This window comes from Psammomys obesus, unplaced genomic scaffold (assembly GCF_907164565.1).
Source record: "Psammomys obesus unplaced genomic scaffold, mPsaObe1.curated_primary_1811, whole genome shotgun sequence".
Lineage (NCBI taxonomy): Eukaryota > Metazoa > Chordata > Mammalia > Rodentia > Muridae > Psammomys > Psammomys obesus.
In genome coordinates, this window is record NW_026594322.1 from 552,892 (window position 1) to 695,236 (window position 142,345).

General features: G+C 44.1%; 4 protein-coding genes and 3 non-coding genes across 14 annotated transcripts in view; 6 read left to right on the forward strand and 1 right to left on the reverse strand.

Moving 5' to 3' along the window:
- Ubap2 (ubiquitin associated protein 2) overlaps positions 1-32,446 on the forward strand; it is an 81,094-nt gene extending 48,648 nt beyond the window's left edge. For all 6 annotated transcript variants that reach the window (XM_055618595.1, XM_055618597.1, XM_055618599.1 and 3 more), the window contains 21 exons: positions 5,257-5,322; positions 7,113-7,165; positions 9,223-9,290; positions 14,177-14,366; positions 15,570-15,783; positions 18,484-18,752; positions 19,281-19,453; positions 20,147-20,357; positions 22,594-22,633; positions 24,903-25,083; positions 25,676-25,745; positions 27,239-27,425; positions 27,536-27,627; positions 27,875-27,922; positions 29,957-30,035; positions 30,224-30,429; positions 30,699-30,798; positions 30,882-30,989; positions 31,117-31,181; positions 31,261-31,452; positions 31,540-32,446. In XM_055618595.1, the coding sequence (XP_055474570.1) occupies positions 5,257-5,322; positions 7,113-7,165; positions 9,223-9,290; positions 14,177-14,366; positions 15,570-15,783; positions 18,484-18,752; positions 19,281-19,453; positions 20,147-20,357; positions 22,594-22,633; positions 24,903-25,083; positions 25,676-25,745; positions 27,239-27,425; positions 27,536-27,627; positions 27,875-27,922; positions 29,957-30,035; positions 30,224-30,429; positions 30,699-30,798; positions 30,882-30,989; positions 31,117-31,181; positions 31,261-31,452; positions 31,540-31,635 (2,708 nt within the window). In that variant the 3' untranslated portion in view covers positions 31,636-32,446. The remainder of the gene's footprint in view (positions 1-5,256; positions 5,323-7,112; positions 7,166-9,222; positions 9,291-14,176; positions 14,367-15,569; positions 15,784-18,483; positions 18,753-19,280; positions 19,454-20,146; positions 20,358-22,593; positions 22,634-24,902; positions 25,084-25,675; positions 25,746-27,238; positions 27,426-27,535; positions 27,628-27,874; positions 27,923-29,956; positions 30,036-30,223; positions 30,430-30,698; positions 30,799-30,881; positions 30,990-31,116; positions 31,182-31,260; positions 31,453-31,539) is intronic.
- Positions 12,504-12,581, forward strand: LOC129685211 (small nucleolar RNA SNORD121A). The gene has a single exon (XR_008721455.1). It is a non-coding gene; the product is annotated as a small nucleolar RNA SNORD121A (small nucleolar RNA).
- Positions 14,491-14,571, forward strand: LOC129685217 (small nucleolar RNA SNORD121A). Its single transcript, XR_008721459.1, has one exon. It is a non-coding gene; the product is annotated as a small nucleolar RNA SNORD121A (small nucleolar RNA).
- Positions 24,246-24,324, forward strand: LOC129685212 (small nucleolar RNA SNORD121A). Its single transcript, XR_008721456.1, has one exon. It is a non-coding gene; the product is annotated as a small nucleolar RNA SNORD121A (small nucleolar RNA).
- Positions 32,447-34,875: 2,429 nt separating the features above from the next.
- Positions 34,876-89,250, reverse strand: Ube2r2 (ubiquitin conjugating enzyme E2 R2). Its single transcript, XM_055618593.1, has 5 exons — positions 88,501-89,250; positions 56,076-56,162; positions 44,316-44,413; positions 37,244-37,378; positions 34,876-36,011 (listed from the first exon to the last, which is right to left on the reverse strand). The coding sequence occupies exons 1-5, from the start codon at positions 88,675-88,677 to the stop codon at positions 35,792-35,794; spliced, it is 717 nt and encodes a 238-aa protein (XP_055474568.1). The 5' UTR covers positions 88,678-89,250; the 3' UTR covers positions 34,876-35,791.
- A 13,240-nt stretch (positions 89,251-102,490) lies between these two features.
- Positions 102,491-112,423, forward strand: Nol6 (nucleolar protein 6). 2 transcript variants are annotated; one of them, XM_055618637.1, is made up of 26 exons: positions 102,491-102,612; positions 103,071-103,271; positions 103,350-103,466; positions 104,165-104,344; positions 104,603-104,771; positions 105,002-105,136; positions 105,229-105,392; positions 105,473-105,593; positions 105,784-105,842; positions 105,925-106,026; positions 106,190-106,305; positions 106,406-106,583; positions 106,884-107,006; positions 107,210-107,358; positions 107,457-107,532; positions 107,717-107,857; positions 107,988-108,105; positions 108,180-108,334; positions 108,491-108,654; positions 108,924-109,076; positions 109,267-109,364; positions 110,068-110,192; positions 110,300-110,389; positions 110,700-110,894; positions 110,999-111,100; positions 111,285-112,423. In XM_055618637.1, exons 1-26 carry the CDS (start codon positions 102,559-102,561, stop codon positions 111,432-111,434), a joined length of 3,435 nt encoding a protein of 1,144 aa, XP_055474612.1. In that variant the 5' UTR covers positions 102,491-102,558; the 3' UTR covers positions 111,435-112,423. The 2 variants fall into 2 exon arrangements, with proteins under 2 accessions (XP_055474612.1, XP_055474613.1); XM_055618638.1 differs by lacking the exons at positions 110,999-111,100; positions 111,285-112,423 and having other exon boundaries at positions 110,704-110,817.
- Positions 112,424-125,283: 12,860 nt separating this feature from the next.
- Positions 125,284-130,754, forward strand: Aqp3 (aquaporin 3 (Gill blood group)). 2 transcript variants are annotated; one of them, XM_055618632.1, is made up of 6 exons: positions 125,284-125,463; positions 128,139-128,265; positions 128,564-128,701; positions 129,036-129,154; positions 129,555-129,772; positions 129,851-130,754. In XM_055618632.1, the coding sequence occupies exons 1-6, from the start codon at positions 125,356-125,358 to the stop codon at positions 130,017-130,019; spliced, it is 879 nt and encodes a 292-aa protein (XP_055474607.1). In that variant the 5' UTR covers positions 125,284-125,355; the 3' UTR covers positions 130,020-130,754. The 2 variants fall into 2 exon arrangements, with proteins under 2 accessions (XP_055474607.1, XP_055474608.1); XM_055618633.1 differs by lacking the exon at positions 125,284-125,463 and adding an exon at positions 126,066-126,140.
- Positions 130,755-142,345: the final 11,591 nt, after the last annotated feature.

Sequence of the window (142,345 nt, forward strand, 5' to 3'; positions counted from 1 at the left end):
TGTGTGCTGCCATGCTGTTTTTTGTGTTGTTTTCTGAAAGTTAGAAGTAAATAGTTGTTAATAGTGTATCTAGAGATTTTCTGATGAGTAATAATTCATGGTAGTCTAATTAACCACTGAGTATATTTATAAAAACATAATTTATATAATAAATTAACAGTGAATGAATTATAACCCAACACAAAGAAGTTATGAACTTGAAAACAGCAGCCTTTCATTTGAATTGGTGGCTCACTTCACTAATCCCAACCTTTGAGATGTAAAGACAGGATGATCTGGAGTTGAAGGTCTGCTTTTGCTAAATGGTTTGTTTGAGGCTAGCCTGAGCTACTTGAGACCCTGACTCAAGCAAGTAAGCAAACACACACATATGTAATTCATGCTACCATCTTAGAAACATAGATCTAGAAATGAATCAGTGGAGAAGATAAAAGCTATTTATAAATATTTGTGAAGCTTTAGTATGCAGATGTGGCAGGATTTTGGCAGAGGCACAAAGATTGAGGACTGCATAAGACCTTATGTCTTAGTCACACTTTTTTTTCTTTATGATAAATACTTGAAAAGAGTAAAAGAAGAAAGGTTTATTTTTAACCTATAATTTCAGAAGCTTCAATCTGTAATATCAGTCTTTTTTTTTTAATTTTTATTTTTTTTAACTTTGATGTAGAGTTTTTGTGTAGACCAGGCTGGCCTTGAGCTTACAAAAATTCCACCTCGGCTTTCTGAGTGGTTGGATTACCACACTTTTTTGTTGTTGTTAAGTCCTGATGAGGCATTAACATCATGACAAGCTGGGCATAGAGGAACAAGATTGGTCATTTCATGATAGCCAGGAAGCAGAGAGAGGTGGTCTGGAGAATTTATATCTCCCAAGGTCACATTGACCCTAGCGACCCACTCCCAGTTAAATTTCATTTACTCTGGTTTCTAGAATGTCCCAGCATATTTACCCATTTTGGGCCAACCCTTCTATACATGATTCTTAAAGAGGACATGTCATTTACAAGCCGTGATAGTTAAAAAAAAAAAACTCTAAAACTTCTCTTAAGTAATTGATATCATTTGATGAGACACATCAAGGGAAATAATTGGTTTCATACATTGTAGATAATATCAGAAAATAGTTTTATGCCCTTGAGTTGTAGCTCAGGTTGCAGGTGTGATATTCTATACCATTTCTTATTTAAAAAAAAAAAAAAATTCTGTCAACAACTTTGAAGTTCTGTGTGTGCTTGTTCTTTTAAACACTTTGAACAAACTATCAGAAAATAGAGTATAGTAAGACAGAAAAACAATAATATATATCTTAGCATGGAAGGTTTGTTTACTGTATATAAAGCACTGAATTCAGTCTCTGGCACTACTACCAACAAAAGTGACAGGCTAGAAAGATGATAGTTCAGCCATTAAGTGTATTTAATTGCTTCTGCAAAAAATCCTCGTTTGAATGTGAGCACCTACAAATCAGGCAGGCCACCCTCCATGGAATTACTTCACACAGGCACACACACACATAAAAGATGAAAGAAAGAGAAAGAAGTGCCTGGGTGCTTGCAGACAGACAGACACACACACACACACACACACACACACACACACACACACACACACACTCCCTCCACACCTGAATTTTCACTGTCCTCGTAACATTGGCTACTTGTGTAGTACTCCTTTCCTGTTCCACCTGTTCCATCTGCATTCGTGAGGCCTACTCAGTGTCTGATGTTTCATCACAAGATTTCTCTGTGACAATCACCATGTCACGCCTCAAAGATGACATTTCACAGCAGCCTGCCCACCTCCTGGCTCTTAGCATTTTTTTCCTCCTCCTCATGATGTGTCTGAGTTGTATTACTGCTGTCCCCTTTAAAACTGAGACTCAGAAGTTATATAGGCCCCACTTTACCAGAGATTAGTTGTTCATTAACTGTAACTGTGGCAGAGGGAGACTTCTGGCCAAGTTTGAGAGCAGCTCTAATCTGTGGTGCAGCTTTTTTTGTCTTTAAGTAATTCAACTGTTTTGATAGTGAAATAAATTGTCAGTTGTATACTTCAAAATAGTCATTATATGTCACAACCCAAAAATGAACATTTATCATAAAACATTATTAAAGAGAAATTCATATAATTGACTCAGCACAGAAAACGCTGAATGAAATTGAATATCCACTCCTGATTTTCAGAACATGGGAATCTAGCAGTTAGAATTCCAAGTGCATTTTCTTAAATGGGTAGTATGACTTCTAACCTCATGCCAGCTGGCCTTGCTTATGGTATTACAGTGAATATTTTCTTTCTGGAACACGGAAGAGCTAGCTCTCACTGCCTTTGTTTAACCACTGCATTGGAGCTTCTAATTAGAGCATTAGTGGGTGGGATGACAAGAGCAAACATTTCTTGATATGCTCTAATAGAATTTTTAAAGTAATTATTAGAATTAATGAGAGAGCCAGGCATGGAGGCACTCGCCTTTAATGCCAGCAGTTGGGAGGCAGAGGCAGGTGGATCTCTGTGAATTCCAGGCCAGTCTGGTCTACAGAGTGAGTTCCAGGACAGCCAAGTCTACACAGAGAAACCCTTCCCAGGGGAGGGAGGATTAACGAGAGAGTTGAGTATTATCTGTAAGATCCAGGAATGGATATGTTCCTCTCTCGTAGGAATGGGGTGGCTCCAAGTGGATGCAACAAGGACTTATGTGTTCTAGGCTGGTTTCTTAGGTAGCTAAAGATAATTTTGAATTTTTCATTGTTCTGCAGAATGCAAAGAATGCAGTTTATGCAGTGCTGGGGATGAAACCAACTGAGCTACATTCCCACCCCCCAAACAGAACATCAGCAAATAGAAAATGGAAAGAAACCATAATAACTTCATAAAACATGACCGACAGTTGTTTTTGACACCTTATGCCTCTTACAGTATTACAAAGCTGAAAGAGGAGGATTACTTTTAAGTTTAAGGCCAGCCCAGGCAATATTAAGATCCTATCTCAAAAACCAGATCAAACAGACAAAACATCGGATGCCAAGGAATAAATCTAATGGGAACATAAGATCAGCAAACTTCTGTCTAGGAAAATATAAAAACAATATTGGGTGAAGTTAGAAATGACATATGGAAGATTTTAAAAAAATTTTTGCTTAATGGATGTTTTGTCTGCATGTTTGTGCACTGCGTGTGCTTGGTGTCCACAGATCTGCGGAGGGTATTGATTCCCTGGGACTGGTTGTGTGCACTGTGGCCGTGCTAAGAATTGAACTTCTGCAAGAGCAACAGGGCTCTCAACTACTTAATGCATGAAATTTGAATTTTAACTGACTTTCATATTTGAACCTGTGGTAATCCTTCTTGTAACTTCAGTATTTTTAACAAGTTGAATGGATGGTGGCACACACCTTTAATCCTAGAGCTCTGGGTGTTAGAGGCATGTGGTTCTCTGTGAGTTCAAGGCCAGCCTGGTGTATCCTTGAGTTCCAGAACAGCCAGGGCTATATGGAGAGACATCATCTCAAACCCCCCACCAAAAAAAACAAAAACAAAAAACAATTAGCTTTAAGGATCTTTGACTGGATTTAGTTGAGTTAGTAGAGTGCTTAAACCAAACCCTTGATTTGATCCTCAACTGGGCATGGTCCTGCAGGCTTATCTATAGTCTCAGCACTCAGGTAGATGCAGGGAGGTAAAGTTTAAGATTATACTAGGTTGCACCTCAAATTGAGGGACAGCCAGGTCATATGAGACCCTGACTCAGAAGAAAAGATTTACTAATAGAAACTGATTTGTTTTGTTTTTTTGAGGGGTCATGCTAGTTTATAAGTTTTTTTTTAAGATGTATTTTTATATTTATTCAGTATTTTGCATATGTGCCTGCAGGTCAGAAGAGGACACCAGATCTCATTATAGGTAGTTATGAGCCACCAGGTGGGTGCTGGGAATTGAACTCAGGACCTTTAGAAGAACAGCCAGTGCTCTTCACTCCTGAGTCATCTCTCCATTCCTTAAGTTAGTTATTTTGAGGGTCTTACTCTATAGTCAAGCCAGCCTGAAGCTCCAAATGCGGTGCGGACTGGTCTAGAGCTCTGGAGATTGTTGTGCCTCAGCTCCTTTAGCCTGGACTTACTACACTCATGAACATATCTGTGTGTGAGCGTGTGGGTGTACTCATGGAGATCAAAGGAGAGCCTCACATGTGGGTCCTGGATTAACCTCAGGTTTATAAAGCTTGGCAGCAAGCACCTTTACCTGCTGAGCCATCTTGCTGACCCATTGAAATCTAATTTAGAGGCAGCACAATTCAATCATTTTTAGGGGCAGAGAAAGTTGAATTCTAATAAATGCATACAGAGTTAAAGCCACAGTTCAATTTGAACCAAAAAGGGGGAACATGCTCAGTATTTGGCAACTGGGCTCTTCTGTATGCCTTATTTTCCCGAAGCTGAGGGGTGTTAATAGTTTGAGCACAGTTTCTACTTCAGACCTTAGCAGGCTTTGTTGCCTTCATTCTAAAAGCCTTATGGAAGAGTATTGACAGTAGTCCAAACGATTGAAGAAACAACCAAGAACTCAAGGACTTAATCTCAAGTTATAGTCATTAGGCAGAAGTATAAGCGTAGTCTGCTAGGAAATGTAAGTCTCCTGTCTAGCTGAGTTGTGATATTTCATTGCTATTCAGCAGAGCAACCTCAAGTGAGAAAAAGGACTCAACTAAGACTTACACACTTTCACAAAGATTGGAGCAAATCTTAAGAACTTTGGGGCTAGGCAAAGATATTCCATAAGAAATGAGTGAACCTGAGTCATTAAGAATTTGTTTGCCCATGGGTGTGAGTTCTTGTGCCTGTGTTTCTGCCTGCCGAAACCAGAACTTGGCACCATGTGTCTTCCTTTATGGCTCTCTACCTTTCAGTTTTTCCCGTGTTTTGTGAGTGAGTGTAGTATGTACATATACTATGCAGGATCCAGGAGCGTATTGTGACCTCATGCTTAGTAGCAAGCACCGAATTTACTCCCTTAGCTTAGCTATATTGCAGGCCCCAATACTTTAAGGACTCAATCAGGCATAGTAAATTCACAATTAGAACTAATTAAATGAAATTAAAACTATCATAACTATTATGAATTTGGTTGTTGTTTTGTTTCTAGAATTTTCCATTTAACAATTTTGGGCCTTGGTCCCTCCATGAGAAGGGATTGCTGTAATACATGAACTCTATTTTATGTGCTGACCAAGCTTTCCTTTTACCATTTTATCCACAGAAGGTGTAACAAAGCCTCACAGTATATCTCAGGAGCTGCCAAGTAAAAGTTCTTATGGACTCAAAGGTACAAGTTTTTTGTTTTGAATTTTGCATAGTTAAGAGCCATACAGGGGCTGGAGAGATGGCTCAGAGGTTAAGAGCACTTGGCTGCTCTTCCAGAGGTCATGAGTTCAATCCAGCAACCACATGGTGGCTCACAACCATCTATAATGAGACCTGGTGCCCTCTTCTGGCGTGGAGGCACACATGCAGGCAGAACAGTGTACATAAATAAATTTTTAAAAAATCATATAGACGTAAATGTGTTGCTCACCGGTAGAGTGTGCACATAAACTACACAAGAGCGTTTCAGCGCTGTGTAAAGTGGGTTTGCTGTAAGGCACAGTTGGGCCAGTCTCAAAAGGAACAAACCTTTGTGCTATTGGGGAAATGGTACAGGCACATGTCTGCAGTCCTGATGAGTTTGATCTTGGGACCCATAAGGTGGAAAGAACTGACTCTTAAAAGTTGTTTTCTCACCTCCACACTCACACTGTGGCACCTGTAACCCACCCCACTCCCACCACAGAATAAGTACAAGTGATACATTTTTTAAAATGTAAAGTTGTTTGGTTCCTGTACAGCATGATGGATTTCAAACTGAGTGTGGTGCTACACACCGTTTGTGTCAGCGCTCTGCAGGCAGAGGTGGATGGCTCTCTTCAGGTTCGCAGCCATCCTGGTCTACGTAGGGAGTTTTAGGATAGCCAAACTAAGAGTAAGACCCTGTCTTTTAAAGAAAAAAAAAAGAGGTGGGGAGCAAGGAAGGAAGAGATTGTGTTATTTTGTAAAGCAAGTGTATGCTTAACCTTGCTCTTATCTTACCCATGGCCTTCCTTGTACTCGTTCCTCCTGGGCTTTTAGTTTTGAAGCTCTGGGACTGAACCCAGAGCATTGCATATACTGTGCAGGTAACGTTCCCAATGGACTAGAGTCTCAGTCAGCTCAACCCAAACATGTTTGAAGCTGAAAATGATGGCATCAAATTATCCCATCTGTTCCTGGGGTATAGGACAGTTGACTTGAAATTCAGTCCTTTCATGGCCAGTGAGTGATATTTTATACTGCATTGTGTATGGCAGGCTTCCTCTTCCATTTCCTGACTATGCAGTTCATGGTATCATACCAAATATATATCAAAAGGAATAAATTCATTGGTGATTGTGGTGGGTTGTTTGTTTTTATTAGCTTATCTGTATTTTTTTAAAGCAGAATTAATAAAAAATATTTCTTAAATTGAGACATTAATTTGATTTAAGCATATAGTTCTGGCTATTTTTAAAATTAATTTATTATTTTTTAATACAAAGATGTTAATTTATTTTTAAATTTTTACTTATTTTGATTTCATGCACATTGGTTTTTTGCCTACATGTATGTGTGTGGGTGTTGGATGCTCTGGAACTGGAGTTACAGATGGTGGTGAGCTGCCATGTAGGGTCCTCTGGAAGAGTAGCCAGTGCTCCTAACCATGGAGCCATCTCTCTAGCCCTAGTTCTGGATATATTATATAGAAACTTGGTTTTTTTTTTTCGAGACAGGGTTTTTCTGTATAGCATTGGCTATCCTGGACAGCCCGACCTTGAACTCACAAGAGATCTGCCTGCCTCCACCTCTTAAGTGCTGGGATCACAGGTGTGCACCACCGTGCCCAGCTACACAAACATTTTTTATTTATCAGGAAAAGACTTGAAGTCATTTTTCCTGGAATGCTAAGTACATTCCTAATGAGATGAATTGTTTTCTTAAGTAACACATAGACTTGGGAGTGACTGGTGTCAGGGTTGACGGTGTTTTCCTTTTTGTTTCTGTCAGGTGCCTGGAAGAATTCTGTGGAAGAGTGGACACCAGAGGACTGGAGTGAAGATGTAAGTGTGGTGTCCACTCAAACCTTTCTTCTCTTGCTGTGCCCCAGTGTCCCTGCTTTAGGGAAAGCCCAGTGCTCTTTATGTCATCATCTTAGCTTTTTGTTTTTTTTTGGTTTCTGCTCCTTGATGCTTAAAGAGTTTACTTTTTCAGTATGAATCTCAGAAACTGAGTGCACTTTCCAGGTTTTGGTGTTGAGACTCTGTTTCTCTATGTGGCCCTGGCTGTCCTGAAACTAGGCTGTTAAACTCACAGAGGTCCTCCTGCCTCCCAAGTGCTGGGGAAGAAGACAGTACCACCATACCCAGCTCTTTTTGTTTTTGTTTTTCAAGACAGGGTTGCTCTTTGTGGCCTCACAGAGACCCGCCTGTCCCTGCTGGGGTTACAGCTGCATGCCGCTGCTCCTGGCTTTGTTTTGTTTTGTTTTGTTTTTTATAAAAGAGGGTTATTAGGCTGGGTGGGAGAAAGGGCATGGGGAAGAGTCAGGGACAGTGAATGATCCATGAGGGCAAAGAAGGAGAGAAAGTGGGTGCTGAGGACTGAGAGAGAGCAGAAGAATGTGGGGATAGAGGGAAACTTAGCATACTATGGGGAGGAAGGTGGGGGGAATAGGGTTTCTCTGTGTGGCCTTGGCTGTCTTGGAACTCACTCTTGTAGACCAGACTGGCCTTGAACACACAGAGACCCATCTGCCTCTCCTTCCCCAGCGCTGGGATTAAAGGTGTGCGCCACCACTGCCTGACTTGTTTCACTTTATATTTAATGACTTCTTTATTTTTTTATGCGTATTGGCATTTTGCCTGAAAGCATGTGTAAATACCATCTACATGCCTGTTGAGAGTAGAGGCTAGAAGAAATTAGGTTCTTTGGACCTGCAGTTAGTTAGAAGTGAGTGTTCACAACTTTGTAGGTGTTAGGAATAAACTTTAAAAAAATGTTTTTTTTTTTTTTTTTTTTTTTTTTTTTTTTTTTTTTTTTTTTTTTTGAGAAATGGATTGTAAGCCTGAGCTTAGAATTCTTCTCTAAGAATTAATGAGCCTGTGGGTTAGTGGGACCCATTATGTGGCTACATATCTAAATGTGGAAGTTGCAGGAAATGTGGTGACAATAAAAAGGGTTTGAATACAAAAGACATTTTGTATTCAAATGAATTCAGATGAATTCAGCTGAATATGTGAATGTGTGATTGAATGTGTGATTTCTGACTGGGGATCATGTGGCTTCTTTGTATCCTTGATCTGAACACAGGCCATAGGCAAGCGCTTGCCCGGGTGGGATTGATGTGTGCGCACTGTGCACAGTGCTGTTTACCATGAAAACAGAGACAGCATGTTTTTCTCCCATCGTTCTCGGCGTGCAAGTCTCAAGTTTAGTACACAACTCTTGCTTGTATTGTGTCAGATTTCCAAAATTGCTGTTTCAGTTGCCAGTTTAAGTTTCATAAAAATTGCTAATTTTGGTTTAGGATCACAACAGGATTTCTAACAATTCTAAAATATCCCTAAACATCTACCATTTTGTACTATATTTTTAGGTGAGTTCATTCCAGTATTGGTCAGAGTATATTTTGAAGGTGCTCAACCTGAGCCAAAGTTTAAATGTTTTAAAAAATTATTTATTAATGGGGAAGAAGTGAGCGTTCTAGTGTAGGTTAAGGACTAAGTTGGAATTAATGCCTTGGGCACACAGGCACACATTCACATAAGTAACAATAAACCAAAAAATAATAAGCCTTTGGCTCCAAAATGAAATAAAGATTACTAATCAGTGAAATAGAAAAGAAACCTGTCTTTAGAGGGAAAAAAAAAAAAATCAACCTTTTCAAAGTTCCCTGCATTTCACCACTGTTGCTCTTTGGTGTCTCCAGAATGTGGCACCGTGGGTAGGACTTGAAGGCTGGTCCCACTTGTGTGAAGGGACTCCTGCAGCTGCACTGAGCCACAGTTAGCTCCCTTTCCTGGTGACACAAATGTGCCTAAGAAGGTCTCCAGTCAAATATGCTTTGCATTTGGATTGACCAGACCAAAGGTAAAAGTTTTTTTCTTCTCACTTCCCACAGCTCTCCGAAACAAAAGTGTTCACTGCCTCATCTGTTCCAGCAGAGAACCATGTCACGCCTGGGCAGAGGTAAAAGCAAAAGCTGGTTCTTCTTTTACTTTTTTTCCCATTCAAAGCGTAATGAAAACTTTGCTTTAGGACAACTGCTTACATGTCTTACTCTAATCTTTTATATTCTTTTGCAGCTCTATTTAGTCATTATATCCTCTCTCTGCAAGGATCATCACTTCATTCACTTCTTACAAGCTATGTCCAACAATGATTGAATGGCCGTTCTTGTGATTTAGCAGTTGGGCAGAGCTTATATTACTAAACCTCGCTATAAGTCATAGTTACTCTTTACTTAGTAATTTTTTTTTTTTCTTTCTGCCCTTGAGATAGGTTCTCACTATGTACCCTAGGCTGTCCTGGAGCTTAGAGTTCTTCCTGCCTTTGACTCCGGAGTTCTGGATGATATCATTATTCCCAGCTAAAATAATTACCTATTTAAAGGATAAGCCAGGTGGTGCTGGCTCCTGGCACTTGGGAGGCAGGAGCAGGCAGGGTTCTGTGAGTTCGAGGCCAGGGTGGACTACAGCGCCAGTGGAGGACAGCCAGGGTACACAGAGAAACCGTGTCTTGAAAAAAAATAAAAGGAATAAATTTACTACATTAAATTCTTTGGCTTCTTTATTCAGTTGTTTAGATGCATGATTTAAATGTCATTTTAGATAGGTATATTAGGTATAATGTGCATAACTTTCAGGAAAAGAAGGGCCTTTGAGGTTCCTATTCCCCGTGTGCCTGTGTGAGGGTGCAGGAGTGGAACTGGAGGCAGACAGCCTGCGATGCTCTTCAGGAGCCTGTCTGCCCTGAGCACACTGTCTTAGCCTCGTTGGTGTGTGTGCTCGTGCACACATGTGCATCGTGCCATGCGCCGCAGCGCTCTTGTGCGAAAGCCAGAGATCAGAGGGCACCTGCTGGGATTCAGTTTTTTCCATCATTTGGTTTTACAGCTCAAACTCAGGTCGTCCAGCTTGGCAGAACCCATCTTTACCCCTGCCCCACTATTTTTTGGTGGGGGTGGAATTTCTGTAACTTGTATTTTTTTAATCTACTGTATTGGGGTTTCTCATACACCTTTACCTTCCTCCTAACTCCACCACACTGGATTGGAGAGAAAGGAGATTAGAAGGGACAGGGGACATAGGCCTCTTTAGACTCAATTCCTTGGGCAAGCCCAATCTTTGTAGTCAGGATATCTCCAACTTCTCACCAAACTACAGCAACATTACTAATAGCAGCAGGACGAACCCGCAGCAGCCTTCTTCTTCCTCTTTCTCTCAGTGCTCTGGCATTTTATACCCTCTCACAATCTTCAGAACTAAATTGCCTGCAGATGGCCAACATCATGCCCCTGTCAGATTCCCCAGGAGGCAATCCCAGTTAACAGCTCTGGACAAGCTAAAAGCAGCCCCATATACAACACTTGGGATTAAAACAAACATATTTACATGACACAGCTGAGTATTTAAAAAAAATCAAAACTTCCACTACAAGTTTCTCAGTGGCTGGGAATTGTTAAGTAGGCTAGGCTGGCCTGGCCAGCTTGCTTAAGAACTCATGTATCTCCTCTTCTCCATTGCCACCACACCCTGCAATTTTCGTATTGATTTAGGAGATCAAATTCAGAATCTTTTACTTGCAAGGAAATCTATTTACTGACTGATCTATCTATGCAGCCCTGAGGATAATAAGGCTCTGAAAACTGTACTGGATCGTAAGGTTTGATAGTCTGTGCTCACTTGTAATCCCAGCATTCCTAAGGCTGTGGCAGAAGGATCATGAGTTTAAAGATAATTTCTTCTTTTTAGTGAGAACAAAAATTAATGTATGCACATAATTTTGCTGTGTGGTCCAAGCCGGTCTCACCACAGTCCTGCTTTCTCAGATTCCCCTAGCTCTACAGATGTGAGTCACCACACCAAGCTTCCGCTGAATTCTCACAGAATCATACTTTTCATAGTAGTTTTAAACACCTTTGAAAATGGTCCTAAGGGTCCATGTGACTGCCTGCTACTGCTGGTTCTCTGACTTTAATGCAAGGATGAAGACACATATATGTTTTAAAGGTAATTTTAAGATTAGAAAAAAATTAAATGCTAGTGGAATTAAAGCCTGGCTATAGGTTTATGTGTGTGCATCTTAAAGGAGCCAAGTCTGAATCAGGCTTCTCAAAATCAAGCTAAATGAGACATTTGGACTTTATTATAGGAGAGAAAAGGTGCATGGACTCCATTGTATCTATGACTAAATGAATTTACTAGTAGAAATTTAATTTTTTAAAAAGACAGTTGAGGGGGCTGGAGCGATGGCTCCTTGTTCTTGCTTAAGTCCCAGGTTAGATTCTCAGCGCTCACAACTGTCCATAACTCCATTTCCAGGGGATCTGCTGCCCTCTTCTGATTTCCATGGGGATCGGGTGTACATGTGTTACACAGGTATACATGAAAGTGAAACACTCATACATAAATTAAGTGTGAAAGAAAAATTGAGCTAGGCATAATGTTGCATTTCTTTGATGTCAGCATTCAGGAGGTAGAGGCAGAAGGACCAGGAGTTCAAAGCAAGACTCAGATACAATGTAAATTTGAGGCCAGCTTCCTAAAACCTTATATTAAAAAAAAATAAAAATAAAAATGGCCACAGCTGAGCGCAGTGGCGAAGGCCTGTAATCCCAGCACTCAGGGAGGCAGAGAGGCAGGTCTTTGTGACTTTGAGGACAGCCTGGTCTACAGAGATGAGTTCCAGGACAGTCAAGTCTAAACAGAGAAACTCTGACTCTAAAAAATCCACAAAAAAAAAAAAAAAAAACCAAAAAAACAAAAACGAAAAAATACTAGACCACTTTAAAATATATATAATAACATCCTTTTATTGGCCAAGCCTTTGTCTTCGCAAATTCTCAGCACAACTAATCAGACAGTAATAGGCCCTGCAAACTCCCCTGCTACCAATGACTATTGTCCTTAGAGTTTGGCAGTTCACTTTTATTTCAGTATGATAGGTGTTTGTTTGAGAAAGGATCTCTTGTAGCCTTGCCTGGCCTGGAACCTATATAGACCTGCTACTCACAAAGATCCACCTGCATCAGCCTCCTTAAAGTTTTGGGCCACCATGCCTGATTTATTTCATTCAGTATGAGGTCTTGAGGAATTCAGCTGTTAGCAACAGTCATCAAGCATTTATGGCTCACATCTTGTCTATTTTGTCGTAAATACTAAATGCTGGCAGCAGATCGACATCCCGGAAACAGTGATGTGTTTTCCAAGCACATATCTGATGGTTCCGTGTGGAAGTTAGCTACTGAGTTTCCTGGGCTCAGATAAAACCTTCCTTACTTCTCAATGACCAGTAACTGGTCATTCCTATCAGTGATTTTTAAAGCATTTCTTATTCATGGTAAATGTGTTTGCATTTTACTTTTTATTTTGATACAGGGTCTGAATGTGCTGCTGCATCTGAACAGATGCCAGAGGGCATTTTGTGACAGTTGGGTCTCCCCTTCACCATGTGGGCTCCTTGGATTGAATTTAGGTTGTCAGGCTTTGGTGGCAGATGTCTTTTCTCGCCAAGCCACCTCACTTGTCCAAAATCTGGGGGTTTTGCAGTTCTTTTATTTATGTTTTTATTTTTGAGGGCCGCTCTCTTTATACAGCCCTGGCTGTTCGGGAAGTCATTGTGTAGACCAGCGATCAGCCTGCCTCTGCCCTGGGTGTTGGGATAAGCGTGTGTGCCACCACTAGGGCTTGTACTGGAGACCCTGCCATACTCATACTTCACTTGAGTCTTACTAACTAACCTTTTGGAATAGAACTTGCTTTGGTTCTGGAAGTGTGGCAAGTTTATGATCGCCATATAAAGTACGCATAGCCTAAGTGCATCACTGGACTTGCTAGAACATATTAGAACATTGACTTAGTTTTATGAGCACCATATGTAACATACAGAATTTATGTGCATCACTGGACCTGGGACTCCTACATTAGAACATTAACTTGGGTTTGCATTATTAGCTGCCGAATTGAAATTGGTTTTGGGACAGTAAAAATGATTGTGTATAAGGATAGGAACTCTGGCTAGAAACTTGTTCAGTATGAGGAATAAAGCCTGAATGATTTAACTACTCAGAGCCCGTCTCACTGGCATGGTGAGAGTTTCAGTTAGAGAACTGTCGGGGACAAGCCTTTGTAAGGACTCATTGAGCTCTGTCCTGGGAACCCTCTGAAAGGTCTCACCCTGTTGGGTAAGTCATTTTTGCAGCAGGGCAGGCAGCATTTACCCCAACTCCTTTTTTTTTTTTTGAGGGCCATCCCCTCAAATTGTAATATTTAATGGTCTTTTGGCTAGAGTGATGGGTCCATTATACGATACTTTGTTAATTTGTAATTCCTTTATTCTCAAATATTTTAGAGAGAAAATTATATGCTTAAGTAAGTTATAGGGTAGAATACAGGATTTATGTGGATATTTAAAAAAGTTTCAGACTTAAAACTTGTAGCTTGGCTGAGGTCTTGGTAATTTAAGAATATTGATTCACTCTGTTTCAGGAAAGCTGATGCTGGGGATGGCGGCATACAGTTTTAATCCTAGCACTGAAAAGATGAAGGCCAGGCCAACTCTAGTTAGGGCTACCCTGCTGTACATAGTGACGCTTGTCTCAAAGCAAACAAAAATCAAGAAAGTTCAAAAGGGAAAGACAAACTTGAGATCAAGTAATGAGATTTGTAAGATGCTGCAGTTCTTTTTGCATCATTGTAACATTCTTCAGGTTCTGTAACCTGCTTCTCTTTTAATCTCTCCGAAACTTCATTTTCCAGTGGGTTTGCTTATTTGATCTCTAGCTTAAATTTCCTTTATATTGATTTGCTCTAGTTCACTGACAGCTGATTGCTGCTTGTCTTTCGTCTGCTTAGCATTGATCTGGTGGCCTTGCTCCAGAAGCCTGTCCCTCCTGCTCAGGCTGCGGAAGTCAACTCCTTTGAAACGTCCCAGCAGCAGGGCTTTAGCCAAGCCCTTGTCTTCACAAATTCTCAACACAACAATCAGATGGCACCAGGGACTGGCCACTCCACTTCTGCCAACACCTATTCACCTCAGAGCTTGGTAATTCACTTTGATTTCAAGTTGGGGTCTTGAGGAGTTCAGCTGTTAGCAACAGTTATCAAGCATTTATGGCCCACATCTTGTCTATTTTGTCGAAAATACTCAATGCTGGCAGCATAGTGACATCCCGGAAACAGTGATGTGATGATTTCCAAGCACATATCTGATGGTTCCGTGTGGAAGTTAGCTACTGAGTTTCCTGGGCTCAGATAAAACCTTCTCGAGTTCATGTCAGTGAGTGGTAACTCTGGTGCAGGCATCCTTTTTATTAGTGATTGTTTTCAACATATTTATTGTGGGTATGCTTGTGAGTATGCACATGTGCACGCCATGTCTCACTTGAAGAGGCCAGGGATCACCTGTAGGAGTGAGTTCTTACCATCCACTATGTGGGCCTTGTGGGCAGGGGAAGTGATTGTTTCCCCTTAGGGACTCCAGGATAGCCAGAGCTATCCACAGAGAAATCTTGTACTAGGTGGGCAACGGAGTGGGGGTGGGGCAGAGAACCACAGAGAAATCCTGTACTGAGAGAGAGAAAAAGCCTGTACTTAGAGAAAGAGAGGTCTAACATGAACAAACAAAACCAGTGTTTTTCTCTTTGCTGTAGCTTCCTGTGGGGGACACATTGTCTGGAGGAGGACACATTGTTTTGTTTGTTTGTTTGTTTGTTTGTTTAGTTGCTGTGCTTACTTATGGGGGTGAGTGCTGTTGTTAATCACCTGGCACAGGACTGTGGGCGTTTGCTCAGCCTTCTGTGTGCCAGTGTGACCAGGGAGTGCTCAGGACAGTCCTGCTATTCCTGTCATTAGAGGTGATCACTGTTTCCAGATTATGAAGGTTTGTGTTTAAGTTGGCAATGCATATTTTGTTATTTACTTTTTTTAAGCTTATTTTGGGTTGGAGAGAAGGCCCAGCAGATAAGGCACTTATTGCTCTTGCAGAGGACCCAAGTTTGGTTCCCAGCACCCATGAATTGAATAAAATAATTAAAAAGGGTCTGTCGTCTTAAGCTCACATCCATGTCAGGGCAGATGCCGGTTTAGCTGGTAACTGCTGAGGCACACTCATATTTGCACGTACTTTTCCCTGCAACAGTGTTTACCTGTTGAGGTGATCCAGTTGCAGCGTTCTTATCCAGAGACACTTGTGTTTGCACACTTGGAGTAATCACTAAGGGCTTGTTTTCTTTACATCTCTTTTAAGTCATCCGTCCTTGGCTCAGGATTTGGAGAGCTGGCCCCATCAAAAATGGTGAATATCTCGAGTGCTCAGATTTTGGACAAGTTGAAAGCACCAAGTTTGACCCCATTTCCTGCCACTTCAAGTGCACAGCAGAGCAGTGCATGCCTCCCAGCCACTACTACTTCCTGGGACCGCACGCCCTCAGCACCCCAGGCCTCAGTCCTCAATCATTTTGGTAAGTGTGGTTTGTTTTTTTTTTTTTTTTTTTTGCGTTGGTTTCTTTGATTGAGTCATCAGCAGAGCCTGTTGTATGTGAACATATGGAAGGACCAGACTCTCTTAGATAGAATACTTGTAGCTTTTGAAAGTTACGTCAGCTGACTAAAGTGCCTACGTATAAATAACAGAAAAGAGCAAAAATCTTGCACTGTGGCTCATACCTGTAATCCCAACACTGGGGAGGTGAAGACAGGAGGGTTACCATAAGTTTGACACCAACCTAGAGTGAAAACTTATCTCAAAAAAGTCATTTTGGGCCAGCTTGTCACATGCCTTTCTTTAATCTCAGCACTTGGGAGGCAAGCTGGTCTCCATCAGTTTGAGCCCAGTGTGGTCAAATACTGAGTTCCAGATCAGCCAGCACCATATACTGAGCCCCTTCAAAAACAAATAAACAGAAAAGCCCAAGCAATTGGGGCTGGAGAGGTGAAATAGCATTAAGAGTACCCAGGTTGGAATCCTAGCTTCTACAGGGTGATGCTCAGGTTCAGGTAATCCAGTGCCCTTTCATGCCCTTCATGACCACATCTACAGATATGATATACAGATATGCTCATAGATAAACACCTATACACATAAAAGAGAATTACTTTTAAAGCGAGAAGGTGAGCAGATGAGAAGACGAAAGGCAAGTGTACAGTATGGGGAACAGGCACGGGTGGTACTTACTTAGTTTTGTTAGAGCGATGTGGAAAAGCCATGAAATCACTGAGGGTCTAGGGATGCAGCTCAGAGGTAGAGTGCTTTGTTGGTGTGTGTGTGAGGCCCTGTATTCTAGATCCATACTACAAGGGAAAAAAAAGCCCACAAGAGCAAAAGAGATGTGACATATCCTAATCTGTCATTTTGCAGTGTCCATCATGACTTGGTCAAGCTTTACGTTCTTTATTTCTTTCCTTTTTTTTTTTTTCCTCCAAGACTGAGTTTCTCTTTGTAGCCTTGGCTGTCCTGGGCTTGCTTTGAAACCAGGCTGGCCTCGAACTCACATCAATCCACCTGCCTTTGCTTTCAACATGCTGGGATTAAAGACATGCACCACCATCGTCTGTCCCCAGCATTACTTTCTATTTTAATGGGAACATGTGTAAACCTGATGTTTTCTAAACAGAACTCCCAATAAGTCCCCTTGTAAGATTAAGCTATCATATGCCAGATATACTCACATGAAAGTTGTGTGCGGGACAATGGGGGATTTTTGAGTTGATTACACGGTTGCTTTTGTGTGTCATGACATGACTTGCTGTGCTCAGAGCAGTGTCTGAGGCCATTCCTTCAGCACTACTGTCTGCCTGACAGGAGTAGTTACACTTAACTGCAGATTTGCTGAAGGAAGATGCGATAAGCAATGAGCCATGCTTGTATAGATATTCTAGGGCACAGCAAGCCACTCTTGTTGGTTAATTTTGTTGGCCCCCTGTTCCTACCACATACAAACAGCCTGGATCCAACTAGCATTCAACACTGTTCAGATGACAGTTGTAAGCCTTTGCTGTTAACTTTCCCACATAATTAATAACGAGAGAAGTTTATACATAGAAGCATGCTGTTTCCATGTCTTTTATTCCAGGTTGAAATTTGACTTATTTAAATGGGTTGTGCTACTTTTATTTTCTTTTTAAACATGGCTTTGTTGCCCAAGCTAGCTTTTCACTCGCAGTACTCCTGCCACAGCCTCTAAGTGTTCTAAGAGTTCAGTATGCACCCTGACACCCAGATAGTTTCCATTTCTTTTACGTGATTTCCATCAGTACAACTAGAAGAGATTTGTTTTTAAATTGTAATCATCATGTTCTAGCAATTGTTCTTGTTTTATTGAGAAAAGGATGTGTTCATTACCACTTTGTTTTTCATAGCTCGTCCATGTAATAGCAGACTGAAAAGAACAGGCTGTACATACTGAGTTAAAGATGAGGGCGGGCACTGCATGTTAAAATGGAGCAGCATCAAAAGTGTGAAACTTAGGTAGTTAATGTCTAGGTGTCTTTGGTCAGGAACCTGGAGGAACAGAGTTGCTTCTCTAGAGCAAGAACGAGAACAGCAGGAGAAATGGTTATGATTATCGCGTGCTCTTTGTGCACAGAATACATAGCGTGAGAGCAGCTTCTGAAGGCATGCACGGGACTGCTGGCTGGGAAGATGGCCGCTTTGTAAAGTGCCTCATGTGTAGGGAGGGGCACCTGTGTCTGCTGTCTTGGCACCACATCAAAACTGGGTGCGCACTGACATACCTGTAATCCTAGCATTGCCGAGGAAGGCAGGTGAGCCCTTCCAAGTTCAGTCAGAGACCTTGTCTCACCAGCATAAGGTAGAGAGTCACTCTAGAAAACATTTAGTATTGGCTCCACCCCCTACCCCCTACCCCTTGCGCACACACACGAAAATACAGCAAAACTGATAAAATAATAGGGATCTCAATCTCTGCTAATAGGCAGGTATGCACGGCACTTCCTTAGACCTCTCTACTTAATGTCTCCTGCATGGGAGCTAAAGAACAGATCAACCAGGCACCTTTTCAGTTACCAGCTGTACCTCTGTTTTCCCTTTCCTGTTTTTCCCTGCTCTTTGCTCTTTTCTAGTAGGTAATTCAGAGAACCTGGTGGTGGAGCCTCCTGAAAGTGAAGACGTGTTGCTTGTTTATTCTTTCCACATTTCTTAGACTTCAAGTCTCAGCCGGAACCATCCCCAGTTCTTAGCCAGTTGAGCCAGCGGCAGCAGCAGACCCAGGCAGTCAGTGTTCCTTCTCCTGGTGTGGAGTCCTTTCCTTCTCGGGCAAAGCACGGAGAATCAGCACCTGTAGATGGGCCTTCTGCTGTCAACAGACTTTTGCAACTTCCTAACATGGCTGTTGAAAATATTGTATCTGCCCACCAACCGCAGCCCAAACACATTAAACTCCCTAAGCGTCGGATACCTCCAGCTTCTAAGGTAGGCATTCCATCATGATTTTTGTTCCAAGGGGTTTATTTCACACTAGCTCAAGTATTAGAAAACTAAAACTTGACATGTCTTCAAGCATAGCTCATTGCTTTGGGAGGATTTGGTCATTTCTCAGGCACTGGGCTAATTAGAAAGTGTGAATTCATGATGGGAGCTAGAGCCTTGTAGTTCAAGTGCAGACCCTGAGGATCTAACTTGTGTGATGACCTGACGAGATTATGCTTTCATGACTGGTATGTCCCTGAAAATAGCAGACTGTCCTCATTGACCAACTGCCATGATACATCCCCCAACAACTCTAAAGCCATTTATAATATTAACGTGGACCATTCCTCTGGAATCCATTAAAGCTGTTTGCTCTGTTTTCTTCAGTGTTTGAAAGGTTCTCTTGCACTTTCTTTTCTTTTTCTTATTTATTTTGACCAGTGTAGCTTAAGGAAGCTACTTGCTTGAGCCTTTCGTAAGCCTTGAGGCCTGGAGCCCTGCCCTCTGTTCTGACAAGCTTTGCTTTCCTAGGTCTCCACTTCAGCAGTGGAAATGCCTGGTTCTGCAGATGTCACAGGGCTAAATGTTCAGTTTGGGGCCCTGGAATTTGGATCAGAGTCGTCTCTGTCTGAGTTTGGATCAGCAGCTTCAGCCAGTGAAAATAGTAATCAGATTCCTATCAGCTTGTACCCGAAGACTTTAAGGTACAAACCTCATTTCTTTAGGTGTGACTAAGCATAGTCCTTTCTTTGCAAAGTGAAACAGAACAGTCAAGATATTGGAGAACATAGTATAATGTTTTGTGCAGCTCTCAACAGGAGAGTTTGTTATGGCATACACTCATTTCTCCTGTGCCTTGCCTCCTTTTGACAAAGTACATTTCAGAACTTGTCTGATCTGGACGTTTTATAACTAGAATGGTATAAAATGTGGCTTTTGTGCCTCTTAAAGTTTTCGAAGATCATGGGTCCTGTGTGTGTGCTTCTGTTGCCAAGCATTTCACTGAGCATATGTGGCACATACGTAGATAGGTTCTTTTCTGACTGCTTTTGGTGAATCACATTGCTCTATTACAGTGTTCCTAGCAGCAGACTTCTCAAGACCTGTGGGGACCACTCCAATCAGTCACACTGTACGGAGCAGCAGCCCTTACACTCCCCTAGCAATCAAGAGGACCCGACTTCTCCACAGCTTCCCAACACTTGATTTTGCTTCAGTGAAATAGTTTGCAAATAGAAAAGATTTGAGATTTTTCTATGTCTAGAGACAAAACCACACAAAAGGCAATAGTGCATTGTAGTTAATGTCACTTTAGACTATGATTCGGAACCGATTGGGTGAATTTACTGAAGTTGTCACATGAGCAGTGTATGTGTAACATCCTGTACTCTTTTCAGTGACCCTTTGAACGCCTCGTTACCAATGACCAGTGCTGTACAGAACTCTACCTACACAACTTCAGTCATCACCTCCAGTCTGACCAGCTCCTGCTTGAGCTCCACTAGTCCAGTAACAACACCTTCCTCTTATGACCAGAGCTCTGTGCATACCAGAATTGCACACCAGAGCTCTGCAAGCCCACCAGATCCTGCTCCAGGCTCTGTGCTTGTAAGTGCTTCTCTTGGTTCTTTTCTTGGCATATACTCCTTGGAAGTTAGGGTGCAGGTTTATGTATGTGCATTGCATACATGTGGAGGTCAATAGGACAACTTGCAGGAGTTGTCATATGTCCCATCTTACTGTATCTTGATCTTATATGAGGTATCTGACTCAGAGCATCATCCTTGGCAACTGGTGCTTTTGCTTACAGAGCCATCTTGCTGGCCCAGCGTAGTAATTTAGGGAATAATTTGACAGACATAACGTGTCATTTATCAAGGTAATGGCAGAACCTTCCTCCCCAGCAATTGTCTTTTGCCGAGGCCTACAGTGCCAGCTGTGAACTGTTTCCTGTGTAACAGTCATCAGATCTAATCAGAAAAGTGTTGGTCACCTCCATAACAGGCTTGCCTTTTTGTTTTTATTTTTTTGAGGCAGGGCTTCTTTCTCTGTGTAGCCTTGGCTGTCCTAGACTTGCTTTGTAGATGAGGATGGCCTCGAACTCACAGAGATGTGCCTGCTTCTGACTCCTGGGTGCTGAGATTATAAGGGTGCACCACGGGGCCAGACTCAGGCTTGTCATTTATTAAACAGCAGGCTCCTATCAGTTTGGTCTGGATTGTTGCATACAAGGCCAGCAGCCTAGTAAGACTGTTGATGACAGTTCCCCCAAACTGAGGCTAGCCAGTAGAGGGGAAGTATTCTAGCCCAGTCCACCTTGATTTCTCTGTCATGTCAAGCCATAGCAGTGGGGTTGTAGAATCTAGCTCTAATGAGATCCATCGACAGTAATGACGATTGCTTGTATTGTTCTGGGGCCTTCTGGACCTTCCTGACCAAGAACTATAGGCTAGGGTATCCAGCTTCTAATACTGGAATTTTTGTTTACTAACCTAATGGTTCTGAGGATAGCTTGATCCACGCATACTGGACATCGCCATTTAGTCTCACAGACCATTTTAATAGAATTTGGGAGAAAAGCAACAGGCTTCTGTGTGGAGGCAGATAGAAAAGAGAGCTAATTCATAAGGTTAGGAGGTTGGCACGAAGCTTTAAGTAGCCTTAAAGAAGCAGCTTGCATGGAGCTGTGTGTGCTGGACCCTCAGAACTGGAGGAACATACTGTGAAGCTCCACGTGTGTGCTGGGAATCAAATCCAGATGCTGTGGGAGAGCAGCCAGCCCTCTTACTGCTGTGCCACCTTTCCAGTGCTCGTTTGGCATTTGTTGGATAAGGGGTGTGTCCACTGCTTTTCCCACTGCTGCTCTTTCTGGGAGGTGTCTGAGCTGTGTGGCCTCCATTGCCAGTTGCTCTGTGGCTTTTCCCAGCTTCAGGAGGCAGGTGGCATTTTGTAAAGATGGCATTTTACCATCACTATGTCTTGGGTATGTTCAAGTCTAGGATCTGCATTTTTGTGGACAACATATTCATGACTTACTCTGCACTAACAACTTCACAAAGGTGTGTCTTAAGGTCATGTCTCATTTTTTTTCTTAGAAATATTTTTTAAGGTTTGATGGTTGCTGGTATGGAAGTTACTCTTATTTTTAAATTCTTGCATTTTAGAATTTGCATTAGAAATATAAAGTGTCTCAATTTAATTACAATGAGATTTCATCTTCCTTATATACTTGAATAACTTGTTAATTGTTTTAGGAGTGCTTTTAGCCTCCCGTACTCATTACTTTCCTAAATTCTGAATCTGGTTTTCAAACGCCCACTTCTTATGATACATTAAAGCTAGTTGTACTACCTGTCCTCTTTTATTTTCATTTTCCTTTTATATTAAAACAACAAAAACGAAAAAGACAAGCTGGACGTGGTGCTGCACGCCTGTAATCCCAGCACTCGGGGGCAGAGGCTGGCACAGATCTCTGTGAGTTCAAGGCCAGTCTGATCTACAGAGTGAGTCCAGGACAGCCAAGGTTACACAGGGAAACCCTGTCTGGGAAAACAAACAAACAAACAAGCAAACAAAAGAATGAAAGAGATTCGGGTTAGAGAGCCATTCCTGCTCTTGCACCCGCTTCAGGCAGCTTACAGCCCACCTGCAAGTCCAAGACCCTCTTGCAGCTTCTCCTGTGCCTTAGTGTTGTGCACGCACATAGGGAAGTTGTGCACCCAGAAGGGAAGGTAAGGCGCCCTCTCTGCCGCAATGTACGGTTGCTGCCGTGCCATTTGAGAGTCCGCTCTGGTGATTGTCTGGACTTGTGCACGTGCTAACTCTTTCTCTTTGTTCTTTGTAGAATGGACATGGTGGTGGCCGGAGTCAGCACCCAGTAGACAGTAAGTTTCTATTCCTGTTCCAGCTGGTGGAGACCAAATAGAAATGTGGCTAACATAATGTGGAAAACACCAGCTGATCAGTGCTTCATTCTCCAGAGTCCGTACTTGTACGTCTCCCCTGGAAACCATTTTTTTATTGTTTTGAGGTGGTCTCATTCATAGCTCTACCTGCCTTGGAGCTTGGAAGAGCTATGCTTGTCTCTGCCTCCTCAGTGTCAGGATCGAGAATGTGCACGACCACACCATGCCCTAAAAGTGCTTTTTCTGAGAGGTCCCTGTATTTCCTTGTCACAGGCTGACCTAGACTCATCTGGGAATCCCAGGGGGCAGTTGACAGGCCCTCTTTTCCAGCCTTCTCCCTCTCCCTCCCCATTCCTTCTTCTTTTATAAAGTTATCCATGGATGGTGGACTAGGTGCCTTTTGGCCTCTTAATCTGGGGTGAGCAGCCTCATGGTGTTTTCACTCCGTTGTTGCAAGCACTTGTTTCATCTTGAGAGTCATGCTTGCTAATCATAATTTTTGTTTTTGTTTTTTGAGACAGGGTGTCTCTGTGTGGACTTGGCTGTCCTGGACTTGCTTTGTAGACCAGGCTGGCCTCAAACTCAGAGAGATCCACCTTCCTCTGCCTCCTAAGTGCTGAGATTAAAGGTTTGTGCCACCACCGCATAGCTAACAAGTAATTCTTCTTGCAAGGCAAACAAACAAACATAAAAGAACATAGAAAACTTCATTATCAGTTATATTCCAAATTTATGATTCAGTCAACATTAACCTAGTAATCTTTGCTATCCTGTCAAATCTAATTGGAGGCTGCAAAAGCCTCAACTGAACCCAACTAAAGAAAAAAATTATAATGCATTCCATTACCCACACTGCATTGAATCATCGCTGTTCCATACAACCCAACTGTCAGACTCCTTCACCTAATAATTTATATTTTCCTGAGAACTTTCAGTATTCACCACTTTCCTTTTACTCATTTATACTGATTACATCCCTCTCACAGATAAGAAATAAAATACCCATTATACTAGTTATATCCTCTACAGTCCATCTGTCCCTTGGAGGCCTCTTTTTCAATAGTATTTTTACCAGTTGAATTATCACTGAACGCTATAGCAACAACAGTAGCCCTACTCAATTTATCTTTTTACGTATGCCTAATTTATGTCACCTCACCGTCTTATTAGCAGCCAACATCAATGTCAGTAGAGTGCCTGCGAGTGCCTGCCTAGCATTTATGCAGCTCTGCATTCAGTCTCCAGGAACACATAACATGAGGTGTCCTGGCGGAAGCTTGTAGCAACAGCATTTGGAAAGCTAGCGAATAGGAAGCTCCTGGTCAGACCCTGTCTCAACAAACAAACAAACAACAAACAACCTAAAAAAGACAAAGGGCATGTGGTGGTACAGAGTGTAATTTCAGCATTCAGGAGATGGTTGCAGAAGGATCAGGAGTTCAAAGTTCTTACTTTGGTTACTTAAAACTTCAAGGTTGACCTATGCTGCCTCTTTGTCTCAGAAGAAAGTGAGCTGCCCCTGCTGCTTTCAATTCTCCCTTCTTAGTAGAGAGCTTCCTAAAGGGAGGTCTGCAGGAGGAAAGGAGGCCTCCTGGAAAAGGCGATGATGTGTTTCCAAGCACATATCTGATTTATATGTGTGGATGACAGTGAAACTGAGTCTTTTCTGAAGGTCATGGATTGTTTCCGTGTCGTCTCTGAACATAAAAACCCAGTCTGTGTCTTTTGAAATGTATACTTGAAAGTCCCCACTGCATTTGCAAGTAGGTGTTGGTATGAATTCTTCTGCAGAGCTGAGATGAACAGACCTTCCACATTTGCCGTCAGGGGCCCGTGCGCTCCGGCAGCCTGGGCCTTCTCTGGTGCCAAGTGGATGCAACAGGCATTCTGCGGGGGTCTTGCCCATCTGCTTTTCTTCCCCTCATGCCATGCTTTGAAGGGAAATTTGTCTCACTACATACACATCAGATTCTGCTTATCTTTTCTTTTCTGGGAGCTTGTGCCAAACTTCTGGAAATGGGAGAGATAGTCGACATCAAGAGAATTTAAAGGTGTTATTTTTCTGTTCTTTGTCCATACCCAACCCATCTCCTTATTTAGTCCTATCTGCAAGAAATGGAGCCGTGTGGTAGCATGCTGAAACGCTGTCCTCGGAACTGTAGCATGCAGGTTATCATACCTGAATGTGACTAGTATGTCTCCAGTACTAAGGGTTGCTTCTGGAGCTAAAGAGATCCATTTCTTGCAGCTACTTCATCCGTTCCAGCTCCAAACGCGACAGACCCTCCTGCCCTCCCGTCTGTGGGAACCTTGCCCTGCCCCACCCCCTGTGCTGCTCTTCTGCCATCTTCACCCCAGCACACAGCCACTTTGCCCTCCTCGTCCCAGGCTGGTGACCTGTCCAGCAGCCCCCTTTCTCAGCTTAGCAGGTATGTGGGTGGCATGAGAAAAGAAGGGGTGGCGACGTGGGTCGTCCAAGCTGACACCAGAAGAAGCACCGCTTGTTGCCTCTGATGGGCTGTCATTTAGACCCTGGCTTTCATACGTGACTTACAGTTTGGCCAAAGTCCCTAGGAATGAAACCCTTGACTGCTTCTCGTGTTCCTGCTGGCGGAATCCGAGGTCTCCTGGGAAGCATGCTTAATGCTTAATGCCTCTCCTGTCCCAGTTCTTGACCCACGCCATTTTAATGTAGAGTAAGAATTATTGATAAGTGCCTGACTGAGTTTTTTTCCTGATTCCAGATATAAATTACTTTGTAAAAGCCAATCAATCAATCAATAAAAGGTTATAGTGTATTGAAGCCAGGATGTATCAGATTTGTGGTGGTGAATGGTCCTGTAGGCCATTTCTGAGTGCCAGGAGGACTTTGCCATAGAATTCTAAGGGCATGAAGTGTGATGTCCAGGTGTCCCCAGGAGTAAGATTCAGTTGGATTATAGCCTGTCAAACCAGGTAGGTCTTGCTTCTGTGAAAAAAAAAGTCCTCACTTGTTTGGACATGTGGTGCTTTATCTTCCAGTTCCCTCTCCAGCCACCAGAACAGCTTGTCCTCTGCACAGGCAGCGCGTCCCCCAGGCACGCCACACACTGTAAGTGCGCACCCCTCCTGCTCAGCACACCCGGACCTCCCCAAGTGTAGGTGGGAAGCTGGTTAATTTTGATTTGATTTCATCCAGAGTCTCAGGGTTCGTTGCCATACAGCCCTGTGCTTTTTCTTAGGAGGTCAGTGGTGTGCTTGCTTTCAAGGACTTGGAGTGTGCTCTTTTCCTAACATGACACTTCTCGTCAGCAGGGACAGCTTTATTTTTTAGGCTTTGTATTTGAAACTTTTTGTGTGTGTATATGAAGAATAGGTTTCTAATTCTTGTCTACAGATACCTCTCATTATGCTGCCTCTCAGCCTAATTAAATTGCGTTCTGTTGTGTTAATGTCGTGGGGGCTTTGCTGGTGGTGGGCATTAATCAACCTTCATACCATCTTCCCCTGCTTGCAGATACATAGTTTGAGGGAAGAAATTTTTAGAAGGTCAAGAAATCCAGGCTAGGAGACTTGAAAGGGGAGGTGTCAGCTAAGGAACCCTTGATCTATTTCTTCCAAACGTGTAAAGGCATACATCCATCTTTTACTGTACATGAGTGTTTTCCCACATTTATGTATGTGTACCATGCATGTGCCCGTCACCCACAGAGTCAGGAAGAGGCTATCAGATTCCCTGGATTTAAAACTACAGGTCGTTAGGGAGCACCACATGTGTGCTCAGGACCAACCTGGGGTCCTCAGCAAGAGGTGCTCTTGATCTCTCACCAACTCTACTCTGCTCTCGTTTTTCATTATATATCTGTCTGTTTGACTACAGGTTCCCATAGAGTCTACAGAGGGGTATTGGATCCCCTGGATCTGGAACTATAGTTGGTTGTGAGCCTTCTGATCCGAGTATTTGCAATAAAACTAGGCTGCTCTGTAAGGGCTGTACACATTCTTAACCATTTGCCATCCTATAAATAATTTGTTTTTGTTGTGTGTTCAGATACAAATCATTCTCTCTGACTCAGATAGCATTGTACAGGGATTTTCAGTATCTCCTCCTTTATTTTCTCCCCATTCTTGGAGAGCTAACTGCTTTTTCCCTAAGGCTTTCCTCTTTGCCTGCAATTTGCTGTTCTTGTCGTTCTGAGTTGGGGCCAGAGATAATCCCTCTCTGGAAGAGCAGTGTATGCTCTTAGCCACTGGGTGGGTGAGTTGTTTGTTGGTTTGAGATAGTCTCAAGATACACTTCTGACTGGTCTGGAACTCATTATATAGATCAGGCAGGGCTGCAATTCCCAGAGCTCCACCTGCTTCAGTCTGAACTGCTTCGAGTAGTTTTAGGAGGCTGATGTTCAGTTTTGACTAATGGCTGAATCTGGCCCTCTGGCTAAAGGCTACAGTGAGCCAAAGACAGAGTTGACTCCCTTATCTTAATAGTCACTACGTTCTGGCGTTGCCCACTGCCTGCTCAGCCCTAGGACTGGAGTCCTTGCTGTTTCCACTCTTTATCTTTCTTGCCGTCAAAGCCCTGTGTCTTGTCTTGCATTTTGCCAGCATGCTGCTGTGGAGAGTACCCCGTCCCCGGCCACCTTCTCAGCAGCAGCAACCTCTGCCCCAAGTGCCCCGTCCTCGGGTGCCACCCTGCCTGGCAGTGTGAGCACTGTGAGCAGCCTATGCCTGGGCGGGACCACTGGGGGTGTGCCCAGCAGCAGTACCAGGGCCACTGCCTTGGTGACCTCAGGTATGTGTTCCAGTCCCTTACCTCCTCCTTCATCAGCGCCCTCACCCCCAGGCACCAAGGAGCCTTCCTTAAGTGGGTGGCCCATGGTGTTTCATTTCTCCTCTTTGTAGGCAAGGCACCTCCAAACCTGCCTCAAGGGGTGCCTCCCCTGCTACACAATCAGTACCTCGTGGGCCCTGGAGGGCTGCTTCCTGCTTATCCGGTGAGCACACAGTAGGACTCAGTCCTGGTTGGCTTGGGGCCTGGCATCTGGCAGAACCACCTGGTGGGGGCACTTCTGAGAGGTAGTTCATCTCTCCCTGTTTTGTCCACCTCATACTTGGTGTGTCTTCCTCCATCTAGACTCTTCTTAGGCAGGGTATTTTCCTATAGCCCCATTCTTGAGTGTCTGTTTGGTGGCTAAAGGCTCTGGTGTATGGTCCCTAACCTGTCCACTGACTCCCCTGCAGATCTACGGTTATGATGAGCTCCAGATGCTGCAGTCACGGCTGCCGATGGTGAGTGAGAGGTGGCTAGAGGAGGGCTTTGGCAGTTGGCTAGCAGTCCCCACACCGCCTTTGAGAAGCTGTGTCTGCTGGTGATAGGCGTGGTTTGACCACTGCCTGGGAAGTGAGGGGCTCTGAGACTGTACACATGTACACTGTGCCCCATACCAAATCCCTCCTCTTACTTTCCTGCTGCCAATGAAAGTACATTCCTGTAATCCCAGTATTTGAGAGGCTGTGGTTGAGTCCAAGATCAGCCTAGGCTGCTACACACTGGCATCCTGTCTCAAAACTAACAAGATCCAAGACATGCGGGTTGCCCTTGGAATTCAGTGCTATCCTCTTTGTCTGTTACGGCTGCACCAGCCGGTGGCTACACTCAGGATGGCAGCAGTGCTGTCTTATCCCCCAGAGAATGACTAAAAAGTGGCATCTGGGTCTAGCCTGGGACTTATTTACAGGAATGCTGGGTCTGGTGCTGCTGCCTCACTTAAGCCAGGGTGGTCTCTGTTCTGAGCCTGGCTCTAAGGGTAAAGCAGTGGGTCTGTGGGAAGGCCTCAATGACAGTCAGGGGAGCAGAAAGTGAGCAGGATTGCTTCCTGGCTAGCCAGTCTCAGCCTGGTGTTTCCTAGGACGTCTATCAGTAGATTTACTCAGACTTGGGCTACCTGCTCTTACCTAGTGCCCACTCCTCCTCGACAGCCCCTCTCAGCCCAGTGCTGCCTGTCCTCTGCCAGGCCACCCGCAGTGCACAGCTACAAGAACCACCTCCCCTCTGTCTGCTGGAGTCCTTTCGGGGGCAGAGGCTGGGAGGGCTGCTAACAGGACTAACAGGACTTGGAAAAGCTCCTGAGTAGAAGCCAAGAATAGCCTGAGACACAGCTGGATTCATGGTGCCCCGGGGCCTCTCCTGGTTCTCCACCCATACCATGGGTCGCCTTTTCCTTTTTTGCTTTTCTGTGTGTTGAGTTTTGCTTGCATGTATCTGGATGCACCATATGTGTGCCCCGTGCCCACAAGGTGGAAGAAGACCTCAGATACCCAGAACTGAAGTTACATGGTTATAAGCAGCCATGTGGGTTGCTGGAAGAGAAGCCAGTTCTCTTAACCATTGAGCCATCTCTCCAGCCCCTCCTTTTTCCATTTTAAAAGTTCTATCTTAGAGGACATCTCTAGTGAGTCCACAGTGGAAACAGCTTAAATTTTTTTCTTGAATCATGTTTTAGCCTTCTTTTGGGGCCTATCTCCTGCCTTGAGTTGCACATCTTCTGAGAAAGGGCTCCCCCTTCTGATGGACTTCCTCCATACCAGTCTCCATTTGGGTTCCTGCAAGCTCCTTGGGGCCTCCTAGGAGGCTCTCTGTGCCTCTTGGAGTTCTGGCTGAGGATTTCCTGGTTTTCCTGGAGTTTATCTAGACTTCCAGCCAAAGGATGTGAGTGCCATACCCAGCTGAGATGGTTTTGCCTGGTTTGATCTCAGAGTGAGCGCAGCCCAGAGAGTCCTGGGTAGTGTTAGTAAGGCCAGGGCAAGGCTTCTTCATGTGCAGAGCACAACTTTCTTAGCCTTTTTTCTTTGCACTTTTGCACATGCCTCCCAAGTTTGGCTCGTGTGTTCTCAGTGCTGCTGCAGCGGAATGAGCTGGGAGAGGCTGGGAGAGTTAGGGTCTTGGCCCTGTGCCACCTACCACTGCTCCTCCCCTGCCAGTTGTTGCCTCTTTCACCTTCCCTATAGCTGCTTGTTTCGAGTCTTCTTGCACAGTAAAGACCAGTAAAGTTGGTTTGGCCTGTAGGATTTACCAAGTCTCCATATATGGTATAAAAATAAGTGTGATATTGTCTCTGTCTGGTACAGAGACAGTTCGGGTTTGCCGTGTGTCCACATGTTGTCATACAAAGCAGGGGTTTTAAGCTGCACACCCCAAGGCTAGTGTCATAACTGCAACTCTCTGAACCGTTCCCAGAGTGTCCATGGGGCTGTTGTGCCAGCTGGATCTGCTCTCTGTGGGATGAGACCATTTGCTCAGTGAGTCTCCTTGGTCTCTCCTAGGATTACTATGGAATCCCCTTTGCAGCACCCACAGCCTTGGCCAGCCGAGATGCGGGTCTACCTAATAATCCATATTCAGGTCAGTTCATTCAGTGGGCAAGATTGGTAGGGGATGGGCTGACTAATCGGAGGCCAGAAGGTGGATGCAGAAGGGCTGAGGAGTCTTTGAAGGTGTGAGGACTTGAGTTGGCAGTTAGATCTATTCCTGTTATAACAGGCAGCTTGGTCTTTACCCTGACGATTCTAAGCTCAGTAGTGTTCTTCTAGGCGATGTCACAAAGTTTGGCCGAGGAGACTCCGCATCCCCCGCACCTCCAACGACACCAGCTCAGGCACAGCAGAACCAGTCTCAGACCCACCACACAGCTCAGCAGCCCTTTTTGAATCCTGCTCTGCCGCCTGGCTACAGCTATACCGGCCTGCCCTACTACACTGGTGTGCCCAGTGCCTTCCAGTATGGGCCCACTATGTTTGTAAGTATTATTTCTGCAGATTGTTTTCTTGGGCTGTGGAAACACATCCACGGTGTTTCCCAGCATCTGTCAGCTGTGGATGGGTGTAGCCACAAGCCCATTTAGTTAAGTCTGTCCTTGAAGATTGTTCAAGGGTCGGAGTCCCTTTCCCAGCTGCCTTGATTCACTGAGGAAAATACTGGTTCTTTTTGTTGTGGCCTAGTTTTGCCCAAGGCTAAGGCCAAGACTGATCTCTTTGTTATTTTTACACTACCTGGTTGTCCCACCAGGTCCCTCCAACCTCAGCGAAGCAGCATGGAGTGACCCTGGGCACTCCCCCAACCCCTTTTCAGCAGGCCAGCGGGTATGGGCAGCACACTTACAGCACAGGTAAGGGGCACTTCTAGTACTGAGGGGCACAGGCTCGGATAGACATGCAGCCCACACATGCCTCTTGTGCCCTGCCATGCCAGGTTATGACGATTTGACCCAAGGGACAGCGGCAGGAGACTACACCAAGGGTGGCTATGGTGGATCATCACAGACGCCAAACAAGACGGCTGGTTGTGGGCCTGGCAAAGGTATTGTCAACTACTCTCCAGGCTGTACCCTGGAATAGGTGTGTCCTGTCTGTCCGAGACAGGGCTACCCAGGATCTATGGAACTTCCGGAATGCCATGGGGAATAACTAATTATATTTCCTCCTAGGAGTTTCTGTGTCTTCAGGTACCACTGGCTTGCCTGATATGACTGGTTCTGTCTACAAGACACAGGTAAGAGTATACAGAGGTGGGCAGGGGTATCAGAGAAAAGTACAGTTCAGCTGATCTCATAGCCATCTGTGTTCTACAGACTTTTGACAAGCAAAGTTTTCATGCGGGAGCTCCTCCGCCTTTCAGCCTGCCCTCTGCCTTGGGCTCCACTGGCCCCCTGGCCCCTGGAGCAGCCCCTGGCTACGCACCTGCCCCGTTCTTACATATCATGCCAGCCCACCAGCAGCCCCACTCCCAGCTGCTGCACCACCACCTACCACAGGATGCTCCGGTGAGCGCAGTCATGGCGGCAGCCTCCCCACCTTGGGCCTAGGGTTCTGTTCCAGCCTTTATAGCCTTGTCTCCTCTTCTTCCTCAGAGTGGCTCTGGTCAGCGCAGCCAGCCCAGCTCCCTGCAGCCCAAGTCTCAAGCCTCCAAGGCCACCTACAACAACTCTCCGTACTGGACAAACTAGACCCTAGAAAGGAGAGGGTGGGCCCTTGGGCAGGAGAGAACAGGTAGAGCACATGCCTGGCAGTCCGGTGCCCTTCCTAGAATTCTGAGACATAACTCTGTCAGCTGAGCCTGTGTGGGAAGCCTGCCTCCCAGACCCACTGTTGTATGTAATGTATTTATGTATGTATTTGTAAATGTGACAAAAGCCTGGAGGAGCTGGGCTGTGCCTCTGGGTAGCATACAAGTGTGCTCTCCCAGCCTAGTCCAGACCCCCTTGCGGTAGCCATGTAGGCCCCACCCCTACCCTTCTGCCTTGAGGCCTTCGTTGTGGCCCCAGCTCCGTGTGCCACAGAAGAACTGGAGGTTTGAGGAGTGGGGTCAGGTACCGATGAAGAATCACGACTTCTCTCACTCACCCCTGTGACTAGTTTTTCCTCTGTAATTACTTCATACTTGTGTTTTGAGAAACTGATCCTTTTGTGTTTTGTCACGGTCCCTTTCCAACAACTCTTAATCTGGGAATAGCAGAGATGACCCATCCAACATAAGCCTGTGCCTGTCTGCCTGCACACAGGGCAGGGCCTTCTGCTTTTGGTCTGGTCCTGTCCTAGGAACTTAACTCTTCTTATCAACTGTTTAAAAAAATTTGAACTAAGTCTCAGATAATCAGCCAGTCAGCTCCGTTGTAAAGAAGTAAAAGATCTGCTTCCACCTCAGTGAAGCCTGTCTCCAAACAAAGGCTCTTCTATACCAATTGTCTCGAACCAGGTGGACAACTGTTTTCAGGGTTTTCTCTCCCCTAAACTCCACCTAATAAAGTTCTGAGAGCATGCTGGGTCTGTGTGTGCTGTGGATAAGGGATGACTTGGAGGCACTACCTCACACAGATGTCCACCCGGATTGCTGTATTCTTCCTTCTTCAGGGTTAGGCTGTTTACGTGCCTTTTAGGACCAGGGGCCAGAGAACAAGAGTACCAGGCTCTTGCTGTCCCACCCTAACTATTAGTCTGGAAAGAAGCCATGGGCCAGGGCTCAAGAGCTGCCTGTGCCTGTCCCTCCAGTCTGTAAACTGAGTTGGGGACTGGGTACAGACGATGTTCACCGCCACATCACTGTTTCTTACCAGGCTCGTAAGTAAAGGGAGCACATCTCATTGAAAATGCTTCACGTGGTCACACTCCTGAGAAGGCACAGGGATTAGCCAGTTTGAAGCTGGTCATAGCTACATGTGGGCCACCTCCCTTTTTTAAAGCAGTCTTTTAACGTCTCCAGTTTGGGGGGATTTGGGGATCACAATGATGGGACAGGATATCAGACACTTGTAGCTTAGCATCCTGGCCAGAAGGAAAGTCTCTTAACTGAAACAGGAACTTTGTCATTCACTGAGTAGGTAGGCTGATGCCCGATGTGCTTCCTCACTCCACTCCTGCTAACAGTGAACATAAAGTATCTGTCTAGGGTGGCAAAACCCTTTGGGCAAATTAAATGGCTTTGCCTTTGAATCTCTGTTAAGAGGGCAGTGAGAAAAAAGGCCAGTAGAGCCCAAATTGTGGTTTTTAACTTGTTAGCTGAGATGGTTTTTTTGTTTGTTTGTTTGTTTTTTTAACATGGGGTAGGGTTAGCCCATGGGGAAGTAGCAATACAGGCATTTTTTTTTTAATTTCATGTTTTTATTAGACAGATGGGCAGAAAAAGACAAAATAAACCACTAAAGGGGAGGTCAACACAAAACTTCTCATAAGTTAAACTGAAAAACCGTCTACATTTTTAAGAAAACTATAAAGTCAGGTGTGTCTGCTGGTTTCAGTCGAAATTGCATCTGAATCTTTTCAGCTGTAAGTGTAAACCTTAATGCGGGCGGGGGAGGGCAATGTCCCTTCGTTGGACACGATCAAACATAAGGGAACCAGCAAAGAGTGGGCAGGAGAGAACAGAGGAGGAGCTGAAAAGTACTGTGTGGCGAACAGAATTCTGGAATGGTAAGAAAAAGTGAGACTGAGAGAAGCAACAACAGAATCATGATGATATACTTTCTCCACTCAGCCTCAGGAACATTCATTCAGTGAGGCCTTGATTAGACTAAAGAGGAATCTTGTTCTTTTCATACCAAGTAACCAGCACAACTGTGCTCAAAGGTTCTACTTGTACCCACTCCATCTACTCTCTAAAGAGAAACTTTGCACACTCAAGTGCACAGGGCATGTTCTCGGGAGCCTGCATATGGGTCAGCATGCAGTGTCTGCCTTAGCTAGAACTGACCACACCCCCTTCAAAGGCTGGCTCTAGCTCCCCTGCAACACAGGCCAGCAGGCCCACAGGGCCAAGATAGTAGCATGCCCTAGAATGAGGTGCTTTAGCACCGAAAGGCTTAGTTTTAGGGTGCCAAGAGAGTAAGAAAGACCAAACTACAGCTGTCAACTTGGGGGGGTGGGAGCGGGGGGGAGGGGGGGACTCACAGCAGGTTGCGGGCCATCTGGGAGCATCGGGCTGCTTTCCCCCTGGGAAACACAGCACACAGCAGCTGTGTTTCCCAACCACTAGACTCAGGTACAGCCCCGCCCTGTGGAGATAAATAACAGACCAAACTTTTAAGAGGCCAGAGAACTGCTGAGAAACAGCATTCATTCAGGAGAATTTCAAGAGTGAATGAAAACCCTGAGATCAGAAAGGAGGAGCCATGAAGAAGGAAGAGTCAGCTTCTCTGCAGTAGAGATCTGTCTGCCCTTTGGTTCTTTCTGAGCTGTGATCTGAGGATAAAGAAGGGCCCTAGCCTTCTGAAGCCTGGTTAGAGCAGTTTGCTAAGCCAGGGGCAGAAACCCGCTTCAAATCTGAAGGCGCTAGATAGGATCTTGATGGAGCAGAGTGTGACTGACACCTGGAAAACAAAACTGCAGCAATTGCCTAGACTAGAAATTGTCAACTGGGGCCCTGCTAAAGTGAGATAAGTAGGGCCGGGTGGGGGAGCTCCAAGAACAACTTCTGCTTGCATTCTATGGCCGAGGTACATTGAAAGGAGAGAGAAGTCCAGATCATATCCAATTAGTCCCAAGTTACACACATCCACAATAATCACTATCAGCATAAGTAGCTCAATTACAACCAAAATCTCAACCTAGGATTAATACTGAGTGATTGAAAGTAGCTACTTAAGAAAATGAAAAACCTCCTGTGAGAGTATCTGAGACACTTCCTTTCCAGCAGTGGCCACCAGCAGTTCTCACTCTCCCCCTCAACAGAACCAACCAAAACTGGTATGATCTTGTCTTTGTTTTCATAACCAAAAATCAATATGCACTAACCTCCACTTCCCCCACACACACTTGTTCCACTCTCTGGTGGAAAAAAAAAAAAGTTATCCTACCTTTAAAATAAATAGCAACCAAGTGCTCGGTTCTATGTAAAGTATGAATATTTATTTCAGGCTTTAGATCCCAATCAATTCCAAAAAACAAAATCTGATTTCTCTCCTCGGAGTAGCTGCAGCCTCCATGTTGGGACGATCTCATAGAGGCAGCACATTTCATTAGACTTAGCAAGAGCAAGTCCCTGATGCCCCCGCATCCCAGCCTTAGGAAGGGAAAAACGAAACTCACCACCACAGGGCTGGACAAATGCACACGCACTAATATAAAGGAGCAGCTAAACCTTGGCAAATCGGCTTTTTTTTTTTAAGTTTGTTTTGTGGGGTTTTTTTTTTGTTGTTGTTGTTTTTTTGTTTTTGTTTTTTTTGTGTGTGTTTTCCCCCCATTTTCTTTTGCTACCCAATATATGCAGCACTTGCGGACTCCCAGTGGGCCCCCAGCTTCAAACACAATGTCTTAGACAGGCTAATTCTTCAAGAATGTAAAAAGAGACAAACGTGTTTTGCTGTGAACATTCTGCAGAGATGAAGTGAGGTGGGAGTTTGAGGGGTGGTGGCTGTTTTTTTAAAAAGAATCAATACAGTGATGGAAGGGTAAAGAATGCAAGAATTCAGACATTCTGTGGAGGGTACTTTCTCTCCATTAAAGGTCCATAAAAAGGAGCAAGCTGAGATCTGGAAGGGTCAGCAGGAGCTGTGTTGTTTTCCCTACCCCATGAGTAAGTTTTTGCTGAGGGGCCACTGTAGATCCCCACTTGCTCCCTTCCCTTTGGCCTGAGACGTCAGGGCAGTACAGGGGCACTGAAGGAACATGTCACGACTCCTCATTCCCAGAATCATCATCATCATAGCAGTCGGCATCTTCTTCCTCCTCATCTTCATCATCAATGTCGTCGTCATACAAGTCGTCATAAAGCAAATCTGAGCTGTTGTCATTGGAAGGCACTTTAGTTTTGATGCAGTACTCTGCCAGGGTTGTGGGGACCTTCACTCCATCCTTTTCTGCTTCAGCCTTAGTAGCTGAGACTTGTTTCCTGAACAGAGGATAACAACAGTAATTTTATGGAGGTCTGTGTTTTTGTTTCAAGAGGGTTTCACCCTAACTCACACTGGCTTTCAACTCTAAGCCCTCCTGCCTCTCTCCTTAGTGCTGGGATTATGAGCAAAGGCCATCGTACTTGGTGTAGAAAACCGTAGAAGACAGACTTAAACCTGACCATGATCAAGGTTCCTGTTGATCACATCCCACCCTGCAGACAGCAGACACCTGGCACCACAGCAGAGCTCTGAGCCATCAGGTGTCATGGTGGGGTCCCTGCCTGACACTTCAGCCTTTCTTGTTCATGGCTGCATGGGTCAGGTCAGCAAGCCACCAAGCATCTGCAATCTCCTGTCTTTTGCCTCCCATCTCCTGCTAAGAGTGGGAGAATCAGAAACATCAACACTGCTGGCTTCATATGTGTGTTCAGGCTTGCAGCAGGTGCTGGGAATCAAACCCAGGGCATGGAGTACTAATACAAGTGAGCTACGGGCCGAGCAGTGATCCACATGGGAGGCTGCCAGAACGTTACAGTCTCAGCCTTGACACATCCTGCTTATGCCTACCAGGAATTCCCTCAGTTATCACCTCCCTCAGAATGTGCACTGTATCAGATCAGAAGCCCTGGCTTTCTCGGTCTTTTTCATTACCCAGAGGTGGCAGATAACAGGTGTGCAGCAAATGTTGAGTGTGTATAAGTTAGAATAGTTTCTTTCCAAAAGCTTTCCGAAGCCATCAAGATTGTGGGACGGTTGCTGGAGAAACTGAAAGCATGATACCACTTTCCTCAAGCTTTAGTTTGCTGCCAGGCCTTGCATACGGATGTTCCTGTGGCCTCTATAGGGTTGTAACATTACATGAACCAACCACCTGCAATTATTGTTGTAAATCATTCACTCCAATGGCACAGCATGGTGATGTATACTGTAATCCCAGCACTTGGGAGGCAGAAGCTGGCCCTGTGTTCAAGGCTAGCCTGGCTTAACCTGGTCCCCACAACACCCACAAGACAACCAACCAACCAAAACAGAAAATACCACAAGTTTTGAACTACTTTCTAGTGAGCTCACTTTTTGTTGTTTATGTTTCTGTTGTGGGTTATTTTTCAAAAGCTAAGTTCATTAGTGACTACTCCATAAATCTAATTGAGAAATTGTTTTAAAGTAAACAGGGCATTAAAATTTGAATTTAATCCCCTAGCTCCAGAATGCACATGGTTTGCCTTACCTAATGATCTCAGCGTATTCCTTGTCTTTTCCTTTACTGTCCCTCCACTTCCTGAACATAACTGAAGCATCCACATTGGCTGGAGAAAAGGTGTTGGGCTCATTAAGCAGTGAGATTACACTTAACAGGATAGTCCTGGAAAGGAGAAGAGTCCGTGGTAAAAAAAAAAAAAATCCATAGCCAGAAGTACAAGGTTCTAAGAAATTAAGCGTCAGTTTAAAATTTTTTCTCCCTTAAAATATCTGATACAAATTTGAGGTTATAGCGTCTGATGACTTATATCTTCAGAGGCTGGTGGGATGGCACAGGTAAAGGGACTTGCAACCAAATCTGATTGATGACCTGAGTTTGATTGCCTGAGATGAACATGACAGAGGAAGAGAGCCAACTCCTCGAAAGTTCCAGAGACGCAGAGACCCACAATCAAACAGAGAGAGGCAGACAGAGAGAGAGAGAGAGAGAGCGCAGGTTGGATGTCTCCATTAAGTCCTTTCCTTCGGTAACCCCATGGAAGTGAGGAAGAAGTAACTGTGGGAACCAAAAGTTGAGGACACCAACATGGCCCACAGAATCAACTAAGTGGGGTGTAGTGGGGCTCACAGAGACTGATACGACCACTACAAGCCTGCGTGGCTCTGAGCTGGGTCCTCTGCATATATGTTATGGTTGTGTAGCTTGGTGTTCTTGTGGACCCCTGGCAGTGGGGGTGTGGTATCTCTGTTCTGGGGACCATTTTTCTCCTACTGGTTTGGTACGGGTTTTTTTGTGCCTGGTCTTATTTTATCTTCTTATGCCTTGTTTGGTTTTTGTCCCTGGGAGGCTTGCTCTTTTCTGGGGAGAGCCAGGTATGTGCATGTGTGTGCATGAGTGCATCTGGTAGAGAGGGGAGGTACGCGGGAGGAATGGAGCAAGGAGAAATGTGGTTGGGATATACTGTATGAGAAGAACAGAAATACATTTTAAAGATCTGCAATTTGTTTTGGTGATGGACAGCTGATGCAGTAAGAGAGTGCCCACCCACCCACATCAGGCTGCTCCCAGCGGTCTGAAGCCTCTGGCCTCATTGGTTGCACGCACGCACCCACAGACAAATACACAAGTACACACTTAAAAGCAATCTTTTTAAAAAACTGTTTTTTAGCAGTCAGGAGGCTACTAAGCTAGGCAGAGCGGTGAAAGTCTGTGACGTCAGCACTCGCCAGGCTGAGGCAGCCTGGCCTGAGCTAGTGAGTGAGGTCCTATCTCAAACAACTAACTGAGGGAGGGAGGCAGGGAGGGAAGTGGGAATAACATGTTTTTTGTTGTTGTTTCTTTTTGTTTTTTTCTTTTTGGAATGACATGCTTAATTTGCTGAAGTTTTTTCCTAATGTTATGGCAAGGACAGAGCGTCTGTCATGTAATTGTTCTCAATCACACAAAGCCCTTTTCAAAGAAAACTTTCTCGATAGTTAAAAATCCCCCACCCCCATCCATACCTACACACATGTACCCAAACACATGCAAAAAGTAAGCTAGTCTCAGAACACATGGGCATGGTGGTACAGACTCTGAGGCAGAGGCAGGTGGATCACTGTGAGTTCAAGGCCAGCCTGGTCTAAACTTCTAAACCAGCAACGGCTACATAGTGAGACCTGACTATAATTAGAACGAATGAATGAATAAATGAATGAACGAACAAATAAAAAACAGCCTGGTTTTTTTTGTTGTTGTTTTTGTTTTTTGTTTTTATCCCTCCCCAGTCTACATATATATCCCAAACAGCATTTGGAAAGCAAAAAGAGAGCTCATTCTTAAAAACCTAAAGCTTAACACAGAAATTTGTAAATAGGCTAAGTATAATCTGGTTCTTTGCCAGAAGTAAACTCCATATACTACTGCTACCACTTGTATTAGCTTCATCTTCTACCCTGACTCTGCTAATTAGAATAGATCCTTTGAAAAGGCAGACAGTAGCACTAGAAGATAACCCAGTTAAAACTCTGTCTTCACTGCATGTTTCAACATGGAGGGGTGTTAAAAGAGGACATCCAGTTCTAACTGGGGAAACAGGGCAACACATGGCAAAGGCCATGGTTTAACTGGTTCACATATTACAAACAGTTTTTATTTATGCTGCTAAATCAACTAAGACATTTCAGTAGTTCCCACTGAACAGTGCTGAGACTATTGTTGGTGTATTCCTATGACACGATGCAAAAACAAGGATTCCCGAGTTAAATGCATGAAAATACAAAGTTTAAAAACTAAGAATGAAAGGCCAGCCTGATCTATATAGCGAGTTCTAGGATAGCCAGAGCTATGTAGAAAGATCCTGTCTCAGAAACAGCAGCAGCAGCAACTACAAAACCCACATAAGATTGTGGTGGGCACACTTCTGAGGATCAAACTCAGAGCCAGAGAAGTAAGCAAAAAAAGTAACTTAAAGGACTTATGACTGACTGGGTGCAGTGGCACACGTTTGTAATCCCAGCATTGGCAGAGGCAGGTGGTCTACAGAGGCCAGACTGGTCTACAGAGTGAGTCCAGGACAGCCAAGCTACACAGACAAACCCTGTCCTGAAAAACAAAACAAAACAAAATTTATGACTGGATGAAGTGTGTCTGTTTGCATGCATAATACAGCATCAGTCTTCTCCTTCCACCTTTCTGTGGGCTCTGGGGATGGAACTTACACTGCCTGCTTACAAGGTAGTGCCTTTACTCACAGAGCTAAGTATGGCAGCACACACCAAGCAGTTGGAAGGAAAAGGCAGTATGATAAGGAGTTTTAAGTCTGAAACTAACCTGAGCTACATAGCAAATTCCTAGCCAGCCTGAGCTAACTAATGGTAATGGTCACTGGTATTCAATACGGAAAAACCAAAGGAACAAATAGCATCTTCCTGGCCACAAGTGGGGTTTAAGAGAATCCTAGGGATAGTGTAGTGTGCCTGCAGCATCCCCCGTAGCTGTGCCTATTCTGCAGCAAATGCTGTAGCAGACCCTGGCTGCCTGCCCTTTCAGTGGATAGAAGAAACTCCATATTCAACTGTGGCTGCTGGGTTAGGGCCATCCAGAACAACCACTTTCCTACAGGAAAAAGGAGGGATAACAAATAGTTCTGGAGATGCGTCTCACAGTATACCTGTGATGAAAGCAGCTTCTGACAGATTTCTGTAGGTCTTAGCTTGGCTATAGACAGAAAAAGAACTAGGGCAGGTTTTGTTTTTCCCACAAGTAGGAGACAAGGACCACTCAACACCATTATCCTCACAGGGTGTCTGAATGTCTTCCAGAAAGGAGTCTGGCTACCCTTCAGAGATGGTAAAACCATCAAACTTTAGTGGATAACAACAGGATTTTTTTTTTTTTTTTTTTTGCTTGCTTACTGTTCCAGTCAATTCTTACAACTGTACAGACTTCAGCTCTTAAAGGTTTTATACTCTTTAGGTCACAAAAACCCTCTTGTACACAACTTTACCTTATGAATACGCCAACTTGCATGCTCAACAGTCACAGAGCTAAGCGTAAGAATCCCGAAAACATGAGAGTATGGTGCCAGTGCCATGCAGCGGCCATAATTGATAACAGAATAAGCTGGACTCCAGCCCAATCCCCTTACTCAGACAAGCTGCTGAACACTGACAATTTATTGCTGTAAGTCACGAGGTGGTACTTTCCTGACTTCACTCTCAAAGACTACCAGGTGATGCCAAGCAGACGAGGTCCAGTTCCTGCATGACCTCTAGAAACTCACCATGCAGCCAGTTCCAAAGCAAATGCCAAACACTGAACTTTTACACAAGGATCTCGGCATGATGCCAGTGCCTCTGCACAACAAAGCAAACCTGCATAAAGGCAGGAAAATATGTTTCTGTGTTAGGAGAAAGAGCTCTCCCCTCTCTTAAGACAGGATGTTACTATGTAGTCTATAACTCATTATGTAGATCAAGCTAGTCTTGAACTCACAGAGACCTGCCAGCCTCTATTTCCTGAGAGCTAGGATTAAAGCTGTGTGGCACCACAACCATTCCAAGGAAAAATATTTTCAATCCCTGGTAAATAGCAGGAATACAGCATCCAGGAAAAGAGTGTCATGATTAAAAATCTTGTTCCAGGCACTCTCTCAGAGAAGCTTCTTCTCTCAGAGCAGAAAAACATTGATTTAGCACTCAGCCTACAAAGAAATAGCACCAGGGCTTTAGACACCATTTCTTCAAGGCCCATGGTGTCAACTAGCCCTGAGAAATAAACACACACGCATACTTCAAAGGACAATCAGGATGGGTGTGTGTGTGTGTGTGTGTGTGTGTGTGTGTGTGTGTGTGAGAGAGAGAGAGAGAGAGAGAGAGAGAGAGATGAAATTTCAATAAACCCTCTAAAACTTTTATGAAAAGTAGCCCTTATCCTTGGGCGTAGCTTCCAAGCAGGTGATATCTATCTCTGGAGAATAGCAAGTGGCAAACAACACAGTTCTATGATGTTTATCCTATAAACTAGGTCTATGAAATAACAGAAGCAGGCACAGTGTTGCATTCTTGTAATCCCAGCAAGAAGGAGGATGAGGCAGAAGGTTCAAAAGTTCAAAGAGATCCTCAGCTAATAAGTTCAAAGCCATCCTGAACCACATGAGACCCATACTGGGTATGGTATGGCACAGGACTTTAACCCCAGCATTGAGGGGCAGAGGAAGATGGATATGTGTGAGTTCAAGGCCTTCTGGTCTACAGCATCACTATCTGTACACCAAAGTACCTGAGACCTTTATTACAAGAATGCATTCTATTGATTTGAAACAGTACTCAGGGCCTTGTTCATAAAATGAGTCCTATTCACTGAATTCACTGAAAGGCAAAGCCTAGGATTATGACCTAAGTACCTCTAAGAATTTGGGGGAGAATGCTCCTAATAGACTGAGCAAAGGCTCACCAGTGGTTTGATCTCTCTAGCACTCCAGGTGACCAGGCATTCTTCCTCCTTCCTCTGAGGAAAGCAGGCCTGCGTGCTTCCTTTAAGCTGTGCCTTCTCACAGTGTTAGGGGCCAAGAAAAATAAAGTTCCTTTTCACACAATATAGTGGTACCTAACACTGGTAAAGAAGACAGCCACTAAGTGACTAATGGGTATGAAATACACAGTCAGGACACAAGGAGGAGAGGTGCAATTTCAAACTTATAAAATTTTTGTTTTTAGGAATTTCTCACTTAAAACTTTCACACAACAGTTGACCATGGGTAACCAAAAAAAAGCAAAGTACACTGTTGATTTAATTATATTCTCGTATTTGGAAAGTAGAGCATGGCAAACTCTCAAGCAGCCTCCTCAACACTTGAATAAACTTAAATAAGAATTAAAAAACTCCATAACTTTCGGTACTTAAGAGTCTAATAAAGCTAGCTCCTATACACAGTATTTAATATCCAGGGCTCAAAACAACAAATTAGAACATATTTTAATAAAATGTTTAAAATAATTCTTATTTTCATGTACTCAGCATTAAGATTAAACATGACGTTACATAAAGTGGATGGGTTCTGATACACATATAGAGCAAGCAGCTATTTCTCCCTACAGGCAAAAGTCACTTTACATTTGACAGCGAAGACAGATTAGCTTGAGCAGACCTTGAGCAGCAGTAGTCAAACAACAGGTGCCATCCCAGCAACTCTGCTTGGCTCTCAAAAACACGGGAAGTATGGCCCCAGGCTTTCAGATCAGAGAGCCAGAAATGCTAAAGGTACCTCTGACCATTACAGTTAAAGAGTAATAAAACCTAATACCTTGAGTATGTTAAAACCAGAGAACACTGGTATACCACAGATAAGTCTTATTTGTTATCACACATGATGGCTAATACCTGAGGCAGGACTATCACAGGAGTTCAAGACCAGCCTAGGTTACACAGAGAGTAACCGTGCCTCATAGAAGCAACAAAAATCTTTATCTTTTCTTTTTTTTTTCTCCAGACACAAGGTCTTACTGTATAGCACTGGCTCCACGTGTATTGTGTAGACCAGGCTGACCTCGAACTCATAGATTTGACTACCTCTGCCTCCTGAGTGCAACACCACACTGTCCAAAATGTTTATTTCTTACTTTACCAAAACTAGAACTAGTTGGGTATGACTAAGTACTTCAAAATAACCCCAGTGGGGTTGGCAAGATGGGTTAGCAAATAAGGAGCTTGCTGCCAAGCCTGATGAACAGAGTTGGGTTCTGGGAATCCACATAACGGAAAGAGAGAATTGATGTCTGCAAAATTTGACCTCTGACCTCAACAACTCAAGCTATAGGACATACATTTGAACCCAATTAATTCATAGATTTAAAAAATAATTTAAACAGAGAGGTTGTGGGATCTAAGGAAGGGTAAAATTTAATGTCAGAGGAAGAATCTGCTGGAGGGAAGTGAGAATTCCAACTACCACTGCTCAGTTTGAGTCAACACTTCAAAATGACTGTCAACACAGAATAATGTGACCTGTCATTACTAAGGCCAACGCAATTATTTCCACTGTCAGCACTGCTCTGTATTTTCCCTATATCCATGCTTCATACCCCATTGTAAAGTCCGAGCCATCACAGCCTCTTATCCCCACTCAGAGGGGACCATCCCAACCCTCCAATAAATCTTTTATTCTAGGTCTGTTGTGTGATGTGATTTCTGCAGCACTCCTTGGCTCTCTGATCACCAGCAAAACCAATGCTCTGGCTAGAGAGAAAGCTATCAAACACAAAAAGATTCTGCAAACAGAATGAGACATGCCCCAACAGCCAAAAAAAGAGAGATTCAAGTAGCAGGTGATTGTAGTACCTGTGTATTTGGGAGGTTGCGGTAAGAGGTTTATTTGAGCCCAGGAGTTTGAGGGCAGTCTCAAAAATAGCCAGGTGGTAGTGGTGCTAGCCTTTGATCCCAGCACTCAGGAGGCAGAGACAAGCAGATCTCTGTGAGTTCAAGGCCAGCCTGGTCTAGTGAGTTCCAGAACAGCCATGGCTTACAAAAAGAAACTCTGTCTCAAAAAGATGAACCAACTAACAAACAAATAAAAGCAGAACAAAACATAGTTAATATCATTTCTTATATAACACCTTACCTCACATTCTGAGTAGGATTCCACCTTTCAGAGGGCAGTTCTCCACTCTGTGGGTCATCTACAGGCGGATGAAGAATTGAAATGCATACATCTCCATTCTATGAGGTAACAATACGACATTCAGTAAACATGTAAAAAACTGATATAAGCAAGGTGTGATGACACACACCTGTAACCCCAGGACTCAGCAAAAGGATCTCAAGTATGAGGCCAGCTTAGGCTACATTATATACTAACACCTAGTCTCAAAATACACACACATGCACACGCGCGCACACACACAAAACCATGATAAAGGCTAGGAATGGTACATGTTCTTTACTCTCAAGCACTTGGTAGGCAGAGGCAGGCAGTTTGAGGCCAGCCTGTTCTACACAGCAAATTCTAAACCAGCAAGGGCTACACAGTAAGAACCTGTCTTAATAAAACAAAACCAAAAAAACCAAAAATGTAATGAATAGGCACATCATTTTTTTTTTTTTTTTTGCTAAAAATTTTCCTTGTTCCCTTTTACTATAGGAAAAACAATCCTCCATGTTCAAATAAAAAGCTGAAGAAGAATTAAATATTATAAAATTTTATCTGAACCAGGTATAATCCCAGCACTCAAAGAGACAAGAGACAGAACAGTCACTCCCAAGTTTGAGGCAGCCTGATCTACATACATACATACACACACACATAAATACATACATATAGTGCAAGTTCCAGCTATACAGGGCTATATAGAAATAGTACCCTTCCTCAAAACAAAACACCAAAACATCTGGGCCAGTCTCCAAGACATATGCCCTGCCTGTTAGCACCACCCTTCTGGTACAAACAAAAAAACAAACAAACAGGATAACTCCTGAATATGTGGATAAAAACTGCTGGTTATTATGGTTTGCAGCATAAAAATAAGATCCAATCTAACAAGTACATTCAGATTACTTCGAACACATGTGCCACACAGAGGTATATAAACATACATATATTCAATAGAAAATAATAGGTTAAGTAAAATATAGTCACTTGTTTCTCCTCTTCCCACACCCTCTTTTCCCTGTTATTGATTTTTCAAGACAAGGTTTCTCTGTGTAGCCCAGGCTGTCCTGGAACTCTGTACACCCAGCTAGCCTCAATCTGCCTGCCTCTGCCTCCTGAGTGTCACCAATGCCCAGCAAGTCATCTGTTTTATATAAGAGAAAGCAAAAAAGCAAAGATGGGAGGTGAGGAAAAAGCAGATGTTTAAATAATTATAAAGTAGAGCTTCTAAAAACAGTGTGCTGGGTGGCAGTATCAGCAGCACATGGCTTTAATCCCAGCACTCAGGAGGCAAAGGCAAGCTGATCTTGAGTTTGAGGCCAGCCTGGTCTACAGAGAAATCCTGTCTTGAAAAACAAAACACAGCTTGGTCTACAGACTGAGCTCTAGGACACTCAAGGCTAACAGAGAAAAACTTAAAAGAAAAACAAAACACTTCTTTGTATATGTGTGTGAATATATATATGCATTAGCCTGTGTGTGGAAATCAGAGTGGTCATCATGTGATTTCCTCAACTGCTTTCTATCTTATTTTTTGAGCAGTGAGATATTCAACTACACTGCTTAACTAGAAATCACCAGGGATCCTCCTGTATCTGCCTACACAGCACTGGAATTACAGATGTGCACGACACTGTCACACTTAGCTTTTTATAACGGTACTGCAGATATGAACCCATCTCCTCACGTTTGCACAGCATTAACTGAGGCATATCCCTAGCGCAAAACATCTTTAAAAAAAATTATGTTTTGTGTAAATTTTTGGTTTTTAATTTCTTAAATTATGTGTATGTCCTGGAAGGTGTGGAGGGAGGGGATACTGAACTTGGGATGTATAATATGAGAGAAGAATAGAAAAAGGGGTTTTTTGATGTGCATGTCTGTATATCTTAGTTAGGGTTACTATTGCTGTGATGAAACACCACGGCCAAAAGCAACCTGGGGAGAAAAGGGCTTATTTGGCTCATACTTTCATATCACTGTTCATCACTGAAGGAAGTCAGGACAGGAACTCAAACCGGGCAGGAACCTGGAGGCAGGAGCTGGTGTGGAGGCCATGGAGGAGTGCTTGCTCCTCATGACTTGCTCAGGCTGCTTTCTCATAAAGCCAAAGGACCATGAGTCAATGGGTGGGACCATTCACAACGGTCTGGGCCCTCTCCCAATAAACACCAGTTAAGAAAAGAGGGGGAAGTGAGAGGAAATTGTGAAAAAGAAAACTTTCTAAAAATTCATTCACTGAAACATTGCAAGTAAAGTAACCCATCAGGAGACTTAATATTGGGGATTAAACAACAAGATTGAAGAATTGGTAAATTATGATATCAACTAAAAAAATCAGAACATGCAAGACCTTGGGAACATCACTAATGGACCAAACCTAAGAATCTCTGCTATTCAAGAGGCAACTAAGATATAGACTAAAAGTCCAAAAAGGCCTCAACTCTACACAAAGAACTAAGGAATGCTGAGAGCAAGAGAATACTCACACCGATTGGTTATCCCATACCAAATGGTCAGCCCTAAAAACATTCACATATGTAACACTATACAGACTGAGCAGGTTGTATTTATGTATTTAGGAATGTATATGTATACATATATATGTATACATATATATGTATGTAATGGTAGTTATTGAAAAGAGACCATGAAACTGAAAGAGAAGGAGGCGGGTATATGGGAAGAGCTGTGGAGGGAGGAAAGTCAAAGGGAAAATGTTGTAACTATGTTATCATTTCACACATACACTTTTAAAAATATGTAACACAACTAACTTTTTTTTAAATTTATTTACTTATTTATTATTTATACAGTATTCTGCCTGCATGTGTGCCAGATCTCATTATAAATGGTTGTGAGTCACCATGTGCTTGTTGGGAATTGAACTCAGGACCTTTGGTAGAACAGCCAGTGTTCTTAACCTCTGAGTCATCTCTCCAGCCCACTTTTTTTTTTTTTTTTTTTTTTTTTTTTTTGGTGGGGCAGGGTTATATGTAGACCTGGGTGGACTGGAGCTTGCTATGCATAACAGACTGGCTTCAAATTCACATATATCTATCTGCCTGTCTCTGCTTACCAAGTACTGGGATTAAAGGTGTGAACCACCATGTCCAGCAATCAAATCTTTAAAAACTAGATAGATATAGATGGGTAGATAGACAGACAGACAGATAGATAGCTTTTTCACAGGACCCAAGCTCAGTTCTCAGCACCTATGTCAGGCAGCTCACAACCATTTGTAGCTCCAGTTCTAGGGGATCTTACATCATCTTTGTCTTCTGCAGACACTCATACACATGTATTTTTTTTTTTTTAAGATTTCATTTTTATTTGTATGTGCTCTGCCTTCATGTACATCTGTGCAATTTCCACAGAGGCCATAACAGAGTGTATGTAAGAGTGACATACAGGTGGCTGTGAGCTGCTATGTGGGTGCTGGGAACTGAATACAGGTCCTCTGAACCACCAAGATCTTTCCAGCCCCAGAAATAACTTTAACTGGTCAAAACCTGTGGCTGAGGCAGTTCTAAGTTCTGATAAGAAAGCTACTGTGCTGCTTTGTTAGATGGGCATGATGCCCATCTGTCAGGCTGGCCAAGATAACTATAATTACACCCGCAGACTAAACCACTATCAGCTTCGGTCAGTCAGAAAATCTCGTTTTTGTTGTGGACAATGATTAGCTTTTGCAAAGGCTAGTCAAAATGCAGAGAACAAGTGAGAAGTGACAGCTCAGCCACAAACAGAACATCTATGTCACCCTCCTCACAGCTCAAAAACATCACAGAAAGGCTGTAAGAGACTGTGGACTGCTGACTTCTGGACACGACATGGCAGGTGCTCTCTTGAACTCACAGCAGCTATGAATTCCTTTGTAAACCCTGTACAAGATTATCCTGTCACTAAAAGGGGAGGACTCATAAGGCCCCACCTTTCCTTGAGGATTTACAGTTAACAGTTGCTGGGGAAGAAAATACAGTTTCTTCAATGCTCAAGTATTGGCAGCACTAATAAGGTGCCTAGGCTCTGGTATGCTACCATATGCAACTCATTCACAAAAATAATAATAACAAGGTAGAAAGAAGATCAGCTGGGAAGAGGAAAAAGAATTAGTAAAAAAGAATTAGAAAAATAACAGAAGTGGGTCAGCAAAGGGTGGGGTGATGGAGGACTGGAAGTAGAACTCAGTACTGGCATGTCCCCAACACCACAAAAAACCCCAGTGGTTCTTGGTACATTCACAGTACTGTGTGATTAACATTTCTAGTGGCTGCCAAGTTCTATCATACCAGTTTAAACGACTTGGTGATTTTCCTCCATTCCTTTATCTACCCAGCCTTGGGGTTAATACCTTATATATTCTGGGCCTTTATTTTAAATGTAACCATGCAATATATACAACCCTTCCTCCGGCTTCATTCATTTAGCTGAATGTCTCAGGGCTGCCTCTACTTCGTAGCAGGTGCTTGGAAATTACCCCATGCATGAATGTGGTGAAGTAGCACTCTAGTTTCTGATGGGTGACACTGGTGTGTGAACAGTGCTGCTGGCCATACTGGTTTGCTTGCCCTCATTAAGTATTTGCTTCTTGCCCCTTAGACTGGAATTATGTGGGGTTAGTTGTGAGGCCTGGGTTTCTTTCAAAGAACTTTTTTCTAAAGCACATGCACCATTTTGTGAGTTCCCAGCAATGTGTGGCATCCAGTTTCTTCACAGTCTTACTAATTCTTTTTTCCTGCCTCAGCCTCCTGAGTACACACTTGTGGATAATCCTGGCTATTTTTTCAATTAGATTAATCCTCTTATTACTCAGGTTTTGAAGTTCTTTAAAGAGCTTTACAAACCAAGCTTGGCCTCAAACACAGGAATCCTCTTGCCTCTGCCTTGAGAATATTTATGAGCAGCAGTTTTTGAGTAATTTTTATGATTGTTCTTTGTGGAAATACCAATTATTAATGAGACTATTACTTTCATCTTGTGCTCATTTTTATGTCAACTTGAAAGAGGAAACCTTAACTGAGAAAAATGCCTCTACCAAATTATCTGTGGACAAGTCTCTTAGCATTTTTGTGACTACTGATTGATGTGGACGTGGGGTTTAGAGTGGTGCCATCCCTGGGCAGGTGGTCCTGAGTTGTATAAGAAAGCAGGCTGAGCAATCCATGAGATATAACCTAGAAAGCTAACTTTCTCAATGGCCTCTGTATCAGTTCTTACCTTGGCTTTCCTCAATAGATAGCGATCAAGAATATGCAAGCCAAATAAACCTTTTCCTTTGAAGTTGTGGTGTTTTATCTCCATAACAGAAACCATAGCCAAGACAACACTTGGTGTCATCTGTCAGGCTTACTGATTCTAACTAGACATCATAGCTCCCACCTACAATCCTAGTTCTTGTGAAGATGAGGAAGGAAGATTGTGTTGGGTAAGAGCCTATTTCTGGTACCTACAAATGCTCTCAATTCTTCATCATGGTAGTACAAAACTCTCTTGGTAACAACAGTCTTATACTATGTTTTTAAGTTTTTTTTTGCCACGTTGTTTTGGCCTTCTAGGTCTCTTATTTCTTTATAAATTTTATAGACATCTTGTTGATGACTGCAAAAACAAAGAAAGAGAGATTTTGATAGGGGATTGTTTATGGGTCACATAAGCCAAATACTATCTTTAGTTGGTAAAGGACTTGCTGCCCAAGCATGAGAATTTCAATTCAAGCCCCAGGATGCACATAACAAGCTGTGTGTCTCCAGGTGGTGATGATGCATACCTTTAATCCCAGCACCTGATCTACAGAGCGAGTTCCAGGACAGCAAACAATGTCTGAGTTCCCTGTCTCAAACAAAGAAAACAGCTAAGTGTCCTGTGTGAAATAATAAACTAAAAAATATAGAAAGGGAAAGAAAAAAAGATAGAAAGAGAGAGAGAGAGAAAGCAAGCAAGCTATTTAGTGAGTGTTATGGGAGCACTTGTAATTCCAGTGCAGGGCATGGAGAAAGGTGGATCCCTAGGACAAACTCACCACCCACCCTTAACTAGTTGGCAATCCTTAAGTCCCACACAGAAAGGTAAGGAGGACAGCTTCTGCCAAACAATGCCTGAAGGTCTCTCCTGGCTTTCCATGTATGCACGTGCACACACATAGGGATACGAAACACAGATGCTTTTATTAGCGTATATACATGTATAAAATAATGGGTTTGGCCTAACATTTTCACATACAGAGATAGCCTATTTAGATCATATTCACCCTCTCATAACCTCTCTTCTTTCTTTTTCCCTACTGCTGGTACTCTTCCTATTTCCAACAGTCCCCATTCTGCTTTTATGTCTGCCTCTCTCATTTGTTTGTTTCTATTTTTAAGATCTGGATTTGTAGCCAGGTGCGGTGGCACTCGTCACAGCACTCCAGGAGGTAGAGGCAGGCAGATCTCTGAGTTTGAGGCCAACCTGGTCTACAAAGTGAGTCCAGGACAGCCAAGGCTATACAGAGAAACACTGTCTCAAAAAACAAAACAAAAAAAGATCGGACTGTAAGAAAGAAAATATAGTATCTGTCTGAATCTGGCTAATTTTGTCTAAATTTGCTATTTCTGCTCATTTTCTCACAAATGACAGGAATTTATTCTTTTTGGCTGGATATTCTACTGTGAGTATATACCCTCTCTTTTCCCTGTATATGTTTTTGTGCTTTGTTTGTTTTAGAACAGGGTCTTACAACATAGTCCCAGCTACCCTAGATCTCTTTAAGTAGATCAAATGGCCTCTTCTCAGAGATATGCCTGCCTCTACCTCCAGAGGGCACAGTGAGTTTAAATGTATGCACTGGGTGTGACCTGGAACTGGTGTTGACCTGCCAGCCTCTGCTCTGCTTCCCACATGCCCTTAGGAGTGACAGAAAGCCCTGTGTGGCCTGGGAACTTGCTAAGCCCAGGACACCCTCACACTTGCAGTCCTCCCAATCCCACTTCCGCTAAAAGTTGTGATTATGTCCAATTTATGTGGAGTTGGCAATTAATAAGCATCTAAACTGATTAACCTGAACACGCACACACCACTCCCCCAAACCATGTTTCTTTGTGTAGCCCTAAGTGTCCTGGAACTTTCTTTGTAGAGCAGGCTGGTTTCAAACTCAGAAATCCACCTACCTCTTGAGTGCTGAGATTAAAGGGGTGTGCCACCACTGCACAACAAAAAATAATAAATAAATAAAAACATTAAAAAAGTGTATATGTATTTGAAGAATACTTTTTAAACTATTATATTTATGTCCCTTTTAATAAAACAAACAAACATATTTCTGAGCAAGCTATGATGGCAGACACCTTTAATCCCAGCACTCAGGAGTGGGAAGCAAGCAGATCTCAGTAAATTAGAAGTCAGCCTGGTTATAGAGTCGGTTCTAGGGCAGCCAAGGCTACACACAGAGAAGCCCTATCTCAACAAAACCAAAAGTAAGTTGGGTGAATGAATGAATGTAAGAAGATAAAAAAGGGGGTAGGAATGTGGCACACAAATATCACTATGGATGCTGAAAAGCAACCTTGTATGTAACTATGCATGTATGTATATATGTGTGTATATGGAAATGTACAGGTTGAGGCAGGATAATAACTTTGAAAACAACATTGAGGTTTCTATAGTGAGTGCTTTTAACAGCTAGTCTTAAAAAACAAAGAATCAGAGACTATAGAGATGGCTCAGCAATTAAGCACTGGCTGGTCTTCCAGGGGACCCTGGTTCAATTTATCAGCACATACATGGGAGCTTACAGCCACACATGAACCCAGTTCCAAGGGGCCTGACACCCCTTTCTCTGGCCTCTACAGGTACTGCACATATGTGGTTCACAGACATCCACACAGGCAAACATCCATAAACATAAAAGACAAAGACCAAAAGCTGAATGCAGTAGCTGTCACCTATAAAGTCTCAGGATCTGGAAAGCAGACACAGGCAGAGGCCACAGGATTATAGTGAGTTCAGACCAGGGCTACTGAGACCCTATCTCAATCCTACTCTCCCCAAACCAAAATAACCAAACAAAAGGAATGCATGAGAATGAGGAGTGGGTTTAAAGTGCACACCTTTAAACCCCACCACTGTGGAAGACTAAGCAGGAGAACCAAGAGCTCAGGATGCCAAGGCTACACAGAGAAATCCTGTCTTGAAGAAACAAAACAAAACAACAACAAAAATAGCCAAAGTAGGAGTATTTTGTAACCTTTCTTTAGTCTTTACATTTTACTTTATGCCTCTAAGTGCTATACCTTCATATATGTCTGTCTACCACATGTGTGCCTGATGTCTAGAAGAGGCTACTGGATCCCCTAAAATTGGATTGTGGATGGCTGTGAGTCATCATATAAATACTAGAAACTAAACCTGGATCCTCTGCAAGAGCAACAAGTGCTCTTAACCACTAAACTCTCTCTCTAGTCTCATGCAACTTTTTTTTAAAATCTAAGGTTACCAAAAAAAAGTTATTGTAAAAAGGTATCTAGGGCTGGAGAGATGGTTTAGAAGTTAAGAACACTGTCTACTCTTCCAGAGGTCCTGAGTTCAATTCCCAGCAACAATATGGTGACTCACAACCAGTTATGAGATCTGGTTCCCTCTTCTGGCTTGCAGGTGTGTACATGCAGAGAGAACGTTGCATACATAATAAATAAATAGATAGATAAATAAATAAATGAGTGAATGAATGAATGAATAAATTAATACATAAATAAATAAATAAATAAATAAATAAATAAATCTTAAAAGAGGTATCTAAATAATTTTTATTGTGCCTAAAACATTTGGTCAATGAAAACAATATATATATATATATAAACAATAACACTAAAGCTTACAATTTTAAATTTTTGCTATTTAAATTTTTGTGAGTTTAATAACAATAAGATATCGAATAATCTCTAGTTTGAAAATCATAAGGAAGGATGCAATAGTATACTCCGTGGAATAAATCCTAATGTATTATCTTTAGCTTTGTCAGTTGATTCCTAATTAGAATAAATCATTAAACTTAATATTTGGAGAAATTAAGTTCTTTAAGATAGTAGATAATTCTATCTACTATACAGAAGAAAATAACAGTTTAGTCTGACCAATTAAATGAACATAAACAATCAGAAGAAATGAGGTAGAAATGTGCTTCCATTTGTTTTACTCTCTAAACTGTGCTGCTGTTCATTTCACTACCAAACAATGGCCTCAGGATCCAAATAGAAAACATAGTGAAGGCTGGGTACCGTGTGCCACACCCAGCAAACAAGACAATGTTCAAATCCAACACTGGCAACTCCAGCATTGTAAGCAGGTGGGACAACAGGGCTCGGGAGCAGTGAGAAAAGTAGAGGAATGGAAAAGTAAACAAAAACTATTTTGCCAGTTCCAAGATCCAAATATATCCTGCCAAATTATATGTAAGTGCTATCAACACACTAAGTGCCTCGTTTGTTTTTGGCCTTTAGTTCCTGGGCTCAGCCTCTCTGTGGCTAGACTATAGGTATATGCCATGACACCAGACTCTATAAATTCAAGGGCTGGGGGAAGGTAATGAACAGTAATGTATTACTTGAGTCGTCCTATCTGTAAGGTTTGTAATCACTTATAGGAACACAATAGTGTTTATGAATCCAACAGGATTCCAGTTGTGCACTTCTGAATACACTGGAACACGTAACCAGAAAAGGTTATTTATTAAAAGGACAGTGTCAAGCTGGAGAGAAGTTAAGAGCACTGGCTACTCTTCCAATTGTCCTGAGTTCAATTTCCAGCAAGCACATGGTGGCTTACAACCATCTATAATGAGATCTGGTGCCGCCTTCTGGCCTGCAGGTGTACATGCAGACTGAACACTGTATACATAATAAATAAATCTTAAAAAAAAAAAAAAAAAAAAAAGCAAGGTCTCACTATCTAACCCTATCTAGCCTAGAACTCTCTACGTAGACCAGGCTGGCAGAGATCCGCCTGCCTCCCAAGTGCTGGGATAATGGTGTGCACCACTGTACTCCGCTACAAGCTATACTTTTTAACAGTGCTGTGCAGTATCATCACTGATGGCAAATAAATTAATTTTTTATTTAAAGATATTTTCACTTTTTATTTAAAGATTTACTTTTAATTCTGGGTATGTAGGGATAGGGTATATGCATGAGAATGGAGATGCCTGCAGAGGCTGGATCTGTAAGATCCCTGGAGCCGTAGATACAGTGAGAATGACAGGGACTCAACCTGGGTCCTCTTCAAAAGCACTCTCCACTGCCGAGTCATCTCTACAGCTCCAATTAAATTTACTTTTATTCTATAAGTTTCTCCATCTTTATTAATTTTAAAAACATGCTATTTTTAAAATAATTAGTATTACAGTAAAGTTTACATCCTTTTGGACCACTAACGATATTTACAAACTATAATCAAAGTTCAATTTATTTTATTTTATTTTAAAATCAAGGTTTCTCTTTCTGTGTAGCGCTGGCTGTCCCGGAACTGTCTTTATAGATCAGGCTAGCCCCAAACTCAGAGATCCACCTGGCTCTGCCTGGGATTAAAAGCACGTGCCACAATCTTGACTCTATCTTTTGGTTTTTTCACGTGTATATTTGCTGGTGTGTGTGGGGGGCGGGGAGATATTGAAGGTGCCATGGTATGTATCAGAGGACAACTATGAAAAGTAAGTTCTCCCCTTCTGCCATGTGGGTTCCGGAATAATTAAACTGGTTATCAGGCTTGGTGGCAGCACTTTTACTCACTGAGCCACCTTAGCAGCCCCATTACTGTTTCTGTAATATTATGATTATCTTAATTATTGCAGGAGGCTATTTCTGGAGAGGAAACCCATATCACCTTTTCATCATGTTTGCTCTATCTGGAAAAAATAAAAAATAAAAACTGTGCATGCATGTCTGGAACCCTACCTGGAAGGCTCCAAGGACTACAAGTCGGAAGACATCGAATACGCTGTGAGAGCTGTTCTCAAACAAACATAAATAAAAAGGAATAAAGATGCCTCACAGGAAAGGCAAACTGTGAAAAATAAAAAGGATGCTCTACTAGGCTAATGCACTGCTCCAGCACTGTCATGATTAAGCCCACAGTTAAGTATGTTTCATGTTTAACCAACAGTTCTACTAGAAATGCTCTCTTGAGGCACAGGCTTGCCCAACAGAAGAACCTCACCTTGGACTTACTCCAAAAGAGGTTCTCAAATGCTCTACTCTTGAAAGGAGCCAGTCCAAATGTAGTAGGATAAATACCCCCAAAAAGCTGAGTCCCTGACCATAGCTACGAAGTTAGAGGACAGGTACACAAATAAATTTCTATGACTTTACTAAACTTTTAAAATGCAAATGTTATTACATGTGCATGATAATGAGATGCAAAGGCTTACTGCTTCCATCTTTAACTGGAATATAATTACAAGACTACCCTTGATTTTAAATAATTAAACCACTGACTATAAAAGTGAAAAATGTGAACATTTCTTTGTGGTTACCACGAAACACAATTTACTGAGAAACACAAAGTATTTTATAGGTGGGTGGAGGTGTTGGTGTTGTGACTGAATCCAGATCCTTGTGCATGCTTACACCCTCCAACCCAAACTACTTTTTTTTTCATGTGTGGTGCTGATAATCAAACTCAGAGCCTTGACTGGTAAAATCCTAGTCTCTAAAGAAGTAATCTGAAAAATAAAAACCAAAGAATGTTATGAATGTCTCTTACCTCATAAATGTTGGGGTGCCACATTTTGGTCAAGAATCTGAAGGTAGGTGGTGAATATGGGTAGTCAATAGGAAATTTAATATGTGCCTGAAAAGAAGAAAAAAAAAAAAGATATGCTAATAATTGAGTTATTCATTTGCCTAATAATTCACCCTATTATATCCCAAATAAGCAAAGTTTCTTTCTAAAAAGCAGACTACTGAGAATAAGTTATTTATAGTGTCAGGGTTATTTGCATACTATTTTAGCATTTTGTCAAATAGTGATCTTTGCTAAATTACCCAAATTAACACGTTATCATTTTTATGAATAAAAATTCCACTGAGAAGAATGAAAGATAAAATATACCCAATATTGAAGGTCCTGTTCCCATGCAAAGAGTCGAACCCAGACCACTGCACACAGATGTGCACCCTACCACTAAACGAGCCCTCCTCCTCTGCTACCATTGTTTTTACAGCAAACAAAACAAAACTATTAATATGGTTTTCTAGTAAAGAATACAAAACAAAATACATTTTTCCTTTTTACTGACATCATGAAAACATTCTCCTCATTCAGAAACAACAATGCTGACATTTTGATGTAGTTTCCTTTCAGTGGTTCTTATACAACTGCCCCACCCCCCACCCCCACCCCCACATTTTTAAAAAAGCACTTGCCACCAAGCCTAGGGGCTTGAGCTTAATTCCCAAGTCTCACAGTGCCAACTCTCACACATTTTCCCAACAGTAAACAAAGTTTTTAAAATTTATTTTTAAATAAGTTTATTTTATCTATACTGAATGTTTTCTGTGCATGTATGTATGTGCACTGTCTGCACCCGGTAAATGCGGAGGTCCCAAGAAGGGTGCAAGCCTCTGAATAGATGGCTGTGAGCCACCTCATGGAAACTGGGAATCAAACCTGGGTCCTCTGCAAGAGCAACAAGTGCTCTTAACCACTAAGCCAACTCTCTAATAAGATTTTTTTTTTTTAAACTTGATAGCAGACTAGGAATGTGGCTCAGTGGTACATATTTCCCTAGCATGTATGAGGCCCTAAATTCATTTCTTAACACTGACAAAAAAAAAAAAAGAGAAACTTGATATGGGAACAGTAGAGGGGCAAAGATGAACAAGTTATTACAATGTATGTATATGAAAATGTCACAGTAAAATGCATTTATATTCACAAAAAAATTCAAAAAGGAAAATGTAACACCCCAAAACATACTGAATGTTTATTATAATTTTTGTTGTTTCGGTTTTTGGAGACAGGGTTTCTCTGTGTAGCCTTGGCTATCCTAGAACTCCCTTTATAAACCAAGCTGGCCTTGAACTCTGAGCGACCCACCTGTTTCTGCCTCCCTAACTGCTGGGATTACAGCCCACCGTGCCCAGATTAGAAAATATTCTTATGCTGGGCCAACCTGGACCACATAAGATTGTCTCAAATACATGCCAGCCTTCAGGAGATAGAGGTAGAAGACCTAGCGTTCAAGGTCACTTTCAGCTGCATAAATCTGAAGCCAGCCTGACACTACATTAGACACTACCAGAAAAATAAGTACTTGTTTTGGTAGCACATATATTAAAATTGGAATGGTGCAGAGATTAATATGGCCCGTACCCAAGGAAGACACGCAGTTCATGGAGCAGCCCATGTATAACATAAATAAGATACTCTCTAAGTGTGGTTATTATATTTGATTATATACATATACAAAGGAACCCTTTTTTGAACACAGGCTGTAGTTATGTGGCTGAAGCTAGTCCCAAACTTGTAGTCCTCCTGACCACCCATGTACTAAGTAGGATTATGGGTCCGTACCAGCACAAATGACTTCACTTCTTTCAAAAGTCATTTTCTTACCTTGGGACAATCAGGCTATTCCTTGCTCTTTTGATATGATAAATACTTTACAATATATGTTCCTGGCAAGATCTCATATTTAGAATATTAAGAAATATAAAAGATACTGGGGGCTGGAAATTAAGAGCACTGGCTGTTCTTCCAAAGGTTCTGAATTTAATCCCCAGCAACCACATGGTGGCTCACAACCATCTATAGTAAGATCTGGTGCCCTCTTGTGGCCTGCTGACTCACATGCAAGCAGAATACTGTATAAATCCAATCAATCAACCAATCAATCATTTCAAAGGGTGAGGGGCTGAAAAGACGGCTCAGTGGTTAGGAACACTGACTGCTTTTGCAGAAGACCCAGGTTCAGTTCCCAGGATGCACATGTAGGCTCACAACCATCTGTAACTCCCAACTCCAGGAGCTCTGACTCTCCTGACTTCCTCCCTGCGTGTATGTTATGCACAGACGTAACATGCAGACAAAACGTTCATACACGTAAAATAAATCTTTAAAAATCCAAAATAAGGGGCTGGAAAGATGGCTCAGAGGTTAAGAGCACTGGCTGCTCTTCCAAAGGTCCTGAGTTCAATTCCCAGAAACCACATAGCGGCTCACAACTATTTATAATCTGGTGACCTCTTCTGGTGTGCAGGTGTACATGCAGACAGAACACTGTATACATAATAAATCTTTTAAAAAAGGTTCTTTTAAAAAAATCCAAAATAAGGACCTTAGGAGCTCTATCATAAAAGTAATGAAATAATTTATAAAAATGGACTACTTCACCATTCTAAAAAATGTAATCAAAGCCAGGCAAGGTAGCACATAGATCTGTAATACTCAGGGGGCTAAGAGAGAAGGACTGACAAACTCTAGACTGACAACAGCTACATAGCAAGACACCGTCTAAAAGAGAAAAATAAATAAAAAGACCAAAAGCTTGCATCATTTTCAGAGGCTATTTACAAAAATGATGGGCCTTAGGAAAGAACATGCTTTATGGCTCAACTCAGTCTAGTCAGAAGAAAGCATTCAGGCAAACAATAGGTCTGTCAAGGACGTAAGTTTAAGATCACAGACATATATACCTCATACATACATTTGACCAAAATAATTCAGCTGAGTGGCTAGACATAAAATTGATACCAAAAGTCAACCAAAATTCTAGTAGCTAACAAAGTACCTAAAAGGGAAATTGAGAAAACCAAAATCCATTTATAACAGTATCATAAAGAATAAGATATTTAAAATAAAAACAGAAGCAAAATATTTATAGACTATGAAACAGATGACTATACTGGCACATGCCTCTACCACAAGTATTTTGGAGGTGGAAAAGAAGAATGGAAAGTTCAGAGCCTAAGATATAAAACAACATCCTGCCTAAAAAACAAACTCGGCACAGTACTGCATATTTGTAATCTCAACAATTGGGAGACTGAGGCAGGGGGATTGCCAAAGTCAAGGCCACTCTGAGCTACATAACAAAAGAGACCCTTACAAAAGAAATAAAAAACACTACAGGAACTGATCATTTTTATAATATAAGACATAACTACAAAAGCACATATAACAAAGAATATGACTGAATGAGACAGTGGAGAAATACAGTAAGTATACCAGCCTGTGCATGCATTAACAATTTGAAAAGTATACATGGAAAGAACCTCTTAGTGTGTTCAATTTTTTTTTAAGTTGAATAATATTTCTCATGCATGCCAGTGGGAAATAATGAGTACACAGCACAAATTGAACCAGGCAGAAAGAAATCCACATCAAGTGTCAACTTTACCACAGGAAGAAAGAATGAGTAGTGGTGATTGACAAACTGTCCTCTGCACCCCTAACTAGCATTACACACACACTATAGATGTTACAGACTCTGAGGCAGGAGTTATGAATGGCAACTAAAAAGAATTAGATTAACTCGAAAATAACTACAGTGGCAAGAGAGAAAGGAAGAAATCTCTAACTCTTGACAAATTATCATACCAAATAACAACAAGAACAGTTAGCATAGCCTGAAGTATACAACAGTCATTCAAATAAGAAACAAGTTTCACAATGCTTCCTTTACCAATCCATAAATTACATTCAAATAGTAACAAAGCTCAAATATGCCATATTTCAGCAAAGTGGCAGTTTCTAAGACACAGAAAACAGAGTCTCATTAAACTGGCAGAGGATTAAGTTAGACTCTGTTGCCTAACATTATCAAATTATTGAAATAATAGCTTGTTAAATGTGACAAGGTAGCTCATGTTCCTCCCTCTCTCTCTTTCTGCTTTACCACACCATCTACAAAAATCAAATCCTATATCAGACATGCAAAACAAGCAAAGGCTGGAAATCTGATGTTATGTAGATTTGTGTATTCTGATTTCAAATACATGTAAATTCAAAAATGAACAAATGAAAAGACTGCCACCGCCAACGTTTTTAACTAGAGCTGTAGAGAACAAGGGTATAGAATAGAATATATGCCTTCCCACTACATGTGAAACTGTCATTCTTCCAAAAGGTACATGCCATTTGTAACCTAATAACCGATGTCAAGAAAAGAGATGGTCATCTATCATGCACAAAGGTCCTGTGTTCTAACCCCCAGCACTGCAAAAGGCTAGGGAAATAGATGGGCATAGTGGTATATGCCTATAATCCCAGCACTCTAGAATCAGAGACAGAAGGATCCCCCAATTTCAAAGCCAAGGCATTCTATATAGTGACTTCCAAGCCACACAGGGCTACATAATGGACAGGCAGGGGAAATAACTTTTAGCTATCAAACAAAAGAGGAAGGTAATACAATTCAGTCATACACCAAAAGATGTCAGAGGGAAAAGGCGCATGTATTACTGACCTACCAGGGAAAATACTGTTTCCATAAGAATTTTAACAGGATGACTGGGAATATGCTTTTCTAAGATACAACACAAAAATAAGTAACTTACAAAGATTATAGGCTAAACATTAAGACAAGATTTAGACAACCAAATGGTGTCTTATTTGAATCCAAAATCGTTAAGCAGAGTAACTGAAAAGCAGTCTCAATATCAGCGACTTGAGGAAACAAAATCATAGCTCCAGGGTAATCTCAAAAATAAAGATGTAAGAAAGGAAGACACTGGGACCAAAGACTCTATCATAGTTTTTTGCGATGTTTTGAGTCTATTTTAATACTCCTGAACCTCGAACAGAAGACTTAATCTGTCAGTATAGGGTAACTTACACCTATAATCACAACACTTGTGTAACAGGGCACAAGGAAGTAAAACTACCCTAAGTCTGAGGCCAACCTGAACTACACCGAAAATTCTAGAACAGAGTGAGAACCTAGCTCAAAATAGCAAACAAAAACAAAGCCATGATACTGGGGAGAAAGGTTTCTTGTTGTTTTGTTTGGTTTGGTTTTTTTCAGACAGGGTTTCTATGTGTATTCTTGGCTGTCATGGACTTGCTTTGTAGATCAGGCTGGCCTCAAACTCACAGAGATCTGCCTGCCTCTGCCTCTCAGAGTCCTTGGACTACAGGCATGAGCCACCAAGGCCAGCTGCCAGGATATTCTTAACAGTCTGTAACCAGGCAAGGCAAACATTCTAAAGTAAACATGAGCAGAACTGTCCACCAACACCTGAGTGTGTGAAATTTGGGAAAGCATCAGCATTCTTTTAAGACAGGGTCTCACTATGTAGCCTTGGCTGACCTGGAACTCACTATGTGGATGAGGATGAGATCCACTTAACTCTGCCTGGTCTGTTCAAACTCATGACTAGAGCCTACAGAGGTCAGAAGAGGACACCAGATAGCCTAGAACTAGAGTTACTCATGCTGTGACACACCAAGTGAGTCAGTCCTCTAGGTAAGCTGCTACTGTGCCAACTCTCCAGCCCCTCATCCCTCAACCCTCACTCCACCAATGGTCTGCTTGGTAGAAAAAGATCCCTGCCACTAAGTGTGATGACCTGAGTCAATCCCTGGAAGACGGAATCCCTGACTCCGAAATTATTCTCTGACCTACACTTGTGTAACATGACCCGTACATACCCACATGTATATACACACAATATAAAAATAAATTTTTTAAAAGAGAAAACCTTTCTTAGGCAGGATGTCTCTACATTGACCAGGCTGGCCTAGAACTCAGAGATCCATCTGCCTCTGCCTCAGAGTACTGAAATTAAAGGCTTACAACACTATGTCTGGTAGGGTACTGGATTAAAGTAATACAAACCAAACAAAGACATAAGTTAATTATTTTATATGTATGGGTGTTTTCTCTGCATTTATGTCTATGTTCCATATGCATGCAGTGCCAGAGGCCAGAAGATGGGAAATAAGATCTAGGAATGGAGTTAAAGATGGTGTGAGCTGCTATGCATACGCTGTGAACTGAACCCAGATCTTCTGAAAGAGCCACTTCTCTAGTTCCAGTTAAATAATTTTATTTACTGTTTGTCTTAAGTATCCAATTTTTTAATTTGCTATGTAGCCATGACTGGCCTTGAACTCTTAATCCTCTCACTCCCCACACTCAAATTCTGAAACTACAGACAAATTACAGGTGTGTGCCACCACCAACTTGGAAGACAGCATTTTAAAAACTGAAATATTTAGATGTACAGGCATGTGTTAAATATTTCAATTTTGAAGTGGCACACACCTGTAATCTGTCTGTAGTGTTAACATTTGGTATACGTGAAAACTTGGGGTAGAGTTAATTTGAAAACGCTCAGAAAATATTTTGGATATGATACTGGAGATTGACCCTAGGGCCTCATCCATGCTGGGCAAGTGCTCTACACTAAGCTGTATTTTCAGAAGCCATTTTCAAAGATTTTTCAAAATATTTATCTTATTTAATGTATACAAACATTTTTCCTGAGTGCATATGTATGTGCACCACATGCAAACCTGACATGTACAGAAGACAAACAAGGGCATCAGATCCTCTGGAACTAGAGCGATACATTAGAGTGATAGTGTGAGCCTTCATGTGGTACTAAGAATTGACCAGGTCCTCTGCAAGAGCCAAGCGCTCTTAACCACTGAGCATCTGTCCAGGACCCTGGCCTCCCAACTTCTAATAAAAAGTAAAAAATTGCTGACTAAATAGTTAATACATCTACCCACCTTCACTCCAATCCTCACAAAGCCAAGACCTGGAAACAAAATCTGTCTTCGAAAGCAAGAGGTAAAGAAAGGCCTTTTGCAGCCTCAGTAGTCTCTTGGCCCGATCCTCCAGGATTGTGACAAAGAACCTGGCATCGACAAACCTCACATAAAATTGCTGCCAATGCCTAGAAGTCTTAGCCAGCTAGATTTGTCCCTATTAACATTTTTATATACTGACATAGACCACTGCCACCAGGTGGCAGCAAACTGTCTTCAAGATGGGTTCAGATTTAGATCATAAGGATTTCCTGAAACTCCAAGACAGAAATAATATCTCACATATTGTGTAAATTCTTTAACTCCACTCATCCCAGGAGGGTGAAACTAACATAAATCTTATAGCCAGCATTCCAGAATATGACATTCTGAATTTAAGTCATATGCTATTACTATTATACTGTTATATATATAAACTAAAAAATAAAATAATTTATGCCAGTTTAATATGCATGCAATAAAACTACATATGTAAATTCTTCATAATCACAGCAGTCAGAAGCTGAGGCACCACAGAGAGAGACTATATCACAGATGAAGCAATGATAAGACTAAGCACATGGGGCAAAACCCCGGGCACAATCTCTAGCACTCTAAAACAGACAAAAATACCCATTTATCAATACTATTCATAAGTGAGAGACTGAGGCAGGACTGTGAGCTTCACCTGAGCAACATGAGACTACTGTGAGCTAGCCTGAGCAACTTGAAACCCTGTTTCAAAAAAAATTGTTAGCCTACTTGAAAAAAAGGCAATAGAAACTAGAGAGAGACAGCTCATTGGTTGTTGAGAACGCTTACTGTTTTTTCCAAATGATCTCTAGGTTTGGTTCCTAGCACCTAGCTTACAACTGCCTTTTAATTCCAGTTCCAAGGATATAATATCTTTTTCTGGCCTCTGCAGACACCAGGCAACACACATGGTGCATGCACGCAGCCAAGTACTCATACATAAAATAGCTTTATAAAAACAGGAAATTAAATTCTAGAGAAATAATAAATAAATAAAAAGTGCTACAGTCTCAGCACTTCAAGGACTGAGGCAAGTTCAAGGCCAGACTGGGCTACGAGCAATTTCCACAGCACAGAACCATAAAGTGAGACCCCTGTCTCAAAAATTAAAAAAATAGAAAGTTGAATCAGGTATGTGTGGTGGTTCACGCTAAGAATTCCAGCATTTGTTAGAGGGAGCAGAAAGAATAAGCATTTGAGGTTAGCCCAGTCTCAAAAGAGGGAGGCGGACAGGAGACTGAAAGAGGAGAGGGAAGAGTGAAAGGGAAGATGAGCAGGAGTAAAATTTTATACATTATGAATTTTACAGAAAACTGAAGTGAAAAAGTATGGCAGACATCTACAATGACCAAAGCAGGTATTACCATAAGTGAGACATGTCAAATGATGTGCTACCTTCAAGGATATAAGGAATATGAAGTAATTCCACAAACTGTTAACTGAAAGTCTAATGAGAGTGAATTATAATGACCAAACATCAAGGTCACCAAAGTCTAGGAAAAAACTAGTAATGTTAACATGCTCAAAGGTCTAGAGACAGGACAGCCAGAAGCAGAAAAAGATCTAAGATGATTCTCTTCCTGTTAAGCATTACTTTAAGATAACTGGAAATTTTTAATGGGATCTGAGGATTAATGGTATTTATGTCTCAACTTCAATTTCTCTTTTGGGAAAGAGAAAGGACAGAAGTCTTACTTTGTATCCCAGGCTAACACCAAACTCACAACAACCCACCTGCCTCAGCTTCCCAAGTAGAGACATTACAAGCATGTGTGAATCGCCACAGCAAGCTTCCCTTTAGTTTCTTCATTGTTGATAATAATTCTGAGTGTGTAGAATACCCTTGTTTGTAGGGTATACACTAAAATATTCAGAAGAATAGTGAAACATTAGATACCTTCAAATGGTTCCCAAAAACATTCTTTGAACTTGTATCTTAAGTGTTTAGTTCTTTAAGAATTAAAGTGCCAAGCCAGGCACAGTGGCACACACCTTTTTTCCCAGCACTCTGGGAGGCAGGGGCAGGAGGATCAACGTGAGTTCTAGGCCAGCCTACTCTACAAATCAAAATCAAGTCCAAGACATCCAAGACAGATAAATCCTGTCTCGAACCCCCCCCCCCCAAAAAAAAGAAATATATTGGAATTTTTACCCAAAGATTAGCAGAAGAAACATACATGGGGACCAACAAACAAAAAGCCTACAACAGCCAAAGTAATAATGAATCATAAGACGAGATACAGCTTAAGAGATCAAGATTCAGAGCATTGGTTCCTTCTCTAGTGTCTCAGAAATGGGGTGAGAGAACTATGAACTGAAAAGTATGATTATGATCTCAATGATAGAAACAATAATTTTACAACTTCTTTTAGGTACTAAGACATGACTGAATCTAGGGCTGGAACTCCCTTCAGGTGTGGCTTCATGTTGAATAGAAATCAAGACTGTCAGTAGGTGTGTCTCTTATGTGAAAAGAGTGAGCAATGTGAAAATCGGGACTGACAGGATCTGAAGGAGAGGTCAAATTTTAAGAGATTAAAGATAAAGCTAGAATTAAGGAATCCAGACAAGCAGGTCAGTTAAGACATCAGCCACCAGGACATAAATGACACTTGGTACTGCAAAGTGCATCTAAGCCATGAGTCCAATAGTTCACACCTCCAGACAAATGGCTGCATAGGACTGAAAAATGAAGCAATCAATGACACTTTTGTTACTCTGTAGCAATTCTCCTTGCCTTACTGCCAACTTTAAACACATCTACATCGGTGTACTAATTTTGACAGACAATTCAGATTTCATTTTCAAAGTCCAGACCCTCAGCTTTGGTGTAATCTTGAACAACCTAATTACTGAGTTCTAACCTCGTTCTTCAAGCACAGATATGTACCCCAACTCTCATTTTTCTTCTAAAATATATTGAGCAAAGTTACATAGATCAGTGGGTAGCACACATAAGGCCTTCAATATAAAACCCCTCCAGTCCCAACAGCAAAGCTCTTTACAGACCTCTTACCACACAATTGTCTAACAGATCTCCACAGCTGAACATCCAAGTATATGCTTTGAGTAGGGCAAAATATAGTTAAGGCATAAAACTTAGCAAGCTCTAGAACTCTGGGCAAGCCTGTTAAAACTCCCTACAAGCCTCAATTTCTACTCCTCACACCCATTTACAGAACTGTTAGTGAGACCTCACCAAGTTGCTGTCCACATTATGATGGTAGAGAATGTGAAGATAGTAAAGTGCTTGCTGTACAAACATGAGGATCTCCAGCACCACACAAAAGCTGAGTGTAGTGGTATACATCTATAATGCTGCTTAGGGGCTTGAGGGTAAGCTAGACTCAGGATGATTCTGGAGGGCTTCCTAGCTAACCAGCCTTGCTGAAATGGCCAACTCAAGTTTCAGTGAAAGACCCTGTCTCAGAAGAATAAGGTGAGAGCAATCCAATTTCAATCCCTGGTGCTCTCTGTTAAGCATGCACAAGGCAGCATTGCTCACAGAGACACATGCCGACCCACTCCCACGCACAATAATGCATACAGATGACAGAAGTGAACAGCGATAATTCACCTGGCATTTCCTCCATGCTGGACACTCTAAGATATTTACATATGTTAACTCATTTAATTCCTAAAACAACCCTGAGTTGTCATCAAAATCTTACTATAAGGAAAATACCAAGTTCTAGAAACTTGTACAGGGTCACATTTAAGTAACTGAGTCTGCATATTATTTATGTAAAACTCTCCCTCCCTCCCTCTCTCTCTCTCTCTCTCTCTCTCTATATATATATATATATATATATATATGCAACACAGAAAACATTCTGCCCGTTTGGGCGCAGGGCAGGGTAAATGCTATTAACACAATGAACAGGAGCTATATCTCTTTTAAGACAATTTTCTTATTTTGGGTTTTTTGTTTGCTTGCTTTGTTTTGTTTTGTTTTTGTTTTTCAAGACAGGGTTTCTCTGTGTATCCCTGGCTGTCCTGGAACTTACTCTGTAGACCAGGCTGGCCTTGAACTCCAAAGATCTGCCTGCCTCTGCCTCCCAAGAATGGGAATTAAAGGTCTAGCACTAGCAGCTAGACGCAGAGACAGGCGATCTCTGTGAGTTCCAGGCCAGCCTGGTTTACAAGCGAATTCCATAACAGCCAGAGCTACACAGAGAAACCCTGTCTTGAATAGGGGACGGGGGGGGGGGGAGCCTCTCTTTCCCTTTATACTATGTTGTCGATTTTACCATATCATACCTTGTCTTTATAAGACAGGGGCTGTCCTGGAACTCACAATGTAGACCAGGCTACCTTCCTCTGCTAGAATTAAAGGTGTGCCTCTTTCTAGCTCTTTCCCACCTTAAGGCCTCAAGAGTGGCCTTGAGGCCCTTTATCCTAGCAAACCTCATTTCCTGAAAGAGAACCAGCCCACTCTGTTTCTCTTCTCTTATATCTAATAAAAAATAAATAAAACAAGTGGACAGCAACTGAGGCACAGCACTCAAGATTTCCTCTGGCTGCCACAGGCACTACAGCTAGCTATATACAGAGCAGCAGCAAAAACAGGAGACCCTGATAACAAGGTAGAAGGCACGGACCTAAGAAATTTGTCCTCTGAACGCCACATGCCCACCATGGCACACATATGCAACCACCTGCTAAGCATGCACAAGGCTCAGACTCTCACACAAAATATTTTAATATAGGTATGGTGGTTTCACACCTGTAATTGGACAGTTACAGCAAGATGACCATGAAGTTGAGGCCTATCTGGGCTATGCACTGAGTTACTAGCATGAACTATGGTATCAATTATTGTCATCCCTCTGAATAACTTCGTACAGGGACATCAGGATATTCTTTGGGAAATAACAAAGTAAATGAAATTCCCCTCTTATCACTACTGGTCCATTAAATATAACTGATTCAAATATCCCCCACTCTTAAAGTAGCTGGTAATGAATAACAACCATAAGCTTGAAACATTTCATTTCATAGGTTCACCAATTTGTTAATTTGCCCTTTTCTGTTCCACATGTATTTTTAACATCATTAGTTATAATGGGTCTTAGCAGTTTCTACTTTTGTGTTGTACTGAATCCTTGACCAGGGTTCTACCTGGCATTCATACAAATTATTTTTTTGTTCTGGTTTCAGTTTTAAAATCTGGCCTCATGCTGTCCAGGCCTTAAACTTCTGATCCTCCTTGCCTCTACCTCAGAAATATGGGGATTATAGGCATGCACGAAACCATGCCTGGTTATTTCATTCAGTGCTGGGGACCAAACCCAGGGCTTTGTATGTATAGTAGACAAACACTAACCAACTGAGCTACATTATAACCCCTACAGAAACTAATTAAACCTTCAGTAGCTTCAAACTCTTTATTATCAAATAAGAAGCAATTAAGCAATATCATAACATATAACATGCCAACTCATCAAGAACTAAGGAGAACTACTGAAAATCACTTTCATTTCTTGACTACTGATGTCAACATCCTCAACTTGCTCGGCAACTGCCCTCACCAAAAGCTCAGCATCCTAAACTAGTTTATTTCCTCAGTGTTTCCTACTGTTGCAATTAAACACTTATTACCTCACTACTGGGAAATGCCTGTCCGAATGGCTGCAGTTTCATCTTATATTTATGGCATCAGTATTTTGCCTAAATGTATGTCTCTGTGAGGGTGTCAGATTCCCTGGAACATGAGTTACAGACAGTTGTGAACTGCTACACAGCTGCTGGGAATTGAGCCGGGGTCCTCTGCAAAAGCAGCCAGTGCTCTTGACCTCTAAGCCATCTCTCTAGCCCTTCATTTTCATTTTTAATTTCATGAAGAAATTTTTATGATATTCCAATTAAATTTTCTAGGTTTTTTTTTTTTTTTTTTTTGCTATTTTCCTGAGTTGAGACTTCTGTAAGGAGTGATTAATAACGTCTGCTCTTCTCATGTTCTTACATTGTGATGGCACAACACAGACAATGCTTTGCCAGTTAACTTGATTTGATGACACAATTCTCCATTGCGCCTGAAAGTCTGCCACTTGAAGTCAATTTTTATCTTTTCATTTTTCTCTCTTTTTTGGTTTGAGAGAGGATCTCACTCTAGCTGGGCTGGCCTCACACTTGTGGCAGTTCTCCTCCAACTTCCTGAGTGTTAAGATTATAAGCATGAGCTTATGGGTTATGAAATTATAACAAACAAACATTTATATGCCTGAGTACAGCAAATATGCATGCCAGTCAATACAAAGTCTTTTTATTTTGTTTTGTTTTGAGACAAGGTTCTCACTACATAGGCCTAGTGGGCCTAGAACTCATTACATAGACCAAGCTGGCCTCAAACTTGTGGCCATCCTCCTGCCTCTGCCTCTAAGGTGCTCAGATGAGACATGCAAGCTATTGTAGCTGATTCCATCACTGAGATTTGAAATACACCATGTCCCATGGAACCCTGTACATATCCTGTGGACCATTAGTAAATGCAAAGTTCACTGGGCACGGTGGCACACAACCTGCAATCCCTGCACTCAGGGAGGCAGAGGCAGACAAATCTCTGTGAGTTTGAGGCCAGCCTGGTCTACAAAGCAAGTCCATGCCAGCCAAGGCTACACAGAAACCTTGTCTTGAAATAAATAAATAAATAAATAAATAAATAAATAAATAAACAAACAAACAAACAAGCAAACTGTCCCAAATGCAAAGTTCTAGCAAAATTTTTATGGGCACTAAAATTTAAATTTCATATAATACTCATGTGTCAAAAACAAAATTATTCTTTTGTATTTGATCACACTCCCTACTCCACTGATTATTCCTTCCAACTGGAGTACTTTGGAAATTTGAGATATTGTCCTTTAGTCTAAAAAAGTTTTCTTGCTTTAATTTTTTAATTTATTGTGTGTGTGTGTGTGTGTGTGTGTGTGTGTGTGTGTGTGCGTGCGTGTATGGGAAAGTCAGCACCACAGCACACCTGGGAGGTCAGAGGGCAATTTGAGGAGTCAGTTCTCTCTACTGGGTGGTTTGGGGAGTCAATTCACTTCACCATATGGGTTCTAGGAATCAAACCCAGGCTGTCAGATTAGGCAGCAAGTACATTCGCATACTGAACCATCTCACTGTTTATAACTTCCTTTTTAATTAATTTTAAATTGTTATAATTATTCCAATAGTACAGTTTACCGGCAAGTGCACACCTTTAATCCCAGGACTTGGGAGGCAAAGGCAAGTGGATCTCCAAATTTGAGCCCAGCCTAGTCTACAGAGTGAGTTCCTTGTTTCTTTGAAAATACATTTATTGGAGCTGAAGAGATTATTTAGTGGATAAGGGCACTTACTGCTCTTCCCGAGAACCTAAGTCTGGTTCCTCGTACCCATAACAACTCATAACTGCCTATAACTGCAGCCCCAGGAGACGTAACTACCTTCTGGCCTTCCCAGGCACCCTCATAAACATGTAAAAATGCGAGGCTGAAGAGATGGTTCAGTGGTTAAGAGCAGCACTGTGTGCTTTTCCAGAAGTCCTGAGTTCAATTCCTGGCAACCGGTTATGGTGGTTCATAACCATCTATAATGTGATCTGATACCCTCTTCTGGTATGCAGTTACACATGCAAATAGGGCACTCAACTACATAAAATAAATTTTAAAAATGTATCTTTTATTTTGCTTTAGTATAATTTTGTGGAGCAAACTCAAGGCAAACGCTGTAACCTTTTCCCCTTCCCTTACCGGTTTACTCTTCCAGATTATGTGTTTTTACAGTCTATTCTGCCTGAAACTGCTTTTTCTCTTTGCTTCAATGTGAATGGTCTATTTTTGCTTATTTTACGATACAAATATTTTAAGTGAAAACTGTCTTAAGTCTTTCTGAGTTGATATAACAAATACACCAGAAACTAGCTGGCTCTCAAAGAACAGATTTTTTTTTTTTTTTCTATTCTGAAGGCTTAGAAAATCCCGACCAAAACGGGCAAGGTGGTAACACGCCTGTAATCCCAGTAATCAGGGAGGCAGAGGCAGGAGGGTAGATGTGAGTTCAAGGCCAGCCTGATCTACAAAGCATGTCCAGACAGCCAAGGCTACACAGTGAAACTCTGTCTCGAAATATATAAATAAATAAAAGAAATTCTATACCAAAGTGTGTCTATAAAGACAAATAAAGAAGGGGATATATGGCAGGCAGTGGTGGAACATGCCTTTAATCTCAGCACTTAGGAGGCAGAGGCTGGCCTGGTCTACAGAATGAGTCCCAGGATAGCGAGGGCTACATGGAGGAAGCCTGTTTTAAAAAACAAAACAAAAACAAAAACAAAGGAGTGGGGGATGGTTCTACTGGAACGCTGATCTAAATTCAGGAATCCCTAGGTTTGATCCCTTGCACGGCCTGACAACCCAAGTTCTAGCCTCAAGACCCATACAGTAGAAACAAAAATCAATTGCTGTAAGTTGTTCTCTGATCTCCACACACACATGCTATGCGTAAATGTAAAAGGACAAAGTGAACTTAGTTCTCTCTTTTTTTGGTTTTTCAAGACAGGGTTTCTCTGAGTAGCCTTGGATGTCTGGACATGCTTTATAGACCAGGCTTGGCCTTGAACTCAGAGATCCACCTGCCTCTGCCTCCCTGAGATTAAAGATGTGTGCTACTACGCCCAGCTTGGTTCTTAATGTGTGAGTTTCTGGGTTCAAATTAGGCTTGATGACAAACACTTTTACTTACTGAGCCATCTTGCCAATATAAAAAAGTAGTTTTTGTTTTGTTTTTCAAGACAAGGATTGTCTTGTGTAGTCCTGGCTGTCCTCAAACTCAGAAACCCACCTGCCTCTGCCTCCTGAGCCTGAGATTAAAGGTGAGCACAACCAGTGACTGATAGAAAATGTTTCTTATGAAGATAAAAACTGTCAGATCACCTGGTAAAATGTGGCCACAAAGAAAGTCTTCTCTAATTCTTAGAATTATTAAAAGATAAATGTAATTATAAAATCTGATAACCGCACAGAAATGTAAGTAAACAAAATTATTAACTGAAAAGAAAATAAAATTTCAGAAATAAAAGCTATTACAAACACCCAGGTTGTCTGTAATTATGGCAATTTTACCTCGTGCACATGTGAGCACAAGCGCATGCATGCATGTGTCTTTACGATAAAGCTAATATATTCAGTTAGAGAAAGAGAAAGGAAAAGATGGAAGAAATTTTATTTCCTACCACAGGCAACTATATACAGTTTAAAATCAGGGTCAGTAAGAAGACTCAGAGGGCACTGCCACCAGTCCTAACAAACTGAGTGCAAGAGAACCCACCAAATAGAAGGCAAGAATCAACTCCTGCAAGTTACTCCCTGACTGCCACTGACCTCCTGTGGCTTATATGCAACCAATGCCCCAAACATAGCCAAAAAAATAAATGTACTTATTTTTGAAATGTACTTATATTTGAAAAAAAAAAAAAACAAAAACACAACCAAGTGGTGGTGGCACATTGAAATCCAACAAGGGATTTGAGGGCTGAACATGGTGTGCATGCTTTTAATCTCAGCACTGGAATTACAGATGTGTGCCATCATGCCTGGTCAATAAATCTTTAAAAAACAAAAAACGAAACAGAACTCTGTGCTGCAAGGGGGCTAGTACTCCTAAGTACAAGCCTGATGAGTTCAGTTCCTGGCATGCACAACATGGAAGGAGAGCCAACTTCTGCAAGTTGTACTCTGACTTCCACAATCTACACACACTAAAATAAATCTTTTTCTAAAAAGCTCTCTGGGGGCTGGACTTTTACCATAACTCAGTGGTAGCACTCTTGCCTACTGAGACCCTGGGCTCCATCCCCAGCCCTACAAAAAGCAGTTAAAAATTTGAAGGGAGCTAGGACCATGCCTATAATCCCAGCACTCAGGGAGGCAAAAGCAGATAGATCTCTGGGAGCTCAAGGCCAATCTGGTCTACAGAGTGAGTTCCATGACAGCCAGGGATATACAGTGAAACCATGTCTCAAAAAAACAAAAGGGGGGGGGGAAGGTATCACTCATAACAGTAATTAACACTAAAAGCAGCAAACACGTGTGCTTCTTATATCAATAGACACATTCTAAATACTATGTATAATTCTTACAACATCCCAAGGACAAGACAGATATCACCTTTCAACCTCCATTGTACATAGAAAATGAAGGCATGCAGGGATTAAAACATTAACCACCATTACAATGTAGGTCCTGAACTACAAACTTAGGGGCTCCAATGCCCACTTTCCATTTCCCTTTCCCCCAAGGATTTCTCTGTGTAGCCTTGGCTATCCCAGAACTCAATCTGTAGACCTGGAACTCCCAGAGATTCATTGCCTTTGCTGAGTTTAAAGGCATGCACCTCCACCACCAGGCATTTTAAACCACATCTATAATACTGCTTTCCTATTAATTTTGCTGAGAGGTTTATTTGGGGGAGAGCGTGTTGCTCAAGCTCACCATGAACTACAAATCCTCCTGCCTCAGCACCAGGATTATAAGGATAAACCTCTACACCTGGCTCAAGACACCACTCTAGAGCCAGTCATTCCAGCACATACGCATGCACACACATACATGTATATATACATTGTATATATTGTATATTATATTGTATAATAGTTAAAAAACATTAAACACATTTTCATAGCTATATACTTGAACATATAACCCCCAATCCTGTTAATTATCCTTAAGAATAAAGTTTTAGCACATTAAGATTCAAAGAATCAATAAAATATAGAATGCTTAGTCTCCAACTGCACTAGAAATAAATATCAATAGTTCTAAGCTGCACTCTTGAGGCTTTTATCATCTCTTAAGGTTGTTTGTAGACTAAAAATTAATCAACCCATAAAAACTCAAGAAATTACATGCACTAAATCTAACTTTTTAAAAAATCTAGGGGAATGAGAAGAAGTCTTAAGGGAGGTGGAAAATACAGAAGGTAATGGATTATGTATAACAGGTAAGAAGGGAGGACTGAGGAAGAACCAGATGAGGGTGGGAAGGGGCATGAGGGAGAGCAGTGGAGGAGGGAAACAAAAGAACAAAATATAATATACATATGAATGAAACTGCCATGACTGAACTCATTACTCTGTATACTGACCTAAAAAACTTTAATTTAAAACAAAAGGGGGGGGGGGCTAAGCATGATGGTGCACACCTTTAGGACCAGAACTCAGGAGACAGAAACAGGCAGATCTCAGTGAGTTTGAGGCCAACCTGATTGATCAATATCTACCTATCTATAGCTAGTTCCAGGCAGCAGGGGTGACATAGTGATACTCTTATCTGAAAGAAAGAAAAAAAGAAAAAAGAAGGAGAGAGAAAGGAAGGAGGAAAAGTGGGGGAGGCCTAGAAAGATGATGGCTTAAAGTTAAAAGCACCAAGGGTCTTGCAAGGAACCTGAGTTCAGTTCCCAGCACTTATTTCACCTATCACAATCCCCTGCAACTCTGGCTCTTACCCTCTACGGGCACCTACGCTTATGTGCAAATAATAATAATAATAATAACAACAACAACAATAATAAATGTGGTAGTTTAAATAGAAATGACTTCCACAAGCCCAAATATTTGAATGATTGCTCATTAGGGAGTGGTGATACTTGACTGGGGTCAGGAGGTGTGACCTTGCTAGAGGAAGAATTTCAAGTGGGCTTTGGGATTTCAAATGTTCAAACCTGGCCCAGTCTGACTTCTTGTTGCCTGCCAATCAGGATCTCATCTACCTCTCAGCAGCACATCTGCCTGGTCCCATCATGAGAGTGGACTGAACCTCTGAACTGTAAACCAGCCCCAATTAAATGTCTTCCTTTATAAGAGCTGCTGAGGTCATGGTAGCTCTTCACAGTAGCAGAACACTGACTAAGACAATTAAAAAACAATTTTGTTTTGTTTTTGTTTTTTGGGACAAGGTTTCTCTGTGTAACCCTGGCTGTGGTAGAACTTGTTCTGTAGATCAGGCTGGCCTTGACCTCACAGAGATATACCTGCCTCTGACTCCTGAGTGCTGGGACAAATTTGGCCAAAAAAAAAATTTTTTTTTTTTTTAATGGCCAAACTTGTTTTAAGAAGGCAAAAAAAATAACCAAGTGAGTCATTTAGTTTCTTCTCCTTTCATCCATATTGCTCTGAAAACACAGGCTGGCCTAAAACTTATTATGTGCCCAGAAAGGCCTCAAACTTACAAAAATCCTCCTGCATCAGCTTCCTGATGCTGGGATTATAGGCATGCAATGCCATCCATACCTAGTTCTTTACCTACTATTTCTCCTATTCTTGGTCAAAAATAAGTCTCCTAAATTGCTCGATTAAAAAAGAAAAAAAAACAAAACAACAACTCATACTGGGCTGGAGAGATGTCTTATCAGTGACAAACACTTGTTGCTTTAGCCAAGGACACTGGTTTGGTTCCCAGCATCTACATGGTAGATCAAAGTAATTTCCTGCTCCAGTGCCAAGAGACACTCTCTTTTGACACCCACAAGCACCAGGCACACACAGGGAACACCTGTGTTACACATAAATTCAGGCAAAACACTTATACTTGTATAAGTATTTTCTAAACTATCGAAAACTGACCATAAGCCTTTACAGCAGAAAAACAGCTTTTACTTTCTACCTTTTATCTGATAGACTGGCTGGGTGCACAGCTATAATTGTACTACTCCAAGGTTGAGACGGGAGGACCACATGTTTCAGACTAGCCTGACATGGTGAAACCTCATCTCAAAAAGTCAGGGAGACTAGAGCAGAGGCAGGTGGACCTGTTACTTTGAGTCTAGCCTGGTCTATGCAGCAAATTCTAGGGCTGCCAGAGCTGTTACCCAGAGAAACCCTGGAATTTTTAGCATAAAAATTCTAAACTGAGACTAAAGGCCTCTACATACTACCCAGTCTACTGTTCCTTTGCAGTGTGCTCAAACTAGTTCTAAAATAATTTCCAAATTAAAAGAAACTCAAGTAATACTTCACAAATGTATATTATAAGAAGGGGATACTAAAAAGTTTTTTAAAAGCAGAACTTATGGTTCAGCAGGTAAAGATATCTACCGACAAGCCTGAGTCCTTCAATTCCCTGGGTTCCACACAGTAGAAGGATAGGATCGACTCCCCACATAAATTAATCTTTTAAAAACTGAACTTAGCTGTGTAGTAGTGCCGCAGACCTTTCATTCTAACGCTCAGGTGGCAGAGGAAGACATCTCTGAGTTCCTCAATAAGACCCTGTCTCAAAAAACAAAAATAAAAAAATTACCGCTGTTTCTCCACAACTTGTAGGCACCAAGATGGCTCACATGTTCAGTGCCAGGAGAGAACGGACCCCTCAAAGTTGTCTTCTTACCTCTACATGAACACTATGGGCCCCAAACTAATAAATTAATTTAAAAAAAAAAATCAGTATTACATGCAGAGGTTCCTACCAGATTCTTGTCCTAACCTAGAAGATTCTGATAAAGTACAAACTGGAGTCTAGAAATCTCTCTGTCTGTTTTGGAGATAGGGTCTTGCTATGTAGTCCCAACTACCCTTAAGTTCTAGCCTCATTTAAATAGAGAAAAAAACAGAGACAGAGGACAAAGAAAAAGACAGTATTTTACATAAATAATATCCAGACTCCATTATTTCACTACGTGCCCCTCAAGGGCATGCACCACCTACCCAACCCTTTTTTCAAGTTTCTAAAATGACTTAAGTGGTCAGTACCCATTTAATGACCCAAGGGAAAAAAACTTCATCATCTCCCTTCAATACCTGAATTTACGGAAAGCACCAAATACTGGAAATGCCTAGGCAAACTTAATGAATCCTGCCTTGTTATCCTGATCTAGTTTCTTTTCTTTTTTTTTTTTTAAGATTTATTTATTTATCATTTATACAATATCCTGTCTGCAGGCCAGAAGAAGGCGCCAGACCTCTTATAGACGGTTGTGAGCCACCATGTGGTTGCTGGAAATTGAACTCAGGACCTTTGGAAGAACAGCCAGTGCTCTTAACCTCCGAGCCATCTCTCCAGCCCCTGATCTAGTTTCTATGTAAAAGAGATCAAACTGGAAGATACTGGTATTCAATGCTTCCAAATTTAGACACTAACTACCACTTAAGAAAAATATAAAGAAAATCTGTTGGGTGTGGTGGCACATACCTTTGATCCCAGTACTTGGGAGAGGCAGGGGCAGGTGGATCTCTGTGAGTTCAAGGCCAGCCTGGTCTACAAAGTGAGTCCAGGACAGCCAAGGCTACACAGAGAATCTCTATCTTGAAAAACTAAAAAAAGAAAATCTAAATATCCCTCAGGAACTTGCTTCAATTTCATTTTTGTAAAATCATTAAAATTGCTACCAAAATTTACTACCAATTTATCCAGATGCAAACAGATTGACCTATAAAATCTATTTTTATTAATTTATGCTAATGCTAAAACCAAATAACATTTGAAGGATTTTGGACCAAAGCCTGATAGTAGTTATAAAGGCATTCCTTACACTAATGTGTTTATTTTCCTTTTCTGAGCTGGACTTTGTGTATGTTGCCTAGATTGGCTTGAACTCCTACACTATGACTCCTATTCCTCAATTATCTCATTATCTTGAATACAGCACCTCTGCTTTGGGCTGTAGTTCTAAAATGTGCAATATTTCATTCCAAAAGATACCTACTAAGGACGTATGGAATAAAATTCCTTCAAATAATTATATTAGGGTAAAAGCTAAAATAAAGATTTAAAAAACTGGGGCTGGAGAGATGGCTCAGCGCTCAAGGGCACTGGCTCTTCTTCCAGAGGTCCTGAGTTCAAGTCCCAGCAACCACATGGTGGCTCATAACCATCTATAATGAAATCTGGGGTCCTCTTCTGGCTTGTGGCATACATTCAGGCAGAATACTGTATATATAATAAATAAATAAATGCAAAAATAAATAAATAGAGAATTTAAAAACTAACAATATAGGCAGTACAAAATTATAGCATGAATACTAAAGAGCAATTTTTAAAACTACAGCATAAACCAAACATTGTATGCTTGTCATCTAGCGCTTAGAAGGGAGGAAGACCAGGAGTTCATGATCATCCCAAGTTGTCTCAAAACATAAAGTTAAAAAAATTTTTCCAAGACAGGGTTTCTCTGTATAGCCCTGGCTGTCCTGGACTTAGTCTGTAATCCAGGCTGGCCTGGAACTCACAGAGATCCACCTGCCTCTGTCTCTCAGAGTGCTGGGATTATAGGCATGTGCCACCATACCTGGCCAAAAAGAAGAATGTTAAATATGGGATAGAGATATGGGTCAGCAGTTAAGAGCATTTGTTGCTCTTGTAGAGGACCTAGGTTCAGTTCCCTGTGCCTATATGGTACTGCTAGTTCGATAACCTCTTGGAACCTCCAGTAGCACCAACTAGACATATGATGTACATATGTACATACAGGCAAAACATTCATACATATAAAATTAAGTCTAATAATAAATAATAATGAGAAAATAAATAAAATGAAATAGAAAAACATAAAACTGCAGTATTAAAAAAAAAATCCCAGAGTGAGCAGGGTGTGGTGGTAAACACCTGTAATCCCAGGATTTAGAGAAGGCACTCAAGAGAGAAGCAGAGCAGGTGGATCTCTGTGAGCTCAAGGCCAGCGTAGTCCACAAAGCAGGTCCAAGACAGCCAATGCACACAGAAACCCTCTGTGTGTGTGTGTGGTTTTTTTTTTTTTTTGTGTGTGTGTGTGTATGTTGATATGTATTACCTGTAGTCCTAACATTCAGGAGCCTAAGTTCTAGTTCAATTGGGGTTATATTCTTCACATTCAGAAAACTTCCCTTCACATGTAATACAAGTAGTTCAAACACTGACAATAGTGAGATCTCCATGAAAAAAATCATATTTAAAAGCAGTGTTATCTGGTTAACACTTCAATCTCACGGCAAAAGGATGATCATTCTGCTTCAGCCTGAAGGGTACAGGTGTGTACCACAACACACCAGGGGCTTCTAATTTTAGAGAATATAGATGTTTACATATGTCCAGACTATTTCTGGAGGATTACATTTTGAACTGTTAAGTGACTTTCAGGGGCAAGAAAGACACACTTACTGCTTATTTTCCTATACCAGTCTTGAAAAATAATGTTAACTATCACCGCTATAAAACTTGAATTTCTATATAATACTACAGTGATAAAATTATATTCACTCTTAAGACTTTTTTCCTTACCAAATTTACAAACCTAAATTTAAACAGTTCTTATAAAGAAAAAAACTTATTTCATTTATTTATTTATTTTGAATTTTATTTTTTTCTTATCAGTTACATTTTATTAACTCTGTATCCCAGCCGTGTCCCGCTCCCTCATTCCCTCCCAGTCCCTCCCTCATCTCCACCGTGCCCCTTGCCAAGTCCACTGATAGGGGGGACCTCCTCCCCATTCATCTGATCCTGTTTTATCAGGTATCTTCAGGACTGGCTGCAAAGCTCTCCTCTGTGGCCTAACAGGACTGTTCCTCCCTTAATACTTAACTTATTAAGTTGCTCTTTTTAATTTTACTTCTGTAGTGTTACAGTCAAACCTCAGGCCTGTGCATCCTAAGCAAGCACCCAGACACTGAGTTACACCCCAGGCCCCTGACAGCACACATAAACAAGGATTGAGAAGTGAAATGAAGAAGAGGTAGGGAAGCTAGACAGGGTTAAGGCTACAACTTTCCTTGATCACTTTGTCAGGTAACTGCCAACCTTAGGATAGTAGCCTCACAATGCATTGGTACTGTAATAGAATCCTTTAGTTTACAACAAAATATAACCAACCCAACAGTGAATTCCAAGAAACTAAAGGTAGGATTCTCTGCTGTTAAATATATTCAACTGTACAAATTAATTCTTTAGGACTGGAGAGATGAGATGGCGGTTAGGCGTACTTCAGCTCTGTTCTTCCAGAGGATCTGATGCCTCAGGCTTCTCTGGGCACTTGAATTCACATGGACCTACCTAAATGCAGACACATATATCTACACACAATTAAAAGAAATGTATTTTTAATTCATTTACATTTACTTGCTTATTTTTGTGTGTGTGCACTTGTGTGTCTTAGTCAGAGCAATCCAAAGGACTTGGTTCTCTCCTACTATGTGGGTCCTGGATATTTAACTCAAAATCCTCAGGATCCATGACCATCCACTGGCTCACCTACATGTAAACAGGCAGGCCTCCAGCTTCTAAAGGTCAGCCTATCTCTGCCTCCAAGTTTGGTTTTAAAGGGCATGCCACCACAACAGCTCTTACTTCCTTTTACAGTGGACATGTATGGTTGAACACAAAGAAATTAACACATGCATAGACTACAACTACTCTACATGAGAGCTTCTATGTTTAGCAGTCTAGGAGTTCCTCAAATAGTTAGAAACAGATTTTCACAGCAATTCTATTCCTAAGTAAACACCCACAAGAAATGAAAACCCCAATCAAATGAAACCCCAGCTGAAAACACCCAGAAGAAATACAAGCAACAAGTTGGGTTTTTCCCCCTTCTTTTTGGGAAGGAGGTCACAGAGTTGGGAATCAGATTGTGAGCAGAGTGAAAGATGTAAAATTCCCAAATAACCAATAAAGATACTGTTTTTGGGGGTGGGGATGAAAAAAATCTATGTTCCAAATTATTTTGCAACACAAAGGGTAACAACAGTATTATTCATAATATTCAAACATAACATCCAAATAACGCTGTGTTAATAAAAAATATAAATAGATACATGCCTCAGCATGGGAAAAACTTCAAACACACCACAAACGTACACATACTTACTTCCTCCATAGTATGCCCATAGTATGATTTCACTCACATAAAAAGTCAAAATCTAAGCTGGGCACTTAGGGAGGTAAAAGCAGGAATTCAAAATCCTCAGCTACACAGAGAGTCCAAGGCCAGCTGGGCTAACCCGGTGTCAAATGATAAAGACAGAAAAAGGCACACACCTTCAATCCCAGCACTGGGAAGGATGGGGGTATATCCTTGAGTTTATGGCCAGCCTGCTCTACAGAGTTCCAGGACATCCAAGGCTACACAAATGAATCCTGTCTTGGAAAAAAAATACAAAATTCCCTCCCCCCCAAGAAAGAAGAAAGCAGAAAAAAAGATTCAAAAGAAAAATCTAATTAAAAATAAACTGTAAACTGGACTGTGGTGGGGCATGCCTTTAATCTCACCACTTGGGAGGCAGAAGCAGGCCAATCTATCAGCTCTAGGCCAGCCTCGTCTACAGAGCACCTTTCAGGACAGCCAGACCTATATAGAGAAACCCTGTCTCAAAAAAAAAAAAAAAAAAAAAGAAACAAACAAATATACATACATACATACATACATACTGGAGCTGGGCCTGGTGGTGTACAGCTTTTATCCCAGCTCTTGGGAGGCAGAGGCAGGAGGATCTCTGAGTTCAAGGCCAGCCTGGGCTAAGTTCCAGAATATATATATATATATATATATATATATATATAAAATGACTGCAGAGCTAGGGAAAGTAAGACTCAACTATGTGCTGCCTACTGAAGACACATCATGTTTCATTATTCATAGGCTGATGTTGAAGGGATAAAAGGACTCATGCAAAAGGAAGCCACAAGTGAACAATGACACATAGCTAAGTGTATATTATATGAAGTAGATTTTTAGCCATAATCAATAGTGAGACACACAGGGAAGCCAAGATGGCGGCACCAGGAGAACACCCTGTCTGAGAAGCGGGACAACACACTCCGTGCAGCAACCAGGAGACTGAACTCTGGGCCCTAAAAGAACAGTGATTGATCATGTTTCCCAGGTGAGGGGAGGCTCCCACAGCGTGGGAATCGGTCGGGTCCACTCTCGGCTGCCCAGCCAGAACCCGGAAGAGAACCCGGCTAATGCGGGCTTTGGGTCTCCGGGCCAAAGCCCCTGCAAGCCTGCTTCTCCCGATCAGTTTCCCAGGCTGATTGGTGGGCACATGGGTGCCTGAGGCTGAGAGTCCCAGTCGCAAAAAAAAACCCCACATAAGTTCCAGAACAGCCAAGACTATACAGAAAACAAAAAATACATATAGCTTTAGCCTGGTATAGTAGTACACACCTTTAATCTCAACAAGCAAATTCTATGACAGCCTGATCTACATAAGTTTGAGGGCAGCCAAGGGTACATAAAAAGACCCATGTCTCAAAATTCCAAATTCCAACAAAGAGCATAGCCTTAAAATTGTTCAGGCTAGGGCCAGCAAGATATCTCAACAGTTAACATATAGAATCAACTTGTACCAGCTGTCCCCTGACTTCCATAAGAATGTTCTGGCACCCACCCACATATACATGTATGTACACACACACAGACACGCACACGCACGCAAACATAGTGCTCTGTTTAAATCTCTTTTTAAAAAATATTTTTATAGACAGGCTATAAAAAGTGGCACCCTCCTTTAATCCTAGCACTCTGGGAAGCAGAGGAAGATGGATCTCTATGAGTGTGAGGCCAGCCTGGTCTACAAAGTAAGTTCCAGGATAGTCAGGACTACACAAAGAAACCCTGTCTTGAGAAACAAATTAATTTATTTAACTATTATTTAACTATAATTTCTTTTAACTATTAATTTAACTATGCCACTGAACAATTATACACTTTTAAAACTAAGATTTACTCATTTATTTGTGTAGGTATGTGCACCATACACCCACTTAGTGCCTGCCAGAGTCAGAAGAGGGCATCAGATTCCCCGGAACTGGAGTTATTATGGTTGTAAACCACCATTTGGGTGCTTAAAAGTAAATCCAGGTCATCTGCCAGAGCAACAAATGCTCTTAATGGCTGAATCAGCACATTATTGTTTTGTTTTTTGGGTTTGGGGATTTGTTTGTTTGTTTTGAGACAGGGGTCTGAATTCAGGCTGGCTTGAATTCACTTTGTAGTTGAAAATTATTTCAGGTGTGGTGACATCCCTTTAACTGCAGACCACCACAGGCAGAAGCAGGCTGACCTATGGATTCAAAGCCAGCCTTTCTTACATAGTGACTTCTAGGACAGCCAAGGCTACACAGAGAGACCCTGTCTTGAAAACAAGAACAAAAAAAGGAGCTCCCTGCAACAAGCAAAGGCGACTCAAAGATGAGGTTGCCCAGAAAGCATTTTTTCTTTTTTTTTTTTAAGATTTATTTATTTATTACTTATGCAATGTGTGTTAGCATGTACACCTGCACGCCAGAAGAGGGAACCAGATTTCATGTTTAGATGGTTGTAAGCCACCATGTGGTTGCTGGGAATTGAACTCAGGACCTTTGGGAAGAGCAATCAGTGCTCTTATCCTCTGAGCCATCTCTCCAGCCCCCCAGAAAGCATTTTTCAAAGCTAGAAATAAGTTTCTTAAATCAGAATTTTGTAGTGTTCACATAACTTACTTTCCATGCTTTTCAAGTGACCTCTTTAGCTTAGGCCACAATTTACCAAGAGTAGCTTCAGCTGGAGCTGTAACTCAGCGATGCAGTACTCCATCTAGCATACATAGGTTGGCATTCTCAACGAGCACCCTTACTAGATGAGCCATCTTGTCAGCCCCTGTGCCAATTCTTAACTTCAGCTGTAGAGGAACACACTAAAAGCCTTGTTTTAAGATAAAAACACTAGGGGGAAAAAAAACCCAACCAAACAAACAAAAATCACAAATTGGCCTTTTTCCAAAGAAGAACTAATCAGATAACATAAAGGGGGGAAAAAAAAGCAGAAATATACTACTGAACAATTTTCTCACAAAAACTGAAACAACCTCTGAAGAGTCTTCATACAGGTTACAGAAAAGAATTTTATGCCAAGCTTGATGACCTGAGTTCAATCAATCTCTGGTACCCATACTGCAGAAGCAGAGAACTAAGTCCCACAATTTGTCCTATGACCTCCACATGTACACCATCAACCACGTCAGGGCTAGAGAGATGGCTCAGTGATTAAGAGCACTTGTTCTTGCAGAAGACCCAGGTATGAGCTCACAGGATGGACATCTTCAGATATCTTCAGTCATCAGGCATACATTGGGTACACAGACATACATGCAAGCAAAGTACTTGTGTTTGAGGGGAAAAAAAAGGTGCAACATGGCTGGAGAGATGGCTCAGCTTTAAGAGCACTTGATATGCTCTTGAAGAGGAACCAGATTCGGTTCCTAGCACTTGTTTAGGGGCTTACAACAACCTGTGACTCTAGTTCCAGGACATTCATTGCTCTGTTCTAGCCCCCTTAGACACCAGGCAGGCCATACGACACACACAAGCACTCACATACACACATAAAAATAATTTTGTTTTTTGAGACAGAGTTTCTCTGCCCAAGTCTGGCTGTCCTGGAGCTCACTGTGAAGACAAAGTGAGTCTCAGACTCACTCACTAGAGCTGCCTGTCTCTGCCTCCAGAGTGCCGGGGTTAAAACAAATATACACCATAAATACTAAGGAGGCAGAGGCAGGTGGAGCTGAGATCTACAACATCAAAGGAAAGCCTGTGCCAAGATAACCCCTCCCTTCAAAACAAACTAAAACTGACTCATTGGACTATTTTACTTAATTTTGTAAATTAAAAAGAAAACAAGTGCAAGTGTATGTGGTGTGTGGTGTGTGGTGTGGAAAATGCAATAAAAATTTTTTTAAAGAATTTCTGAGGGCCAGATGTGTTGGTAAACATCTTTAATCTCAGCATTCAGCAGATGGATATCTGAGTTCCAGAACAGCTGGGGTTTTGTTGAGACCCTGTTTCAAAGCCCCCGCCCCCAATAATTTTGAGAGCTAGAGTGATAGCTCAGTAATTAAGAGCACTTACTATTTCTCAAGAGGACTCAAGATCAGTTTCCAGAAACCAAACTAGAGGGCTCATAGCCCTCTGCAACTCCAGTTCCTGGGAATCTGATGTCCTCTTCTGGCTTCTCAAAACACACACTCCCTGCTCCCTCCCCATTGCAAACATTCACAAAAACACACACAAAAGTTTTTTGGGTTTTTTTTTAAAGATTTTTTGTTTTGAGGTTAAGGATGTAACTCAATTGGCAGAGTGCTTGCCTGGCACAAACCATGCACTCAGTTCACTCTCCAGCATGGCAAAAACTTGGCATGATGACAAGGCTCTAATGCCAGCACTTTGGTGGTGGGAGGCCGGAAGATCAGAAGTTGAAAGTTATCCCTGCTTATACAGCTCAAGGCTGGGCAGTGAGGGTGCTTCACCGTTTTATTTCTTTGTTTTGGGTTGTTTTTTTGTTTTGTTTTGTTTTTTTGTTTTTTGAGACAGGGTTTCTCTGTGTAGCCTTGGCTATCCTGGACTTGGTTTGTAGATCAGGCCAGCTTTGAACTCAGAGACCCTCCTGCCTCTGCCTCCCTGAGTGCTACAACAGGGGTGTACCACCACACACAGATGATGATGCTCACCTTTAATCCCAGCACTAAGGAGGCAAAGGCAGATGGTTCTCTGAATTCGAGGCCAGCCTGGTCTACAGAGAGTTCCAAGACAGCCAGGGCTACAGAGAAACCCTGTCTCAAACAAAATAATGCTGGGTGTGGTGTACACCTTTTAGCTCAGCGTTTGGGAGGAAGAGACAGGAACTCTGTGAGTTCAAAGCCAGCCTGGTCTACAAAGCAAGTCTAGGACAGGCGGGGCTGTTACACAGAGAAACCCTGCGTCAAAAAAGAAAAAAACAAAAACAAATAAAAAGGCTGGGAAAATGGGTCAGGGGATGAGAACACTAACAGGTCTTCCAGAGGACCCCGCTCACTTTCTGGCACCCATTTGGTAGCTCACAACTGTCTATAACTCCAATATCTGACATCCTTACACAGACATACATGCAAGCAACACTAGTGCACATAAAAGAAAAATAATCTTTAAAAGAAAACAAAAGAAAGAAATGTAAATAGTGGCCGAAGAGTTGGCTCAGTGGCTAAAAACACTTGCTGCTCTTGCAGAGGACCTGGGTGTCCAGTACCCTCATGGGGATGGCAGCTATCTATAACTCCAGTTTCAGAGGACATCCCAATGTCTTCTTCTGAACTCCAAAGGCACCAAGCAAGCACACATGTGGTACACACACATACATGAAAGCAAAACATTCAGGCACATAAAACAAATCTTTAAAGGAGGGACATGAATTTGAATGAGAAAAAGGAATACAGGGGAGAGATTAAAGGACAGCTGTCCTGGAACTCACTCTGCAGACCAAGCTGGCCCGGAACGCAGAGATACACCTGCCTCTGCTTCCCAAGCACTGGGATGAAAGGTGTGCACACTTCCTGGCTTTATTTTAAAATAGTATATGCTACCAAGAATATTTCCATATATCAATTCCAAATCAAGAGTGCCATACGCTATTCCCCAATAATAAGCAAAAGTAAGTAAAACTTTCACAGTTTTTAAAAAACAAATTCCAACAGAGTTTAACTTCAACACATTTACCTTAACTATCAGTTGTTCCAGTAATAATACTTCTTGAAACTTACACCTTTTAAAATGTGTGGTATTGCTTTAATCCCAAAACTCTGGAGCTGGAGGCAGAGGCTGATCTCTGTGAGAATGAGTTCAAGGCCTGCTGGTCTACAGAACAAGTTCTAGGTCAGGCAGGAATACAAAGAAAAACCTTGTCTCAAAAAAACAAAAACAAAACAACCATATCCTTTAAAATTAACCAGTAGTTTGCTTTAAAAGTGTTTTCCAGGAAATTTATCATATGAACTCCACTTTGTGCAATACTTCCAATATCTACAAATGAACCTCTATATTTGACAGTACATATAACATACCTCAACATAGAGACAATAACACCCTTTACAATCTATCACTAATGAACTCGAACCTTTACTTAGTAACTTTAAGCACCTGCATCTAAAAAATATAGTGTATGCTGACCACAAAAGATGAAGCAAACAGTAAGGATACCACACTCTTACATAATATTCTAAAAATGTCCTTTTACTAAGTATTCAGCAACTATCACAGGCATGAATGTTAAGCATTCTCTATCAATCCTATTTTCAACAAAGTTGACCCAGTTTAAAGCCTGAAATTGAGGCTTTTGAATGTTAGAAAATAAGAGTTAAGTAATTGGGTAGTCCTAAAAATACACATCACAACTACATGACTAAGATATTCGTTTAAAACTTGTGCCAAGATAACCCGTCCCTTCAAAACAAACTAAAATTGACTCATTGGCCTATTTTACTTAATTTTGCAAATTAAAAAAAAAATAATGGATTCCTAAACACTCATTTTCCTTGGTCTCTTCCCCCACTCCATCTTCACTCAAAGATTCTACCCTCCAAAAAATACTTAAGTCAAATCAAGATTAAAAAAAAAAAAAAAACAACAACAACAAAAATAAAAACTCTGTATCTCCAAGTACTGAACTAAGGAATAATTTGTGAAAACAATAGAAACATGTCTATATAGTGCTGCCACTCTACCCTGGGAAACCCTCCCACCTCACACGCCTCACAAGCATTTGCTGGAGCTAACCAACCACCTAAGCAAAAGCTTTTAATTTTGTCTCCCTTAAAGTGGGAAACTATCAATCTGCCTGACACGTTCCACCCTTTGTGGATGTTTGTACATGGGGGGAGGGAGGTTGGAGGGTGCTAGTAAACTTGGTAGCAGAGGACAAAGGGCATTGAAAGCAGCAGAGACTATATAAAGTAAATGGAAAATGAGGGCAGAAAAGAAGGCTAAATTAGAGTCCCCTCAAGACAACGCAAGCACAACACCCTCCCTTTTTTGGCCACCCTCCCCCCACGGGTTTTCTTCCTTATTATCATCATGTACTGGAATCAAAAGTTGGACCATCACTACCCAAGACCAACAAATCCTCCAAATGTCAGGGCACTAGCAACACCGAGAATGACAGGCTAATGTTTTACACACACACACACACACACACACACACACACACACACAGGCTAATGTTTCACACACACACACACACACACACACACACACACACAAAGAGAAAAGTCCAATCCAATAAGTGCAGGTCACTCTGCCCTCTGGGGCAGTTCCAGCCTGCGCAGAGAAGGCTAGGATGGGTCTAGAAAAAGAAGATAAACCTTCCGTATTTCCACACACCCCCTCAGCTGGAGAGACAAAACAAAGGCAGCCCTCCTTCCCGGTAGCCACTACCCCAGCCACAGAGGCTTTCCTATTTCCCGGTGTAGACAGGCCTCCCGCCCCCACCCCATGACAAAGAAAAGGCACTTGATGAGCGAGCGAGGCCTTCCTGCCTGCGCGGGTGGGGGAGGGGGCTGCGAGGTGAGGAGACCCCTCGGCTCCCCCGAGCTCACGCTCCCGGCCCGCAGCCGACGACGGCGGAGGCCCGGGAAGCTGGGCCGGAGAGGGGTGGGGGGTACCTTAAAGTAGCCGCCTTCGTAGAGGGTGTTAGGGGGTCCGAAGATGGCCACCTCCCAGTTGTAAAGGTCGGACTCATCCACCAGGGTGATCCGGAAGCCCTCCACCGGCTCCTCCTGCAGGGATTTCAGCTCGAGCATCAGGGCTTTCTGCGAGCTGGTCATCTGCTGCTGGGCCATCGTGGCGGCGGCGGCGGAGGCCGTGCGGGGCCGCGGCCCCAGTCCTCGCGCACCGGCCGGCCCGGACCAGGCCCCTCCCCTCCGCTCGCCCTCGGGCCGGGCCGGGCCGGGCCCCTGTCCTCCCTCACACACCCGGCGGGGCCGCAGCAGGCCCCAGACGGCCCGCGGGCCCGCCCGGGGTCCTCCGCACTCCCGACGCGGGCCGGCCGGGGCCCTCCTCACCGTCGGCCGAGCGGGGGCGGGCCTGAGGGAGTTGGGGGAATCCGCTCCGGGCCCCGGGCCTCCCCCCCCCCGGAGGGAGCCTCTCCTCGGTAGGGTGGGGGGGGGAGTGGAGGTGGGAGCGAAGGAAGGCGGCGGAGGGCAGGCGATGCCGAAGACAGGGGGGCCGGGCCGGCCCGGGAGCGCCGTGCTCGCCCGCTCGCTCGCCCTCTCCTTCTCGGCGGGGGCCGGAGGGGCGCACGAGGGTCGGGGTCTCCGGACGCCGGCGGCGGCGGCGGCGGCGGCGGCTGCGCGGGGGGGGGGGCGGTGGAGGAGAGCGAGAGCGCCTCGCGCCGCGGGAGCGACGGAGCCGAGGAGGAGGAGGAGGAGGAGGAGAAGGAGGAGGAGGGAGGGAGAGGAGGAGGGGCGCGCGCCGGGAGGGGGCCGGCGGCGGCGGCGGCCCAGTGCGCGTGCGCGCGCCCTGCCCTCCTCCCTCCTTTTTCCTCCCGCCCTCCCCGCTCGGCTCTGCCCCGCTCCTGCTCCGGCCTGCCCGCTTTTTCCCCGCCGCGCCCCACGGTGGCGGCGCTTTGTGACGCCTGCGCGTGTCCCCCTCACCCTTAAAGAGCCAAGCGGTATTGGGTGGGGGGATCAAGGGCGAGCGGTCCAGGATCGCTTGGGGCCGCAAGTGACGGTTGTGCGGCTGGACGCCGCGGTTCCAGAGGCGTGCCCCGGAAGGAACCTCAGGTCCTGATGCTCCGGGCGCTCTCGCCCTGTGCGGCCGCAGCCTTCCCTGGAGGAGCCCCGGTTACGCCGACACCCACCTTGTAGGCCTTACACTGAGCAGATGCTTGAATAGGCTACGTCTCCCACTGGTCGAGCCCCTGGGCAAGTCGCCCACCTCAGGGATAGGCAGAAGCAGGCTGAGTGTGAGTTCAAGGCTAGCCCGGCCTACATAGCAAGTTCCGCGACAGCCAGAGCTGTCAGACAGAGAGAACCTGTCTAAAAAAAAAAGAAAGAAAGAAAAGAAAAAATAATAAGGAAAAAAAAAAGAAGATAAGAAAGAGAAACCAGAATACTGAGAAAAGTCCCAAACAAATCATTTGAATTCAGAAAGCTTCATTTTAACTCCTTACTTGATCAGCTTCTGTAAAAGAAGATTAAGCCTAACACAAGGAATTTTAATGGTTAGATTAAATCTACAGCTATTAAGACTTTTAATTTTAAAAAAGTTTCCATCTTGTAGCATCCTCCATAGTCTAGGACAACTATTGTGGTTCATAAACCAGTACCCACAGCTTGGGATGATGCCGAGTTTGTAATCCCAGGATTCTGGAGGCTGAAGCAGAAAAATTCTTGGCCTGCCTGATTTACACAAGAACCTGTCTTAAAGTCCGAGTGCTGCTGCTCATAGGCGCCCAGGACTCTCGGAGTAGAGACAAGAGGGTCGGTTCTGAGACAGCCTGGGCTGTCCAAGACCCTGTCTCAAAACCAAAGAGTCTGTGAGAGGCCTCAGCAAATAAAAGAAACTGCTGCTCTTAAGCCTTATGACAGAAGAGTCCCAGCATCTACGTGGTGGAAGTAAAGATCTCACTCCCCAAGTTGTTCTCTGACCTATACTCAGTGCTTGCTATGGTACACACTAAATGAAAAATAATGTGATTTTAAATTGTTTAAATATTTTAGTTGTACTTTATTTTGTGTCTGTGTAACATGTTCAAGCCTAGAGAGAGAACTCAGGGTTGGCATGTACCTTGCTTCAAAAGGACCTAAGTTCAAATTCCCAGCACCTATATCAGATAGCTCACAATCACAACTCCAGCTCCAGGGAATCTGATGTTCCTGGCCTCTGTGGGCACCCACACGCACATGCGATTATGTACCCAGAGAGACAAATTAACACGTCTTTTTTAATATAAAAACAGAGGGCACTGGAGAAATGGGTCAGCAGTTAAGAACACTTACTGGTCTTACAAAGGACCTGGGTTCAGTTCCCAGCACCCACATGGTAACTCAAAACCACTTTTAACTCCACTAACATGTGGATCCAACACTTTCTCATCTCCATGGGCACTGTATACACACGATGCACAGACATACATTCAGGCAAAACACCCGTACACATTAATTAAAAATTGTTTCTTACTTGTTTATTTTGATTTTTTGAGACAGAGTTTCTCTATGTAGCCTTGGCCATCCTGGAACTTAGACTGTAGACCAGGCTGGCCCAAACTCAGAGGTTTGCTTGCCTCTGCCTCCAGAGTGCTTCCATTAAAGACGAGTAGCACCATTGCCTGGCTTTAAAAGGATCTTTGGTTTTTGTTTTTATTTTGTTTTGTTTTGTTTTGTTTTTTGAGACAAGGTTTCTCTATGTAGCATTGGCTGTTCTGGACAGGCTTTGTAGATCAGGATGGCCATGTACTCAGAGCTCTGCCTGCCCCTGCCTCTCAGAGTGCTGGGATTATAGGCATTCACCACCAGGCCTGGCTGAAAGAATTTGCTTAAACCCCAAATGTTTCTATTTCTGCCACCTCTTTCTCTTTAAGCAGTTGCCTGGTGGTAAATGGCAACAGGTCTTCATGAAGACCTGAGGATTAAGGCCTCCAGAGGAGGAGCCGGAGATACCATCCTCACGGCCAAAATCCAAGCTACAGAACACATCCTGTACAAGCAGCAGCAGCAGAAGCTCGAAGCAAGCAGCTGGAGGATGGCCATGCCTTGTCAGACTACAATATCTGAAAGAGTGCCCCCTGCACCTGTGTGGTAACATTACAGAGCTCTCCTTTGCCAGTTCACCCAGAAGTACATCTGGGATAAGGTGATCTGTCACAAATGCTACTCACTCCTGCACCCAGTGCAATGCCACAACAACAACCTGTTCCAAAAAAGAAGTGGTCAAAACAAGTTGAGGGTCTGCTTGGCCCAGACCTAATAAAGTTCCCGTCCATCCCCTGGAAATAGGTACATGTGTATATACATACGTATATACACATACATATATATACACACGCACACCGTGATGCACCAGTGCTCCCTGTGCTAGTTTACAGTTACTTTCTTTTTAACCTAGTGACATTTTTCTATTCTGCATCCCATCCTTTTTTGTTGTTGTTGTTGTTGTTGGTTTTGTTGTTGCCATTGTTTTGGTTTGGATTTTTGTATGTTTTGTTTTTCAAGACAGGGTTTCTCTGTGTAGCCTTGGCTGTCCTGGAATTGCTTTGTAGACCAGGCTGGCCTCAAATTCACAGGGATCCTCCTACCTCTGCCTCCCTAAGTGCTGGAATTATAGGAATGTGCCACCAAGCCCCAGTGGTATATGGTTTTTCTGTATTTATTTATTTATTTATTTATTTATTTATTTATTTATTTATTTATTGTATATGAGTGCTCTTTCTGCATGTACACCTACATGCCAGAAGATGGCATTAGCTCCCAGAATAGATGTTTGTGAGCCACCATGTGGTTGCTGGGAATTGAACTCAGAAAGAGCAGACAGTGATCTTAACTGCTGAGCTCTCCAGCCCCGATTTTTGGTTTTTCAAAACAAGAGTTCTCTCGGTAACAGAGCCTTGTTATCCTGGATTTGAATAGTTTTATGTCCACTTGACACAGCTAGAGTCATGTGAAAGGAGGGAACCTCAGTTGAGAAAATGTCTCCTTAGGATCCAACTGTAAGGCATTCTCTTAATCAGTGATTGATCAGGGAGTGCCCAGTCCATTGTGGGTGATGCCATCCCTGAGCTGGCGATCCTAAATTCTGTAAGAAAGCAGGCTGAGTAATCCAGTAAGCAGCACCTCTTCATGCCCTCTGCATCAGCTCCTGCCCTGCTTGAATTCCTATCGTCACTGTTGATGCTGATCCCTCTCTAAGTTGCTGAGGCCATGGTGTTTCATCGCAGCACTGATAACCCTAGCTAGGACAGACTCCAAGCTAAGGAGGCACTCTAGATCTGTGCTATAGCCCACAGCCAGTTTGCATTTTGCGGCTTCGTTTTTAGGGTTTTTCACCCCAAAACAAGATTTTCTCTTTATTCACTTACTATTTTTGTTTTCTGTGTGTGGTGTGTCCTGTACGTGGAGACCAGAGACAAGTTTCTGGAGTGGATTCTCTCCCTCTACCATGTAAGTCTGGGGATCAAGCTCAGTTCTTAGGCTTGCCTGTGTGCCTTTACCCACTGAGCTATCTCTTGCTGGTCCTCTTTTGTGGGGCAGGATTTTACTATGCAGCCCAGACTGACTTCAACTAGCAGTCTCTGCCTCAGTCACCTCAATGTTTGATTATGGGGATAGGCCACCACACTTATCTAGATCAAGTATTTAGTTGACAATCCCTCAAAATTGGGATTTGTTATTTGTTTCATAAGTAAGACTGTTCTGTTTGTTTGTTTTTGCTAAAGAGAATGATCAAGAGGTAAAATACCATTTACATCACATTATAACAAGGGCATATACTAGAGCAACATGATTAGCCCTGTTGATGCTGACCTTGGTCATCTGGCTAGAGTAGTATGTCCAGTCTCCCCACTGTAAAGTCACTCTGCTTCTCCACCCCTTTATTGTGTTTGGAAGGAAGCCACAAAAATCCACTTAGTGAGCCACTTATTTATTTATAGACAGGTTATGTTCTTGCTGTATAGTCCAGGCGGGCTTACAGCATGTAACTCAGCATGTAACCCAATTGGCCTAAGATTCGTGAGCCTCCTGTCTCTGCCTGCCTAATCCTGGGATTACAGGCATGTGCCACTACCAAGCCTAACTTTTTTACAACCATAGCTGAGACCTCAGTACTTTAAAACATCGGATGATGTTTTAGCCCAGGGCCATCTTTAGCTATGTAGTTAAAACCAGCCAGGGCAACATAAGACCCTGTCTCAAAACATTTTTTTAAAGAATAACTGATAGGCTCCCAATTCTGTCTAGGTCACGAGACTAAATTCTACCATTAGAATTAGAACTCCTCTTAAAGAAGGAGAATATTCTAATTAAAGCATCTTCTCCTCCCAAAATGATGACATATGCCTAGTTCTAGCTTCCTTTCCTCCACTATTCAATTTAAGGACAAGAAGATTGCTGACCTAGAAACCTGGGCGATGATGTTGACACCTTTAATAGCACAGCTGTGAGTAGTCAAATAGGCAGAAAGATCACCTTCAAAGCATTTGACCCACATACAGTCACCACAGCCCCACCATGACCTATACAATTATAGATCCCTAGACTAACCCATGGGAACAGACACCTGCATTCCTGGGCTCAACCTCATACTCTAGGTATCTACTCTGGGCATGGTCCTAAGTTGTAAAGCTGGCGTCTTCCTGCCTTAATGGGTTTTATACTCAAGTCTTTCCATTGTTAGTATAGAACTGCTGTATCACCAAACTAGCTACTGTATTATTCTAGCTAGTCAAGGCATTGTCTTTTAGTAAATTGCAACTGTTTCTTAGTCATCTCTGTATCTCAACAAAAGCATGACATCTGATACAAGGTAGATACTTGAGTATTTGGATATTTTGTTGCTTTATTATTATTACATTTATTTATTTTATGTGGGAGGACCACATGCAACCCCAGAGTGGGGTGTGGAGGTCTGAGAAATAGGTTCTCTCCTTCCACAGTGTGGCTCTGCTTGAACTCCAGTCATCAGGTTTGGGAGCAAGTGCCTTTAACCTTTGAGCCATTTTGCTAGCTGCTGTTGTTTGTTTGTTTGCATTTTGAGGCAGGATCTTTTCTTGTAGCTCAGGTCACTTAAGTATTTGTTTTCAAAGACAACCAGGCTTGGTGACATAGTCTGTAATTTTAGCAGCACTGAATGGCAAGGCTGAAGCCATGAGTCCAGGATTTGGGTCGCTAAAGCAGCAGGAAGACTGACTGACTACCTTGAGTTTGAGCTAATATGTATCAGGTCAACCAAGGCTACACAGCAAGATTATTCAAGACAACAAAATTTATAATCATATTTTTTCTAATGTTTGTCATATATTAGGTTTTAAAATAAAAAGCTGACAGACCTAGGGATGCAAGGAGATGGAGACAGGAGGACTTCAAGTTCAAAGCCAGCTACAGAGTCAATTCAAGATCAATCTGGTCAAGGTAGGCCCTATCTCAAAATAAAAAATACTCTTGGAATGTATAGCTCAGTGGTGGAGCACTTGTGCAACATGTAAGACCCTAGGTTCAAGGCCTGGTGCTGAAATGCACAACCATCGCAACAGAAATGACTGCCAGAAACTACAACATTCTCTACTGTTTCATAAAGGCAGACTTACTTAACTGACTTGCGCCCTCTTGTGGTCAAGGAAACAAAATACTCTTAGTCCAAGGTATCACCAGGTATGGGCCAAGCCACTATCTATATTTCAAACGACAATAAAAACATAATCTAAACAAAGGAAGAAGCATTTTTTTCCTAGTATGTTTGCAATTTAAGACAAAATTTCCAGTAGCCCGGGCTGGCCTTGAGCTAGCTATGTAGTTGAGAATGACCTTGTGATTCTCTTGCCTCCACCTCTCCTGGTGATGTGCCCAGTTTAGGAAATTGAATTGATTTTTTTTTTTTGAGATAAGGTTTTCTGTACCCCAGGCTGGCTTTAAACTTGCTGTGCAGTTGAGGCTGTCCTTGACCTGATCTTCATGCCTCTACCTACCAAGCTATGGGATTACAGGTGTTCACTGAACATCCCAGCTGTCAATTTTGAATTAAAAGATTAGGAATATGGCTGAGTGCTTACAAAAAAATATGCAAGCTGGGTGTGCCACACTTGATTTCAGCACTCAGGAGGAAGAGGCAGGCAGAGCTCCGAATTTGAGGTCAGCCTGGTCTACATAGTGAGCTCTAGGACAGCCAAGACTACACAAAGAAACCCAGTCTCAAGGCAACAACAACCCCCTCCCCCCAAAAAAGAAAGAGTAACTTGGGATACATGAAACCCTGTCTTAAAAAATATTTTATGTACAGGGCCTGGAGAACTAGCTCAAAGGTTAAGAACATGTATTAGTTTGCAGAGGACCTGAGCTCAGCTCCCATTAGGTTGCCGGTGATTGCAGCTCCAGGGAATCAGAAGCCTCTGGCCTTGGCAGGTACCAGCATTTACATTTTCTTTTTTTCTTTCAGAGCTGAGGACCGAACCCAGAGCCTTGTACTTGCTAGGCAAGTGCTCTACCACTGAGCTAAATCCCCAGCCCTGCATTTACACTTTAAAAATAAGCCTGGCATGGTATAGCCCGTGCCTGTAATCCCAGTACTTGGGGAGGCAAAGAGGCAAAGGCTGGAGGATCTCTGTGAGTTTGAGGCAGCCTGGTCTACACAGCCATGGCTACAGAAAAACCCTGTCTCTAAACAAACAAACAAACAAACAACAAAAAAGTAAATCTTTAAAAAATGAAAGGAAAGTCCAGTTAATTCAGCACTCAGAAGGCAGAGGCAGGCAGATCTCTATAAAGTCAAGGCCAGCCTGGTCTACAGAGTGAGTAGCAGGGCAGCTAAGGCTCTACACAGAGAAACCCTGTCTCAAAAAACTGAAAAACAAAAACAGATTCTTTACATATATCTCAGTTAAACCTCACAAAACCCATTGCATGCGCATTCATTTCACTGAGTTAAGGTAGGTTTAAGAGGTTAAATAACAATTTACCTAAGATCACTCAATTATCAAGTGACAGGACCTTGAATTATCCTCAAGCCATTTCATCTCACAGATTCAGAGAAAGAGAGTCTTTCTCACTGTGTAGCACGGGTTGGCTTTGAGCTCCTGCTTCAGCCTCCACAGTGCTAAGGTCTCAGGTGTGCAGCCATCACGCCCAGCCTGACCGCCCACTTGAGCGAGACTGCTTTGCTGTCACGGTCTTAGCCTGACGCACTGGCAGCACTGTGCCGCCACGGCGCCACCCACAGTGCTGCAGTTGTTTACTCTCCCTGCCAGCCGTCAGCAGGCTCTGGAAAATCCATTCTTTCTTTCTTTCAACAGATACGTAGTGAGCGCTCCTCGTATGACAGGCCCTGTGCTAATTACCAGTAATACAGCAATTGAGAAGACAGAGATTTTTCTGGGCATGGTGACACATATTTATAATGCTAGCATTTGGAATGTGCAGACAGGAAGATAAGAAACTCAAGGCCAGTCTCAAGGCTACACACGAGTTCATTCAGAACATGGCTGCTTTGGCAAGCAATCACAGCCAAAGACCTTCTAGGTCTACATGATCTGGCTGGAATACAAACACGTTTTTAACCCAGGAGACAGAGACAAGCAGATCTGAGTTAAAGGCCAGCCTGGTATTGAGCAAGTTTCAGGTAAAGTAAAGCTTAGGTCCAGGTGTGGTGGTACATGATACCTGCCTGTCTCTGCCTTCCAAACAAAGAAGGTAAAGTTAGTTTGTAGAAGGAAGCACCCATGTTTGAAAGTGATGTGTAATTGAGTGGCAGAAAAACTGATGAATAAGAGAAAGATTTGACAGAATAGTATATGTCCAACTCTTATGAGAAGAGAGAGGAAAGGGAATCTACGTAAGGGCTAATGCTGGGGACTGGAGAGATGGCTCAGAGTTTTAAGAGCACTGGCTGCTCTTCCAGAGGTCCTGAGTTCAATTCCCAGCAAACACATGGTGGCTCACAACCATCTACAGTGAGATCTAGTTCCCCCTTCTGGTGTGCATGTGTACATGCAGATAGAGCACTCATATACATAATAAATAAATCTTAAAAAAAAAAAAGGGGGACAATGAAGAGACAGGGTTTCTCTGTGTAACAACTCACTTTGTAGACCAGGCTGGCTTCCAACCCACAGAGATCTGCCTGTCTCTGCCTCCTGAGTGCTGATATTAAAGGTGTGCACCACCACACCTGGCTTAACCAGGAGAGTTTTACAGAGAGAGGTTGAAGGCAGAACAAGCTAGAGAATGAGGAGTCAGAATATAAGAGCAGATGGCTGGAGTTAGTTTGAGGCCAAGAAGAGCAATTTCAGGGTGTGAGAGAGAATCCACATTGAGTAACTCAGCTGGGAGAGGAATTTGAGCCAGAACAGCTGAGTTGAACCAGCTCAGCCAGAGCTCAGTAAAAGGATGAGCTTATTCAGCAGTAAGTCTCAGAGGCTGAAAACATTCTAGGCCTAGGTTAGATTGTACGGAGGCTAGGAGCTTCCAGGCCGAGGCCTAGATTAGCAGACAGAGGCAGTAAGCCTCTGAGACAACAATTGAAACAGGCAAATGAAAGTTCCATTTACAGTGAGTTTAAAGCCATTCTGGGTTACTCAGAAAGGAAGGAAACAGTCAGTCGAAAGTCATCTTAAGACACTTGCTCACCACCATCCTATAAGATATCCTGCACGTGTGTGTCATGGCACAAAATACATGGTAAAAAAAAAAATTAAAAACAAAATAAAAATAATTTGTGCCATTATTCCTAATGGCTGAAATAGGAATAGACACAAACAAGTTAGAATAGAGGCAAGAAGATCAATATTTCCAGGTCATCCTCAGCACCACAAAAAATTTGAGGCCATCCTTGGGCTACATGAAACCTTATCACAAAACAACAGCACACACACGCACGCACGCACACACACAAACCCAAACAAGGTGCTTGCTTACCTACCATGCTAGAGGACCTGAATTGTTGTTTTAGTTTTTTACTCTTTTTTTTTTTTTTTTGGCTTTTCAAGACAGGGTTACTCTCTGTTAGTCCTGGCTGTCCTGGACTAACTTTGTAGACTAGGTTGACCTTGATCTCTGCCTGTCTCTGCCTTCCAATTGCTGGGACTAAAGGCACTTGCCTTTAATCTCAGTACTCTGGAGGCAGGGACAGGCAGGTCTCTGTGAGATCAAGGAAAGACTGGTCTATGTAAGCAAGTTCTAGACCAGCTAAAGATAAATAATGAACACTTACTTGTCTCAAAGAGACACAGAGAGACAGAGATAAAGAGCACACAATAAAAATACACAGATATAGGGTGAATGCCTGTTGTTCCAGCTACTTGAGGCAGGAGCCTCTCTCAGGTCTATATATCTAAGACCAGTTTAAGCAGTGTTGAAAGACCCCTTATTTTAAAAAGAACCAAGAAGGTAGGGAAATGGGAGCAGGAAAGCAAAGAGGGTGGGAAATGGCATGACAACATTTTGCGAGTTTGTAAAGTTATATATAACTAGATAAAAGAACTAACCATGAAATAGGAAGGCAAGGACGTTCTTCCAGGATTCTGGTTTATGGTTAAGACTTATGAAATTCTCTATTCAAGACACCAAGTGCACAGCTTGACATTTTTTATATGTATCTATCATTATTTTTACAAAAATTTTAACCCAGAGCCTCTTAAATGAAAATACAAACTCAACCATAAAGTTCAGGCAATGCTCCTTTTATTTTATTTTTCTGTTTTTTTTTTTTTTTTGTTGTTGTTGTTGTTTTGACTTAATTTTTGTTTTTTGAGACAGGGTTTCTCTGTGTAGCCTTGGCTGTCCAGGAGCTTACTCTGTAAACAAAGCTGGCCTCAAACTTATATAGCCTGCTTCTTTCTGCTTCCCAAGTGCTGGGATTAAAGGTGTGCACCACAACTGTCCAGCTCATATTCCTTTTATTTTATTCTATTTTATTTTTCAAGATTTGCTTACAGGGCCTGGAGATGTGGATTTGTGGTTAAGGGGACTTACTATTTTTGCTGATTAGCAGGGTTCCTTTCCCAATACCCACACAGGGGCTCACAACTGTCTTTAACTCCACTTCCAGTAATCCAATTTCCTCTTTAGGCCTCCAAGAGTTTCTGCACATACGGTGCAAAGAAACTCTTAGGCACAGACACAAAGCCAGGGGAGGTACTTGGAGGGGTGGCACACACCTTTAGTCCCAGCACTCAGGAGGAAGAGGCAGGCAGATCTGAGTTCACAGCCAGCCTGGTCTACAGAGTGACTCCAGAACAGCTAGGACACAGAGAAACCCTGTCTAAAAAAAAAAAAAAAAAAAAAAAAAGATTAATTTATTTTTTTAAGATTTATTTATTTATTATGTATGCGATGTTCTTCCTACATGACAGAAGAGGGCACCAGATCTCATTAAAGTGGTTGTGAGCCACCGAGCCACCATGTGGTTGCTAGGAAATTGAACTCAAGACCTCTGAAAGAACAGTGTTCATAACCTTGGAGCCATCTCTCCAGCCCAAGATTTACTTTCTTTTTTTTCAAAAGACTTTTATTTATTTACTATGCATACAGTGTTTTGCTTATATGTATTCCTGCTCACCAGAGGAAGGCAGTAGATCACATATAGACAGTTATGAGCCACCATGTGGTTGCTGGGAGTTGGACTCAGGACCTTTGGAAGAACAGCCAGTGCTCTTAACCTATGAGCCAGCTCTCCAGCCCCTACTTTCTTTTTCTTTCCTTTCCTTTTTTTGTGAGAGGGTTTTTCTGTATAGCCTTGGCTGTCCTCAAAGACTCACTTTGTAGATCAGGCTGGCCTCGAACTCACAGTGATCCACCTGCCACTGCCTTTCTGAGTGCACTGGGCTAAGATTTACTTTCTTTGTATTTATTTATTTATCTATCTATCTATTTATTTATTTATTTATCTATCTATCTATCTATCTATCTATTTATTTATTTATTTATTTATTTATTTATTTATTTATACAATATTCTGTCTGCATTTGTGCCTGCAGGCAAGAAGAGGGCACCAGAACTCATTATAGATGATTATGAGCCATCATGTGTTTGAAGGACAGCCAGTGCTCTTAACCTCTGAGCCATCTCTCCAGCCCTGAGATTTTACTTTTAAGACTGGAAAGATAGCTCAGCAGCTAAGGGCTCTGGCTGCTCTTCCACTGGCTCAATTCCCATCACCTACATATTGACTCGCAACCCTCTGTCACTCCAGTTCCAGGAGATCCAGTGTGTGCTCATTTGGCCTCCACCATATATATATGCAGTTATGCATGGAGGTGTATGTTTGTATCCATATACATAAAGTAAAATAATTAAAATGACTTGCATGGTCTATGTCTCTGATCTCAGCAGTCAGGAGCCAGAGGAAGGTGGATCTCTGTGACTTCCAGACTAGCCAGGAGTACATAGTGATTCACTCAAAAAAATTATTTATATATAGGTATGTGTACTATGAGAGCGTCTGGTGCCAAAGGAGGGCTTCCGATGTCCTAGATGTCCTAGAACTGGAGTTACAGGTAGCAGTGGTGAGCCTCTTTGTGTGTGGATGCTGCGAACCAAACCTAGGTCCTCTCCATGAGCAACCTTTTTATCCTCAGCTGTCTCCAGGGGCAGAATTCTTTTTTACTGTTATTTGTTTTCCAAATAACAGTAAAATTCTTTTCCCCCCTCAATTACGTTTTCTTTTTTTTTGTGTGTGAGTAAATGCGCACAGGTATCACATGAATGAATGTGGAGGTCTGAGGACAACTTGCAGAAGTCACTTCTCCCCAGGCCTGAGTGGGTCCCAGGCCTGAGTAGCAGGTGCTTTTACCCACTGAGTGGTCTTGTATGTCCTGAGCTGCCAACTTCTGACCTCCTCTTCTCCTTACTACTCCCTTCCGCTGGCCTGAAACTCCCTGTGTAGACTAGGCTGGCCTTAAGCTCAGAGCTAGATTCTCTGCCTAAGTGCTAGGATTAAAGGGGTTTTATTTTGTTTTTTTTTCAAGACAGGGTTTACTCTGTGTAGCCTGGGCTCTACTCTGCCTTCCAAGTGCCAGGTGTGTGCGGAGCCCGGCTGATAAGAGGTCTTAAAAGGTAGGTGCCAAAGTGTCATTGTGAAAGTGTCCCTTACGGTTCAGGCGCAGCCTCTTGAATGATATTGGATGAACCTCCATGCCCAGGTCCAAGTAGTTTTGTAATAATATATATTATTAAATATATAAATAAAAGTAAAGTAAATTTGGCGAAATATTAACACTAAATGAAAATGTGAAATATTTAGAAATTCACTATTACGATGTTTCTGTGTTTAAAGTTTTAGTGGTTGAATAAGTTATCTTACATTATAAGAAGGAAAAGCTGGAAAGAAGCTATATTAGAATTCTAGATACTTGAACTAAATCTGGCTGTAAAAACAAAAAACAGGGCTGGAGAGATGGCTTAGAGGTTAAGAGCACCTGCTGCTTTTCCAGAGGTTCTGCGTTCAATTCTCTGCAACCACATGGTGGCTCCAAACTATCTATAATGAGATCTGGTGCCATCTTCTGGCATGCAGGTGTACACGCAGACACAACATTGTATACATAAAAAAAAAAAAAATTCAAGGTATATTTTGGAGGTATAAATCACACGGCTTGCTCAAAGACACGATAAGTTAGTGCAAAGAACCATTAGAGTAAATAGACAAAAATAAAAACACTACCACCACCACCACCGACAAAAACACCGGAAGCCACAGCAAGCACCACCTCTTCCCTTCCAAGAGAAGGAAATGAGGAAAAAAACGCTACCAGCTGGAGTCATGGGCGCTTCCGGTCTAAGAGTGTCGCAAAGCCGCAGTAAAGCCGAGGACCTCGCTTGGTCCCTCCCACAATGGGCGGACCCTTCGAGCAACTGACCAATAGTGAGCGAGATAGCATGCACTAGCCCAATGGTCCTGCAGTGGGTGCAGCCTGTGTCCAGGGTTTGCGCCTTGGAGTTGGCGTTACGGCCCACGTGGGGAGCTACGCGGTAGATCCGGCTTTAATCACAAGTGCGGGAGAGTGATCTGCGGTGAAAATGGGGCCGGCCCCCACCGGAGAGCAGCTGAGCGGGGCCTCAGGGGAGCTAGAGGTTGGTTGCTCAAAATGTGCTTTCTTGGCTACAGAGCCTAATGTGGTCCGGACTGACAGCTGTCCTGTGAGGGACTTCAGGGCGGCCCACTCCGGAGGAATCGTGTTTCCACTTTTTTCCAAGTTAGATAATTGGAAAAAGACTTTTAGGGATGCTAGCCCTGGCCAGATAGGATAGAGCAGGAGTAGTGGTAATATTCGGAAAGGCCCAAGCCTGTCTCAGCAGATCTGTGGTATCTGAAACACAAGGGTTTTGGGCAAGTCAGTGACCAGTAAACTAACTCAGCCAAGTCTACGCAGGACTGCACACCTGTGCTGTCACATTTCTCCCATTGATAGACAATCAAAGTTTCATAAAAATCCGATGCCCACTGAAAGGGAGGAAGTAGAGTATATGAAGCCTTTATGCAATGGATATAGATCCCACGATTTCATGTTAGCTTTTCTCTCTGATCATAGGTGATGGAACTTGCCCTAGAAGGCGAGGGCAAGGAGAAGGCCTCCTCAAGAAAGCGTGCAAAAGCTGAGTCACCTGCAGAAGGCTTCCTGCAGCCAGTGAAGCTCAGTCGGGCAGAACTATACAAGGAGCCTACAAATGAGGAGCTGAATCGCCTCCGGGAAACTGAAATCTTGTTTCACTCCAGCTTGCTTCGCTTGCAGGTACTTGGGTAGCAGGGCATACATTAGAGGAGTTTACTTGGGATCCTGAGGCTCAGTCTTCCCTTCCCTCTCTTACAGGTGGAGGAGTTACTGAAGGAAGTAAGACTGTCAGAAAAGAAGAAAGAGAGGATTGATGCTTTCCTGAAGGAGGTCAACCAGAGGATCCAGAGAGTGACTCCAGTCCCTGAGACTGAGGTAAGACAGGTGCCTGGGGGAACAGTGAGTCATGTGACACAGTTTGCTCTTCTCCTGAGAGATTGGGGTACTCAGGAAATCATTCATGAAAGAAAATGCACCCAGGATTCTAGCTCTTTATATATTCATTACTTAACAAACAAGTGTCTTATATAAATTTTGTAGGTATTTTGTTTGTTTGTACAAAGGCTTATGTAATCATGGCTGGCCTTGAGATCCTAATAGTCCTGCCACAGCCCCCAAGGACTGAGATTGAGGGCTGAGCCACATTTTGTTTTTTTAACATAGTGTCTTAACTGTATAATCCATCTTTTTCTCAGACTGGTGGCAGTCCTTCTGCTTCAGCATCCTGAGTGCTGGATGCAGTTCTAAACCTTTTCTTCCAAGTAAAAATGGGTATTTTATTTTATGTATTTATTTATTGGGACAGGGTCTCTTATAGTTCAGGGAGACCTTGAATTCCCGTTCTTCCTGTCTTCCCAAATGCTAGGATTATGAGTAACAGTAAATCTTCCCTGACCCTTCCAGTAAATCATAGTGGTTTAGATGTTTTTGTCAATCAGGTTGTCTTCATGGAGAAGGCATTTATGGAAGATTGACAGTTTAGCTTTTAGTATAGTGGCATGTTGTCTATGTACATTAGGGGGTTTGTGAGGAAGGCAGTAGGATCCATATGTATCCTGTCTCTGACCTTACAGCTTACTGACCAGTCATGGCTTCCATCCGGGGTTCGAGTGCCCCTCCACCAAGTGCCCTATAGTGTGAAGGGCTCCTTCCGCTTCCTGCCTCCATCCCAGATCACTGTCGTGGGCAGCTACCTTCTGGGTACTTGTGTCCGACCAGACATCAATGTCGATGTGGCACTGACCATGCCCAGGGTAAGGCCCATGGTTTGGGGAATGTAGGGTCTACCACTTGATAAGGGTGGACCCTACATGGGTCATGGGTTCTAGGTCCTGTTGCTATCCCTTTTGGACTTTGTGCGCTTTGTCTGAAAATTGAACGAAATTGTCTGAAAATTGGTTTAGGCACTCCTGAGTCAGTGAGCCCTGGAACTTAAGCCTAGCCTCAACCTAGCCCCAGCTCCATGAGCGCTTCTGTGTCCAACCTTCCCTCTTCTTCCCTGACCCCTCCAGGAAATCTTACAAGACAAAGATGGGCTGAACCAGCGCTACTTCCGCAAGCGAGCCCTTTACCTGGCTCACTTAGCTCACCACCTGGCCCAGGATCCCCTCTTCAGCAGTGTCCGATTCTCTTACAGCAGAGGCTGCCACCTGAAGCCTTTACTGCTGCTGCGGCCACATGGTGGGAGTCATATACTGGGCTTAGCATACAGTATGGGATAGTAACTCTGGAGGGGGGCACAAGGTCCTCAAGGTCTAGGGGAGTAGAAATAGAAGCTTCAAGGCCAGGTGAGGGACATTGGTCTCATCCTAAGGTGGGAAGTCATGGGTCCTTGGGTACGAGAGGGAGGTAAGGGAATCCCTCTTGTTCCAGGAGCTGTACAATCTGAACGTTCTTTGTCTCTTCCCCAGGGAAGGATGAGCGCCTGGTTACTGTGCGTCTGCATCCATGCCATCCTGTGGACTTCTTCCGCCCTTGCCGCCTGCTGCCAACTAAGAATAATGTGCGCTCTGCCTGGTACAGAGGACAGAGTGCTCCAGAGAGTGGTGAGCAGGCACTGTTGTTGAAATACGTTGGTGGACAGGACTTTATAGAGGCTTCTTTTTCTCATAGCCTTTATTTTGTTTTTTTTCTACAGCTAGCCCAGAACCCCCTACCCCCCTCTACAACACATGGATCCTGCAGGACACAGCTCTCAAGGCTCAAATGGACCTACTGTCAACTGTGCTGGGCTCTGCCCAGGGCCTGAAGAATGGTGTGGCACTTCTGAAGGTTTGGCTGAGGCAGCGGGAGCTGGATAAGGTGAGTTGGAGGTGGCCTAATTTCCTCCCCTCATTGTGTGATGGACTTCTGGGCTCAGTTCTGTCATGTCCCTCTTTCAGGGCCTGGGCGGATTTAATGGATTCCTTATCTCCATGCTGGTTGCCTTCCTTGTGTCTAAACACAAGATTCATAGCAGCATGAGCGGCTACCAGGTCCTGAGGAGTGTCCTGCAGTTTTTGGGTAATGCAGCCAGACTGGAAAAGCCAGGGGTTCTTTCATTCCATCAAAGCTCCTTGAGTTCCATGTCACAAGACAGATGAGAAAACGCAGTATGAGACAGACAGCTGTAGCCACCCAGGTTGAGGGCGGGAGGGGGATGGCTGGGTCCCCAAAGGCCCTTCTAACACTTACCTTCTGTGGTTCACTCTAGCTACTACGGATCTGACTGTGAATGGGATCAGTTTATCTCTCAGCTCAGATCCCTCCTTGGTGAGTGGGGGAAGGGCAGCTGTGTTTGCCAAGAGGCCTGAAGGTAAAGCTCAGCCCTGATTGGCTTCTCTCTGCTTCCCAGCCAGCCCTGGCTGACTTCCACCAGGTTTTCCCAGTTGTGTTCCTGGACTCTTCAGGCCGCCTCAACCTCTGTGCTGATGTCACAGCTTCTACATACAAACAGGTACCAACGGGCTCCTGCTTCCACATCCTCCGTATGTCCCAGCTCAGAGTCTGTTACCTTGACAGTGCTGGAGCCACAAGCTACTGTTCAAGATGTGAAGCCAGATGTGACCCTTCAGCTAGTGAGGGTTACAGCTGTGGTCTCTCCTTGCCCTGTGGCCCAGGTGCAGCACGAGGCACGACTGTCGATGGCCTTGCTGGACAGCAAAGCTGACGATGGATTTCAGCTGCTGTTGATGACTCCCAAACCCATGATCCGGGCTTTTGACCATGTTGTCCAGTAAGTTTAGGGGAGGACATAGAGCATGGGTCATCAGGGATGAGTAGTCAAGGGCCTAGTGGGTCTTGATTGTTCCTCTTTGTCCTTCTGTGCCCTCCAGTCTCCGTCCACTGAGTCGCCTGCAGGCTGCATGTCACCGGCTAAAGCTTTGGCCAGAGCTGCAGGACAATGGTGGGGACTACATTTCAGCCATTTTGGGCCCACTAACCACCATTTTGGAGCAGGGTCTGGGGTCCCGGCTGTACTTGCTGGCTCACTCTCGACCCCCAGTCTTAGAGGTGAGGCCATGTAGACTGGGGAGTTTCTGGGGGACCCAAGTGTCACCAAAGTCATGCCACCCAGCTGGTTAGTTCCAAGACCAGATGGGAATTTTTGGGTTGAATGCAAAAATTTGTTTGTTTATTTGTTTTTTGAGACAGGGTTTCTCTGTGTAGTCTTGGCTGTCCTGGACTTGCTTTGTAGACCAGGCTAACCTCAAACTCACAGAGATCCACCTGACTCTGCCTCTCCAGTGCTGGGATCACAGGCGTGCACCACCATCGCCCAGTTGAACTCAACGTTTTTTTACATTCCTACAGTGGGATATAAACCAAGATCCACCGAAGCACAAGGACTCTGGGACCCTGACCCTGGGATTGCTCCTCCGACCTGAGGGACTGACCAGTGTGCTTGATCTTGGTCCAGAGGCTGACCAGCCTGAGGTGTGGAGCCCCAGCCTGCCCATGGGGGAGGGGTGGGTGGATCAACCTCATGCTACCCAAGCTGAGGCCTGAGGTTTCTGAGTCAGCCTGTTTTCATTGCTTGGAATTGAGCTTAGGGCTTTGGCATGTTATTAGCCCAGTCCTGTGCAATGGAACTACACCCCAACTTTCTTACTGTCTCCTCCCATCCTTTGCTTTCCTAGGCAGCTGATTTCCGTCAGTTCTGGGGATCCCGCTCAGAACTTAGACGATTCCAGGATGGAGCCATCCGGGAAGCTGTGGTCTGGGATGCGTCCTCAATGTCTCAGAAGCGCCTTATTCCTCATCAAGTGGTCACCCATCTCTTGGCACTGTGAGTGTTAGTATCTTCATGGGAAGAGGCTGCTGTGGTCAGGGCAGCCATTTTAGATGGGCATAGCCCCTGATGCTCTCATTGTGTGTGTCCTTCAGCCATGCTGACATCCCAGATACCTGTGTTCACTATGTGGGCGGATTCCTTGACGCATTGATCCAAGGCCCCAAAGAGGTAAGAGCCTGGGTCATAAGGGAGTGAATGTGGAATAATGCCTTCTACCTCAACCAGGCTGCATTTTCTAGTGTCCAGCAGGGGGTGCTCTGGTCCTGCCTTAGCCTGGGTCATGGCAGGATCCTAGGTGATGCTGGGGTTTTATAAGACACAGACTGCCTCCTGACTGTATTCTCTTTATCAGCCCTCCAACACAGGTGAGGAGGCCCTGGCATTGGCTGTGCGTTGCTATGATGACCTTAGCCGCCTGCTGTGGGGGCTGGAGGGTCTCCCACTCACTGTGTCTGCCATTCAGGGAACTCACCCAGTGTTGCGTTATACAGAGGTAAGGTGCAAGTTGTGCTTGGTGCTTCCCCTTCCCCTACCTCTGTTCCTTTCACTCAGTGTCCCTCCCTTTTCCCTCCTGCCTGTGTTCTCCCTTCCTGTCAAAGTCACTGTCCTCATTTCTTCTACAGGTGTTCCCTCCAGTTCCCGTCCAACCCGCCTATTCCTTCTATAACCGTCTCCAAGAGCGGGCCTTGCTGTTGCCCCGGCTGGATAAGCCCTGCCCAGCCTATGTGGAGCCCATGACTGGTAAGAGGGTCCTTGGAAGGGAGTAGGAAACACAGCTGGCTGTAATATTAGATCTCTCCCCTTTTGTTCTTCAGTGCTTTGTTACCTGGAGGGCAGTGGGCAGTGGCCTCAGGACGCAGAGGCTGTACAGCGCGTCCGAGCTGCCTTCCAGCTACGCCTGGCAGAGGTGTTGACACAGCAGCATAGGCTACAGTGCCGCGCCACTGCCACACACACCGATGTCCTCAAGGTCAGGCTGGAACAGGGGATGACCAGAGAACCGGCTCCAGGGATGTCAGAGAGTACAAGAGCATAACTGGGTAGTGGGTGGGGGAACCAGGGGTGCAGGCAGCAGAGCATCCCCAAGTGCTCAGGTATTCATTTCCTTTGCCACATCTTCCCACAGGATGGGTTTGTGTTTAGAATTCGAGTGGCTTATCAGCGGGAACCACAGATCCTGAGGGAGGTACGGAGCCCCGAGGGGATGGTCTCTATGAGAGACACACCTGCCTCCCTCCGCCTTGACAAAGACACCAGGCTGTTGCCCCTGCTCACCAGTGCCCTGCATGGGTAAGCCCACATGCATAAGCTCTCCGTGGAGATAGGCCTTTTCCTGCTCCCATTTTGCTCTCCTGGCTGCCAGACTGTCTGGGAGGCCAGATAGCATAATCTCTCATTTGTAAAATAGTAATAGTCTCCTAGGTGTTAGCTAGAACATGGGATAGTGTATGTAACACATTAGCACAGAGGCCAGTGTTGGGCAGAGGTTGAGTGACAGGCAAACACACTGTTTGTGGCCCTGAATTCCCAAGTCTCACTACTATTTCCTCCTCCCCTAGACTCCAGCAGCAGCACCCAGCCTTCTCAGGTGTGGCCCGCCTGGCCAAGCGGTGGGTGCGTGCCCAGCTTCTGGGTGAGGGGTTCACTGACGAGAGCCTGGATCTGGTGGCTGCTGCCCTCTTCCTGCACTCTGAGCCCTTCACCCCTCCCAGGTAATTACTTAAACACTTACCTTACCTGAGAAGTTGCCCTTCATGATGCAATCCTCATTCTAAATGGGGGAGGGTGGCTGAATGTGTGATAGAGGACATTTTCAGATATCCACACCTCCTACACTAAGGGATTATGGGAAGATTGGTGGGGACATCAGGCCTCAGATTCTTTCTCATTCCATCTATTCAGCTCCCCCCAGGTTGGCTTTCTTCGGTTCCTTTGCCTGGTGTCTACCTTCGATTGGAAGAATAACCCTCTCATTGTCAATCTCAACAGTGAGCTGACTGGTAAGTGGTAGGACTCAGATCAGACCACTGGGAAGAACTCCCCTGTCTAAGATGACACAGTAAGACAGGTGGGGTCTCCCTGTAAGTCTGTTAGGTAGGACTCCTTCATCCCAGATGTCTAAGCTTAATGATCTGTCTTGGGAAGAGAACTGTCATACAGAAGAGGCCCATATCAAGCCTGACTTAGAAAGCTCTGCCTAGGTGCTTCATGACAAAAGTGCCACCCAGGGGGGTCTGTGAAGCAAGGGAGAACAAAGGAAAGCTTTTTGAATGCTAGGTGAGAGGTCTTGAGTAGGGAGCCAGGAAGTTAGACTAGGTGCCCACACCTTGAGGGTGGCATTGTTTTTCTTTGTCGTTGTAATCTTAGGAGCTCTGGGTCTTGGCAGAGAGCAGGGTGTTGGGTTCCTAATTCTCCAGGTGTGTGAGAGCCTAGGATGAGGGGCCCTTGAACAGGCCTCAGCTTGTGCAGGCCAGAGACTAGTCGGGGGTGACAAGCAGTGGAAAACTCTGCCTTTGGGTTGAAGCTGGGAGAGTAATGCCCCACCCCATTAGGCGAATGTGGTATTCCTTTTATAACCTTTGTCCTTTGGGAGAGGGAAATTGGAAAATTCCTGTGATAGGCAGTTGCTGGGTACACTGTAGGAGGACTGGGGCAGTAAAGGTCTTTTAGGGAGGATGATGTCACATCTCCTGTCCTTTGTAGCTGAGGAGCAGGTAGAGATTCGAAGTAGTTTCCTGGCAGCTCGGACACAGCTCCCAGTCATGGTCATCATTACTCCCCAGGACCGCAGAAGCTCTGTGTGGACACAGGACAGACCCTCTGCCCAGGTTTAGTCCCATACATATCCCTAAATTTGGTTTTTCTTTTTTCTTTTTAATCCTTAGAAGAAAGTAGGCCTAGCCTACAATCTTGGTGTGATTTTTCTGTGTTTCAGATTCTTCAGCAGCTCATAAGCCTGGCAGCGAAGGCCCTTCCTGTTCTGGAGAAGCAGCTGATGGATCCCTGGGGGCCTGGGGACATTAGGGTAAGGCTCTGACTCGAAGTAACTCCTAGTAACTCCCAGAGTCCTCAGTTAAAGGGGCCCTCACAGGTTGCCCAGTTGCTCTGTTTGGTGAGACTAAATACAGAGATGGCTTCGAAGCTGCCATGGAGCCTGGTGGAAATCCTGGGCTTCCTTTTACCTTCTGCTTCTGGACTAGATCTACTGGCCCTGGCTGCTCTCTCTGTGGAGTTTGTTCTTACCTTCACCAGGCCACACAAGCCCACAATGGATGGCCAGATGCATGGGAACTGGTACTGAGGTACTCAGAAGGGTAACTTAAAGGCTTTCTTAGACAGTTTTCCGGCCGTCCTTCGACATGTATGATGTACTGATCCACCTGACTCCACGCCACATTCCCCGACACCGCCAAGCTGTAGACACCCCGGCTGCTTCCTTCTGCCGTGGTCTGCTCGCTGAGCTGGGGCCTTCCTCTCTGATGCCTGTCCTAGGCTATGATCCCCCTCAGCTCTATCTGGCACAGCTCAGGGTAAGTTCTCAAGAAAGGACTGGGTGGCCTGGGGAGCTGGAGCGAGCTATGGAGGACGTCCTCAGGTGCCTGTTGTAATCTTGCTTGTGTTGTGTCCTTTCTAGGAGGCCTTTGAAGATTTGGCTCTTTTCTTCTATGACCAGCATGGTGGAGAGGTGATTGGAGTCCTCTGGAAGCCCAGCAGCTTCCAGCCCCAGCCCTTTAAGGTATGCTGACCAGTGGCTTTTGTGCATTGCTGGGTGTGTTCATGAGGCTCTCTGTGGGTGTGCATTTCTGTGTGGCCTGTGTCAAGTGTATGTAGGGACTTATCTGTCTCTGTTGCCCCCAGCTTTGCATCTCAGGGTGTGCTTTTGTGACCCTTGAACTCAAGTGTATTCTCTGATTCTTCAGGCCTCCAGCATAAAGGGACGCATGGTGGTGTCTCGAGGTGGGGAGCTTATGATGGTGCCCAACATAGAAGCCATCTTGGAGGACTTTGCTGTGTTGGGTGAAGGCCTGGTACAGGCTGTAGAGGCCCGAAGTGAGAGGTGGACTGTGTGATTCCAGCTTTGGGACAAGCAGTAGGTGCACCATGGGACTTTGGATCTCTGAAGCAGAATGTCAGCGGGCAGCCAGTCTCATTGCAGTATGGACACCTGCTGTCCTGAGCACACTGAATCATTCCCCAGAGAAGGCCCTGACAGAGTCTTCAGTCTGATGCTTCAGTAGTTGGGCAGGAGCCGTGGTGCCCTATATCCCCTAGGTCCAACCATCCAAATTCCCAGAGGAGGAGCCAGCTCAGAAGGAACTGAATCCATTTGCCTGTCAGCCCTCAGTTGGCCTGAGCTGTTTTCTCTTTTTGTTTTTTTCTCCCATCTTTATCTTCCCACTGGCAGGACATACATGTCCAGATAACAGTGTGCTTTTCACTTTTGCTGGTTCAAAGAGGTTGTAGCCTTTCAGAGGGCCCCAGCACGGGGCACTGAGCAGTGGGGGGGGGGGGGGGGCGGGGGGCGTGTGTATGAGTAGAACCCATTGAGCAGGCACAATGCTTTCCCGTGTTGGTGCTGCTGCCTCCCAAGGTAGTAACAGTAGAAAAGGACACAGACCAGGCAGGGGCTGGGTAGATGGAGTTGGGGGGGATCCCCCAGCCCAGAAGAGGTACAGAAAGCACCAGGTGCTGCGGCCTGGGCTCTCAGTGAGAGTCCTACCCATTCTTTGCAGCTGCCTATCATTCTCCATTACTGTGCCACACACCTGCTCTCCAGGAGCCCTGAGGGAGGCAGGATGCCTCCTCTAAGCCTGATCCACACCCCCTTCTGGCAGCTACTCCCTGCTTTTCTCCCGTAATCCTGGCTGGTTTTTTTAGACTCAGCTCAGATAGCACCCCTCCTAAGTCCCTGCCCTCACCCCCACCCCTCTTTCCCTCCTGTGAACTGTGAATGCAATTACTCCTTGTTGAGTTCACTTGGTAGTTAGGCATACCAGCGTGCACCTTCTATTGTTTTGAACTCTGATTTAAAATTAAATTGCTTAACTCTTTCTGGGTACCTGACTTGTCTTCCTACATGATACCAGCTTGACCTATGAGAAAGCTTTGTGAGGACAGAGCATGCTGAGCACAGGTGACCTGGTGCTCTCATGGCACCTGGAATGAGGCTCAGACAGATGTGTATAAAAGCACCAGCCCAAGCAGGTAGAGGCCAGGGCTACAACCAGAAGGCCACAAAGAAACAGGCAGAACTTGTGCACGATGCCTAGGGCCAATGAGGTGGTGTTGATGAAAGAAAGCCTAAGATTAGTTGGGCATTGTGGCACATGCCTGTAATCCCAGCACTTGGGAGACAGAGGCAGGCAGATCTGTGAAGTCGAGGCCAACCTAGTCAATAGAGCCGAGTTCCAGGACAGCCAGAGTGACCCTGTCTTAAAATAAATAAATAACTCTATCAAAAAGCACAAATTTGGTTCCCAGCACCCACATCAGGCACTTGATAATCACCTGTAACTTTGATGCCAGGAGCAGTAAGTGCTCATGTGCACATACCTGCATGCAGATAAAAATAATAAAAATAAACCTTAAACCAGGGGTTGATGGTGCATGTCTTTAATCCTAGCACTTGGGAGGCAGAGGCAGGTGGATCCCAGCACTTGAGATGCAGGTTCGAGGCCAGCCTGGTCTTTAAAGGGAGTCCAGGACAGTCAGAAGCCACGGCTACACAGAGAAACCCTGTCTTAAACTTAAAAAAGGGGGTGGGGTGGGGAGGGTTGGTGTGATGGTATATGCCTTTAGTCTCAGCACTTGGAAGGCAGAGGGGTAGATCTCTGAATTCCTGGCCAGGCTAGTCTTAAGTAGCGAACCCATTTCTGCAAGTTGTTTTCTGACCTTTACCCATTGCACACAAGCCCCTGCCCCACAAATATAATGGGGGAAAAAAGCCTGAGATTTAAAAAGTGCTTTATTAAGTGTCTAGTGCATAGGAACAATGCTAACACTGTTAGGTGTTTCCTTACATACCTTTTCTTAGTCTTTTGAGACAGGGTCCTATGTAGCCCAGGATGACCTTTGAAATCAGTGTATAAGATGAATTCCTGAGTCTCCCAAGTGCTAGGATTATGGGTGTATGTCATCATGCCTGGTTTGACTTCATATTTTATGTATAGAAATGTGGTTATATAATCATTACCAGCCCTATAATGGAGGTACTTTAAACTTTCTGAATAAGGAATCAGGCTCAGTGCTGGGTGGGACCGCAGGTGAGCTCAATCACTTTTGAGAAGCCACATGCAGGAACTCTGGTCTCCAGTTTTGTCTTTGTGGACTTTATTCTGCCCCTACTGTCGTTAGACAGCTCAGCCCAGGCTTGAAATTAGTATGGGAAAGGAGCCAATTGGGGTCCACACCGTTTACATAGTCCATTTGTGGAGAAGCATAATCTCCCTCACAAAGCCATGTAGGCCATGGTCTAAGTCACCTTTTGTTTGTCTCTACTCATTTTGCCCTTGGTTCCTTGGCCTATTTCTGCAAGTTCCCTTGTGACGAAACTTAGATTTGGCTAGCTCATTTCAAAACCATTTTGTTTCATCAGCAAGGCAGCTTCAGGCTCCTGTACAGATCCAGCTCCGGACAGTGCAGTTGGAGGAAGGAGTGGGTAGAGTGCCCCAAAGGCAGGTCTGTACCAGAAGGCTCTAAGAAACAGATAGCATAACCACCTAACCACCGGGGACTGGGCCTCCTTTTGGCTTGCCTCACTAACTCTTGCCATCTATAGAATGTATATGGCAATGGCTTGTTCAGTTCCCTCTGCATGCCCTAGTAGCTAAGGAAGATGCTGAGATCTCAGAAACCCAAGGAGCTATACCACTCTTTCCAGCACACTGTCTCTTGCTAGAGACAGGGCAGGAAGCCTAAGCTTTCATTTAAAGTCCTCATGTGGCAACTCCCAAACTGTTTTCCTCAGATCTCCAGGAGGCAAGAGATTGATTGTGTCTTGGCTCCTTGCTGCAGTGCAGGATAACTGGCTTGCTGGGCCAATCATGTCTCTGTCCATGGAGGCACCTGAAGAGGGAGCTATTCAGGTTTTGACTGAGGGTTAGAGACAGGAGCTAGAACTTGCAGGAGAGAGGAGAGAGAGGTGAGGAAGTAGAGAGAGGTGGGGAAGGAAGGCTCAGAGAAAGCCTTGTGGATGTTTGTTAGAGATGGTGTTGGAGTACATCCCCCTGGGAGGGCCTGCCTCTGCGTGCTCTTCACTGCAGGTGGCAGGGATGGGGTCTCCTGATCATGGCATGATCTGTGTGTTCTGTATTCACTAGGAATGGGCATGTACACATTTGTATGCCTATGTCTGTGTGTACATAGGGTTGTTTTGTCTCCGGCATAAGAATCACTGCACATGGAGAGCAGGGCAGGAGGAAAACCTCTCAAGTAAGCAGTAGGAATCCTGTACTCATTCCTCTGTCCCGGAGAAAGGCTTTCCTTTTAGGAGGGGGTTGTTTAGACTTCCAAAGTAAGAGGCTAAGAGTATTCGGATTGAGAGGAGGTCAGCCCTATTGCAGCCAGAAAGGAGGACTGTTTCAGAGTTCATCACATTGAGCCAGAACTTTGGAAGAAAAAGCACATGTGTCCCCCCTCCCAAACCCAGGGTCTGTACATCAGGTTACGCTCAATGAAATCCTATTAAGTCAGATTTGGGCTAATAGCCTCTCCCCAATATACATGTCACCTCCCCTCCCAAACATCCGGTACTTTGTGAGTCAAGCATTAATCCAAGTGAGTGATAAGGGAGAGGGGAAGCTTAGGGCACCTGAGTCATCTCTACCCTCCACGAGAAAAGCCATTCTGCCTATTCCCCTGCTTCCGAGAAGGAGGAGGCACCTCATATTGCCCCAGGGAACTAAGTGGGACCAAGAAAAGGGGTGTTCCAGGGGGAGACTTCCTCTTGCTCCTCAGCTTCTGAAAGGTGGGTGGGGAGCATAGTTTTTCTGGTTTATATGAGATTCAGCCATGTAGGAACTTGTCCAGGGAAACAGGGAGCTGGGGGTAAAGCTACAAGCTGCTCCAGCTATGCTGAGCCTGCCCTTTGGGCCAAGGGGTGAGGTGAGATGTGGTGAGGGGAGTAAAGGAGAGAAAGGCCTGAGCTGTAGCTCTGTCCAGAAGGCAGACAAGGAGGGAAACCCCTGGCCCCCTTCCTTCTTTGGCCTCATGGTTCTCCCCTTCACCTCTTTTCCTAAGCCTTGCATACAGCTGTTAGAACCAAGACATAGAGGGACAGGGTGAAAGGAAGGCATGTGGGATGGAACTGTGTGCTCAGGTGGACCCCAACTGAAACCTACACTTTTGCCCCCCAAAAGCAAGACCTAGCTCTCCTCTGTTCCACAAGACAGGGCTTGAGGCACCCAAGGACCAAAGACGTCAAGACAGGCTCTTGAAGCCCAGCACGATGGCACACACCTGTAATCCCAGTACTCAGGGAGGCAGGGGAAGGCAGTAGCACTTGGATCTCTGTGAGTTCAAGGCCAGCCTGGTCTACAAAATGAGTCCAGGACGGCCAAGGCTACACAGACACACCCTGTTTAAAACAACAACAACAACAAAGACTGGGCCTTGACTAAAAGGCAGCATTGAGATCCAGCTCCCGTCTCACCTGTCATTTGACAGTGTGGATGAAAACAATAGGCAAATACGGTATCCTGGCTTTTCTCTGTCCCTTCACAATACGTCCCCTCCCATTTCATAACTTCTTAGCCCACTGACCCCTGATCTAGAGACCCTAAGGAAGAAATTTCTGAGCTCTACTTGTAGCATCTCCTGATGCACTCTGGCCCCTCCCCTTGAGCCTTCCCCTGTGACTCCTCTCCCTTTGGGCGGGTGGCTAGCAGCTACCCTGTAATTAGCAGCCATCCTGAGTTGGGATGAGGAGAGAGTAACTGGGATTCATACAGCACGTGCATAGCCTTCTTGGTATGGTGCAGATGGTGCTTCCTTCTCCGAAATCTCTATAAATGCATCTTCTATTGTGAGGTCCTCCATAGAGCCAAGGGCCAGTGGTGTCTGGTTCAGACCTCAGGTCCAGCTCTTTTCCACCCACTTCTGCCCACCTGTGCTCCTCACTCTGCCTCCTTAAAGCTCTCTTCCTCAGGCCATTTCCATGCATCTGGCCTCTTTTTCTTTATGGCTCCTCCCAGGCCTTCTGGCTTTAGTACCTCTCCTTCCAACCCATCCCCCACTGAATAGCTGGTGAGATCCTTCCCTGTGCAAATGCTTAAACCCTTTGCAGCTTCTGTTAGTGGCTGTTCCTGGTGGGTGAGCATCTGCCAAAGGTCCAGGCTCTGTCTCCTGGCTTTCCTTCTCCTCACCTCCAGCTGCATCAGTCTCACAGCTTAGAGCCCTGGAGCTCAAATAAGCACAGCCTAAATACCCACTGTCTCCTGCATGAGATTTGGGCTCACAGTCCCAAGGAGTTTATCTCATTCTCTAGCCTCTCTATGGCTGCCCACTCCTTGCTAGACCAACAGTCACTGGCCTCCATCTATTCTTTTGCAGGAAGCCAATCTAACCTTATCCCCCATACCCTCCCCCCTGCTGCCGGGATGGGGAACTGAGCCAATCCTCAGCTCTAGTTTGGACCCAGGAACCTGTGAGCATTTCCATTTTCTATACCACTGCTCTTGACTTCTCCTCTTCTGGAAGAGACCTCTTGGCCCCAGTAGCTTTCCTATCAGTAAGAAGGAAGAAGCAAAGCAGAAAGAGCTTTAGGGATCTGGTTCCTCAGAGGCAAGCTAGAGCCCTCCAGACATCCTAGGCCTGCTGCCAGGGGTGGCCTGGTTTGTGTCAGCTCCATATATTAACCCCCATTCCCCCAGCAACTGGCATGGGGTAGGCCTAAATGTTCAGCAGTTTGTCTCCAGAACCTTCAACAGATTCCCCCTAAACACCAGACCCAGAGCAGGTGCTGGCAGGAACATGCTCATGGATGCACATATGCCTAAGCTATGGATGTATATGGATATTCACACACAAGGACATGTGGCTAAAGAGCAGCTCTTGGGCATGACCCTAACAGTGTGCTACACTAAGCCTGAAATAGCCCTAATATTATCCAAGTCTTACAGAGGCCTAGGGGTGCTTCCAAATGAAATCTCACAGAACTAAAAACAAAACAAAACTGAGACTTGCAGGGGCCCTCAAGGATCCCTGGGCAAGCCCAGCTTCAAGATCAGATTTTGGGTCTGTCAGAGGTCTCTGTCTCCACCAGCTTAGTCCCTAGGACTTTGGGTTGTTTCTTAGCAAGGGCTCTCTCTAGGCCTTATCCCATCCTGTCCTATCCCTCTTGCCTCACTCACTCTCCACTGTCTTAACTGTCAAAGGGTATTGAGAGCAGCTCAGGGACACCAGTGGTTGAACTGAGAGTCCTGGGAGTGTAGGCTAAATGGCGCATTTTCCCAAAGTCCAACTTGACATCTATAAAGGTGCCCAAAAGGATTTGTATTTGTGGACTCTGGCCACCTCATCTGTCTGGAGATGGGAATAATTCTGTGAGTATATGAGGAACTGCCCACTGGGCTCCCAGAGTGGGGACGCTCATAACAGAGTGATTCATGTCTATTCTTCAGTCTCTCCTCCAGCATAGAGTCGCTCCCTGGTCCTCAATACTCAGGAGCTATCTGACAGGGGCATTCTGGAAAGATGGCTGTGCAGAGGGTCCTGAGTGCTTCCTGAGTTCTGGCTCCTAGCTTCACTTGCTCCTCAGACCTGTGGTTCTCTCCCTCTGTTTTCTTAGCCCATCCTTCCATCCCTCTACTCTTCTTTGTTGTTTTGTGTTGTTTGATGGCCTGAAACTCTATGTAGACTGGGATAGCCTTGAACTTGGAAGAGATCTGTCTGACTCCTGTGTGCTGGAATTAAGGGCACGAGCCACCACTGCCTGGCGCCTGGCCTTTTTTTTTTTTTTTTTTTTTTTTTGACTAGAGAAATGGCTTAGTGCCTTTAATCCCAGCACTGCAAAGGCAGGAGGGTCTCTGTGAGTTTGAGGCCAGCCTGGTCAGCCAAGGCTACACAGAGAGACCCTATCTTGAAAAACAAAACAAAACAAACAAACAAAAAAGAAATGGCTTAGCAGTTGAGGACACATACTGAATCTGGAGGATTGATTCAGTTCTCATCACCCACATAAGGTACCTTACTAATTCTAACTCCAGGATTCACTGCTTCCTTCTGGCCTCTGCAGCCAGGCACACAAGTGGTACACAAACATACATGTTGGCAAAATACTTATCTACATAAAAAGTAAATAAATAGAAATCTATCTAAGCTGGATATGGTGATGCATGCCGTTATTCCCACCATTCAGGAGGCAGAGGCAACAGGATCTCTGTGAGGTCAAACATGGTCTACAGAGTGAGTTCTAGGACAGCTGGGGCTACACAGAAAAACCCTGTCTCTAAAAACAAAAACAAACAAATAAACAAAATAAAAAATGAAAGAAAAGAAGCAGATACAACCTAAAAACCCAAAACACTTATTTTGATGTGTTCTGTTTTGGACTTAGGCCAGTTCTCCCCTTTTTAGGCAACTGGATGGTCCCTTGCTCCCAGGAGCTTACTATATTGATGCTAAACTTAGTGACAACAGGGCATAGTGCACCACAGCCCTGATCTCTGGACTCAAATAATCCTCCTACCACAGCCTTCAAAGTAGCTGGGAATATAGGTGTGAGTGACCATGCCATCAAAACACTTTTTAATTTTTATTTCCATGTATATGTGTGTGTGTGTGCATATGTGTATACTTATGTGAGTGCAGGTGTCCCAGGAGGCCAGAAAAAGGTGCAGGACCCTTTGGAGCTAGAGTTCAAGTTGTTTGAGACACCTGCTTGATGTGGGTACTGGGAACAGAACACAAGTCCTTTAGAAAAGAGGCAAGCACCCTTAACCATTGAAGCATCTACCCGGGCTTTGGGCTGCTCTCATTCAGATCAAAAAATTGGGGGGCCAGGAAATGAAGGGAATGCTGTCCTCACCCCATGAAGGGCCCCAGCCAACCCCTCTGATCCAGCAGGCTCAGACTTGCTCATTGCTAGGCTGGAACACTCCGCCTGTTCTACCTTAGAAGGCTCATGGCCTCCCACAGTGGGATGTCCCATTGTCTGGGTGAGACATAGGCCTTTCAAGATGCCTTAGGAGGAGGCTCCCAAGAGCTCTCAGAGGACCTGGTTGGCCATCTGCCTTCGATCTTGGTCATCTTTACCAAAGTGCAGGAGGGAGCCCAGAGTGCTTCAGGCAAGCTGTGTGACTCAGAGGGTTGGGACTAATCTTACCAAGATGCCTCTTCTCTGTGACCTTCTTCTGCCTTTTGTTCCAGGGGGTGCCAGTCACCTTAACTATACTGAAAATGATGCCCAGACTTGCTCAGCAGTGGAGGAAGGAATCCCCTTTCCGCCTCACACTCAGGCTGGTACTTCTGCACATGCATTCTTCATCCTCTTTATGTGTAAAAAGAGCTGACAGGAATAAGGAGCCTTTGGAAGCCATCCTTCAAGTAGATTTTTTTTTGTCATCCATTAAGTAGAACAAAGACCTACTCATCTCTACAGTCCTAATTCAGACCCTATTCATCCCAATGGGTCAGTGTTTGGATATGTGTATATGCCATGATACAAATGAGTCTGGTGGAATTACATGGAGCCATAGTTCTGTATGCTGGTCCTGACTGAGAGACAAAGGAGAATAAGGGCCTTAAGATCCTGGCCTTGTCGGATGTGGTGGCACATGCCTATCATCCCAACACTCAGGAGGCTGAGGGAGGAGGATCTCTGAATTTGGGTCTACAGAATGAATCGCAGGATAACCAAGGCTACACAGAGAAACCCTTTCTCAGGAAAAGATTGTGGCCTTGTCTTTCTAAGCTATGTGCCTTAGCATAGGGCTGTGTCTGATGAAGGGTGTCACAAAGATGTTCTGTGTTCATCTGCAGCCACAGAATTCTAGATAGGCATATCCATACACACAGACACACAGCGACTGTGTAGAACTGCTCACGTGTAAGTCAACGGAGCTCGATGAGAAGACACACATACTCATGGTTGTGCCTGCCTCCCTCGTGTACTCCTTTGTGAGCTGGGTACAAACTCATGGTACTGGGCCATGGTATAGTGTATACACATTATACATGCACACATGTTAGTAGACATAGATGTACCTGCTCTTTCCCTTTTATTTTTTTTTAACTGAGTTTCTTGAGACAAGGTTTCTCCGTGTAGTCTTGGCTATCTTAGAACTCACTCTGTAGACCAGGCTGGCCTCACAGAGATCTGCCTGCCTCTGCCTCCATAGCTTTGGGATTAAAGGTGTGCACCACCACCATCTGGCTTCTGCTTTTTTTTTTTTTTTTTTTTTTTTTTGAGACATGGTTTCTCTGTGTAGCCCTGGCTGTTCTGGAGCTTGATGTAGATCAGGCTAGCCTCAAACTCAGGGATCCTCCCAAGTGCTGGGACTAAAGGCATGCATCACAAGACCCAGATCTCTTGTCTCCTGCAGTCTTTGCAGATCCACCTGAGGCAGTGAGAGACCTAGAAGCACAGCAAGGGTGGAGAACAGAGGGCATCCTGGCAGATGTCCCTTCCTCCCACAGACCACAGTTGTAGCTCTGGCACCAGGAATCTTGTGTTCTGTCTTGAGTCATAGGTTGGCAACAGGGCCAGTAGGCAGGCACTCAGTGATGGCTTCCTGATTCACCATGGGGCCTCCCAGCCCAGGGGGGAGGGGGTGTCTGGGAAATGGGAAAGGAGGTGTTTGGGAAAGGGGCATCTTTCTGGGCCAAGGACTATGGAGAAGCTTCATGTATTGGTTTTACACACCCGTGAGCCTATGGGCAGACTCTTATATAAATGAAATCCCTTAAGCAAAGTGAAGTATCTGTAGGCAAGAATGTAATTACAAGCTGTGTATGCATGCCTGTACATGTGTATGCATGTATGTGCCTGAGCAATTGTGAATCTACCTTATGTATTGCTAAGTCTCAAGACTAGAATTTCTTCTCCACCTTTTTTTTTTTTCTTTTGAGATAGGGTCTCACTGTATAACTTGCTGTATAGGCTGACCTCAGACTCACAGAAATCTCCTTGCCTCTGCCTCCCATAAACTGGGATTAAAGTGTTTGCTACACCATTATATCTGGTCTTTCTTTCTTTCTTTCTTTCTTTCTTTCTTTCTTTCTTTCTTTCTTCACATTTATTTATGGGGGGGGGGAGGCATGCCACAGTGCATGTGTGAAGGTCAGAGGACAGCTTATGGGGATCATTTCTTGCCTTCCACCATGTGGACGACTGTAAATTCCTCAGGCCTAAAGGAAAATGCTTTACTGGAGGGGTCACTTCACTGCCGCCTTTTGGTTTTTGAGCAAAGGTCTCCTGTAGCCCATTATGTGCTCAAACTTTATCGATATGTAGCCAAGAATGACTTTGAACTCCTGATCCTTTTGCCTCTACCTCCCAAATTCTGGGATTACAGACTTGCCCCACTGTACCTTCCATATGGTGGTCATTGTTTCTGATAGCCATTCCTCACAGGAAAGTCCCCAGGGCCCTTAGCTCACCCAGATTAAGTCCTGAAAAATGTAGAGTTGGTTTGTTTTTGTTTTTTAATTTTAATTTTTAAAATTTATTTAGTGTCTGAGTGCCCTATTCCCATGTATACCTACAAACCAGAAGAGGACATCAGATCCCATTATAGATGGCTACGAGCCACCATGTGGTTGCTGGGAATTGAACTCAGGACCCCTAGAAGAGCAGACAGTGCTCTTAACCACTGAGTCATCTCTCCAGTCCCCTGTTTGTTTTAAGTTTTCAAGACAGGGTTTCTCAGTGTAGCCCTGGATGTCCTGAAATGCTCTGTGTAGACCAGGCTGGCCTCAAACTCACAGAGCTCTGCCTGCCTCTGGCCTCCCAAATCCTGGGATTAGAGGCATTCCCCACCACTGCCTGGCCAAAAAAAAAAAAAAAAAAAAGTAGTTTCTTGGTCATTTGTAGCAATGAATGCTTTTCTACAGACTATGGGGAAAGCACACACATTTCTATTTTTCCTGGTCCATATGGAAGAAGGGCTCAGGCCACTGAACCAGTTTCCAGATGATTGATTGATTTATCTTTTTGATACCAGGAATCAAACTCAGGACCTTGGGCATTTTACTTTTAAAAAAAAAAATGATTTATTTGGTTTTATTTTATATGCATTTGGTTTTTTGGTTTTGTTTTTTGTTTTGTTTTTGTTTTTTTGAGACAGAGTTTCTCTGTGTAACCCTGGCTGTCCAGGAACTCATTCTGTAGACCAAGCTGGCCTTGAACTCTGAGATCCTCCTGCCTTTGCCTCCGGAGTGCTGGGGTTAAAGGAGTGACTACCACTGCCAGCAAGAGTGAACTGTTCTTACAGAGGATTCCCCACACACACACCGAGCAGCTCACAGCCACCAGTGAAGGAGTCAGAGCGCTTGGAATCAGCATTGACAGTTGTGGACTGCCATGTGGGTGCTGGGAATTGAACCTGGGTCCTTTGGAAGAGCAGACAGTGCTCTTAACCACTGAGCCATCTCTCCAGCCCGGCATTTTACTTTTGAACTAGATCCTCAGCCCAATTTCTCAATTACTAAATGAAGCATTAAACTCGGTATAGTGGTTCATGCCTATACTCCCATCACGTGGTAAAAGTAAAGTGTTACCAAGAGCTGGAGGCCAGCCTAAGTTACAAGTGAGTTCAAGGCCAGTTTGGCTACATTTTCTGTAACCTTCTCTCAAAAACAAACAAACAAACATCAGGCAATCAAACAACCAAACAAAAAACCCAAAGTAAATAAGTAAATAAATTGTATGGCTCTCAATGGCAGAATACATGCTTAGCATGCAATGCTCCAGGCCTCAGTTTTAATCCTGAGCACTGCAGAAAAATGGAGGAGAGAGGAAAGAAAGGGAAGGAAGGCCAGATGCGGTGGCACAGGCTTGTAATCCTGGCACTCAAGGAAGCAAAGGCAGGCAGATCTCTGAGTTCAAAGTCAGCCTGGTCTACAAAGTGAGTCTAAGACAGCAAGGCTACACAGAGAAACCCTGTCTCGGAAAAAGAAAAAGAAAAAGGAAGGAAGGCAGACAACACTGAGAGCAATGTTGCCTCGGATACTCACCTAGCTGATGGTGTAGACGTTATTACATTTGATGTAATATCTCTCTAGATATTTTAGATTTTTGAGACCTAGTTCCCCCTTTTTTGGCAGGAGGGGGATTGAACTCTGGCTATCCTGGAATGCACTATGTAGACCAGGCTGGCCTGAAACTCACAGATCCACACACTGCTGGGATTAAATGATTGCACCACCATTCCCCTTTCAGCCATTTAAAGATGTTTATTTTTATTATTTTAAATTTTGTGTCTGTATGTGGTTTTGCATGCTCCAGTGACCACAGAGGCCAGAAGTGTAGGATCTCCTTCACTTCCTCCTGCAAAGGCAGGAGGATCTCAGAGTTCAAGGCCAGCTTGGTCTACAGAATGAGTTCCTGGACAGCCAGGGTTACACAGAGAAACTCTGTCTCAAAAAAAACAAAAACAAAACAAAACAACAACAACAAAAAACCCCAACAAAACAAAAAACCACTCTTAACCACTGAGCCACCACCTCTCCTGTCCTTCTCCAGCTGTTTTTGAGGCAGGCAGCCAGTAAGTTGCCCAGGCTGGCCTTGAACTCACCCTGTAAGACAGACATGCCTTGAACATTTAAACATCCTATCATCCTCTCAAGTAGCTGGTGAACTCTTTCTTTTTGAGACAGGGTCTCATTATGAAGCCACAATTTTCCTGTCTCAGTCTCATGAATGCTAGGATTGCAGGTATGTGCCATGATACCTGGCTTCGTTTAACCTCTCCTTTAAAAAATTAATTATGCCAGATGTGGTGGCTTCTGTTCTTAAAATCCCAGAACTTAAACCCTGTGAGTTTAAGGACTGGGCCTATGTAGCGAGTTCCAAGCCAGCCAGGGCTACACAGTCAGACCCTGTCTCTAAAAGAATTTCTTATGGTGTAGGGGTGGGCACCTGAACCACTACGAATGTATGGAGTTGGTTCTCTCGACCTTCATGTGGGTTTCAGGGATCGAACTCAGGTCACCAGGCTGGCATGCTAAGCATCTCCTGCAGCTGAAGTACTCAAAAGGATAGGTTTATTTTGATGGGAGTGGGAAAGCCAAGATGGGAAAAGAGAGAGTTAAAAACGGCTGCAATTCACCCTGTTGGCATGATGTATGCGGCATGTGGCATGTGAGGACAGCTGCAGCTCAGCCTCTGGAGCCATAGGTATAAGTGCAGCAAGGCCCACCAGCGAAAGCCCAGGAATCCCAGCCGGTGTGTACACACCAAAGGCAGTGTCACTAGGAACACAGGACATTTGCCATGCTGATACAGCTCTGGACGCATGTTCCTCGAGCACAAGAAGGGCTGGTGAATTCTGGTTAGAACATAGCATGCCTCTGCCCGCTAGGGGGTCAGCACTTTTCAGTCTCCTGACTGAGGAGGACCTGTTCTATCTGGTCATCTTGAAGCAAACTGGCCCCTCTCCATCATGACAGATCTCACCTTGTAGTATGAGGCATTTCCCCAAGGCTCGCAGTGAACAGGCTAGGAGATCTCTAGCTTTTTCTTTTTCCCCAGAACTTCAGTCTTTTCAGCCCAACACTCCCTCCCCTAAGTGCCCTCCTACCCTTGTGCCAACCTACCCTTAACGCTCAGCTCCAGTCGCCCCGGTCCCCACCAGCGCCCCAGGCTAGGCGGTGGGTGGGTGGTGGCTGCACTCCGCCTCCCCTCCCCGCCCCCGACAGGGCTCTGAGGGTGGGGCTCCGCGGGCGGGGCTGGCCTGCGGCGCACGTGCATATAAGGTGCCTCCTGCGCTCTGGGCCGCCGCTCTCCGCGCCCTCCACTAGCCACTTAGCGCCCGCACATTGGACCGCCTCACCATGGGTCGACAGAAGGAACTGATGAACCGATGCGGCGAGATGCTCCACATCCGCTACCGGCTGCTTCGCCAGGCTCTGGCAGAGTGCCTCGGGACCCTCATCCTTGTGGTGAGTGCGAGGAAGTGAGCAACCCTTTATTTTTTCAGGCCACATGCTCCCCACTCCTCACTCAACTGGGGACCAGCACTCCAGCTCTGCTCCCCAGGCTCAACCCTCAGGGTCAAACTGACCTCGCCTTCACAGTTCTAACTCAATTCTTGACAGTGTTACTCACCAGGACCGCTCTGTTCTTTCACCTTTCCGCTGGAGACAGAGACCACAGGCTGCTGGAAGGGACTTTCAGCACCTTCTCTTCCCAGTCTCCCAGCTTCCCAGAGTCCCAGCCCCGGGACACAATGGAAGCAGAATCAAATGGACCGCCCCTTAAGTTATTTGGATCTTGGGTATTTGGCCACTAATGAATAATTAAGCCTCAGAAAGTCCAAAAGTTGCGGTGAAGTGAGGACGGATTACCACAGGTGGGGGCAGAGGACACAGGCCTCTCGGGCTGTCAGCAGCAAAATTGGAAGAATGGAATGTCATAGAGATAAGGCGATTGTGGAAGAAAACAGGGCCCTACAGAGGACTGGTTCCTCACATGCCCTGCTGTAGTCCTTCAGATCCTGTGTGCGACCCTGAGGATGCCAGAGCCATTGCAGACGATTGCTGGCCTTTTGATCCCTCCTCTGCCTCTCAGTGACTCCTCCATGCTGAGGTTTCTGGAGTTTAGCCCTCAGTTGTTCTAGGTAATGTGGGGTGCACTCCTTGGTCTGACAGGCAGTTATGGTTTTCATTTCCTATTTCAGTTACTCTGATTTTCAGCCATTAATGGCATTACGTTTGTTTTCCTGAGTCTCTTCTGAATTCAGTTGCCTCATATAGCACTGGTTGAATTACTTGAGTTCCAGGAGCTGCCTCAGTCCTGGGTAATGTAGATCAGTCAACCAGCCAGAGAGGATGATGGTGGGCCAGGCTACACAAGGAGCCTCTGACTTCATAAACTAGTGGCCTATCAGTTGTCCCCATTCTCTCTCCCCTCTGTGCCAAGAAGTGAGTGGAGCGGTCGCATTTACCACCTTCCTGCCACTGCTCCGTTTCCTGTCTTGATCTGTGAGTTCAGCCAACTGTTTAGCAGCAGCTAGGACAAGGGAGTGTATCTTCTCCTTTCACAGAGGGGCCTCCTTATCCCTTCCCAGTTCTCAGATCCACTCCATTAAGAAAAGAACAATCAGTCCCCGCTGAGTCCCAGGATCATTTGGCCTATCCCAGACCACAAAAAGAGGGTGCTGGATTTGTGGTGAAGGCTTTCAGGCTCAGGTAGAAGTGAGGTATCAGGTGTCAGTGAAAAGCAGAGCTTGGGGTGGAGGTGGCAGACTAGGGGATCCCCTGATGGCTGAGGGCTTGCTTGTGTACCTATCATGGGGGCCCAGAACCTTGTAGCATCAGAATCCAGGTTGGCTTTGGGTTGAGGAAAGCCCCTTTCTCTGAAGTAAATAGTTGGGTAGGGTGAGGGATTGGCTAAGAAGCTGGAGACAGGGGTGAGGGGATGGAGAAGGAAGAGGAAGATTAGCCCCAAGGTGGTAGAACTGGCTTTGATAGCTCCTCCCTTTGATGCCCCTTGGCACAGAGCCAGATCTGGGCCTCAGGCAGGCAAAGAACTCAGGCCAGGGTCTGGCTGGGCATACTGCTTCAGACCATCACATGCCTCCACCCCATACTCTTAGGATCTCTGACTTTTGCCCTCACCTGCCCAAACACCTTTGCCCTGCATCACCACCCTTTGCTTCCCCTGTCTCTTCTTTCTGAGTGATAATAATCAGTACTTAACAACTCAGTACACAGGCTCTGGCCCAGTATAGAGTTCATGGAACCCAGCCTGCTCGTCAGCATAGTGCTTTTGTTTGTTTGTTTTTGAGACAGGGTCTCTCTACCTAGCTCTGGCTGTTCTAAAGACCAAACTGGCCTCTGCCTCACAAGGGCAGGGTTCAGGCCCTGCTCAGCATAGTACTCTTAGTTATGGAGAGTTGGGAAAGAAGACCCAGGGCTAGGCTGGAGGAGCTTTGAGGGACACTAGAGACAACAGCACTTTACAGTTGGTGGAGAGTATGTTCATGTTTGAACATACATTATGTTCTGTACATGTTGAACCCTTTTAGTCCCTCCATCCCAGGTAGAAGGGTTAGAACAGATCTCACAGGAGTTAGAGAGCAGAGCCACTTAAAACTCTTCAGATCTGAGTGGAAATCCTGGAGGCAGAGGGGCTGGAAAAAGAACAGGGAGGTTAGCTTGGGGAGAGGGTGCTGAGTGAGGGCATGATGAAGGCCAGATGTGCAGACATCTCTATACTCTGGCGTAGATTCAACCTAGCTTTTGTTTTCCCTCTTGTCTCTGTATCCCCCATCACCTCCACTCTGACCTCAGCTTTGGAAGAGTGGGAGATGAGGCATACTTCCTACATCTGTGTGTCCCTTCTGGAGGACGGAGACATAAACTGTCATAGTGACACCCTCCCTCCCTCCCATGCCCTTCTGGCAAGAAAAACCAGTGAATGTTAATTAAACAATCTGGGTTCCCAGTCATACCCATACAGGGCTCTGCTATATTCAAAATAAAACCTAATTGGGTGAAGACATGTCTCCTCTTTCTGGGACTTGCAGTTGTAGCAGGAGGGATTTGGGTTATATTCCAGTTTTCTCTGTGGTGACAGGTCTTAGTGGAACTTCATTTGCTCTGTTTTCTAACAGATGTTTGGCTGTGGCTCGGTGGCTCAAGTGGTGCTCAGCCGGGGCACCCATGGTGGGTTCCTCACCATCAACTTGGCTTTTGGCTTCGCTGTCACCCTTGGCATCTTGGTAGCTGGCCAAGTGTCTGGTAAGCCCTCAACCCAGCCTCAGTTCTCAGCTCTCAGCATCTCCAACAAGTGTCTGGCTAGAGAGAAGAGGGAGGGGGCACCCCGAAATGCTGGTCCTAACAACACCCTGGCTCTGGACCCTTTGGAGACAGGGTGGAACAGAACCTTTGACTCTCAACCTTGGAATAAAAATTCAGTTTTGACATAATTCAATGGCTGTCCTGGCCAAGAAGTCCTAACTGCACCCCAGAAAGGAGGAGCACATGGGCACTCTGTGGTGGTGGACTATAGCCAATAGGTTCTATGTTCTCTCCTCAGGAGCCCACTTGAACCCTGCTGTGACCTTTGCCATGTGCTTCCTGGCACGTGAGCCCTGGATCAAACTGCCCATCTACGCACTGGCACAGACGCTGGGGGCCTTCTTGGGTGCTGGGATTGTTTTTGGGCTGTACTATGGTAAGCATTCCCCATCTTGCCCTTCTCCACATGCTCTCCCTTTTGAAGTACCTTGTTGGCACCAACCCTATTGATGACAGCTAGGCCTGCCCAAGCCCAGTGCTCATGACTCATTCATTAACACTCAGGCTCAGGTTGGGGGCTCTGGAGGAAAGAAACAAGTTTGGCCACAATAGGATCTCACAGCCTTCACCCACCCTGTTCCTCTGTTCACCCTGTTACTCTACCTGTTCCTCTAGAATAATATGCTTACCTGTGGTCCCTGACAGGGTGGGAAGGGCAGGTTAGAGGGAAGGTTCTGCCCTCACTCACAGTGGGTCTAATCTGTCTCCAGATGCGATCTGGGGCTTTGCCAACAATGAGCTCATCGTCTCCGGCCCCAATGGCACAGCTGGTATCTTTGCCACCTATCCCTCTGGACATTTGGACATGGTCAATGGCTTCTTTGATCAGGTATGTGTTGGGGGACCTGTGAAGTGAATGCAGAGGGAGGAACAGACTATTTTGGACAACACACCTTGATTATAGCGGGGTTTCTTAATTCATGGGAACCCTGACCTAGGAATGTGGTGGCAGCTTCCCAATTTTTTAAAAGATTTATTTATTATGTGTATAGTGTTCTGCATGCAGGTATACCTGTATGCCAGAAGAGGGCACCAGATCTCACTATAAATGGTTGTGAGCCACCATGTGGTTGCTGGGAATTGAACTCAGGACCTCTGGAAGAGTAGCCAGTGCTCTTAACTTCTGTGCCTCTCTCCAGTCCCCTCCCAGTGAACTCTTGGCCCTTGCAGGCATCCTAGGATCAGCAGAGCCAGGAGCTGTCCTTCACCTTATTCTCTCCACTCTCCAGTTCATAGGCACAGCCTCCCTCATTGTATGTGTCCTGGCCATTGTGGATCCCTATAACAACCCTGTCCCCCGTGGTCTGGAGGCCTTCACTGTGGGCCTTGTGGTCCTGGTCATTGGAACCTCCATGGGCTTCAATTCTGGCTACGCTGTCAACCCTGCCCGTGACTTTGGCCCTCGACTTTTCACAGCCCTGGCTGGCTGGGGCTCAGAAGTCTTCACGTAAGTACAGCCCCCTCCAGCCTACTGTAGCTCTCTTCCCTGTCTGCCTGTCTCTGATTACCAATGTCTGCCCTCCAGGACTGGCCGGCACTGGTGGTGGGTGCCCATCGTCTCTCCACTCCTGGGCTCCATTGCTGGTGTCTTCGTGTACCAGCTCATGATCGGTTGTCATCTGGAGCAGCCCCCACCCTCCACTGAAGCAGAGAATGTGAAGCTGGCCCACATGAAGCACAAGGAGCAGATCTGAAGGGGCAGCAGCCACCCCCCCACACTGTTCACTCTTGAGTATCCATTGACTGTGTGGGGCCACTCTCTAAAAGCCCCCTCGTGATGCCTCTCATGTACTTAAGAAGCTCCCTGAATCCATCCAAACCTGCTGGATGGTCCCTTCAGAATTTCTACTGAACTCTGCCTAGTAGGGAGTTAGGCTCCCACCCTTAAGCCAAGGTAGGAGAGCAAGTAGGACCAAACATTCTTTAGTTTCTCAAGAGGAAAGAATGTGCAGAGAGAAAAGGCGGGAGTGTGCATGTGCGCTGTTTTCCAGGCATTCAGGGCAAGGGGCCAAGTTTTCAAAGCACTGTAGCAGTTCAAGGGAGCCCAGGGCAAGGGAGGTGAGTCAGGAAAGTGCTAGAGTGTGAACGCTTCAGGGATTCCATGTGCAGGTAGACCCAGAAGTGTGTTTTTGAGTATGTGTGTGTCTGTTCTTTTTTAGAAGTGGATTTCTAGGCTTGGAGAGGGGAGAGGGATAAGAGGGTACAGCTCGTATGACCCTTGAGTAGGGGCTGTGTAATATGCTTCTGTTATTAGCTGGGCATTGGGAGGGGGTTGAAGTCCAGGTTATAAGTTTCATATTTTCTGTTTGTTTTTTTTTTTAATATATAAATATACACATACAGTCTTAGGAATAGGGGTAGGGAAACTCCACTTTTTAAAAGGTGTTTCCTTTAATCCTCTAATCAACAATGTACTGTTGCCTTTTATATAAAAAATAAAATATATGCATAAAACAGCAAATGTGCCTTTTTGCTTGTTTTCGTTTGTTTTTCAGGCAGGGTCTATGTAGTCCTGGCTATCCTGGGACTCACTATGTATACCAGGCTGGCCTTGAACTCATAGATATTTCCTGCTGGCATCAAAAGCATGTGACAGCACACCAGAGTCAAGCTTCTGCTTTTCTGGGACGAGTATTAGAGCTTTGGTGTTATTTGATAGTAAGCTCCCAAGTGTCTAGTTCAGAGTCTAATCTCAGCTTGTGTTCAGTGGTCCCCAGATTCCACCCTCTGGGCATCTTCTGAATCCTGTCTCATCCCCTTCCCTGGGGAGGGAGTCTGGAAGAGGCTAAACTATGTCTGGAAGAGGCCAATCAGACTGGGGACCTGTACTGTCCTCTGTTGACGCTTATGCTCCGTCCAGACTTTTGGCTGTGGTGCTCTTAGCAGCTTCCCTACAAGGTCAATCCACACAGGTTTCTCAGGTACATCCCTGAGAATAGGGATCTCTCCATGGTCCTCACCACACCTGAGAATACTCCAGTCTTCTGCATCCAGGTTCTCTGTCTCTACCCCAACACAGTGCTGTACCTTTACTGCTGGCCACTTTTGGGGCCCTTGGGCCTTCACTCTGAAGTTTGTGCTTTCATCTTTGCTTGTTAATATGATCTGCATTAGTGGTGTTCCCTCCTCTAGGCAATGGGTCACTCTTAAGCTTTGCTTTGTCTTCTGACCTAAAGTCACTGCCTGAACCAAGAACCTTTGTTGTGTCTGCTCAAGTCCCCTTCTGTCTCATTAGTCCAAGACATGTCTGGGCCCAGTAAGGCATGGGTTGTGTGACTAGCCTGGCACACCTGAGCCCAGGAAGTGTGCTTCATTTTCAGCTTTTTAACTATAGCTGACTTAAGTTTCACCAGGAATATAAGGGGACTCTTCCTGCGCAATTCACCCTGTAGGAGCCAGAGGATCTTGGGCATGCATGCTGGTGCTTCTCAAAGGCTCCTGTTCAGTGGCTCCTTCACAGATGAGACACAGGCCTAGTAAGGGTAACCAGCAAATTTAGACCACATAACTAGGACTGTGACTGGGGAGTCCAGGTGGGAGAAAGCAATCTGTTCATGGATCCCTACCCTTTCCTTGCCCCAATCCTAGTAGGCATCTCTGGAATGTGGGAAAGACCTGAGCCAGAGGGAGTGTCCCTTTCCCAGACCCTAAGGGAAAAGAATGGTAAACCTTGGGAGCAGAAAGAGCCTGCAGTTTTCTTCAGCATACTATACCAGTTTCAATCAACAGCCATACCAGTTCCTCCTCAGACCCCATCCATGACTCTACCTCACCATCATTCCTTTCAAATCCCACCAGTCAGCTGGTGAATGGCAGGAGGCCTTCAGGCACAAAGACTATAAGACAGTAGAACCTGTGACCCAGGCCCATCACAGCCTCTCTGTTTGTGTTCCTTTTCTGGACCTTAGTTTCCTTATCTGTGACACAGGGGTTAATAAAATGAGTAAATGATAGGAGATGATTTACAAAAAGGACTTGACATAGGCTGGTGAAATGGTCCAGTGGGTAGAGGCACCTGCCATCTGATCTGTGGAACCCAGTCCTTGAAAGTTGTTCTCTGAGCTCCACACTTGCACCCTGGCCTGTACACACACACACACACACACACACACACACACACACACATACACACTAATAAACATAATTAAAAACTTAAGTGGGAGTAGCAGTGACCAGAAAACAGGAAATAATAAATGACCCCTCTTGACTTTATACTGACAGAACCAGGACAAGGTGGGACAGTAGGGGTAGAAAGGGATGCTGAAAGCTGTTTTGTAAGGCCATTGAAATCAACAAATGTCTTTCACCTCAGATTCCTTCCACAATTGTGAATTTACTGACAGATAGGAGGAAGTGGGGTGGTGGTTTGCTCTTTTGTGCCAACTGTGCAAGGCTCTTGGGATGGGTATAAGAAAAGCAAGACTGAGTCACAATTGTGTTAGGCAGTGGGAAAGGGAATATGTTGGCTGGACTGTCATACCTGGTTAAAGCTAGGAACAGTATGTGGAAACATGAGCTAGGCAGCCACTTTGTGACACCTCTAGGCAAGGAACTCTCCATGAAAACTCCACTCTGAATAGACAAAGTTATGGCTGTTAGCAAATTCAGGGAGGAAAATGCTGTATTTCCTGCAAGAAAGTTTCTCCTTCATTTCACAGAATTTACCTTCAGGGAAGCTAGGGAGAATTGCCTCATGGAAAGGCAGCCGTATCTCAGGGCTTGCTGAGGCTCTTTATGATTCTGTACCAAGCCCTCACTACAATCCTTTGAAGAAACCATTTCTTTCTTTCTTCCTTTTTTTTCTTCCTTCCCTCCTTCTTTCCTTCTTTTCTTTCCTATTTTTTTTTTTTTTGTTTGTTTTTGAGTCAGGCTTTCTTTGTGTAGCATAGTCTGTCCTGGAACTTACTCTGTAGATCAGGTTGCCCTTGAACTCACAGAGATTGCCTGCCTCTGCTCCCTGAGTGCTGGGATTTGAGGATTGTTTCACCATGCCTGGCTCCTCAGGACTTCTTTCTCTCATGGGTCAGGCTGTCAGAATCTCTAGCTTTCTTCATCTTTGGCTCTCTCTGTGTATTCCTGCCTAGTTCTTCATGTACCTCTTAAGAGGCATCTCTGTATATACTTCTGAGTCCATTTCTCTGTGTACTTGGAGTATACCTCTAAATGCCAGTGACTCCAGCCAACCGTCTGTGCTCCGGGGCATGTCTTCTTAATTCCTGGTAATGAGCTCTGGTTTGCTGCTAACTCTCCTTGTTTTTTTTATTTTTTATTTTTTTCTGAAAAAGCTGGGTGGGGCATCCCCAAGCTTGAAGAAACTTGGGTGAGGTAGAGTTGGGTGGGGTGGGAAGACAAGAAGAGGGCCTACTCCACCCAGTATAGAAACCCTAGAGCAGCATTTCTCAACCTGTGGGTCATGACCCCATTTGAGGTCTCATATCATATACCCTGCATATGAGATATTGAGATTACGATTCATGACCATAACATGAAGCTACAAAGTATCAATGAAATAATTGTGGTGTTGTGTGTGTGTGTGTGTGTGTGTGTGTGTGTGTGTGACAACATGAGGATCTGGATTAAAGGGTCATGGCATTAGGAAGGTTGAGAACCACTGCCCTAAAAGCTAGAGAAGACTCTGAGCCCCCAAGGATCTAGGAGCCAGCTGCCTGAGGAAGGAGAAGGAGCCTGTGCTTCAGGAAAAGCACCTGAATGGTCCCAGGTAAGGAGGAAGTGTGAAAGAAGGAGACACTGAGATAAGTCCACCTTTTAGTCCAGGTTTCTGGGAAGAGCCTGCCCAGGAACCCAGGGAGGGTCTGCATGCCTGGAGTTTTGGCCATAGGCCTCAGGGTAGCAGCAGAAAGAGAGACTGGCTTAGGCACCATCCCAGTGGGAGGCTTCAAAGGAACACCTCCTTTTTCTAGAAAGCAAGAAATGGACTCAAAGTCTCCTAGGGTCATGTAGCAGAAGAGCAGATTCCAGTCCAGATCTCTAGGTCTCTAGGACTGCAAGATGAACCTTTCGAGCAACCAGACTCGGGCAGATAGGGGTCTCTGTTAGCATGGCTCAGCTCTTTATTCAGCTCAGTGCCCAGAAGGCTAACACCCATGAGCTGTCTCACCTCTTGTCATGGTTTCAGTTGACTTTGGCAAGTAGGAAGCACATATAGGAAATAAGAGAGCAAAGAGGGTAAGGGAGGAAGGTCAAGGTATTTGTACCTGTTCTAAGAATCCATCTTCTGAGTTCTAGACTGTTGCCCATCTTGCTCCTTCTAAATGAGGGCCAGTGGTTGCTGTCTTTCATTCTTTTTTGTTTGTTTTGGTTTTGTTTTATTTATTTATTTTTTTTGAGATAGGGTTTCTCTGTGTAGCCTTGGCTGTTCTAAACTAGACCAGCCCGGCCTCAAACTGACAACAATCCACTTGCCTCTGAGTCCCTGAGTGCTGGGATTACAGTGTGCACCACCATGCCTGGCACTGCTGCCCTTTTTTTTTTTTTTTTTTTTTTTTTTTTTAAAGATTATTCAGCCATTTATTTAATGTAGATGAGTGCTGAGTGCAGTGTGTACACCTGTATGCCAGAAGAGGGCATCAGATCCCTGTATAGATGGTTCTGAGCCACCGTTGTGGTTGCTGGGAATTGAACTCAGGACCTCTGGAAGAACAGACAGTGCTCCTAACCTCTGAGCCATCTCTCCAGCCCCCTGCCCTTCATTCTTAATGAAACCCAGTAAGGATCTGACAAGATTCTGCTGGATTCTTTTCTGTGGTTTGGCTTTTCATCTGTTAAGTAGGGGTAGTAATGGGACCTACATCCTTGGTTGTAGGAGGTGATAATGTTGGTGACAGGCCTCCTCTGTACCAAAGAGGGACAGTACGTGCAGCCAGGCTCAGAAGTGAGGCTCCCAGCCCTCCAGTACCAGGAGCCTGCAGGTGAGATTGAAAACAGTCTAACCTAAGATCTCCAGCCCCCTACTTCCATCTTATAGTATCAAAAGGATGAGTGTGACCTTCCCATACCTTCAGGGCTCTCTGGGGAGAAAAACCTTACTCCAATCATCCAGACAGATTTTTCTGTTAGTCTTCAATCCTCTACTTTGAAGAAGTCATTTGGGTAAGAGTTATTACACTAGCTCTCATTCTCAGCACCTACCTCTCCCTCTCTCCTTCTTAACGCCCCCACTTCCCTTTCCTCTCTCCACCCCTCCCCCATCGGTGGTGCTAAGGATGGAAGCCAGGGCATCATGTGTGCTGGGTAGACCTTATCCTTGAGCTTTAGCCTGCAGTCTCCATATTGTTTTGAAGACTCTCAGGATCTGTGCTGACCTCTCTCATTTCTTTTCCTTGCTGCTCAGAGCCGAAGAGGGCTGGCTGGAGAGGATTCTGGGAGGCCTGATAATCATCTGGGTATAGTTCAGTGCTTGTTTCCATGGAAACGTCCCCTCCCCAAAGTTGAGGAGGCACCTGGAATGTCAAGGTGCCCTGCTTCTTTGCCCTGCTTCTCTGCTCATATCACTGCCAAGCTTGGCCTGGAAACCTGCTGAGGGAGAGGAGGAGGTTCTAGGCTTGAGTCTACAAGCAAGCTGCAGGCCCCAGACTATGGCGGCTCTTTCTTGATAGAGGGATCCCTGGTTTCAGGGCTGGGGAAAGTTGTTTGACCTTGACCCACAGACAAAGTCATCCCTTTATCAGGCAAAGGGCTTCTAGCTTGTGACACCTTCAACCCTTGGAGCTGTTTGTGTTCACATCCATGAGAAATGCATGAGAAATGAAGATCTGGGTGTGTGCATATGTTCACATCGATACATTTACTCCCTTCTCACCCCTTCCCAATGCTCATTCCATGCTTGGCCCATCTACTTTCAGCATGCTCTTACCCTGATATCAGCTCAGTGTTGTGTGACTTTTCCTGGGGAGACATGGACAAGTGTCTGTTCCTCCTAGATAAGGCCTCAAGGACAGACCACAGTAACAATTCCATCTAGCTTGGTCTACTAGAGTTTAATTGGGGTTACTTGCAGGAGCATGGGAAACTTACTGCAGCACCACCAAAAAGTCCCCAATTTATATTTCCTCTGGAGAGAGCAGACCCTTTATTGCCCTGCCCACTTCCAGGGGAAAATGTGAGTCTAGTCTTGCGAGTGAAGGTTCTCTGGGATGATCTAATCCCAGCTTCTCTGATCTCAAGACAGCATCAGTTATTCACGTGCACACCCAGACGAATGTTGCAATACCCTCAGATACACCAACACCCTTACAGCCCCACATTCATAGGCTTACACACTGATGTCTTTACACTCATCCTTAGGCACATGTAGATACACCGGGTTAACTCACACTCGGGCACACACCCACACACCTCCTTGTATGGGCCCCAGAGTCACTCATTTGTGCACTGAGAACACTTGGAAGTGGTGTTCTGAGAGTAAGTGTAGGGGTTAGAGAGAAAAGAGGATGGATGTGATACTATGGTTATGGTTATGACACGAGGTAATGTGTCACAGAGGTTATGGTTATGGATGTCATACTATGGTCATGACACAGAGGTCAACAAGTGGTTTGGTGAGCTGGGGGCATAGCTAAACAACACTTATTGCTCTTGCATAGGAGTTGGGTTTGGTTCTCAGCACTCGCATTGTGGCTCACAACCATCTGTATAATTCCAGTTCCAGGGGATCCAATGCCCTCTTCTGGCCTCTGTCAGTACTACACACATGTGGTATGTTTGCACACCTGCAGGCAAAACACTGTACACATAAAAGAAAAGCAAATACATATTTTTAAAAAAGTAGCAATAGGGAATTCTTTAGATTTTGAGATTACAGCTAAGATTTTCAGAGTAAGGGTAAAGTGCCCAGGAGGACTGATCCTCCTTTCTTTTGAAAGGACATCACTATGTAGGCACTGGAGAGCCTCTTCCTGCCTCAGCCTTCCAGGTGCTGAGATTATAGGTTTTACCACCACACCTAGCTTTGGAAGTTTGGAGTCTGAGTCTCCTTGTCTGGGTGGGGCACACAGAAACCATCTGCAGATGCTTGCTGGGTTAGCTTATAGCCAGTTGACTAAATCCTTAGTATTCAACAGGACAAGCTGGATATTCAACTAGTCTGTCCCACAGAAACTTAGAGCCCTAGTCAGCCACAGAGTCTGAAGTCACCAGTTTGTATCTTTGCCTCCATTCCACAGAACAGAAAGGCAAGTTTCAAAACACAAGGAACTTGCATGAAGCTGCTAGGTAAAAAGTGGGCAGTCCAGGTCTGAGTCAGGAGTGCAGGGTTGCCGACTACTAATCCCAAGGGCTTGATTTCTGAAGGAAACATCCCAAAGGCTGCTCTGGGCTGTGCCAGGGATTTGGGACCTGGCTAGGAGAAAAGAGGTAATATCTGCTTTTATTTATTTATTTATTTATTTATTTATTTATTTATTTATTTATTTTAATTTTGAGACAGTCCTATTCTGTTTCTCTGTCTGTCTTGTCACTCACTCTGTAGACCAGGCTGGCCTGAAACTCATAGAGATCTATTTGCTTCTGCCTCCCTGGTATTTGAGTCAAAGGTATGCCCCATCATCCTAATTTTTAATATTTATTTATTTATTTATTTGAGACAGGGTTTCTCTGTGTAGCCCTGGTTGTCCTGGAACTCACCCTGTAGACCAAGATGGTCTTGAATTCACATAGTTATACCTGCCTCTGCCTCCTGAGTGCTGAGGTTAAAGGCATGCACCACCACTGTCTGGCCTCCAGTATCTTTTTTTTTTTTTTTATGGCATACTGTGCTAAGTGCCAGGAATAGTATGATGGGTAAGATACATACAGCAATATCTGTGAAATGGTTGCATGCAACACAACATCTGATCCAGCACTCCCTAGGTAATAAAACAATCAGCTGAGGGAACTAAGAACTCTAGATCAAAACTGCATTCACCCATTACTGTTTCTTCCTTTTTCCTTCCATGCTGGCAGTCTGTGGTCAGCCTGATCCCCTTGTTGTTTCAAGACAGCTGGTGGTAGTGGTTCTTATCTTCCTTTCATGTCCAGCAGGGCACACCTCTGTCACAGTTATTCAGGCAAACCTTCCAAGCTGTCCTCTGATTGGATCAGTCTGGCCATATGCCCAATTCAGAGTCACAAAAATGGCCTGACTTGGTTGGATTGGTCTAAGTCACATGACTACTTCTGGCACCAAGAAATGTCCATCAACTCCCTCTGAATAAAATGGATTCCCAAACGGAGTTTGAGGAGTGTTAGGGAGGGACATTAGAGCCTACCTGAACTTAAATCCTATTTAGTGGAGTGAAAAAAACAGTCAGAGGACCTTGGGAGAGCTGGGCATGTAGTGGGTGGTAGAGTACTTGCCTGGCTACACAAGGGCCTGACTTCAACCTTCAGTACTGGGGTGGGGGTGGGGAACTGTTTCTGAAGATCTGTACAAAATGAAAATGAGGTGACCCCTTGCTCAGGGGCTAAAGAGGTAGCTCAGCAGTTAGGAGGGCTTGCTGTTCCTCCAAAGGACCCAAGTTCAGTTCTCAGCACCTACTTCACAGTTATCAGGAAGTCTAGCTCCAGGGGATCCAAGGCCTCCTCTGACCACTGAAGAGCACCTACATATATGTGGCATACATGCACATACATGCATATACAAATAACAACAATCTGAAAGAGAACAGACTGTGAAAAAAAAGACAATTTGCTCAAAATGTTTAAAGTTGGGTATGCTGTCACACATCTTAGCACTTGAGACAATGAAACAGGAGAGTCATAAGCTGGAAGCCAGCTTATGATACACAGAAAGATCCTGTGTAGAGGACTTTTAATTCAGAACATGACTGTTCTGGCAAGAGATTACATCCAAAGACCTTCTAGGTCTATGTGGTCCGGCCCTTAACCCAGGAGACAGCGGCAAGCAGATCTGAGTTCAAGGCCAGCCTGGTATAGAGCAAGTTTCAGGTAAAGAAAAGCTTAGGTCCAGGCATGGTGGTACATGCCTTTAATCTCAAACTATGAAGGTTTGTAGAAGGAAGCACCCATGTTTGAAAGTAATGTCTAATTGAGTGGTAGAAAAAGTGACAAATCAGAGTAGATTTGACAGAATAGGACATGCCCAACTCTCACTAGAAGAGGGAGGAAAGGGAAGATACTTAAGAGGCAGTTTTACAGATAAAAAAAGCAGTTTTACCAGGACAGTAAGAGAGAGAAGGGTTGTAGAGAAAGAAGTCAGGTGAAGATGGAATGAGCCAGAAAATGAAAAGAAGCTGGAGAATTAGAAAATATTGGGGCAGTTAGTTTGAAGACAAGCAGAACAATTCCAGGGCTGAGACAACAGCCACGTTGAATAACTTAGCTGAGAGAGGACTTTGAGCCAGAACAGCTGAGTTGAACCAGCCAGCCAGAGCTCAGCAAGAACAAGAAAGGGTGAGCTTATTCAGTAGGAAGTCTGAGAGGCTGAAAATGTTCTAGGCCTAGGTTAAATTGTACGGAGGCTAGGAGCTTCCAGGACTAGGTCTAGATTAGCAGACAGAGGCAGTAAGCCTCCGAGAAACAATTGAAACAGGTGAATAAAAGTTCCTTTTACAACCCTGATTAACTTACTTGCTTGCTTTAAATTTATTTATTTTTATTTTATGTTTATTGGTATTTTGACTGCATGCATGTCTGTGTGAAGGTGTCAGATCCTATGGAACTGGTGTTACAGACAGTTGTGAGCTGCTATGTGGATGCTGGAAATTGAACCTAGGTCCTCTGGAAAACCAGTGGCTGCTCTTAACTGCTGAGCCATCTCTCTAGCCCCCAAATTGATTATTTTATAATTATAAGAAGTCCCTAGACTTGAGGTCTTGCCTAAGTAGGGTTGAAATCAATGAAATATCTTAGGAATTATCCTAGATACTTGGGTCTCTCAAGCTTAGCCAGAGGAGATCGCTCAGTACTTTAAAAAAGATATCATGGCCTTAGTTCAGTGACACATGCCTTTATTCCTATAACCTGGGAAACAGAGGCTGGCGCATGTCCACATAGTGAGCTCCAGGCCAGCCAGTTACCCAGTGAGACCCAGTCTCAAAAACAAACACCTGGAGAGATGGCTTAGTGGTTTAAAGAACTTCGTGTTCACATTGAGGATCTAGGCTCAGTTCCCAGCACCCACATAGCCACCTGTAACTTCAGTTCTAGGGGATCCAACACCTTGGAGAGATGGCTCAGTAGTTAAGAGCACTGACTGCTCTTTCAGAAGACCTGGGTTCAACTCCCAGCACCAATACAGCAGATCACAACTGTCTGTAACTTCTGTTACAGGGGACCTGACACCCTCACACAGACATACATTCAGGCAAAACAGCAATGTATATAAAATACAAATAAATAAATCATATATTTAAAAAGGTGCATGCCTTTAGTCCCAGCACTCAGAAGGCACAACCAGGTAGGTCTCTGAGTTTGAGGCTAGCCTGATCTACTGAGTGAGTTCCAGGACAGCCATGGCAACATAGAGAAACCCTGTCTCATGAAAAAGAAAAACAAACCAACCAACCAACAAACAAACAAATAAACAAACAAAAACAACCCCAAAACAAAACAAACTACAAAATATATAAAAAGGAAGGGAGCAAGGGAGGAAAAATTTTCCTGTTTAGCAGGTTGGTCTGTATCAACACAAATTGTGTGATAGTTAGGGATTCAGAAGGAGTTTACTATGTTCAGGCCCAACACATTCCAGTTGAATATTGACAGCCTTCTTCTTCAAAATCATCTTAGTGGGATGATAAGCGGTCAGGAGCATGCTCTTCCAGAGGACTGGGGTTCTGTTCCCAGCACCCACACTGGGCAGCTCACAGCTTGTAACTTCCGCTCCAAGTGATCTAACCCCCTCTTCTGGCTTCCCAAAATACCTGAACTCACCTGCACATATCTCCACACAGACACACATGCATATACTAACTTTTATAAAATCAACTGTGGCTGGAGAGATGGTTTGGCGGCTAGAGCACTAGCTGTTCTTCCGGAGACTCCCTGGTTTCAATTCTCAGCATCCACATAGTTGCTCACAACCATCTGTAACCCCAGTTCCAGGGGATTGAAACCCTCTTCTGGTCTCAGTAGGCACCAGGCATGCATCTAGTAAATAGACATATATACAGGCAAAATAGTTGTACATGTAAAAAAACCATCTTAGCTTTTGTTGGCAACCTCACCCCATTTAGCATGCTAGCCTCTGGCCCTATCACTGGGTTTAGCTTCCTATTGTCCTTTTCTTTTTCTTTCTTTCTTTTTTTTTTTTTTTTTTAACTTCTGGTCCTCCTGCCTCTGCTTTTCAAGGGCTGAGACTGCAGGAGTGCTCTGCCATGCCTTCTTTTGACTGTTCACCTGTTCAGTTTTGAGGTAGAGTGTTTACCTAAGTCCAAAGGGGCACAGACCTGAGATTTTCTTCATTCTCTTCAGGATGTACGAAGCAGTTTGCTGCATGTGGTGACTCAGGTCTGTAATCTCAGCACTTGGAAAGCTGTGGCAGGATTACTGCTGCAGGTCTGAGGCCAGGCAGGTCTAGCTGGTTCTAGACCAACCATAACTATTGAATGAGGCCCTGTCTCAAAACCCAATAAAGAGTAGCTTTAGCCATGCACCCTTATATACAGAGCAAGTTCCAGGATAGCCGGAGGACAGGAAAGTGAAACCTGGTCTCACAAAACAAACAAACAAACAAACAAACAAACAACAGTTTTATTCATCAATTAAAGCTAAATAACACATTCCTGATTCAATTGCATTTACAAATCTGTCCCTCTAGATGCAGCCTTGTGGAGACAGGAACAGGCCTGGTTATAAAAGCCACTCCCCAGTATGTTATAAGAGGATCAATCTACATATTTGCAATAAATAGGTGGGATTATTGAAACTCTACTCATAGGCCCACCTTCCTTCCTTCCTATATTCCTTCTTTCCTTTCTTCCTTCCTTTCTCTCCCTCCCTGTTTCTCTCTTGACTTCTTTCTTTCTTTCTTTCTTTCTTTCTTTCTTTCTTTCTTTCTTTC

Bases quoted from the DNA above. Each gene is read 5' to 3' on its own strand.
- Nol6 (XM_055618637.1), top strand. From the start codon at position 102,559: ATGGGGCCGGCCCCCACCGGAGAGCAGCTGAGCGGGGCCTCAGGGGAG. The intron at 104,772-105,001 runs GTGGGAGTCATA...TCTCTTCCCCAG, and splicing joins ACTGCTGCTGCGGCCACATG to GGAAGGATGAGCGCCTGGTT. The intron at 107,533-107,716 runs GTAAGAGCCTGG...TCTCTTTATCAG, and splicing joins TGATCCAAGGCCCCAAAGAG to CCCTCCAACACAGGTGAGGA.
- Ube2r2 (XM_055618593.1), bottom strand. From the start codon at position 88,677: ATGGCCCAGCAGCAGATGACCAGCTCGCAGAAAGCCCTGATGCTCGAG. The intron at 44,414-56,075 runs GTAAGAGACATT...GTTACCTCATAG, and splicing joins GGCACCCCAACATTTATGAG to AATGGAGATGTATGCATTTC. The intron at 37,379-44,315 runs GTAAGGTGTTAT...TCTCCTTTCCAG, and splicing joins AATCCTACTCAGAATGTGAG to GACTATCCTGTTAAGTGTAA.
- Aqp3 (XM_055618632.1), top strand. From the start codon at position 125,356: ATGGGTCGACAGAAGGAACTGATGAACCGATGCGGCGAGATGCTCCAC. The intron at 128,266-128,563 runs GTAAGCCCTCAA...TTCTCTCCTCAG, and splicing joins GGTAGCTGGCCAAGTGTCTG to GAGCCCACTTGAACCCTGCT. The intron at 128,702-129,035 runs GTAAGCATTCCC...ATCTGTCTCCAG, and splicing joins TGTTTTTGGGCTGTACTATG to ATGCGATCTGGGGCTTTGCC.